This window comes from Mobula birostris, chromosome X (assembly GCF_030028105.1).
Source record: "Mobula birostris isolate sMobBir1 chromosome X, sMobBir1.hap1, whole genome shotgun sequence".
NCBI lineage: Eukaryota > Metazoa > Chordata > Chondrichthyes > Myliobatiformes > Myliobatidae > Mobula > Mobula birostris.
In genome coordinates, this window is record NC_092402.1 from 40,924,378 (window position 1) to 41,068,556 (window position 144,179).

A 144,179-nucleotide genomic window follows, 5' to 3' on the forward strand; every position below is an offset into this window, starting at 1 on the left:
TAACACAATGCTTTGCATTTTAATCAGTTTCAAAGATTTATTGCTTCCTGCTTGTGGTTATCATTTAGGTTAATTCTTGGAAAAAATGCACCAAATGCAGTTTTAAGGATACTTTCCAAATTATACAATGAGAGAATATTTTCTGAGAATTATAACATTATTCTTGAATGTGACAAATCCATCCTGGAAATGAAGGTCCTGTCTTTTCTATTTAGATTGTCTGTTTTTGTCCCAGTTTTTTCCCCCCCAATCACCCTGTGTGATCACGGGCACACTGCGCTCCACACCCGCTAACATCATTTACAGACTTGCAGACATTGCTTCCCCAGAGATCCGAAGACACACTACGACAAAAAGTGAAAAAAGTAAACAGTACTTGGATCCACAGCACCCACTACATCATCATGTGCCAATTTCCAACCACCTAAAGTCGAGGAAAAGCTTTGCGACAGTAGAGGAACTACCACACGGAACATCCCCCCAAACATACAGGATTGACCTCTGGCAACAAACAGAAGCCAGAACCCCACCAAACAACACAGTGCAAGACCCCACAGAAATGTTGCCAGACGGGGCACTGCTTGACAGGCGGAAGTGGTGCACTCTCAACAGAGCGAGAGCGGGAGTTTCTAGGACGGGAGACAATATGGTGAAGTGGGGTTTAAAGACCAGCGAATCCTGTGAGTATGGCGAAAGGGTGCAGAACATTGAACACGTTCTGTGAAACTGCCCACTCTCACCTGATTTAGCTGACACTGATCTGCTCAACATCAACCAAACAACACTAGAGTGGCTGGCTGTCTGGTGTGACAAGCTGTGATGATGACCCTGTGTAATAGGTTCTGGGTTCCAGAGAAGACAATGAATGAGCTTCTCCATAGTCATTCCATCATACCTTGTATACTAATGGACTTGACCTTCGAATTATTGTAGGTTCTGTCTGGCTCTATCCTTTGAGGCTCAGTCAAGATCTAATAATCCTGCGGGGGGAGGACGTGGTTCTGAGGGGTGCATCCATAAAAGATCATCCAATCTGTTTGTTGCTGTCCATTTGTCCAAAGTTGGTGCTTCCATGCTAGAGTCAAAATGTTCCTCTGTGCAATTTGATGACTGGAAAGATCAGAACAGGAATCCTCAAGTGATGTGAATCTTGTCCACTGATGCTTTATGGGTCCCGTCTTCATCCCTGTGAAGTCCTCAATTTAAAATTCCTACCAAAGTACCATGCCAAATTTTTCACCAAGGCATTGCCATTCATTTCCTCCTTCATTCTCTTCACAGAGAGATTTCTCAACCTCCGTAAGTTCCCATGGTTAAACTTTTATATTAGTAATAAACATACAGATTGTCACTCAGTAAAATGGAGTCACTGTCTTCTTGGCCAACAGGAATCAGTAAGGACTGGCAGCAACACCTATTCCATGATTATTCTAAACACTGATGCTCCACAAGACTGTGTCCTCAGCCCCCTACTCTACTCCCTGCAGGCTCGTGGATATATTGCCAAACTCCATCTGCAAGTTTTCAGATGATACCACTGTATTAGGCCAAATCTCAAACTACAATGAGTCTGAGTACAGGAAGGAGATAAACGGCTTAGTAACATGGTGGCATGACAATAACTTGTCCCTCAATATCTGCAAAACAAGAAAGCTGGTCATTGACTTCAGGAAGAGGTTTGTGCCCATGCTTCTGTCTACATCAAAGGAGTTGAGGTTGAAAGGGCTTAGAGCTTCAAGTTCCTAGGATTGAACATCACCAACAGCCTATAATGGTCCAACCACATAGACACCACAGGCAAGAAAGCTTACCAATGGCTCTACTTCCTCAGCAGGCTAAAGAAATTTGGCATGTTCCCATTAACCCTTACTAATTTTTATTGATGCACCATAGAAAGCATCTTACCTGAATGCATAGCATCTTGGTATGGCAACTGCTCTGTCCATTATCTGCAAGAAACTGCAGAAAGTTGTGTACACAGCTTAGCACATCACAGAAACATGCCTCCCATCTGTGGACTCGATCTATCCTTCTTGCTGCCTCAGTGAAGCAACCAGCATAATCAAAGACCCCTCCCACCCCAGATATTTTCCTCTCTCCTGTTGTGCAGAAGATATAAAAGCCTGAAAGCACATACCACCAGGCTCAAGGACATCTTCTGCCCCACTGTTACAAGACTATTAAATGTTTCCGTCATACAATAAGTTGGACTTTTGACCTCACAATCTACCTCTTTATGATCCTGTACTTATTGTTTACATGCACTGCACCTTTTAGGTAGCTATTACTCTTTATTCTTTATTGTGATTGTTTTATCTTATTCTACTTGCTGGTGAATATATAGTCTCTGGAAAATAAAATTGAAGACCTCAGAGCAAGATTGCAGCATCAGAGGTACACAGTGACTGCTGTGTTCTTTGCTTCACAGAAACACGGCTATCCCTCACCATTTCAGATGCAATACTGCAGCTCAATGTCTTCACAATTCTCGGCAAAGACAGGGCAGCTCAGTCTTTTAATGGTAGAGGAGGTGGAGCATGCTTTATGATTAACTCATCATGGTCCACGAACTTGGCGGTTCTGTCTCATTCTTGATCACCCGACCTGAAAGTCTAGCAGTCAAATGTCATCTATTTTACCTGCTGAGGAAGTTTTCCACCATCATCTCGGCAGTGGTATACATTCCACCTCAGGCCATGTCAGGCAGGCACTGGAGGAACTGAGCACTGTGATCAGCTGTCATGAAACAGCACACCCTGATGCCTTCCTTATCATTGTGGGGGATTTCAACCTGGCCAGCTTGAAGTCTCTGAACAGCTACCACCAACATATCACCTGTGGAAGTAGAGGCGCCAACACACTTGAGGACTGTTATACCACCAACAAGAAATCTTACAGTGCCATCCCACAGTCACACCTTGGAAAGTTCAATCACCTGTCTGTACTTCAACTCCTAACCCATAGGCAGAGACTAAAGACTGAAGCACCAATGGTGAGGACCAAGAAGATTAGTGAAGGCAGGTGGAGGAGTCCATACGGGATTGCTTTGAGTTGGTGCACTGGATAGTATTCAGGGATTCATCATTGAGTCTGAATGAATATGCCACAGTTGTCATTGACTTTATCATGGATGAGTGGATGAGTGAGTGCCTTGGAGAACATACTGGTCATATCCAAAACAAAAGAAATTCATAGTCTGTTGAGTGCTAGATCTGCGGCATTCAAGACCAGTGATATAGAACTATACAAGACGTCCAGGTATGACCTATGGAAGGCTATTTTAAGGGCGAGAAAACAATTCTGATTGAGGTTAGAGGTGGAATCAGATGCACATCAGCTCTGAAATAAACATTCTTTTAGTTCACTTACAGGTGCACATATTAACATCCCATCTATTTTCTGTCCTTTATTCTCCATGAAAAATCTGCAGTCATCAATATTCTCAATTAAACTCATCTCCTTTAAGATGGCCTGGTCTCTATTTTTCTTCTCTCATCTCCCCTGTTATGGATTTCATCTCTACTTCCTAATGAAAGAGCTGATTGTGGACTTCAGAAAAGGTAAGACCAGGGAACACACACCAGTCCTCGTAGAGGGAACAGAAGTGGAGAGAGAGAGCAATTTCAAGATGCTGGGTGTCAAGATCTCTGAGGATCTAACTTGGTCCCAACATATCGATGCAGCTATAAAGAAGGTATAGTGGGATGGGTGGGGGGCTACTGCACAGGTCTGAAGTAAGCTGTAGAGAGTTGTAAAATTAGTCAGCTCCATCATGGGTACTAGCCTCCATAGTATCCAAGACATCTTCAAGGAGCAGTGTCTTGGAAAGGTGGCGTCCATTATTATGGACCCCGTCACCCAGGACATGCCCCCTTCTCATTCAGGATCGGCTTCTTCTCCTCTGCCATCTGATTTCTAAATGGACATTGAACCCACAAACACTACGTCACTTTTTAAAAATTTGTTTCTGCATTAATTATTTAATTTAACTATTTAATATACGCACAGTATATATACTTACTGCAATTCACATTTTTTCCTACATTATTACGTATTGCATTGTACCGCTGCCGCTAAGTTATCAAATTTCATGACATGTGCTGGTGATATTAAACCTGATTCTGAAGTTCAAGTTCAAGAACAGACATGGAAACTGAATTGGTTTAAGCCAGTCGTTGTTGGATCCGGTAGTGCTATACAGAGCATTAAGTCCACTCTCCATTACCATAGCTACAAATCCTTTAATTTGTTTTTCTCTCTACTGGAAGCCACCCTTTAAAACCCATTTACCCTTTTTTCCTCCATTCTCAGCTCCTATAGCATGCAGGGTTTCTTTGTGTGGATTTCTTTGCTACTAGTATTGAGATCATCCTTTGTGTTTTCTTCAGTACAATACATCAAACTTCCATTAAGATTCCTAACCATGAATGTATTTACAAGAGAACTAAATGAGTAGATGGATAGAGGACTCACTGATTGGGTATTAGAAGGAAGTGGATGGTAGATCAAGTAGCCTGTAAATCCCAACAGGGACCAAATAGGTCAAATGACATGTTTCTATGTAACACCCCCCCCCCAAAAAAATCTAGCAATTAATGACACAGATATGATAAATAGTAAAGTTAATTATACACTTGACATACAATCAGGGGCCACTTTATTAGATACAGTTGTAAGATGTTAATACAAATATCTGATCAGCCAATCATCAGCAACTCAATGCTTAAAAGCATATAGACAGGGTCAAGAGGTTCAGTTGTTGTCCAGGCCAAATGACAGAATGGGGAAGAAATGTGATCTTAGCGACTTCGACCATGGAATGATTGTTGGTGCCTGACCGGGTGGCTTGAGTATCTCAGAAATTACTGCTCTCCTGGGATTTTCACACACAACAGTGTCTAGAGTTTACAGAGAAGGTGCAGTGAGCTGCAGTTCTGTGGGTGAAAATGCCTTGTTAATGACAGAGGTCAGAGGAGAATGGCCCAGACCGGCTCAAGCTAACAGGAAGGTGACAGTAACTCAAATAACCACGTGTTACAATAGAGCAGTGCAGAAGAGCATTTCTGAATGGACAACACATCAAACCTTGAAGTGGATGGGCTACAGCAGCAGAAGACCACACTGGGTTCTACTCTTGTATCTAATAAAGTGGCCACTAAATGAAAAGCTTGGCTTAAAGGATTGACTGCTTGGTTGCTTCTCTGTTTTCCTTCTCGGGTTCAATTTCAAGTTCACCTTCTGTAGTTTCTCAAACACAAAGACAGAATTGAATTAAAGATGTGTCTGGTTGTTTCTATGTAAACATATAGATAAGACTGAACTACAACAAGAATTGTCAAATCATGCTGCAAGAGTTCAATTTGTACAAGATGATGTTACTTAAATCAATCATGAAGAACAATATATGTTGATAATATTCCCAGGATCAACTTAATTAACAAAGTATATTTAAAGGAATGAAGAAAAATTAAAGACTGTAAGAAAGATAAATGTCCAGTTTTTTGTTTATCATGAACTGCCTCTTAATCATTCATATTTGCTGTAAAGTACTGTTGCTAAGGTATTAGAATAACTTTAAAGCAGATGCACAGCTAGTTCAGACATGCATATCTCTAAAATCTCAACTATTCAAACCGTTTCAGAGAACCAGTCGGCTTTGTAATGCTTCCAGGTGAAATCCAATAGGTCTCACTTAAATGCTCATCGATGTCTCTTGTGGATGGCAAAGTTGTTCTTTATTGATATTGATCACTTGCCACTCTTGGAAGAAAGTTGGACTCTGTGTACCAGGTCCAGTAATTTTCAGATATTTACTATGGGTTTTGTAAAGTAACATCGTTGAAGACCTCAGATAATGTTGCAAAAAGTTACCCTGAGCATCTGAATTTCCTTAATACTCAGCTGTTTTGTGATTTATGCCCGTACTTTAAACCTTTGCACCATGGAATTCTGTCTACCCAATAGGGAATGAAACATCAACTTTCATATCTTTCACACACTCTTCCCCTTTGATCAATTTCATGAACGCTGAAATCGCAAGGCTGCAGGATACCTGAGGAGAATTTTATTATAGTCTCTGCAAACCCCAGACCTTGCATTCGGTTTCTTTATTTCTGTTTGCTATTCTTTGCCGATGCTTTTTGTACTGCTCTGTGCTCTGGAGTTCCAGATGGTTTCAGAATTCTTTTGGGGGAAGGTAAAGGAGAGGTTTATTAAACAATAGGATTCCTTCCAAAAAGACAAACTCTTAGCATAGCAAATTGGGAATTTCACAATTTGCTTGCCGTGTTTAGACCCAGATTATGTTGCAAAGATCATGAACTAATTACATGAACACAACTTATTCATCACTTAAATCTATTATGGATAGTTGTCGTGCCAAAATTACTCAAATATGCCAGACATTTCCCACCTGAGGTGTTCTGTAATGATTTATAATCTACACATAGATTGTAAGCCACTAGGAAAAGCTATAAAAGTGTCTATTCTGTAGTTTTTTAAAAATGTCTTTGAAAGCATTGAACTACTAACTTTAAATGAGAGATTGTTGGGAAAAGCAGAATTAGAATCAGGTTTATTATCACCGGCATATGTCGTGAAATTTGTTAACTTTGCCGCAGCAGTACAATGCAATACCTAATAATAGAGAAAAATTGTGAATTACAGCAAGTACAGTATATATATAAAAATATATACACACACACACACACACACACACTCACACACTCACACACACTCATACACACATACACACACACACTCACACACACTCATACACACACACACATATATATATATATATATATATATATATATATATATAAATAGTTAAGTTAAATAAGTAGTGCAAAAAATAGAAATAGAAAAGTAATGAGGTTCAATTTAAATAAAAGTTCATGGGTTCAATGTCCATTCATAAATTAAATGGCAGAGGGGAAGAAGCTGTTCCTGAATCGCTGAGTGTGTGCTTTCAGGCTCCTGTATCTCCTTTCTGATGGTAGCAATGAGAACCAGGCATGTCCTGGGTGATGGGGGTCCTTAATAATGGATGTCGCCATTTTGAGGCATTGCACTTTGAAGATGTCCAGGATACTACGGAGGCTAGTGCCCATGACGGAGCTGACTACGTTCATAATTCTCTGCAGCTTATTTTGATCCTGTGCGGTAGCCCCCTCCCACCCCCATAGCAGATGGTGGTGCAGCCAGTTAGAATGCTCTCCATGGTACATCTGTAGAAATTTTAAATGGCTCACTCTCACCTCTCCTGATCCTTCTGAGAGGACTGGCATGAGTTTCCTCACCTTACCCTTTCTGAAGTGGACCATCAGTTCTTTGGTCTTACTGATGCTGCGTGCAAGGCTGGTGCTGTAACACCACTCCACTAGCTGTTACCTTGCTCCCGTACGCCCTCTCTTCACCATCTGAGATTCTGCCAACCATGGTTGTATCAGCAGCAAATTTATAGATGGCATTTGAGCTCTGCCTAGCCACACAGTCATGGGTGTAGAGAGTAGAGCAGTGGGATAAGCAAACATCCTTGAAGTGTACCAGTGCTGATCATCAGCAAGGTGGAAATGTTACTTCCAATCCACAAAGATTACGGTCTTCTGGTTTAGAAGTCGAGGATCCAGTTCAAAGGGAGGTACAGAGGCCCAGGTTCAGGAGCTTCTTGAGCAGAACTGGAGGAATGATTGTGTTAAACGCTGAGCTGTAGTCAATAAACAGCATCCTGACATAGGTACTTGTATTGTCCACGTGATCCAAGCCTGTGTGAAGAGCCTATGAGATCGCGTCCACTGTAGACCTATTATGGTGATAGGCAAATTGCAGTAGGTCCAGGTCCTTGCTGAGGCAAGGATTGATTCTAGCCATAACCAACCTCGCAAAGCACTTCATCACTGTAGATGTGAGTGCTATGGGTGATAGTCATTAAGGAAGCTCACCTGCTCTTCTTGGGCACTGGTATAATTGTTGCCCTATTGAAGCAGGTGGGAACTTCCGAATGTAGCAATGAGAGATTGAAAACATCGTTAAACACTCCCACCGGTTGGTTGGTACAGGTTTTCAGAACCCTACCAGACACACCATTGAGGCCTGTCACCTTGCGAGGGTTTACCCTCTTGAAAGATGTTCTGATGTCAGCCTCCAAGACAGAGATCACAGGATCTCCGGGTGCTACAGGGATTCTCATAGTTGTAGTTTTATTCTCCCTTTCAATCCAGGTATAAAAGGCATTGAGCTCATCTGGGAGTAAAGCACCATTGCCATTCATCATGTTAGGTGTCGCTTTGTAGGAAGTAATGGCCTGCAAATCCTGCCAGAGTTGACGTGCATCTGATTTGCCTCCAACCTCATTCAGAGTTGTTCCTTTGCTCTTGAAATTGCCCTCCGCAAGTTGTACCCAGTTTTCTTGTACAGACCTGGGTCGCCAGACTTGAATGCCACAGCTCTAGCCCTCAGCAGACTACAAACCTCCTGATTCATCCGTGGCTTTTGATTTGGGTATGTACAGTAAGTTCTCGTAGGCACACACTCATCCACACAGGTTTTAATGAAGTCAGTGACAGCTTGGCATACTCAGTCAGACTTGAAGATGAGTCCTTGAATGCAGTCCTGTGCACGAATTCAAAGCAGTCCTGTAGGCGCTCCTGTGCTTCCCTTGTCCAAACCTTCTTGGTCCTCACTACTGGTGCTGCAGTCTTCAGTCTCTGCCTATACTCAGGGAGTAGAAGTACAGCCAGGTGATCAGACTTTCCAAAGTCTTAGTTCAATGAAACTATGCATAAAAGTAATCTTAAAAAGAAAGAGATCTTAAACAAGTTGGTCAATTGAATTGATTTGTATGTTCTGTATGAAGTTTGGTAGCTATAGGTAAGGCAGTGTCCCAGACTGTGGAGCTCACCTAGGAGACTGAAAATGGAAGCTAATCCATGAACAAATTAAATATACAAAATAGTTATAGGTGTATTAGTAATGGCAGTTCATCGTTGACAAGGTGGCACATTGTTCTCAGAGTTTATATGACAGCAAACCTCTGAGGGGAGCAAAGGCCAAGAACGCATATAAAAAGTTCAAAGTTCAAAGTACATTCATTATCAAAGTACGTATACTATATACAACCTTGAGATTCATATCCAAAACCAAAGAAACCCAATATAACCCATTTGAAAAAGCCTGAAGGACCAAAGCTCACATCAATGTACTCAGGTATGGTAATGATACTGGACAGCAAGAGAAACTGGATGTCAGGCCTGCTCAGGCAGGCACCTCTGTCTCCACCCATCTGCCACTGGTTTCCAACTCATCACCTGCAGCTTATTTAAACCCAGCTCTCATCCACAGTCCTTGTTTATTGAACCAGCCTGCTACAGCCAGTTGCTCCCTATATGAAGATTTTTCTGCTGAGATATGCTGGGTTTTTGACTGTTTGGGAAGTGGAAGGGAGGCAGCACATTGGATACTTTGCCTGCATCAAGGCTCATGGTCAGTGCTGGATTACATCATGGAATTCAGAGTCCTCACAGCAAACTGCAGCTGGAATGTGGATGTGCTGCTGGTCCATTATCATCACAGTCTCTCAAGGTGCTTGGAAGATGAACTGTCTACCTGGGAGATGTCCATCGACCTCGAAAGCCTCATCACTCTGGCCCTCCACGTTGACAGGCGTCTTATGGAATGGCCTTCCAGATCATCAGACAGAACACCCGTTCCATTTCCAGAACCATTTCAGTCTGCAGGACCCTCATCAGCAACACCTCCAGAAACCACGTAGTGAGGGACAGCTCCTTTACCCTCCCAAGAGCATGAGCATCTGTGGAGAAATGACTTGCGGAGCAGTTGATCACCCACGCATCAAATGCCCACTGCATCTGGGAAACAACACCACCACATAGAGACGAGGGGTAAGCTCTCCCCGGCCTCTCATTCCAGCGCCATAGCCTGACTCACTCACTCTGTTCTCCTCCACACCCCAACAGTTCTATGCACACAGGAGGCTCTAGTGGACTCCTGTGCAGCAGGCAACTTTCTGAATTGGACTTCTTACAAAGCCTATCTCTCACCCCTTCCACGACACGGCCATTGCCAGCCCTCCCTTGGGGTCTGGGATTGTCAGAGCATGCACTCGGCCTGTGCACATGAGCATTGGAGAGCACTGCGAGCCCATCTGATTCCACCTTATTGACTCACCCAACACTCCTCTCATGACCCTCACTTCACCTGGCTTTATGTGCACATCTGCTTGGCTGCTGAATTGGGGACCCAACTGCTGGACCACCTGTCTGCAACCTCAGCTGACCTCACCCGAATAATCCATGGAGATGGAGGAAGCCCTTGACCTCACCAAACACCCCCTGTAATACTACGACTTAGCCATCACCTTCAGTAAAAGGAAAGCCAGCACCCTACCACCTCATAGACCACAGGAGTGAAAGATCGACTTCCTCCCATGCACCCCGCCGCCGAGGTCATCTGTTCTCCTCTCCCCTCCTGAGACCCGAGCTATGAATGGCTACATTGGCGAAGTGCTACAGCTTGGCTTCATTTAACCATCCCAGTGCCCAGCTGGTGCAGGATTCTTCTTTGTAAAAAAGAAAGAGTGGAATCTACTGTCCTTGCATTGACTACCAAGGGCTCAACAAAATCAGCATTAAGAACTGCTACCCTTTCCCCTTTATGGATAACACATTCAAAACACTCCGTGGAGCCCAGCTCTTCACCAAAATGGATCTGTGGAGTGCGTAAAACCTGATCCACATCCACCAGGAGGTTGAGTACAAGATGGCATTCATAACACCCCACTGACCCCAGTGGACCCACTCCTCACCCTTCTCTGGACATCCAGACACACAACAGACCCTGGATTTTCTGTGATGCAATTTCTGGTGGCCCACCATGATCACAGGTGTACTTCAGTTCATCATTCCCTGCCCTCAATGTGCCAGTCCAATTCCTCCAACCAGCAGCCTTCTGGGTCCTGCGCACTACTGGTTCCCCGACACCTGTGGTCTCACATCACCACGGATTTCATCACGGGTTTGCCACCTTCTGATTGGACCACGGTGAGCATGACAGTGGTGGACTGGTTCTCCAAGGCAGCCCATTTCATTACTCTCCCCAGACTTCCATCGGCCACTGAGATGGCAGATCTGGTTCTCCAACATGTAGCTCATCGCCACGGATTCCCTCAGGATATTGTGTCAGACTAGTGCCCACAATTCATCTCCTGCTTCTACTGAGCCTTTTGCTTCCTTCTCCGCAGCTCGGTGCGTTTGTCAATGGCTTTCATAAGCAGAACAATGGTCAATCAGGAAGAGCCAATCAGCAAGTGGAGATACTTCTGCGATGCTTCATAGACTCTAACCCTTCCACATGGAAGAAGAATCTGCTCTGAGCTGAGGTGCCCACAATCCACACACTTCCTCTGCCTCAGGTATGTCACCCTTTGAATTGTTTCGTGGCTACCAACACCTGTTTTTCCCCACTGCCAGGTTCTCCGCTGCTGAATGCTTGGAGGAGGGCGTGGAGGGCCATCCTAGCTGCCAACTGTGCCTACTGCCAGCAGTGCCCAGCCAGACTACTCCAGCATGGAGACCATGTCTGGCTGTCCACCTGTGATCTACTCCTGCACACCAACCTCCATAAGCTCTTGTCCCAGTTCATTGGTCCCTTCAAGATTACCCATCGTATCAATCCAGTCACATACCATCTCTAGCTGCCACCATCTATCAGGATCACACCTACCTTCCACATTCCTGCCTCAAGCCTGTTGTCCATGGACCACTCAACGCACCTGAGCCATCATCTCTAGAACCTAGGATGGTGGAAGGTGGTCCAGTGTATATCATTCACCGGTTGATGGATTCATGTTGTCATGTCAAGGTGTGTAGGATCTGCAATACAGGGAAGGGTGCGGCCCAGTGGAGAGGTCTTGGGTGCCGTCTAATTTCATCTTGGATCCATTGCTCAACGAGAAGTTCCAGTAGACCCAACCTAATCCTCCTGGACCATTAGGTGCTGGCTGTAGGAGTGGAGGTCCTGTCAGGCCTACGCTGGCAGGCACCTCCTAATCTCCACCCAGCTAACAGGAGTCACCTGCCACTTGTTTCCAACTCATCACCTGCAGCCTATTTAAACCCAGCTCTCATTCACAGTCCTTATTCACCCATTGAAGAAGCCAGCCTCAACCAGTTGCTCCTAGCCTTCAGTTACCTTGTTGCCTGTGGTATTTAGTACCTATTTTCTCTTGTTTTGTGGCCACTTGTGGCTTGGTATTTTTGCAGTTTATTTTAAAGTTATCATTCATCGCTGAATTGTCTAAAGTGCTTTGCTTTTGGGTCAAGCCTCCTCTACATTTCCTGACGTTGGAGGCACCAGAGAAATATATTCTATGGTGGTTCCCAGAGGCATAATCAAATAAAAGTGATTATTAGGTTACCTTGAAACACACAAAGAACGTTGGAGGCTGATTATACATTTAAAGATTTAGGATTGTGCTGGATAGGTTGCATCATGAGATCTGTAGCCTTTGCATCTACTCATCTCTGCAATGACAATATGATTAGCAAAATGTAACCTCTAAGAGTACCAAAACCTTGTCATGGTTTGGAGGCTTACATGCCTCAATGACCCAAAGAGCTATATTGGCTGGAGTCAGGGCCTTATGTTTTAGCTTTTGGTAGGGTCACCCATGCTAAACAGGTCAAAGGGTAGAGGCCAGGCTAAGAGATGTCCACTGGTCCTCCAGGTTCAGGAGTTCAGCTCAGGGTTAACAACTCTGACTGGTAAAACAAAACTGTTACAGAAACAACAATGAAGAACCTTTCTACATTTGTGTGCAATGATATTCCTGAGTCTCCACCTGGGACTTGCATGGCTGACAGTAGTGAAAATTGAGAGGAAGCTACTGGCACAATGAAGGAAGCCCTGAACGCTGTCAAGACCAAGGAGAGACAGAGATGAAGGACCTTCATTGCTGCCCTAAACACCCGTGACGTAATGGAGCAGTAAGTAAGTAACAAAATGGAACAGGGCTGGATTGATTAATTTTGGAATTGGATTGGCATAATCACTTTCAGATTGGTTTAATTTTATGCCTGTGTAGGCCTGCCTGAGTATTTTATGCCCCTACCTTACTACTAAGCTACCTTAGTGTTTTAACAAATTGCCTTGTTAGGTGAACAAATTGAATCTCCCTATGGAATTTCAAATAGCTCTGCTTTCAAACAGATTGTGTGAAAGGACAACCCAAGTTTCTCACATGATTTATTTTTTTATCACCTCCCACATTTTGTGCATTTAATGTAGGGGTGGGTGGTTTCTGAGCAAAAACTTCAGCTGTCGCTTCGTTGCAAACACTCTTCGCAGGAGGTTGTGGTTTCAAGGTCTAACCCAAAGCTTCTGTAGAGAAGTCGATATTGACACCTCAGTATAATGCTAAAGACCACTGCAGCGTTGTTAAAGCTGCTTTATTTTGTGTAAGTTGTTAAGTGGAAAGCCTGTATGCTGTCTTTGGTGGGCATAAAAGATCATCACTGCATTATTTGGAAGAAGAGTAGAGGAGTCATTTCCAGTGTTCTGGACAATGTTAGTAAATCACATGCTTTGTCCATCGTCACAATACTATTTGTGAAAGCTTGCTTTTGTAGGAATTGCACATTATAATTAAGAGTATGCTCATAAAAAAAATACAGCATACATTGTAAAGTGCTTTGGGATGCTCTAAAAGTGCTAGTTCTTTCTTTGAATGGCCTCATTACGAGTGTAGCAAGAGACCAAGTTTTAGGAGCTAATTTTCAGCTGAAATGTGTTTAACTTACCCCCCTCTGGATATCGTGAGAGCCTTGGATCAGCAGGCATTTAAGATTTTTGATACTGATTCAATTTGAATAAGAGGGTAACAGCGGGAAGTGGTGACCTCAGGAAGAATAGCAACAGCATGAGGACAAGACTGGATCTTAAGGAATGTGTTAAATTGTGTAGTGATAATACATTATCTTTATATTCCTACTTGATTAAGTTTAACTGTCAGTTTTCTACTTATTAATACAATCTGAGTTTAATCCAAATCATTTTTTATGACTATTTGTTGATTCATTATCTTTGACAGTAGTGTGTGAACTGTGTCACAAATCAGCCCCACGCTTCAGGAAAAGAAAGCACTGTACTGGGTTTGAACTCAAGGCCCTCGTCAGGGGTCAATGCTTAGACCTTTAACCTCTTTCTCAGAGACGAGGGTCCTTGCAACTGACAGGTCATGTAAGGTCATCTGTTTTTGACTCACATTAACATTGTCATTATTCACTTTTTTCAAATCTGCTAAAACCTCTATGTTTTCCCAGTTTAATCCTTTGGACAATCCTGCTTTGAGATTTGTGCATCAGAATGGGATTAAAAAATCTACTTGCCTCCCTTGGGCTCTTGTGATTCTCAGTCATATTTCCCCATATTTGAAGGTAAGTGATTGTAAAATAACCTTTGTACAATGTGCTAGAATGACCCAAGGCAGCACTAGACGCAAGTCACTCTAGTTAGGCCACACCGCAAGTGGTCCAAGTCTTACAACTCAAATTCCATATTTGGAATATTAAGCTATTGGTCTAGTTCACAACCTTATTGTGCAAATGCCTAGCATACTTGTTTTAAATTTCTTCCTTTGATATTTTCAGATAGATCTTAAATAATTTAATTTAAATAGATAATATCTTGATTAAAATAGCAGAGTGGAATTTGATACATGCTTATCAAAACACCTTGCTTTTTATGTATAAATCCAAAATTTCGATACAGATTTTCAGTACTTCTTAACATACACATACTTACGCACATGCACAGGTTCGCACACACACATGCTCACATGCTCTCACACACACATGCACTCACACACACGCTCTCACACACATGCTCTCACTTGAAGGCTTTCACATATACGCACTCTCACACAAATGCTTTCACACACGTGCACTCTCTCACAAATACTTCCACACACATACACGCGCGTGTTCTCACAAACACACACCTGCATGCTCTCACACATTCTCACAAACACACATGCTCTTAAAAGCCCTCTCATACACATACATGTACTCTCACATAAGTGCTCACTACACACGCTTTCACACAAACATACTCACACACGCACACTCACGCTCACACTCACACTCATACTCATGCACACACTCGCACACACTCACGCACACACTCACACACACTCTCACGCACATACTCACAGTCTGCCTGATACATTTTTCGCAATTATATCTTCCTCCTGGTTTAGTTGGCTGAGCTAGAAATCCTTCTCTTTGAATCAGGACCTCCTACTTTATAACTACAAGACTTTTGGAAGCAGAGCAGCCTAATCTGGTTTCCTTCAATCCTTACAGGATTTGCCTCATCCCCATTCTGCAGGGATCAGTGTACTGCTGTCTGAACAATTCTGCTTGCGAAGCTGCATTCTTCATCTCAGTTTGACAAATGTTAACAGGAGAATATCATTCTTTTGCATAATTTTTCACTTCATTTGCAGAAACATGAGCTTGAATGCAGTTGCTCTAGGCATTCTACAAGTCAGCAAAAATTTTTTTGTTCCACCGTCTTTTAGTTTACAGAAATGACCCAATTCAACCATGCAATGTACATTACACACTTGCATACAGTTAATTCAGTCTCTTTTCTGTCATTCCAAAAATGGCCTGAGCTTTCAGAGTGAAGTAGTTAACAACCTCAGAGTGGAAGACTCTAGAAACAAAACCTGTCTTGTTAAGAACTGTAACAAAGTCTTCACAGTATTATTTCCATATATAATGGATTTGATATGATGTCTTGTTCTGTGGGCTACCTAAGCTGCATCCTTTTTGATGGAACACTAGAACCATTGAAGTATAGATCATATGAAGCAAATCATCACATTTGATCATTGTGTAGTGGAGAACATTAAAATCCACTTATTGTGTATTTTTTTATCTCCCAGTGAGTGGAAGAAGACATAATGGAATATTCTGAGGATGGATTGCTAAACTATGTCATGGGTTCAACATGATAAAATACAATCAACATCATAATTTATTTTTCAAAAAGAAAATTAATCTATATCCATCTATTTAACTGTCTGCTAATTAATTATTGACTTATTTCCTAAAATATAGTAGTACAATAGACACTGTATCCCAGTGGCATAAATGAACTGGAGCACTGTGTGCTTTACTAATGGCCACAGGGATTAAGAAACATGAGTGTAAGGAAACTCCAAATGTGACTTGCTGTGCTTTTGGGTCTCAGTTTCAATAAAAATCAAAAAAACTACAGATGCTGGAAATTGGAAATAAAAACTGCAAATGCTGAAAATGCTCAATTGGTCAGGCAGTATCTGTGGAATGAAAAACAGTTAACGTTTAAGGTCCAAAACCTTTTATTAGAGCTCAGAATGAGAGAAAATTCACTCTGATTCATTTTGCAGGAATGTCAAACTTGAAGAACTTTGTTGTTTTCTCTCTCCCAGTTCTTACAACCTGAAACATTAACTCGGTTTCTCTTTTCTCACAGATGCCGCCTGAACTGCCAAGTGCTTCAGTTGTTTTCTGTTTTTATTTCCAGTGTAAGTCTCAATGTCCATCAGAACATAGCTACAAATTACAAATGAGATTTCTCTTTCTACTGCTGCAGATCTGGATGAAGGGATAACAAGGAAATAGATCTGCAAGGTCTGCACACAATCACAGACTAAATGCCAAATGCAGTGGAGTTTCCAACATCACAGCACATCTCCCAGACGAGCTAAATCTTTTTTACGCTCGATTCGATGTCACCAACACCGAGCCCCTGAGGAGAGCCGCTGATGCAACTTGCAGCTTGGTCATCTCTGAGGTTGAAGTACGCAGGTGTTTCCAACAGGTGGACAGTCGCAAGGCTGCGGCACCGGACGGCATCCCAGGGCGGTTACTCAGAATGTGCGCGGCACAACTGGCAGGTGTGTTTACAGACATTTTTAATCTCTCCCTCTCCCAGCGTAGAATGCCCTCCTGCTTCAAAACATCCACCATTGTCCCTGTACCTAAAAAGGCCAAGGTAACATGTCTGAACGACTGCTGTCCTGTCGCACTCACCTCAATAATAAGCAAATGCTTTGAGAGGCTGGTCAAGGACTACATCTGCAGCTTGCTACCACCTACACTGGACCCCCTACAATCCGCTCACCGACACAACCAATCGACAGATGATGCAATAGCCACAGCTCTACACACCGTCCTTACACATCTGGAGAAGAAGGATGTTTATGTGAGAATGCTGTTCTTGGACTACAGTTCAGCATTCAACACCATAATTCCCTCCAGGCTCAACAAGAAGCTCAGAGACCTTGGCCTTCACCCTGCTTTCTGCAACTGGATCCTGTCAGATCGCCGGCAGGTGGTAAGAGTGAGCTCCCTCACCTCTGCCCCTTTGACTCTCAACACAGGTGCCCCTCAGGGCTGTGTCATATGCCCCTTCCTTTACTCCCTGTACACCCATGACTGTGTCTCCACCCACAGCTCCAATCTGCTAATTAAATTTGCCAATGACACTACATTAATTGGCCTTATCTCAAATAATAATTAGGCAGCTTACAGAGAAGAATTCATCACCCTGACATGGTGGTGTCAAGAAAACAACCTCTCCCTCAATGTCACAAAAACAAAGGAGCTGGTTGTGGATTACAGGAGGAATGGAGACGGGCTAACCCCTATTGACATCAATGGATCTGGAGTTGAGAGGGTGAACAGCTTTAAATTCCTCAGCATAAACATCACTGAGGATCTCACGTGGTCTGTACACACCAGCTGTGTGGTGAAAAAGGCACAACAGCACCTCTTTCACCTCAGACTGTTGAAGAAGTTTGGTTTGGTTCCCCAAGTCCTAAGAACTTTTTACAGGGGTACAATTGAGAGCATCCTGACTGGCTGCATCACTGCCTGGTATGGGAACTGTACTTCCCTTAATCACAGGACTCTGCAGAGAGTGGTGCGGGCAGTCCTGCACATCAGCGGATGTGAACTTCCCACTATTCAGGACACTTACAGAGACAGGTGTGTAAAAAAGGGCCTGAAGGATCACTGGGGACTCGAGTCACCCCAACCACAAACTGTTCCAGCTGCTACCATCTGGGAAACGGTACCCCAGCATATAAGCCAGGACCAACAGGCTTTAGGACAGCTTCTTCCACCAGGCCATCAGACTGATTAATTCATGCTGACACAACTGTTATATTGTTGTACATACTATTTTTTTATAAATTACTATAAATTGCAGATTGCACATTTAGACGGAGACATAACGTAAAGATTTTTACTCCTCATGTATATGAAGGATGTAAGAAATAAAGTCAATTCAATTTGATAGATAGATACTTTATTGACCCCAAAGGAAATTACAATGTCACAGTAGCATTACAAGTGCACAGATATAAATATTAAATGAGAAGTAGAAAGAATAAAAAGTAAGTTACAACAAACAATCTAACAGGAGGGGGCCATCACTTCCCTGGCAATAGGTTGACTTATTTTAGAGCCTAATGGCCGAGGGTAAGAATGACCTCAAATAACACACTTTGGAGCAGTGCAGTTGTCTTAGTCGATTACTGAAATTGCGCCACTGTTGAGCCAAAGTGGCATGCAGAGGGTGAGAAACATTGTCCAGAATTGCCAGGATTTTCTGTGGGGTCCTTTGTTTTACCACAGCCTCCAGTGTGTCCAGTTTGGCTCCTATAACAGAGCCAGCCTTTCTAATCAGTTTATTGAGCCTGTTGGCATCACTCATGTTGATGACATTGCCCCAGCACACCACCACATAGAAGATTGTACTGGTGAGAACAGATTGGAAGAATGTGTGAAGGAGAGGCCTGCATACTTCAAAGGACCTCAGTCTCCTCAGGAAGTAGAGGTGACTCTGACCCTTCTTGTACACAGCCTCTGTGCTGGTGTTCTGCTCAAGTCCGTCATCCAGGTGCACCCCCAGGTACTTGTAGGTCCTCACCACATCCACGTCCTCACCATCAATAGTAACAGAGAGCAATGTTTGCTTAGTCTTCCTAAAGTCCACCACCATCTCCTTTGTCTTACTGATGTTGAGCTGCAGATAATTCAGCTTGCACCATTGGACAAAGTCCTCCACCAGGACCCTGTATTCATCCTCCCATCCTCCCTTTATACACCCACCTATGGTTGATTCATCAGAGAATTTCTGCAGATGACATGACTCAGTGTTGTATCTAAAGTCTGAGGTACACAGGATAAACTGGAAGGGAGCCAATACAGTCCCCTGTGGGGCCCCAGTGCTGCTTATAGCCATGTCTGACACACAGCTCTGAAGCTGCACAAACTGTGGTCTGCCAGTCAGGTACTCCATTATCAGACATCCCACCTTTCCCGGAAGTTCCGGGAGTCTCCCTCATATTGATAGTGGCTCCTTGACGCACAGAAATTATATACAATATCCCAGAATCGACTTTTTTTGAGAGGAGGATGGAGAGGGAGAGTGATCATCCTGATTGGTCTCTCTTTGTGCTAAGAGTGGTCCCCAACCACCGGGCCACGAGGAAACAATATGATTTGGCGATATGAAATGATATGAGTCAGCTGCACCTTTCCTCATTCCCTGTCACACACTGTTGAATTTGAACGCATGTGAGGTCACTATGCGCGCGTCATCCATGTCAGCGCGGGAAGATCAACTCCTCGAGCTTGCAAATGACGGTGAGCTGAAAAGTATGTTTGACATAACATCTCTGCTGGCATTCTGGATCAAAGTCAAGGCTGAATATCCTGAGATAGCCAGGAAAGCACTGAAAACGTTGCTTCCATTTCCAACATATCTCTGCAATGAATGCAATGAAAACTAAATTGCGGAATAGACTGGACATAAGGAACCCCCCTTCGAGTAGCCTGTCTCCCATCAACCCTCGATGGGACCGTCTTGTTGCAGGGAAACAAGCCCAGGGCTCCCACTGATTCAGCGATATTGGTGTGTTGCAATGATTTTATATGTTCATACGGGGAAAATATGTGCTGTGTGTTTAATATCCAAACTTTACTTAAAATGTTATGATGCTATTGACTTATGATTGACTTATCACTATATTAATGTGAGGAAAATATACGCTGTGTGTTTAATATTAAATTTGTTAGATAAACCCTTTTAGAAACGAAATTGAGTGTATTAGCCACTTATAAGTGACTTATAGTTGACTTATCACCTACGTTCCAGTTGTGATTAATAACCCCATCCCCCCCCCGTCAGCCGGTCTGCAGGAATATTGTCAATATTAAACCGGTCTGCGGTGCAAAAAAGGTTGGGACCCCTGCTAAGTAGACCTATGAGTTTTCTCTGTGGGCAGGCTTTACAGTCGACCTCAAAAATAATGACAGTGTTGCTCACTGCACTGTTTGCAACAGTGACTTTTCTATTGCCCATGGTGGGTTAAAATGTAAAAGACATGTTGAGGTGAGTTTAACAGGTGTCATTCGTTCACTAGCATAGTGAACGTTATTTAATCTAGCTGGCTGGCTGCTAAGGAGCTACTCTATTGACGTCCTACGTGATGAGGCCAAACTCCCTGTAGACTTGCTTGAAATTGTAATAGAATAAACATGATAATATAATATAATATAAGTACATATTTTAATGTCACATTTTCTGCATATACCCAACTTGGTTTACAGATTAGACAAAATCAGTAAACAAAGTATTAAATACACCCTTGGAAGTCGACCGGGGGGTGGGGGGGAGGTGGTGATATGGGGTTGCGGGAGGTTGGGGTGCTACCTCCCTGAAATGGTGGTGGTACCTCCCTGAAATGAGGTTTTGCAGGGTGGGATGTCTGCATTATCCGGGATACAATAGAGGTGCCAACTTGCATTGAACGGAGATTTTCCCCCCAGCAGTGAGGGCTGTATGGTATTAAAGGCACTTGAGAAATCAAAAAAACATGATCCTCACAGTGCTGCCCTGCTTATCCAAATGGGAGTAGGCTCTGTTCAGCAGATGACAGCATCGTCGACTCCAATGTGCTCCAGGTGGGCAAACTGCAGGGGATCAAGGGCTGATCTGACCAGGGGTCAGAGGTGAGCCAGGACCAACCTTACTGGGGTCTTCATGATGTATGAGGACAGGCCAGCACAGTGGTTCTTTATCTACAAATGCTAGATATATGGACAAGAATAATATAATTTGAAAAGAAATTACATGTCATTGTTTAGATTAAATGAGAACAATGGGCAGTCAATTCAAATGCCCATCTTAAATGTTCAGCAGAATGATGCATTGGGGCCTTAATCTTCTGAACTAGTTATGAGTCAGACAAGGGGGAGGAGAATATCAGAGATCAACCCTGACCTTTCTTGATTAATGGTGTGAAGAATCTGCTTTGCTGAGATATCTTAATAATACTGTTCTGAAGATCTTACTTTTCCTGGCGAGAAACATTCTGCCATTGGTCTACGGTTCTATAGTGATATCAGGAGTGATGTGGGATTGGGAGGGCAGTAATGATAGGTCAAACAATTATTGCTCTATGTCAGTTGATAATTCCTTTGTTATGTTTTAGAACTTCGATCAATATCATTAGTATAGAAGGATAAAAAGGACTTCATCACAATTCATCCTTACTAGAGAATTTCTCTGATTCTAATGTATTAGTTCTGACTAAAGATATAATGAGAGATCAAAAGAATGATTGACCATCCATGTAAAAACATAACAAACCAATAGCAGGATATCCACTTTGAAACTCTTCCACATTTCAATAAAATCATGACTGCCTTCTTTTGGTTCAAATTCTTCTCCCTGCCCTGTTCTCCATTATCCCTGTCAAACCTGCACTCCAAAAATCTGTCTCCACTTTGACTCCACTTAAACAATCTGCATCCACGGTTCACCCGGGATGAGAAATTCCTAGATGTACAACACTCATAATCTTAAATCATTAATCTGTTATCTTGAGACTGTGTCCCTTGTGTCCCACCACAACAAGTTGGTAGAAATTTTTTTACTATGTTTAATTGGCAGCTCCCCCCCATCATATAATCAAATAGGTATGCCCGATTTGCTCTTAAACTTTATTTTAATGAATGGTATCTTCTGCCTCTCAAAGTTAATGCATCTTATCCCTGGCATCATTGTACTGCATTTCTTCTAGGTCCTCTTCATGTTGTTGATGTGCTGCCTAAAATAAGAAATCAGAAACAGCTTATATTAGTTAAAATGTTTGGTGGCCAAACATTGTAATTCGGATTGACATTCCTCCTCTTGTGCCAAGATGAGGCCACCCTCAGGGTGGAGGAGCAATGCCTTATATTCTGTCTGGGTTCCCTCCAACCTGATGGCATGAATATTGATTTCACCTTCCGGTAAAAAATGCTTTCCCTCCCCCTCTCCTCTTCTTCTATCCCCCACTCCGGCCTCTTACCTCTTCTCACTTGCCTAGCACCTCCCCGGGGACCCCTCCTCCTTCCCTTTCTCCTATGGTCCACTCTTCTCTCCTATCAGATTGCCTTCCCCTCCAGCCCTTTATTTTTCCCACCCACTGGCTTCCCCTATCACCTGCTAGCTGTCCTCATTCCTCTTCCCATCAACCCACACCTTTTCATTCTGGAGACTTCCCCTTTCATTTCCAGTCCTGAAGAAGGGTCTTAGCCTGAAATTGTTTATTTCTCTCCATAGATGCTGCCTGACCTGCTGAGTTCCTCCAGCATTTTGTGTGTGTTGCTACAGTTTATATTATTTTAGCTGGAAACTAAGCAATAGTTGTATGAGTTTTGCATCACCTCCTTGGTACTGTTTGAAAAGTCATGGCATCCAGTCAGTTTTACAACCACCTTATTTTTTTCCAGTTTTTATATAGTTGTCATCTGAACCATTGTGTTATTTGCTTCTTGTCCCATTTAAAGATTTACTGTTCAGGTTATACTTTCAACCTCTCACTGCTACGGGCAGAAGTTCCCACTTGCTTCAAAAAGACAACAATTATACCAGTGCCTAAGAAGAATAATGTGGGCTGCCCTAGTGACTATCGCCCGGTAGCACTCACATCGACAGTGATGAAATGCTTTGAGAGGTTCGCTTTGACTAGACTGAACTCCTGCCTTAGCAAGGACCTGGACCCACTGCAATTTGCCTATTGCCACAATAGGTCAACGGCAGATGCAGTTTCAATGGCTCTCCACATGGCTTTAGACCACCTGGACAGCAAAAACACCTATGTCAGGATGCTGTTCCTCAACTATAGCTCAGCATTTAATACCATCATTCTCACAATCCTGATTGAGAAGTTGCAGAACCTGGGCCCCTGTACCTCCCTCTGCAATTGGATCCTTGACTTCCTAACCAGAAGACCACAGTCTGTGCGGATTGGTGATAACTTAGCTTCCTCGCTGATGATCAACACTGGCGCACCTCAGGGGTGTGTGCTTAACCCACCGCTCTACTCTCTGTATGCACATGACTGTGTGGCTCGGCATAGCTCGAATACCATTTATAAACTTGCTGATGATACAACCATTGTTGGTAGAATCCCAGGTGGTGACAAGAGGGCGTACAGGAGCAAGATATGCCAACTAGTGGAGTGGTGTCACAGCAACAACCTGGTCTTCAACGTCAGTAAGACAAAAGAGCTGATTGTGGACTTCAGGAAAGGTAAGACGAAGGAACACATACCAATCCTCATAGAGGGATCAGAAGTGGAGAGAGTGAAAGCTTCAAGTTCCTGGGCGTCAAGAATTCTGAGAATCTAACCTGATCCTAACATATCGATGTAGTTATAACGAAGACAAGACAGAAGTTTGTTCGGAGTTTGAAGAGATTTGGTATATCGACAAATACGCTCAAAGACTTTATAGTTGTACCATGGAGAACATTCTGACAGGCTGCATCACTGTCTGGTACGGAGGGGCTACTGCACAGGACCGAAAGAAGCTGCAGAAGGTTGTAAATCTAGTCAGCTCTATCTTGGGCACTAGCCTACAAAGTATCCAGGACATCTTTAGGGAGCGGTGTCTCAGAAAGGCAGCGCTCCAGCACCCAGGGCATGCCCTTTTCTCACTGTTACCATCAGGTAGGAGATACAGAAGCCTGAAGGCACACACTCAGTGATTCAGGAACAGCTTCTTCCCCTCTGCCATCCGATTCCTAAATGGACATTGAAGCTTTGGACACTACCTCACTTTTTTTTAATGTACAGTATTTCTGCTTTTGCACATTTTTTAATAATCTATTCAATATACGTAATTGACTTACTTGTTTATTTATTATTATGTTTAATTTTATTCATTATTTTTTTCTCTCTGCTAGATTATGTATTGCATTGAACTGCTGCTACTAAGTTAACAAATTTCACCATCACATGCTGGTGATAATAAACCTGATTCTGATTGAGAATATTAGAACACGAATAGAAGCAGCAACAGCACATACAATCCCTCAGGCCTATTCCACCAACAAAACATAATAGCCCGATTGCTCTTGGACTCCAATTCCACTTTCCCACACATTCTACTGGAGTTCAAAAGTCTGTCCATTTTCACTTTGATTATATCCGATGACTCCAACTTCACTGCTCTCGGGGTTAGAGAATGCTAAAGATTAATGGCTGTGAAAGATACGGCATGGAAACAGGCCTATTGGCCCACAGAGTTCGCATCGGCCTTCAGCCACCCATTTACACTACTCCTACATTAATACTACTTTGCATTCTCACCACATTTGCATCAATTCCCCTAAGATTCAAAACACAGCTACACGCAAGGGACAAATTACAGTAGCGGATCAGCTGACTAATCTGCATGTTTTTGGGATGAGGGTGGAAACTGGGGTAGATGTCCATGAGTTCATGGAGAATGTGCAAACTCCATGCAATCAGGACCCAAACTCAGGATTAAACATGGATCTCTGGTGCTGTCACTGGAATGTTTCCTCATCTGCACCTTGAATAGCTGACCCATTATTCACTATGTTCAGTATTCCTTGGTTCCCCTGTGAGGTGAAACAATCCTCAGTAACTATGCAGCCAATACCACTGGGAATCTTACATGCTTCAAAAACATACTAATTTGCATTCTTGTCTTAAATTTTAGCACTCATCCACATGACCAAGTTCTCCTAAGCCATTTATGGACCTCTTGGGAGTTAACCACACTCTCTTAATGTTGTTTCTCAAGCTTTTACCATCAAAATAATATTTTCACTTCTAAAGTTATTCATTTGTTGTTAAGAGTCTTCAGGTGCCCATAGAAAGTGTTACATAAGTTCAATTCTTTTTTTAAGCAAAAAAAAACCTCATCTAGATCTGTGTCCATTCAAATAGGTTTTGAAAATCACTTTAATTGTTTTCAGTATTTTCACTATTTCTACTGTTATTTTTCCACCTTTTCCATCTCCTGAATCACTTACTGAGATCTCCACATGCACAGGGAGTGGCCTGCAAGAACACAGGCCTGGACTATTATCATTAAATATGTTAATAGGCTGTGAATGTATAAATATATGCACTCAACATACATCGACTTAACCTGTTGCTTCAAAAACAGCCAGATATCAGAATCAGAATCAGGTTTAATATCACCGGCATATGTTGTGAAATTTGTAGTTGTTTTACAGCTGCAGTACAGTGGAATGCATTAAAAAGAGCTATATTTTTAAATATATACATATATAAAATATGTAAAGCAAGAAAAGAGCAAAATAAAATAGTGAGGCAGTGTTTGTGGGTTGATTCATTGTCCATTCAGAAACCTGACGGCAGAGGGGAAGAGACTGTTTCTAAACTGTTAAGTGTGTGTCTTTTGGCACTTGTACCTCCTCCCTAATGGTAGCAATGAGAGGAAGACATGTTCTGGGTGATGGGCTCCTTAATAATGGATGCCAACTTTTTGAGGTATTATCTTTTGATGATGTCCTTGATGCTGGGGAGGCTAGTGCCCATGATGGAGCTGTCTGAGTTTTCAACTCTTTGCAGCTTTTTCCAATCCTATGCAGTGGCCCCTCCATACCAGACAGTGATGCAACCAGTTAGAATGCCTTCCATGGTACGTACATCCGTAGAAACGTGCGATTGTCTTTCAAACCAAATCTCCTCAAACCTCTAATGAAATATAGCCACTGTCATATCTTCTTTGTAATTACATCGTTATGTTGGGCCCAGGATAGATCTTCAGAGATGTTGGCACCCAGGAACTTGGAACTGCTCACCCTTTCCACTGCTGATCCCTCGATGAGGACTGGTGTGTGTTCCCTCGACTTCCCCTTCCTGAAGTCCGCGGTCAATTCCTTGGTCTTACTGACGTTGAGTGCAAGGGTTTTGTTGTGACACCATGCAACCAGCTGATCTATTTCACTCCTGTGCGCCTCATTGTCAGTATCTGAAATGCTGCCAACAATAGTTGAATCATTGACAAATTTATAGATGCCGTTAGAGCTGTGCCTAGCCACACAGCCATAGATGTAGAGAGAGAGTAGAGCAATTGGCTAAGTGGAATGCTAATCATGCATCACCGAGGTGCGCCAGTGTTGTTGTCAGCGATGAGGAGATATTACCTCAGATCCACACTGACTGTGGGGTCCCAATGAGGAGGTCAAAGATCCATTTGCAGAGGGAGGTACTGAGACCTAGATTTTGTAACTTGTTGATTAGTACTGAGGGTATGATTGTGTTGATAGATAGATACTTTATTGATCCCAAAGGAAATTAGAGTGTCACAGTAGCATTACAAGTGCACAGATATACAAATATTAAAAGAGAAGTAGAAAGAATAAAAGATAAGTTACCACAAACAGTCTAACAGGAGGGGATCATCACTTCCCTGGCTATAGGTTGACATTATAGAACCTAATGGCTGAGGGCAAGAATGACTTCATATAGTGCTCCTTGGAGCAACAGAGTTGTCTTAGTCTACTGAACACTGAGCTGTAATCAATAAATGGCAGTTGTTCTCCTGGTGGCCTAAGGCCAAATGTAAAGCCAGTGAGATTGCACCTACTGTAGGTCAACTGTGGTGATAAGCTAATTGCGGTTGATTCAGGTCCTTGCTCAGACAGGAGATGATTCAGGCCATGACCAATCTCTTAAAGAACTTCATCACAGTAAATGTGAGTGTAAAGCTCCTATCCAGTACTGATGAGGGGCTCTATAGTTTATTCCCATTTCTATTTCATATGGTGTCAATCGGTTAGAGTCATAGAATCATAGAAAATCAAAAACACCAAGTAAGGCCATTTTGTCCATATTATCAATGCTAGTTGAAGAGCAGTCAGCCAGCATTACCAAGGCAGTATCAGAGATACATAGAGGAACAGAGCTCAGAAACAAGCCCTTCTGTCCACCAAGTCCATGCCAACCTTCAAGCACCCATTTTGTGTTCATCCTACCCTAACCTATTTTAACCTCTCCATATTCCCATTAGCTCTCTCTAGATTTTCCACCCACCTGAACACCAGAGGCAACTTACAGTGTTCAGTTGGTCCACCAACAAGAAGAACATGCAAACTCCACACTAAAGGTCAGGATCGAACCTGGTTCATTGGAACTGTTCTGTAAACTGTGCCACTGGAAAGGTGATAAGAATTTCAGAATGAAGCACGTTTTCAGACAGACCCCATCCACTTTCTGCATGAAAATCACAGGTGAAGATCACAGATCAGACATCACAACTTGCAACTTCTTACATGATTAAAGTTGTTCAGTGGCCTCCCAAAGGACAATCAATACCCAGGAATTTCTTTAGTGCTTAGGAACTACTGCCAGACTTCGGCACAGATACGGCAGGGATCATGTCCATATGGAATGCACCTCCTTTGCCTTCATTCCAGCAAACTTACATTACCAGAGCTGGAGCTACTTCAATAAATTCCTGGCCAATGTTTTCATGAGTTCCATGTGGACTTTGTGAAAGGCAGAATGTGCATAAACAATGTGGTTTTATTCAATGTAAATGAAATACTATTCAGGCCATTACCTGAGTATGATGTTAATTTCTGGTCACTGTAATTTAGCAAGGGTTTGAAGCTCCTATGGAAGACAAAAAAAAGAATGTTTTTGTGGATGAGACATTTCAATTTAAAGGAAAGACTATAGAAGCTAAAGCCAGGAATTTTGTGAGATATTTGAGAACAAGATCATGTAATGTTCAGACAAGTTAAGTAGATAGAAGTTCTGACCTCTGCCTGTGACTAGTGGAGTGCCGCAGGGATCGGTGCGGGGTCTGTTGTTTGTCATCTATATCAATGATCTGGATGATAACACAGCACACTGGATTAGAAAATTTGCTGATGACACCAAGAATGGGGGTGTAGTGAACAGTGAGAAAGGCTATCAAAGCTTGAAGTGGGATCTGGGCCAGCTGGAAAAATAAACTGAAAAATGACAAATGGAATTTATGTAGACAAATGTGAGGTGCTGCACTATGAGAGGACAAACCAGGGTAGGACTTACATGGTTAGGGGTAGGGCATTGTGGAGTGCAGTAGAACAGAGGGATTTGGGAATACCGATCAAAAATTCCTTGAAAGTGGCATTAGTAGATAGGGTTGTACAGCTTTTAATACTTTGGCGTTCATAAATCAGAATACTGAGTACTGTACAGGAGTTGGGATGTACTGTATGTTGAAGTTGTATAAGATTTGGGGAGGCCAAATTTGGAGTATTGTGTGCAGATCTGGTCACCTACCTAAAGAGGTGGATGTGGATTCAATTTCAACACCTAAGAGAAGTTTGGATAAGTACGTGGATGGCGGGGGGGGGGGGGGGCGCAGTGGTGGTGGGGTGCACGTTAGAGAGGGCTATGACCCTGGAGCGGGATGATGCCTGAATTATTTTATGCATTGAAGCATGTCAGTGCTACACTTGAGAGAAATAAGGATCCCAGAAACCCTTCTGAAGAGCCAGTAACCAAAGCAATTGGGCAAAATGCTCCCACACACACAAGAGATGAGTTCAAGTCAGGCCTCTAAGTGTTATTCATACTCAATAACTTGCTACTTATTAACTTATTCGGTTTACTACTTCAAGGAGGAAGGGTTACCATGTCAGTTCATTACATCTGAAATACAGTATATCTAATGTCAACTAACCGTAACACAATACCAAGAAAGTGATGCAAAATTTCATATTCATATCCCTCTAATCTTCCCTGGTAGATGAAGACAATGTTAAAAGGAAAAGAAAACACTTCTAAAAAGATTCTTAGTTTGTTTGCCTAATCAGAGTAAGTGGACATTAATTTTCAACTAACTGAACTAGCTGAGTGCAAAGTTATGTTTCCATTGTACATCAAAGCAAATGCCGGCAATGGCCAGGTCTTATCAAATGAATGAATCACTTTGATGTATAAATTGTTACACAGTAACTCATTTATAAAGAAAATTAAACATTAAAATATGATATGGTTTTGTGTGGGAACACATAGAAAAGTGTTCAGATCATTTGAGTTATGATGGTCTTTTATTATGGAGACTGCAATCTTTCCCTCCCACCATCTCCCAATATACTTTGGCAAGTGACCTGCACTATGATACAGCAGCTGTCAGCAGCTTGCTTATGATAGGAAGACTTGCAGTGTTTGCAAGGTTAAGAACCCCACTTAATGTTCCACCCCCTCTGTTTAACATAATAATTATGACTAGTTAGGTCATTGTATACTGCACAAGGTCTTTCATGTTGTGTAAGCAATGTAGGTATTAATAGCCCTGTTTACCTGGAGAAATTAGAACACAAGATCCATTCGTCATTTGAGACACAAGAGATTATGTGTGCTGGAATCTGGAGCAATGAACAATCTGCAGGAGGAACTCAGTGGCTTGACCATTTATCAATGTCGACAAGAGACAGAGAAAATTAAATGAAAAATTTCGTAGTGGCAAGCTAGCAATTCAAATAATTTAACTTTATTTCCAAGGTGTTGTCTAGAATGACAAAACAGTACAGCGAAAAGGACTTTAACTCACCAATTCTGCTTCGGTAGCCTTGACGATCAATCTAGTTAATCTACCCCTCCTTTCTTTCCACATATCTCAGAAATATATTCTTTTTCTAATGTTCCCTTTCAAGAACTACAATTAAAATTGTTTCCAAGTCTTTGTCTTATAAATCATTCCAAATCCCAGCACTGAGAAAGAACTGCCAAAGTTCTTATTTTCCAGAGCATGTAACATTTTTAGAATCCTAGTGCACATGCTAATTTGAAAGGTGATCTAAAGCATACAGGGCAGGGAAGGTATGGGTACTGTGCTTGTTTCCACATATCACGTAAGGTCTACTGATCTAAGGTGGTAGGGATTATTTAAATGAATACAAGAAGAAAGCTACCTTACTGCAATGCAGCTTGGTGAGATCATACTGAAATTCTGATTTGCCTGCTTAAGAAAGAATATATTTGTGATGGAGTGCAATGACAACTCATCAGATTGATCCCTGGGATGGGTGGTTTGTCCAATGCAGACAGGGTCTATACTTTGTTCAATTTAGAATATTGAGAGGTTTTAGGCAGCGCCAGGGCTGACATTTTCCCTGGGTGGGGTATCTAGAATATGGGCTTACAATCTTAGGATAAGGATTTGGCCACCCAGGGCTAAATTGAGAAGAAACCTCTTTGCCCAGAGGGTAATGGGTCCTTGGATTTTCATTCCAAGAGACTTGTGAAGTATCAGGTTATATTCAAGACAGAGGTTGATAGATTTTTGATATTTGGGGTTTCATGGCATATGGGTTTGGCACAGGAAAATAGTGCTGAGGTAAAAGATCTCTTTGAACAAATGGTGGAGCAGGCACAAGGTGCTGAAAGGCATACTTCTGCTTCTCTTTCTTATGTTACATTCTCGACATCTAGCAAAGATAAAGATTAGCTTTATTTGTCATATGTACAGTACATTGAAACATTGAAGTATACAGTTTGCATCAAATAAAATCAATGAGGATTGTGTTGAGAACCCTGCGGGTGTCCCCACGCTTCTGGTGCCAACATAACATGCCCACAACACACTAATCCATACATCTTTGGAATGTGGGAGAAAACCAAAACACATGAGGAAACACATATGGTCATAGGGAATAGGTACGAATTCCTTACAGACAGCAGCAGGAATCGAACGCTGATCTTATAGCTCACGCTGTAAAGAGTTGCACAAACCATTATGTTACTGTGCCAACCTTTCAGTCTATTTCACAGCTTTTTGACCCTTGTTGGCTCTGTTTTTATCTACCTGGCATGTTAAAGCTTCCTCCTCTGATGATCTAAAGAGTTTCTTCTTATTTACTTTGCCTTAAATTCTTCATAACATTACACTCTTCTATAAGAGCACCTCACAGCCTTTCTGTTCTGTATTTTCAGCATCTCTAGTCAATGAGTGAAACTGTAAATATTCTTCCCCCAAAAACACAGGTACAGCTTAAATCAGGAAGAGGTACAGTCGATGTTTCGGGCCAAGACCCTTCATCAAGACTAACTGAAAGAGTCCCGTCTTTCAGTTAGTCCTGACGAAGGGTCTCGGCCCGAAACATCGACTGTCCCTCTTCCTAGAGATGCTGCCTGGCCTGCTGTGTTCACCAGCAACTTTGATGTGTGTTGCTTGAAGTTCCAGCATCTGCAGATTTCCTCGTGTTTACAGCTTAAATTAGAAGTGTTTCCCCACCACACTCCCCACAGCTCATCTCTGCCAGTTCCACAAGGTGATCTTCACTCTCTGCCAGTCATTCTGGCTATCTCAGTGGCATCTTAATGCCCAGGGTATCCCATCCACTACCTCTAGTTTGGCTTATACATCTGAAGCAATGGCTTCACTTATCACCTTCCATACCCCCGATCATAACCCCCAAATTTCTTGCTCTTCCCCAGCCACAGCTTTGCTGAACTCAGGAGCATGATATACAACCTTCCTGGTTCCCTCCTGGATCATAGCCCCAACTTCCTCCCTACACTTTCACACCCATTAGGAGTGGTCCTGATATCTTTGCTAACTCAAATCCCTCTCCATCCACCAAATCATGGACATCAGTATCTACTGATTCTTCTGGTCCACCCCATTGGTTCCCAAACCAGCCTCCCGTGGCCTGTTTGCATTTCTACCAGCTGCTTAGGCTGCCTGGGAACCACTCATGAGAAACATGTCAACTGCACAGGAGCCCTTCACAACTGGAAGTGCATGAAAAATTACTGACTGGAGCTGCTCAATCTGGAAACTACCAGAAAAAAAAAGTTATTGTCATACACAATGCACTGAAAAAAATGTGCTCCTTATCAACTTTCAAGGAAAACATACCTGTGCTAAATTTTGCTATGAAGGCCAAGTTATTGGGTATATTTAAGGCAGAGGTTGATGGTTCTTGATTAGTAAAAGTGACAAAGGTTTCTCTCTGAAGGAACCAAAGCTTTGGTTCCTTCAGGTTGTCATAGCCAGGGAGAGGTATTGGGGGACAAGCTCCCACTGCCTATTAAATCCTCCCAATGATATATGTTTCAAATAGCCTCTGAAACCAAGTCCAGATCCTGGCCTTCACAAGGGACTTCTATGGCCAGCAGAACCATTTCTACTGACAGGAGAAGGGGCAAAGGTTGGTTACTGGTGCCTTAAATCCAGTCGCTTTGGGCAGACGGGGCTCATTAGCTATGGTTGACAGCTCATCTTGAAGGAAAACTAATCTCAAACTTCAGCTGCCTTGCAGCTATACCTACTTATGGGGAAGTCATCAGGACTAAACCCCAGGAAAAATCTAGAACTAGTGTCCCTCAGGCAGTCCTACATTGAGTTCAACACTGACTGGCAACTCCTGCAATATCACTGGTGCCAAACTGTATCGGTCTCTGCCGTTCCTTTGGATTCATCAGTTGCATGAAACATGGGAGCCTGCTGCGTAGGCAACAGCTTGCTCTCCAAATCGTACTGTCCTGGCTTGCATATCACGTAGACAGCTAGGGCACAATATCCATGGTTAACCCTGGCCAACGGAAGGCCTCAATGGTTACAGGGAGGAGGCAGGAGAATAGAGTTGAGAAGGATACTAAATCAGCCAAGATGGAATGATGGAGCAAGCTCGATGGGCCAAGTTGCCTAACTGTGCTCCTATACCTTATGGCCTTATGATCTTATTTGTAGTAGTATACACAATTGAATCAAGCTTGAATCATGTCCTAAAACAACAGATTATCCATGTGTGGTAATCAGCTGGCAAAATCCAATTTTTCTTCTACTTCAGCAAGAACATACTGTTATATGGTATGAACCGATATGGCTCTGTAGTAACCTTTTAGCTTTGATGTCTTGAGAATGTTCTATAGTCTGTTTACCCTCTCATTCTGCCAGAGAAGATATAGTGCAATGAAAACAGATTGAAATAGGAAGATGGAAATGTACTTTGAAGAGTTTGCTTTACCTTTGCTTTCTGCACCATTGCTTTTTATTGAAGCTGCCATCATTCTGAATTCCCTTTGATCAGCCTGTCTGGGTGTGAGAGTGGGTAGGTTGGAGGGATGGGAAGGAGACTTGTTTTTGCTGTTGTTGTCTTGTTTTGTTTTAGTGGCTGCTGCTTATGTTCTGCTGAACACCGAGGGCATGCCACGTTGGTGCCAGAATGCGTGGCGAGACTTGCAGGCTGACCCCGGCACGTCCTTGCATGTGCTGCTTGTTAATGCAAATGACACACTTTACAGTATGTTTCAATATACATGTGATCAATAAATCTGAATCTAAATCTGATTGGCCTTAAATGTCTACTTCAGATTCAGATTAATAATTGAAACCTTCAAAGAAAAAGAACCATTTAATTTGTAAAGCCCTGCAGAATTTCATCGGTTATATTTATTTTATTCATGTATATATACAGTACTTTTTTAACTTCTACTTGTATTGTTTGGATTCAATTTTAAATTCCAAAGTCTTATAAACCAAATGTTTAAAGTGTCTTTGAGAAAAAGATAAATAATAAGACTTCGACTGAATGTGTTTGGAGCATTTTCAAAGAACATTGTTATATAAAATGTCTTAGGAAATTGCAGTAACCTTTAGAATTATTGCAGATTGCAGAGCCATTGTATCAATTTGAACCAGAGCAGTTGGTTATAAATACCATATGAGTGTCTGAAGGTAACTGGGGTATTTGAAAGGAAGGTTGTAGCTTTGAAGTGCATTTTGGGAAGATCAACCAATAGCATTAGCAGGATTCCAGTAAAGGTGTCAGGTGTTGATCTTGTTCAAAGCTAAGCATTATCAAACAAATCTGGACAGCATTGGCCTCACTAGTACGAATGATCAAGGTATTTTAAATGTAAAGGAATTGAACACCAAACCACTTATCTACGTGTTTTCCATTGATTTTTATGTTGGCTTCAATTTCATTTGTGAATCAGGACATGCCTCCAGCGTTGCACCAGAATATTCCGCTAACTATCCTGCTTTGGGAATGGTCTTCAAAGTGCACTCATTTTCATTGGCACACACCATTAGTTTACTTTAAATTCACTTATGGGATTTGGGCATTGCTGATGAAGGGTCTCAGCCTGAAATGTTGACTGTTATTTCCCTCCATAGATGTGAAATGACTTGCGGAGCTCCTCCAGCATTTTGCATGTGTCTATCTCTCAGTATCATCTCCTTCTTTTTCTGGACATGTCAATGTTTCATAAGACCATAAGACATAGAATTAAGTCATTTGGCCCATTGAGTCTGCTCTGCTATTGATTATGGCTGATTTATTTTCCTTGTCAACCCCAATCACCTGCCTTCTCCCTATAACCTATGATGCCTTTACTTTATAAAAGCAAAAGAGAGGGCATACAATATAGCAAAAATTTGTAAGAAGGTGAAGGATTAGGAAACTATTAAAAACCAAAAGAAGGCAACTAGAAAGCAAAAAGGAGGAAAAAAAGATGAGATATGATGGTAAACTAGCCAGTAATATAAAAGGGGATACCAGAAGTGTTTTTCAGATATACTGTATAAAGTGTAAAAGAGAGGCAAGAGTGGGCATTGGACTGTTGGAAAATGATGTTGAAAAGCACTGTTCCCTCTAAGCTGGTGGGTGCACAGCCGTACAGTAACTGAAATGCTCCTACGCATATAGCCTTTATTGCACGCAGCTGGAATTTTCTTTTATATAATGTTAATATAACTTTGAAATTATGTTACTATAATTGTGAAATGTTCTGTAATTAATTGTGTTAATTAATATAATCTATAAATTTTCTAAATAATAACTGCACAATAACTTTACTTTGAAATGTTTTAGAGCTTCAACATATTTACATTGTCAGTGTTTCAAGTTACAACATTGTTACAAATTGTAACAACAAACACAGAATGGAAGTCAGCAGCTCATTGTTAATAAATTGCCAGCCCACTGTACGCTAACACCATCTAGTTAAAACGTTGTACTTTTGCCATTGTACCTGTCAGTTGTTTTGACTGCCTGACATCATTTACTTGTGTTGTGAGTTGTAGCTTGTGTTTGTTTGATGCGCAATTTACAAAAAAACATTTTAAGTGCCGCACAGTTTTCAGGCCATGTAAAATTTTCCTGCTCAGAGCAATGGTTGGTCTGTATGGCTGTAAAAAAAGAGAGTGAATGTTGTTAGAGAGGCAGTTTCCTAGAGAACTTGAGTAGCACAAACCAAACCAAAGGGTTTCCTGAAACATCTAGACCAGATCCAGGAATGAAAATAAACTGGTAATATTAGCAAATGATTGCTTAGAAATGTATTTCCTTTTGCTAGCACTAAGAATATCACTGAGCAACAGTTTCCGATGAACCGAAGTTTGAAAGTGCAAGATAATGCTTATTTAAAGCTAATGACAAAAAAAACTTGTAGGCATTCATCTTTATAAGCATGAACTTAACATTATAAATGAATTAATCTGTGAAAATAAAATGGACAAATTTTCATTTAACAATAACAACTTACATTTATATAGATCCTTCAATACAACTGAGCTGCTTTTTTTATTGGCAAGCCACAAAAGTAGCTGTATGGACAGATGGATTTTTGAGGATTGGGGAGAAGAATTGTGGCGTGACGACTAGAGTAGGAACTCCATATTCTAGTGTGCAAACTAAAATGCACAAACAGAATAGCGCAACACACACAAAATGTTGGAGGAACTGAGCAGGCCAGGCTGCATCTATGGAAAAGAGTGAAAGTTGTTTACTCTTTTCCATAGATGCTGCTTGACCTGCTGAGTTCCTCCAGCATTTTGTGTGTTTTGTTTGGATTTCCAGTATCTGCAGATTTTCTCATTTTTGATAACAGAACAGTATCCATTGGCTGTTGGAAAGAATGTGCTTACTTCTAATACCTACGTGAAGGTATTATGTGAAGCAGCCTTTCCCAGTCACACTTGATCATTTGACCTGACTGCATATGATGCACTTTCTACGCAAAATCGGATGGGTGTCTGATTCTTTTGAGTTTTGTGCACTGTATGTCATTACAAAAATGTGTGTCTCTTCTTAGCCTCTAATTTACTGCAGTTCTCTCCCTGCAGCAATTTTTCATGCCACAGGAGTCTTGGAAACATATGAAGGAAGGATCATTGGAAGAGAAAAAGACTAGAATCATATTACTCTATGAATCTATCACATGGAAATAGATAGACAGGCATCTTGGTTAGCATGGACAAGTTGGGCCAAAGGTTCTGTATCTGTGTTGTTTTACTCTGTGACTCTATGACCACCTTATCTTTTCAAACTTACAATGGCTTTCAGCTGGATCTGTATCTTCAGTTCATTTCTCCACATTCTTGTCCTTGCTTTATCAGAAATGTGTTTTGATCTGCAGCCTAACCTCATTCCTCTTTAATATTTACCCAGTTTGCCTACCATTTTAGAAAGGGGGAATTGAGTGATGTGAATTTAATAGAAAAGATGAAAGAGATTTTATTGGGCAACCTAGACAGCAAAAATGAAAGTTATGATTTTACAATGAAATGTTAATTTTCTTTCTGAATAAAGTGCTGTCCCAAAGTTCAATGTTCAAAGTTAATTTATATCAAAGTACATTTTTATCACTATATACTACCTTGAGCTTAATTTTCTTACAGGCATTTACAGGAAAATAAAGAAGTGCAATGGAATTTATGAAAACTATAAATAACAAGGTCTGGCAAACATCCAATGTGCAAAAGAGGACAAATCGTGCAAATAATGATCAATTTCAAATATATACAGCATATAATACTGAGAACGTGAGTTGTGATGTCTTTGAAAGTTAGTCTATAGGTTGTGGAATCAGTACAGTGTTGAGGTGAGTGAGTTATCTATGCAGGTTCCGGATTCAACATTGTAAATAAAAACCATTGTCGATGGTTCTAAAAATAAACTTCTCAGTGAATGGTATTTGGTGTGTAATCCTCTTAAATTTCCTAATATCAAATGTGTACATTTAACATGGAAAAAAATCTCAGAATCACAGAACATTTGCAAGAAAGAAGGAAGAGGCCATTTACCCTTGTATGTCCTCATTGGGTCTATCTATGAGAAATCCAGCTGATCCCAATCCTCTACCTTCTCCCACTCCAATCCCCAGCTCTTTCTCCATGTCCCCATCCCCTACCTTCTAGAACATAGAACAAGCAAAGGAACAGGCTTTTCAACCCATCATGCATAAACCGACCATTTTACTAAATAAAGTTTCACATTTCCATTCCTCCATTTCCTTCCTGTTCATACATCCCTCTGAATGCCTCTTACACAATGCTATCATCTCTGCTTCAACCATCTCCTCTGGCAGCATATTCCAGATGCCTACCACTATTTGTGTAAGTAACTTGCCTTGCCAATCTCCATAGGGAGAGTGCAAAAAAAGATTTACCATATCATTTTGTGAAATGGAAGAATTGCCATATGAGGAGAAGTTGAGTAGAATAGGTTTGCATTCTCTGGAGTTTAGAAGGATGAAATGTGGTTTCACTGATATGTAGAATTGTTTAACAGGATTTAATAGAGTGAATACAGTGGATGTTTCCATTGGATCAAGATTTACAGTCTCAGATAAAATTTTTAGGACTGGGGCGAAGAGAAATTTTGTTCATTCAGGAGGTGGGGAATATTTAGAATTTATTAACACACAGGATTATGGAGGCTCAGTCATTTTGTTTGTTCATAGAGTCATAGAACTTTACAGCACAAAAGCAGGCCCTTCAGATCATCTAGTCGATGCTGAACTATTAACCTGCACTTGGACCATAGCCCTCCATGCCCCTCCCATCCATGTACCTATCCAAATTTCTCTTAAATCTTGAAATTGAAATGATATCCATTCAAAAGAGTTTGACAGATTTCTAGATATTAAGGGGACTGAGGGATTCCTACTCCTAATTATTCAATTCTTACGTTAAGACAGGACAGTGTATGAGATGCAAAGCTCAGATTTCAAATTTCAAAGTAAATTTATTGTCAAAGTACATATATATTACCATATACTACCTTGAGATTCAATTTCTTGCAGGCACTCACAGGAAAATGAAGAAATACAATAGAATCTACAAAAAAATTATACATACACAGAGACTGACAATCAACCAATGTGCAAAAGAAGAGAAGCTGTGTAAATAAAATAATTATAATACCGAGAACATGAGTTGTAAAAGAGTCCCTGAAAGGGAAACTGTAGGTCGTAGAATCAGTTCAGAGTTGTGGTCATGCTGGTTCAGGAGCCTGATGGTTATAGGGTAATAACTATTCCTGAACCTGGTGGTGTGGGACCTAAAGCTCCTGTACCTCCAGCCTGATGGTGGCAGCGAGAACAGAGCATGGTCTGGATGTTGGGGGTCTTCAATGATGGATGCTGCTTTCTTGTGGCAGCGCTCCATGTAAATGTACTCAATGGTGGGAAATGTTTTGCTTGTAATGGACTAAGCTGTATCCACCACTTTCTGTAGTCTTTTCCATTTTGGGACACTGGTGTTTCCATATCAGGCTGTGATGCAACCATTTAAGGATCAATCATTGTGCATCTAGAGAAGTTAGTTAAAGTTTTTGGTGACATGCTGAATGTATGCAGACTTCTAAGAAAGTGTAAGTGCTGTTGTGCATTCTTAGTAATGACACTTAGGAGCTGGTCCCAGACGGATCCTCTGAAATGGTAATGCTAAAAATTAAAGCTATTATGGCTAGAAGATCCATTTTGCTGAATTAGAAAGAGATTAACCCTCCTGCTGTATTTCATTGGTTTTCACAAACTATGTTGAGTTTGAAATTGGAAAGAATTAGAAGTGTGGTTTATGACCCTTCCATTAAATTTGAAAAAACTTGGAGGCCATTCATTCAGCATTTTCATATGATGTAATTTGACCATTTCCAAACTTATTTTATCTCTCTGTACTGTTGGTTGAGAGGAATGGAGTCGCAGACACTAAGGTTTTCTTCTCTTCCATTTTTACGTTGTTAGAATTGCCCAAGTCTTTTAGCTTAGTTGTCTAATTCTGTTTAGTTTAGTTTTTTGGGGGGTGGGGTTTGTTTTTTTTTCCTATTTTTTTTTCTTTTTCATGATTTTTCTTCAGTTTTTTTGTCCTGTATTATTCATTGTTATCCTACACGATTGGGAGTTTTGTCAATTTATACTATTTGGTCTTATAATTACTCATTTTAAGTACAACAATGTATCCCCAACTATTTGTATTATTGCTATCTTATGTTTATATTTTATGAAACTAATAAAAAGATTGAAAAAGAAAGAAAAATTAAAGCTATTGACCTTCTCTACCTCTAATCCATTAATAAAAACTGGCTCATGGACCTCCAGCTTCTTCCTTCTGTAGTCGATACAGATGTACAGATTGGTGGAACTCAAGGGAGTCCAACTCCCTTGGTCCTCTGGTTGGCAGAGATCACAGGGTTGAGAGCTGCTGTCCCAGCATGGGGAATTGTACCGCAGACTCAAACAACTGGCCACATGATCAGCTTGATTCACTGCGGATCACATTCATGCTGGTGGAAATGTCAGAGAAGTGTTGCTGTGCACTATCCAATCACAGGTTGTGAGGGGCACTGAAAACCCATAGAAAAGCAGAACATCATTACTTAGAAAGGGATTCTTGTTTCCCACTGAGAAAATGAATAAAGAAAACTATGTATTTTACAACAGTAAATTTGTACAGTGGTTATATAATATCCTTAAAATAACTGTGGATAATTGTTGGAAATTAATAGCAAGAGACTATGCAAGCTCTGGTACCAGGAAATAATCACGAACCCAAGTGTTTCATAAACACTTGATCTGGCACTCTCTTGATACAAATCAAAACAGCTTGAGTAGATACCTGGGATTAATATTCACCCAGATTGATGGAAGGACATAAGAACATAGGAAATAGAAACCGTAGCCAGCCATTAAGCCCCTCATGCTTGCTCTGCCATTCATTAAGGTGATTGGTCACCTTTTTATCTCAGTTCCCTTTCCTGTACTAATCCCATACCTCTTGACTCACATAATTCCAAAAAAATTGATTGAACTCTGTATAGATCATTGTTCCTTCTGCGCATTGGCAACCTTGTTGTTTCTTTGTCTTTTTTTATGAGGCCGAGTTGCTAGCTCGATGGTCCACCCTGCACGGATGGAAAGCGTGCAAGGAGCTGGCTTGATTCAAACATGGGACCACAGATATTCAATATCTGAGTCTTCACATCACTTTGAGTTCTCCCAGTGAAGAAATTTGTTCTGATATCAGTCCCAAATGGCTGACCCTTTATTTTCAGACTGTGCTGTCTGGTTCTATACACTCCTAGCCAGAAGAATCAATGTCTCTGCATCCACTCCATGAAGCCATGTAAGATTTTTCTACGGCATGTTTCAATTGATTGTGCCTCATTCTTTCAAGACAGTATAGGGCCAGTTTGCTTAATCTCTCCTCATGGGACAAAACCCAAGCCAGGAATCAATATGGTGAACCTTCATTGCACTCCGTCTATTGTAAGAATATCCTTCCTTAAATCAGGAGACCAGTCTTGCACACAATGTTCCAGCTGTAGTCTCACCAGGCCCTTGCATACTGTTATATCTTGTATTATAATCTGGAAGAATAAAGTTTAAGCAATTTATAACTCTATCATAGCCCTGCATCAGGCTACATTTCTGAACCCACTGCGTGGCATCTGTTATTTATATTAACAGCAAATTGTTTCAGCTGTCACTCACGGCTAATTAATAAATTTAAATCTTTTGTTTGTATAAAACGTAATGATATTGAATAACAGGCATCAGATCTTACTTCAGTGCAGAGTCAGACCTTCCACTTATTTGATAGCACTTGGAATAGAACGCCACAAGAAAAATATATCAAAGTTTGCAAAGAATAATATTGATAGAAAAGTAGGAACAAAAATTTTGGCATCAGAAAGTGGGATCAACACGGTGTTCTATGGAAGATTTTAAAAAATGTATAATTTTTGAAAAATATTGAAGTCTACATATTTAATCAGTCTTTATGCACTGAACTTGATATATTACCTTGATGAAAGATACAGCAAGGGGAGTTATTACTCAACAATTTACAAGAACTTGGTTTACTAAATTTACCACAACACCACTGTGATCGTATGGACAAAAGTACCATTCTTAAGAAGGTAGATCTGGTTAACCAGAAGTGTGATCAAATAGGCCAGTGAAATACCTGACTGCAGATACGGATTTGACGGATGTGCAAACTTTACTCAGAAACTATATTTTAAGAAAATGATATTACCCCTTGAAACTGCAGTCTTTTTCCATAAAGACATGCGTGCTGTTGCCACAACCACATTTGATGGGTAAATTCCCATTCTCTTCGGTTGCAGCAACCACTCTGCTTAGATAAGCAAGAACACGAGGAACCACAGCTCTGTGCAGAAAGCTGACTCACAAAACCTGAATAACTTTGTCAGATACATGAGAGATTGGGACCTTGTATCATGTGATAAACTATTCTTTCGACTTTATATTGACCATTGTCAACTGTTAGATGAATGTGAATTAATTATAAAATTCTTGAACTAGAAAGGTCTCTTTAAGTAGATCAGTGTTGAAAAGGTTACATGGAGAAATCACAGTAATTGTGCAATGATTGTCAATAAATGAAATTATTCTTCTAAAGAAATTTAATGCCTTTGTCATTGACAAATCCTTATCCCTATAAAATCCCTCTTTATACCTCTCCTTCCTTTATGACGTTCCACAAAAACTATCTCTTCAAACATGCTTTTGCTCATGTACCCTAAAGTGGCTCAACCAGTAGAGCTGCTGCCTCTCAGATCCAGCGACCCACATTCAATCCTGAACTCAGGTGCTGTCTGTGTTGAGTTTGCCCGTTCTTCATGTGACTGCAGGGATGTCTCCTGAGCGTTTCAATTTACCCCCACATCTCAAAGAATTGCAGGTTTGTAGGTTAATTGATCATTATATATTGCATATATTGCAATTGAGTTGTAGAACCTGAGATGTTGATGGGAATTTGAGGAGAATAAAATGGGATTAGTGTAACTACATGCTTGTTGGTTGGTATTAACTTGTGAAGCTAATATGTTTGTTTCTGTATTGCATAACTCTTATGGTTTTCAAATCTCCTTATGTAATATGGAATCTGATTTTGCTTATAAATCACAGTGGGACATTTTACTATCTTAAAGGAGCCTTTAATGGTATTCTTGTACGATTACAAATTAGTTTACCAGGGTTATCATCAAGCCTAAGGAGATGTTTGGAAAAATGTGTTTCAAGTAAGCTATTAGAGAAGGAAAAGCATAAGAAATTTTAAGAAATCCCAAAACCTAATTCACTAAACAGAAATAATTTTTACCTGTATTCTTTTTGCACTCAAGATCATTTAAAACATTTCATTTCATAAAAATTATTATTTCAATACCCCATGCAATGGAGGAAATTCCATACTTCCATGAAGTAATTTGGTTTCTGTGTTTGCAGTAGTAGATAAATTGTCAAGACCATAAGACCATAAGACATAGGAGCAGAATTAGGCCATTTGACCCATTGAGTCTGCTCCGCCATTCCATTATAGCTAATTTATTATCCCTCTCAACCCTATTCGCCTGCCTTCTCCCTGTAACCTTTGACATTATTACTAATCATGAACCTATAAACCTCAGCTGTAAATATGCCAAATGACTTGCCTCCATGGCCGTCTGTGACAATGAATTTCAATGGCTCCCAAGTCCCTTGGCATCTCAGGTTTCTGAACTTTCTTCTCGCTGTTACTTTCTTTGTTTGCCGCTTGGTATATTCTCTTTTGTTGTGTTCTGTGTTGCTCTGCTGAACAAGGTGGGCATGCTCTGTTGGCACCAGAATGTGTGGGAACACTTGTGGGCTGCCCCCAGCACATCTTTGAGCATTGCAAATGCAAGTAATGCATTTCACTGTATGTTTTGATGCATGGTACTGTCAGTACCTCCAGTTGAACTGTCTTTTTGTGTGTTTTCCCCCTAGCTGTCAGTCTGTGGTTTTGTATTTCCATGTGCTCTTGTTTGTTTTCATGCCCCATGTGCTCCTGTCCCCCACTCCTGCTCTACTCCGGCCCCTGTATTATTGAGTACTCCGCCTCTCACCTGTCTCTCATTATTACCTGTATTGCTGCCACTTCTGTCTCATTGTGCTCCACCTATCATCTGCCTCTCTGTCTATTGCTCAGTGTATTTCAGTCCTGTGTTTTCACCAGTGCCAGTGAGTTTTCCTGAGTCTTTCCAGCATTTGTATCTGAACTCTGTCCATCCGAATATCGACTCTGACTGTTTCCCGATTCTGGTTTTTTGAATTTCTCTAGATGTTTTGATCTCTGCCTGAACTTTGACGCCGACTTTGTTTGCACCTCAGGATTTGTTACTCAATTAATATCACTGTGTGCTCAGTACTGGGTCTGTGATTGGATCCCTGCTCCAGTGCCCTGACAGGTACATGTGATGAGTAAATCTGAAACTGAATCTGAGCAGGCACGTAGCCAGCTAAAGATACAGTCCAGAAAATGCCTCCAGTGATTCTCTGATCTTCCATAAGATAAGCAATTTTTGTAACTACTCCAGAATAATTAGCAAAAATCAGCAAAGTAATGAGAACCTTCCAAATATTAAATTTTGTTGCATATGGTGTAGGTGAATTTTCTATGTGGTTCCCCCAATAAATATTTCTTTATTACCCCTCTTATCCTATGAAACTAATTTTACATGTGTGGCTTGCAATTTCCTCGGATAAATATTACAAGATGATGTATACATTTCAGTTTATAAAGTTACACATTTTAGTTTTACCTCTCCTTCATATGCATATTGCAGGTTTTGTGTCCAATGTAAAATGTGTGTTAAAACTGTACTTTGTATGTTCAAGTTAATCATCTCTAATAATTACTGTTTGACTAACTTGCAATGCCACCATTTACCTGAAACTGAAGCACGAGGTTCAACTGCAAGTCCACAGGATATGGGAGCAGAATTAGGCCACTGGGCCCATTGAGTTTGTTCTGCCATTTGATCGTGGCTGATTAGTTTTGCCTCTCAACCCCATTCTCCTGCCTTCTCCTTGTGGCCTTTGATGTACTTTCTAATCAAGAACCTGTCAAACTCTGCTTTAAAAGCAGAGGTTGATAGGTTCTTGATTAGTAATGGCATCAAATGTTATGGACAACATGTTGGAAAGGGAGAAATGCTATAGAAATGCTGAATCTCTGTGAGCAGCTTTCTTCAGACTTTGTGGGTCAGACTGTCACTTCGACAAGCCACTGCAAAATTTGGGCCAACAAAAATGGTTGCCTAATCTTCTGAGTTCTCATTGGGGAAGAATATCTGATATACAAAGAAAGATCATACTCTGTAACTGGCCCTTGGAGATTGACACAATGTTAGAGCTAATTTGGTGGATCCTACCTACCATATTGACTTGGTTAACAGCACAACTGATGCACTGCTATTCAAGATCAATGGAAAGTAAACTCAGGCTGGATGACAAACAGGATTGGGATGGATTCTTTCACAATCCACTCCTTCCCCACTGTGGACCAAGAATACAATCATTTAGTCACTAAAATCCTGCATTATAAGTTAATCAGAGACCAGGACACCTTACTATCCAGAGTGGAAATGCTAATATGAGGGAGCAGAATTTTAAGGTGATTGCAGGAAGGTAGAGGGGAGATGTCAGAAGTAGATTATTTTGCAGAGAAGTAGGTGCCAGGGGTGGTGGTTGAGGCAGATATATTGGGGACATTTAAGATACTCAGAGAGGTGCCTGGATGAAAAACGTGGAAGGTTATATGGGAAGGAAGGGGTCGATTGATCTTAGAGTAGTTTAAAAGTTCAGCACAGCATCGTGCGCTGAAAAACCTACCTGTGTTCTGTCCACAACTCTGCCAATTTCTCATGTCATCTACAAGCTTTCTAATCAGCTCTCCCTGAATTTTTGTATATCACAAACAACAGAGGTCCAACACTGAGCCCTGTGGAACATCACTGCTTACAGACCTCTAATCAGAATAATACCCCTCCACCATCATCCTCCGTCTTGACTGGCCAATATAATTCTACCAAGTCACCATTGGTCCCATGTAATCTTGAATTCTGAAACTTTAATTTAATTTAAATAAACTTTAAATTCCTCAGTATTATCACCTCATCTCCTTATCTGTCCATCCCTTCCCTCTGGTGTTCCTCTCCCTTCCCTTTCTTCCATGGTCTTCTACCCTCTTCTATCAGATTCCCCCTTCTCCAGTCCTTTATCTCTTTCACCAATCAACTTCTCAGCTCTTTACTTCACCCTCTCCCCCTCTCCTGGTTTCACCCGTCACCTACCACCTCCTACTTCTCCCTCCCCTCGCCCTCCACCTTCTTGCTCCAACTTTGCATCTTTTTTTTCCAGTACTGATAAAGGGTCTTGACTGGAAATGTTAACTGTTTACTCTTTTCCACAGATGCTGCCTGGCCTCCAGCATTGCGTGTGCAATGCTTGGATTTCCAGCATCTGCAGATTTTCTCATCTTTGTACAAAAAATCTCAATCAGGTTTCTAAGACACGAGTTTCCTCCCCTTCCAGCACAATGCCACTTGGACTATCACTAATGTCCATGCTTTTCCAAATGTGATTAAACCCCATCCCTTAGAATTCTCTCCAATAATATCACCACCATTGATGTAAAACCCATCAAACTATAACTTGCTGGATTATCCCTATTGCTCTTCTTGGACAAAGGAACAACAGCGGCTATTCTCCAGTCCTCTGGGACCTTGCCTATGGTTTAAGAGGATACAAAGTTATTCAACCCATTTCTATTGATAGGAAAGCAACGGGTAGATGTTAATTAAACCTTGATACCACTGCCTGCATTGAAACAACGCATATATGGTTTCACTTTGACGGGAAAATCTCGAAAGATCTTGACATGTGAAGCTTTAATTCCCCAGCTAAATATATGTGTAGCCGGTGCAGTTTGTGATCGAGCCTCAGGAGCAGCGGTGTCGCCTCTGTTCAACAGCATCGCTGCTTCCGTCCAACGGTGATTGGCTCTCTGCAGCGTGATGTCGCTTGGACTTAAGTTCCTCAGAGTGTTTTGATGTCCCGCAGCAGCTCCTGTGCTGTCAGAGCAATCTCGGGCACGCCGGGTTGGTGCGGAGCACTGCTCACATTCTCTCACTGTACCGATTTATTTCGGGGAGTGGAAGACATTGTCAGCAGTGTGCACTGCAGACTTCTGCGGAGGTTTGTCAACTGCTGGGCTGCTGTGGCCGAGACATTTAACCGTGCCCAAGCTGCCCTGAAGTTTAATTCGCACTGACTCCAAACTTTCTTTGGACGTTTGAGTTCGCCCGTGACTGCTGTGAAGTTTCTTTACTGTAATGATGAATCGCAAAGGAATGGTCGCCAAAATTTTATCCCGAATACGGACCGACTCTTTCAACAGTAACTACACTCTGCTGGGGAAGGAGTTGGGGAGGTGAGTGTTAAAGACACACGACCTTCGGAAGCTGCGAGTATTAACTGTCAATTCCCTCCTACAGTGAGATTCATCGATTTCACGTAACTGGGCACTGGGAGAATCAGGAGTAAAACGACGCGTTAGCAAGAAAGGGGCAATTAAATGGAGAAAGTCGCTCTTAAAAAGTCCGTGTATTATTTAAAGTGACAGGTTTTGTTTTAATGGGGGCGTCTGCCTGGGGGAGAAGAAAACCTTAACTTCAAGGTGTACGGTTAAATCAAGTGTGTACTCATGTTAGTTCATCTTGAAAATGTTAAAGCCGCTGCAGCACAAGTCCAGAGAGGTTGAATGCATTTGTTTTAGTATTTGTAAATGCTTATGCAGTCGCAGTGCATTGTAATTACCAGTTCAGTATCTTAATTGCTATTGAACACATTATATAGTTCCTGTTGATGAACACGCATTGCTATTTTAATCATAACTTGAAGATTATATGCATGCCATTGTAGACCATTGTTTAAAAAAGCCGTCATATTAGGTCATGATAAAAAATAGTTATTAGATCATATATTTTTGAATAAGTTTTAAACAGCAGTCCTGATTTTGCCCTGCTACTTGCCAAAGGACCTACAAGGAATTCGTTATTGCAGGTTGAAGACAGTGAGTATAACCTCTTCAGTTAATAACATAAGCACTCGTTTCTTTAATTGTTAAGGGCACATTTCCGGATGGTTTCACAAAACAAGGGTATTTCAAAGCTTGGTGCATTGTATAGTTTTTAAAATACATATATTTTAATAAATATATTTATATATATTTATTTATAATAAATAGGAAATGTTTACTGTGAGAGAAATAACCAAGTTTCCTGGAAAACAATATGTTTTCATGTTTTTTTTGCAGGAAAGCTGGTTATTTCTCTCTCAGTAAATAGTTCCTATTAATTAGCTTATTCAGTTAAGCAAAAAGCTTATAAAATTGGATATAATTCAAGCTTACTATAGGATGTTACTCAGGTGCATTTCAATATTGCACTGATTTTCTCTGTGATTCATTTCCTGCCAGAACCCAGGAATAGTGCTTGTCAAAGTCACTTTTGAGACCAGATTGATCAAAGTTCTCTGGATTTATCCACTGTTAGCACTCACATTGATCTGAGATACACCTTTGCTTTGATTGCTAACCAGTGTTTGGAAGGATGGTCAGCTAGAAGCGAACTTCTGAAAGTTGAGAAAGTAAATGCAGAGTATGAGGCTTTAGTAGGCAAGGCATGCAAGGTCTCAAGATCTCATTGCTTCTTATTGCCTCTTTGCCATTTCTGCTAAAGTTTAGAATTCCTCCCTCTCCTGGAAAACCAGTTAACCTGTGAACTAACAGCGTGTATGACCAATCCACTTAGCTATCCTCTTGGTTTTCATAAGAAGTACACCCTATATACATTAAAATTGTAATGACTAAATCTGTAGAACTAAAATGACTGGGCTGATAGAATATTGATTTCACCCCCCCCCCCTTTCCTTTTGCAATCACAAGTTATTAATGATTCAGAAAATAATAATGTTGGTATTAGGTTTGCAAAGTTGGGGTTGGGGTTGGGGTGAGGAGTAGATTTCCTATTATTGCAACAAACCAGTTAGCTATGAAAATAGCACTAAAACAGTTCATCCAGTGGTAATTCAAACCAGGATTTGATGAGGACTTGAATAAACTGTATCAGATAAATGGTGGATTTGCATGCTGGCCATGTTTCATTTATAAAAATTGGATAGGCATCTGCTTGAACACTGTCAGTTGCATCTGTCATATCCTCAACTGAACCCGCTCTGTAGTGAGTGTCTCCTCTGACGTCCAATCTATCTGTGTCTCTTGAGGCTTAGTTTTCTGGGAATGTATTTTTGTGTGTAATGTGGGGAAAGAAAAATGCCCAGTATCTCTGCCATAAGACTCTTTCATCTAAGTAATAAGTATTAGTGAGCAAAAATCATTGCAACTGAGATTACTGCCACCAGGCAGGCAAGCTTGCATTGATTTATATGCTGGCAAGTCGTTACTTTCTTCAGTGGTAATAAGTCATTTGGTCAATGCTTGCTCACAGCAGAGCCATCACATCAGTTCAGCTCCTCCTCTCTGTCCTCCCCCCTCCTTTTTTCCCTTTACCTGTGCAACATATTCTCTCTCGTAACTTCATCCATCCCCTTTGATTCTTTTGCCACTGAGCTACCCTAAGGGATAAGCTCATAAGCTTGCAGCACCTCTTTAGGGTGTGGGTGGAACCGTTTGCAATCACAGTGAGGGTACACTAGCTCCACACAAACATGTTCAATCTAAGGTCATGATCCAAACTGGAGTCCCTGGAGCTATGTGCACCACCTTCCCCATTCAATTCTGTGCACCATAATGTGAGGCCAACATTTATTCTTCACCTCCAGCTTCAAAACTATTTCAAAGTCCACCACGTTGATGGACCTGGAGTTATATATGAGGTACAATGACTGATTTCTTTCACTGCATGTCAAATTGTCGAATAAACGACTAGTTTTTCTGTACTGCAGATCGTTGTCCCTCTTGGGGGCTTTGCTATTGGTGGGTGGTAGGTGCTGATGGTTTTGGCTGAAATAGGTGGGGGAGAGGAGGGGAGGGGAAGGGTTGACGCTTTGCTGCTGCTTATGTGTGGGAGGGGGTCTTTGGGGTTCAAACGTTTTTGCTGTCACTCATTCTTTGGGGTAGTCTTCTGTTTTCGTGAATGTCTGCGAAGAGCAAGAACTTCAGTTTGTATATTGTTTACACTTTCTGATATCAAATGAAGCTATTGAAAACTATTGACTATAGATGTATGCTTGTAAATCAGATGGAGGTTTGTCGCAATCCATGAACTTAAATTCCACAACTGCTGCGCTGTGGTGAGATTTGATGTATTATCAAAGTACATATATGTCTCCATATACTACTCTGAGATTCGTTTTTTTGCAGGCATTCTTACAGTAAATACCAAGAAACGCAATAGAATCAATGAAAAACGGCAGACAACAAAGACAGACAAACAGCTGATGCGCAAAAAAAAACGACAAATTCTTCTTGCTGCTTACAGAACAGTTTTCTAGGTTTTTGAAAACTAGACCAGTATTTCGGCTTTATATTGTGATGCAGTATGGCTATTGCAAGAAATCTACCTGACAAGAGCAATTAAGTAAAACCAGAGTCGTTCCATCTAACGCTGTCTCTCTACTGTGTTCATATTTCAGAAACGATTGCTAATAGATCCCATCATAACACAAAAAATGGGGAATGAATATCTTAAAAACATTGCAACAGTAGGTAATTTAACCCATCGGTCTGTATTGGTTCAATGTACATGTGATCCATGGCCCCTTCTCAAAAACAAACAATTTTTTCCTGAAAGTTGGGTTATCGTACAAAAGATGCTTGTAAGTGCTCAGCTGGGGCTGTCCGGTATGGTGGTTTTCGATGTTTCATGCCTTCTATTATAACAATTTTTTTCTGGAAATTTTCAAGGATGCCAACAATTTATTTTACAGGATGATGCTTTGTTTGTCGCAATCTATCTCTGAACTAAAATGCTGGATTAAATTCCCTCTCCTGCGCAAACTTTCAAGTAAAAAAATAATATATATATACATTAACTGGACATTTTTTGTTATTCATTGGCAGTTGATTCACTTTGTAATTAGATTAACTTGGCAACATATTTGGCTGAGGATGTAATTCCCCTGTGAACAATGTAGAAAAGAGGACTCAGTAAATGGAGAGATGCACTTATGTTACCTGAATCCATCTGACAAGAGATATATTTATTAATCTTATTTATTTATTTATTGAGATACAGCGCAGAATCGGCTCTTCCAGCCCTTTGCACCACACTGCCCCATCCAGCAAACCCCGATTCAACCCTAACCTAATGACCAATCGACCTACCGACTTGAAGGTCTTTGAACTGTGGAGGAAACCAGAGCACCTAGAAAAAACCCACGCGGTCATGGGGAGAACGTAACTTACTTTCTTAGAACTCCACTCTTTCAACACAAGTGCGCCTGAACCAAATTGTGGAACTTGCCACAGAAGTATAATTCTAATTAGAAAATTCAGACAAAGATCATGATCAAGACTAATAATCTGTGAAATAATGTTGCTGCTTTAGAAGGAAAGCCAGTTGCTTTTTGGAGCACTGTGTCTTCCTGGTGTCAGGGTTAGGGAAGTCTTACATTATGTATCTCTAGGATTCTGTCTCATTGCTGTGGTCTTTGCTACCCTGTCGTCAGTTTACCTGTGCTGGAGGTCATGCCCAGACCTAGAAAGTGTGGCAGTGCAGACAACTGTCAGCTTAAGATCAGCTGCAGATTTCCTGATTTAACCTAGGCATTGTGCCAGAAAAGCTTCTGTATCATCCTCACCGAGTTCAATGCGGGTCTGTGTAGCTGAGGATGTAACGCTAATTAATCTAATTAAAGTAGAATTGTAGCCTTTATTCAGCATATATAGAGACTAAATGTAAGCAGCTTAGAATATAATAATCTGTAATATTATCATCGCTACAGTAGCTGATGATTGAGTGCACTAGCATATGTTTTTATTAGTTCTCAATTGCAGGAAATTAAATTTTCTGGTGCTTTTTCATGATTAACTTCCTAAAATTTGACAGCTGTGCCACTTTTTTAAAATTCAGCCTCTGCAAAGAGTCGATGACTTTTATACGTACTGTATATGTATTGAATTGATTGTACAATGTATGCTCAGTTTCTTACCACTTATCAATCAATATACACTCAGTGGTCACTTTATTAGGTATAGGCATGTACATAATAAAGACGACTCTCACTAACAAGACATTTTTGTCTACAGAACTGCTGCTCTCTAGATATTTTTCTTTGTCTTTCACACCATTCTCTGTAAAGTCTAGAGATAGTTGTGCGGGAAAACCCCAGGAGATCAGCAGTTTCTGAAATACTCCTATCTGGCACCAACAATCATTCCACTATCAAAGTCACTTCACTCACACTTCTTCCCTCTTCCGACATTTGGCCTGAACAACAACTGAACCTCTTGACCATGTCTGCATGCTTTTATGCATTGAGATGCTGCCACATGATTGGCTGCTTAGATATTAATGAGCAGGTGTACAGGTGTACCTAATAAAGTAGCCACTGAGTGTAGCCCTAATCCTCCTCATTGTCAAATCTTGATATTTGTGGTTGGGTCTGCAAAAATGGCATTGTGAATAAAAGGAGATGCAGTGGGGGCAGATGTAGGCTGCTGGGTGATGGGGAATGAAGCTCTATTAATGCTAATGCTGCAAGTTAGTATCTGTTTGAACTTGGCACTAGTACACTTTAAGCAGCAGTCAAGAGGATGTTTCTGAACATTACTTCTTGTGAGTAACTCATCACCTTGTAGTAACCTATAAGGATGAGTTTTCAAAGTCCATTGGTACTGAAATCGAGTATTGCTTCATCCTATAAGCAGATATAGGATTGGCTTTGTAGTTTGTTAGATCTGACGTCCTTTTGGAATGTTGAATCCCAAGTTCTTCAAGGTTCAAAGGGTTTTATTGCCGAGGCATCTCTGAACTGGAAGGGGTAGGGTCTGAGCCAATATTATAATTTTTCCTTGAATCAATGTCATACTGTTTGCTTGCATTATATAAAAAGAAGCTGGTGGTTCTTCTCTGACAGTTCAGCCAGAACGGTAGTGGAGTTTTACAACTGGTTAGCAGATGTGGTCAGCATCCCAATACCAGAACACTACTCAGTAACTTATGAAGGAGTGCTTAGGTGTGAGAATATTAAGCAAGTTATGATAGCCCCTGTGACTGAACATCCAGCTACCATTCATTGTGCATCTTTTCAGAACAGCCCTTCTTGCACCTGGCCATGAGTGTCCCCACCTCAAATGCTCTTATATAGAATCCCAGACCTGAAGTGATAACTGCTTCTTTCCCCACAGATGCCACCTGACCTGCTGTGTTTCCAGCATTTTCTATCCTTATTCAGATTTCCAGCATCTGTAGTTTTATTGATTCTCAAACATGCCTTTGCTCCCCCTCCCCATCCTGAAGTGGGTGATGAAGGTACCTATATTTAAAAAACTATTTGGAAAATGTAAGCATTGAGCACACACCTGGCTGCATTACTCAGAAGTGTGCCGTGATCTGGCGAGGGGGGTGGGTGTGGGGGAACATCAAAGAACTTTTTCTCCTTGTTACTTCCAAAAGCTCATTTCCCTAGCTGGTTTCCGTGGAATGAACTGTGACAACTGGAAGAAGAAATACTGGAGATCAGTTCATATCTACGGTAGGGGAAAGGGGAAAGGAATGTGAGATCATGAAGCAGTTCACCTACTTGCCAGCTTCCGAAGCACCACTTGTTGGAATTCACTTGGGAGCCAGCAAAAATAACAAGGATTCAAAGTTCAGAGTAAATTTATTATCAAAGTACATACTGGATATGTGAGCTTATAGTACCTTGAGATTCATTTTCTTGCAGGCATTTACAGGAAATAAAGAAATGCAATAGAGTTTATGAAAAATATATATAGCAAAGACTGACAAATATCCAGTTTGCAAAAGAGGTCAAATTATGCCAATAATAAATTAAAAAACTATAAATAGATAAATAATACTGAGCTGTAGAGTCCTTGAAAGTAAGTCTATAGGTTGTGGAGTCAGTCCAGAGTAGTGGTGAGTGAAGTTATCCATGCTGGTTTAGGAGCCTGGTGGTTGGAGGTTAATAACTGCTCCTGAACCTGGTGGTGTGGGCCCTAAGGCTCCTGTACCTCCTTTAGAAGAGAGCATAGCCTGATGCTGGGGAGGGCGTTACCTGTGATGGACTGGGCTGTATCTACCACATTTGTAGAGTTTTCCATTCCATTGGACATTGGTTGCATTCCAGCCTGGTATGGAAACACCAGTAAGGATACTTCTCACCATGCCTCTACAGAAGTCTGTCAATATTTTTAGATGACATGCCAAATCTAGACAAACTTCTAAAGATGTCAACAGCCAACAAGTCTGCTATTGGCTGTGTTCTGACTTAGTAAAGGCAACTTTAAAATAGTATAAATCTCGGACTAATTACAATATCTCAATTGTGTTAAAATTGGGGAAAGTTTGGTACAAGTATATGCTGCATTTCTATAGCAGTAATCCAGATATGTAACTCCACCTGTGTGCCAAGTTATGGCTTTACAGTATGTCCTCCAAATCATGGTCTGTTAGCAAGTAAGTTCAGACCGTGATACGTTAACTACAGTCTGTGGCTGCATGGCAAGGAGTTGATATACTGACACCACATTGACACACAGACTGGATGCAAATTATCTGTTGCGTTCTGTGGGAAAAGAAAACTCTGCTCAAAGCTGTCAGGCAGACTATTCGCCACTTCCATTGCTCCAACAGAATTCGGGGAGATCTCATTCTTTGCAACATGTTCTTATTTCAAATGGAGTTCAGCCTTCATCAGGGCTTCAGTTGATCCCGGCATTTCGTCAGGTTAGAATATTTGCATTAGTCAAGCAAAATTTAAATCTGCTGCCAAATTTATTCTATAGTTGTGTTCTATGTAAACTTTTGGGGATTTTAACAAAACTGCACAAATCAGTATTGGACTAAAAGAACACTGTTACTGCCTGGAACTTTGAAGATGGGATTGGTTCTTGCCTCAGCCATTGAACTAATGTGACCATTGATAGAAAGCAGCCTGTCCTTTGATAATCCCTATATTCTGTCAATTTCTCAATGCTTTTTCAGTTAAATCTCAGCCTTTCATTCAGGGGTAACTCAGGATGGAGTGCAATTCCAAGGAGCTATGAATTCTCCACATTTCTTCCAAAGCGGTCATTCTTCACGTGACACCTTGCAAAATGAACATCAGCTGGCTGTTCAGTCACAGGGCCCATCATAACCCGGTTAATATTCTCACACCTAAACAATCTTTCATAAGGTACTGAGTAATGTTCAGGAACTGGAATGCCGACCGCTTTTCTTCACATCTGCTGAGAAAACTCCACTGCTGTTCTTGCTGAACTAACTGAGACGAGACAGCAGCTTCTGTTTGTATAATGCAAGCAAAGAATATGACATTACATTTTACTAAACTTACATCAGGCAGTGATGGTCACCCACAGAATCGTTGGGAAACTAACAAATATGATCTGCACACAACAACAGGGACTCTGCAGATGCTGGAATTTCAAGCAACACACATCAAAGTTGCTGGTGAATGCAGCAGGCCAGGCAGCATCTCTAGGAAGAGGTACGGTCGACGTTTCAGGCCGAGACCCTTCGTCAGGACTAACGAAGTTAGTCTCGGCCTGAAACGTCAACTGTACCTCTTCCTAGAGATGCTGCCTGGCCTGCTGCGTTCATCAGCAACTTTGATGTGAATATGATCTGCACACCTACTTTTATCCCTGTATTTAAATTTTAGCAGATATTGCGTGTTTAGTAATAAACTCCCAGTATGTCTTGGTGTCATCAAACTGAAACATGCTTAGTAGAAAAAGTTGCCCATGAAGGTGAAGATGCCTATAAATGGTTTTCTCACTTTTACTTTTTTTTTTGAGTGAAATGGCATCTTTTTATGATGCATGCTAGTGGGAGGGTGAGGCAAGCCCCTGAACATGTTTCATGTTTAATGCAGCACTTTGCCTAGTAGATTGCCTGCTGGTGGGCACGGTAGCCTAGTGGTAGTGCAAGGCTTGTAGCGCTGGTGATCAAGGTTCAATTCCTGCCGCTGTCTGTAAGGAGTTTGTACGTTCTCCCTGTGACCACATGGATTTCCTCTGGGTGCTCCAGTTTCCTCCCACAGTCCAAAAGATGTACAGTTAGGTTTAGTGACTTGTAGGCATGTTATGTTGGCGCCAAAAGCATCGCAGCACTTACGGGCTGCCCAGCACAACCCTCAGACTGTGTTGATTGTTGACGCAAATGGCGCATTTCGCTGTATGTTCACTGGCTGTACACGTGATTAATAAAGCTAATCTTTAGCTTTATTTAGCTGGCACAAAACGTCAACTCTTTTATTTCTCTCCATAGATGCTGCCTGGCCTGCTGAGTTCCTCCAGCATTCTGTGTGTGCTACTCTGGATTTCCAGCATCTGCAGAATCTCTTGTGTTTAAGCTGATCTTTATCTTTGCCAATGGACTTTGTCCATACAGCTGTGGCTATGCATTACATGTACTGAGACAATCACTTATTCAGCTCCAGGCAAAATATACATGAGATGCTAATGCATTGCTTACCCTTGCTCTTTGCTCTTTTTTAAAACACCTGGAATGAAAAATAACTTGTCTATCACAGCATCCATTTATTTTCTTGTTTCCCGCCCCCCCTCTGGGGAGATATGAAGATAGTCAAAGAAATGTGGGAGTTACTCAGGATAAATATGAGTGTGGAGAATGTGACCATAGGATGAGGATTAGATTTGCCTCTGTCCAGATGTCAAAGCAACATCGCACTCCAGAAATAAACTCTTAGGTGCCTGAATATGACTTAAGTAATAATAATGCAGTTATCCATGATAGTTGGTTGCCATTGAAATATTTCAATTTTGTTTCCGCATAGCATGATCTTTATTTACCCCGACCTCTAATTTTATTGCCCATCCCTAAAGGCCTGAACCGAATGACTTACCTCAGCTTTTTCAGAGTACATTTTGTGAGTCAAGCCCAATACTGCTGATCTGGAGTTGCACGTACCCTGATAAGGGTGACAGATTTCCTCCCCAAAGCGTCTGGTGATTTTTACCACAGTCTGGTGATTTTCGCGGTGATCATCACTGATAAACCACTAAACCACTGTTGCCAGGTGGGATCTGAAACACTTTTCAATATAGATCTGGAGAATTTCGGTTGAATTTCTTCCCATGGAAAATGTAATGCTTGAAATAAGAAACTAATTTTTAATTACCATTATAGCTCTAAATAAAATGTTAAATATTTTATTAAAAGTTGATTCATTATATGAAGTCATGTTCCATCAACTCTGCAGTTCACAGAAGGGTTTTTTACATTCTAGGACACATAGAGGGGAATGTAGTCCAAGAGAACAGTCTTTCCCACACAGGCTTGAGATGCATTGTTCCTGTCCCTGTGTGACTTGAGAATAAAACGCATGGGTAGAAATGTAACTAAATGATCCCTGTGCCTTTTCTTTACAATTGTGATTGTTTCAACGGACAAGACTTGTATGGGTCTATATAATATTCCCAAGAAGCCCACCTGGATTGTGCTGCCACCCCTCTAGTGGCTTTTAAAAGAGGTAATTAGGATGATGGCAGACACTAATGCCAAAAGGTGCAAAAGTGGGTGTTCAAGGCCACCTGTTGTGGGAGATTGAGGCTTTAGAAGCCAATAATAAAAGCAGCTACAGTTATGTTAAGTACCACTGACCAGTTACTCTCATTAACCTTGTGACCTTCCTTCAGCAAGTAGAAAATCAGCTGCTGCCTGCTTGTTCCCTGGCTGTGTTTTTGTTTTCAACTTATGCAGTCCTGTTAGCACCACATTCATTGCCTAAGAAAATCTACTGGATTTTAAGAGCAAACACCTTCTTTTAGCATGCATAATGAAAGTGGAAGTAAGTTTTCATTCAACTGGATTTGCATAAATAATGTTTTCAGGCCAGAAATGTAATCTGTACTTTATGGGTGTTTTCTAATACTATAAGGCTCTTAAGGCCTTGATCAGCATCAGTGCAAAGGCTACATTCATTTCTGCCTCATCAATACTAACTTTAACAGTTTACATTAATAAGATTATTCCTTTATTGGTTCCAAGTACAGATTAAATTCTTTGACCTCTTTAGAGTCAAAAGTCAATGGCCAGAGGTTGTGACTAATTGCTTTTTAAGAGCCAGAATGAATGAAATGGACTGAATGGTTTTCTCCAGTGCTGTATCATTTTTCTGACCATAACTTAGTAGGTGAAATGACTGCCACTGATAGTGCTGTGTCTTGCCACTGCACACAAGAAATAAGATGAAATTAAGAGTGAAGCTCATTGGTCCTACCTCTCTACATATTAGCTTAAACTCTCTTACAGTGATTGTACTTTGTACAGTTTTCTTAATGCAGCATTCTCCAGATATTTCACTTGGATGAATCCAGACAAAACAAATATTGCGTTGCCAGTTAATGGGGAAGGTGGTCTCCAGTTATCAGTAACACAGCAGCTTTAAATATCAGGGTCCACATGTAGTAGTGTTACAGTGCAGCTACACCGCGATCTGAAAGGAAGAAATCCCATTAGTGTATCTTCCTTGCTTTCACCTGAAACTTGATTTTCTTGAGGAGCACCTCTGTGTGGATGGGGCCCTACAAGTTAATCTATTGCGGAGTTTCACTGAGTCCGCTACCAAAGCACAGTTTTGTGTGTGTAGCAGGGAGATTTGGGTGGGCAGAGGAGGGCAAACAATTCATAGCCTCATGAGGGAGTTCAAGTCCTTCTGTTAGGATCAAGGCTTTTGTGTCCTTTTTAAGTTCCTAGATGTCCTAATTATTTATATTGGGTCCTTCAAAAATAATTTTACCACTTGAAAAATCGAAAGCAGGATGCTTTTCACTGTTCAAAAGTTATTAATTTTATTGCTTTGTGCTTGGGTAAGTTAACACTAGGTTTAACCAGAGTCTTGTCCAAACAAATAGAGTGACAAAACAGGAATTGTTTGAGTAACAGTGTACAGGTTCTGCATGAGCCCTGCTGTCCAGGCATGCAAAGTATTAGTTACATTAGCTTTCCAAAATATGATGATGGGACAAATGATGTATCACCTTTTCCTATGGACTATGAATCCTTTTGAATGGTTAACATTGGCCTGGTGTTATTCCCATTGCCTGCAGTATAACTGTATAGCGCAAACTCTCTGCTGGCTTAGTGGTGTTGTGGGCCTACAGTTTACCAGATCTCATTTTGGGATTCTTTTCCATTTCCTAGCAATACTTATCATCTCCAACTAACTGTAAGCTGAAGAAACAAGTAAATGCAGGAAAATGTGGTGGGCAGGTTTTTATTGGAATTTTGTTACCTGAGACCGTGAATAGTGTGGTCCTCTGAAGGGTTGAAGATTTCTCTACTTAGTCCCTATCCAAGCTGGTATTGGGCAGCTCTTGGTTATGGTAAATTCCTCTGGGGAGATTACTCCTACATTGCATCTGCTCCTCCACCACCAACTGTGATCATTCTATGCTCCCTGTAAAGGACCTTCCTTGCCCCCAAGATCTCTCCCTGCCTTCTCACATACACTTTCTCCTGGTACCTACAACTTTTCTTTCTTTCTCATTAATTCTCCTTCTGATTTCCTCTATGGTCTTTTCATCTACTTTCCAGTAGTTCCTACAGCTATAGGACATTCTTTCCCTTCAGTTTCCTCCTTATCTGTGACCTTCCAAAATCGTCCCTCTCTCATGTATTATGCTGCTCAATCCTCTCTATGTTTAGCTCTCTTGGCCTTAGGGCTAAACAGCACAGAAATACACCATTTATCCAACCTCAACCTCAGTACTTAGGAAGTTTATATTATCAAAAAAGCATAAAAATTAACTATTCTTCCACAAAATAAGCTACTTCTCAAATATATAAATATATCACCACTTGAATGAACAGCAAGACAAGGTTTCCATATGCACAGGGTCCAGAGGTTGGTGTTGGCATCAAATGCCACAAATATAAAAATGATTAAGGATCTTATCAATATTTATATGTTAATCATTCATCTTGTCAGAGTAGGTTGTGCACACAACATTTTCTATTGTTGCCTAATGGAGTGCTGTAAAGATTAAGCAATGCCCCTTGTCGTGGTACAGAAATGAAGTTTTGAAACTTTACCATATGGTACTTTGGGCTGTCTTTCCAGCAGTATCATCTTACTGGTGTACTTATTTTACTACCAGTCGTGCAGCCTAGTATGACTCCTTGATGCCTACGAACTTTTGGTACCTTGTCCAAGTGCACATCTTTTACGTGTTCACCAGATGTTTGTCGGGAGGATTAAAATGAAGCCCTTTCCTGTCTAACCAGTCATTTTTCATCAGGAATCGTTGAAATATGGACAGCATTACTATTCTTTTCTTATTCCCCATTGGCCTCCTTATAGCTCCCAAGAAGAGTAGAGGGTCTTTCAGCTGTTGGCCCAGTGGAATTGGCTAAGTCAATACATTCTGATTAAAAATGCAGTCTTTAAACCACTTCATTGTTTTGTTGGAATTATCCATACCAGACCTGCCGGGTTGAGAATTATGTTTTTAGAAACATTGCTTGACAATTTTTTTTATGTTTCTACAGGAGTGCCTGCCTATTTCTTGTCAGCATCTCCATCCTAAGGCCCCTGACAATCCATCTTTGTAGCATCAATTTTAAAGCTTTAACATGATTTACTGACATAAAGCACAACCACTGTAATGAAAACTAGTATGCTTAGTTTATTAAACAGGTATGCTGAGTAAAATCTCAAAAATCATATGACTCTCTTCAATAGAGCACTCTGCGATTAGAGCAATTGCAACTTCATACAATTTGCATTTCTGTTAATTACCTAAAGGTAATTAAAGAAAGTCATTGGATATTATGGAAGAATGGGAGAGAAATAGATACACATTGATTGTTCGTAGTTCTTTCCTTAGGCTGCAATGCTGGGAGATCTCATGAAGGTAGCTACTCCTGTTTGGTTGATTTTTCTCTACCCTACATCCCAGTGATACAGTGAGCACTCCACACCCAGGAAGTCCAATGATCATGACGCTCATGGGCACAGGAAGAACACTCCCAGTGTGCAATAGTTTAGTCATGAAATAGGTGTAATTCCTTTTTGTACTACTTTGTCCATTTAAAGGTATAATTTAAATAAAGACTCTGATGTAAGAGAATGTGGTCACATGATAATTACTGAATAACTTAAAGCAGTCTGCTGTAAATCAAATAGAGCATTTGTAAATTGTAAAGTGATCTATTATCTTGTGACCATTGTTCATTGCATCTGGATGTAACCATTTGATTGGTTGGGGTGGAATTGTATGGGTTTTTTATTTCTTGTAAGGGTAGCTGGATAGGTTAGTCACAATCTAACAGAATGGAGTGGTAGGCTGGAGGCATTGACATACAAGACGTTGATAGAATTTAGCTGGTATAATAACAATATTTGACATAGGTACAATAACAACATTTAAAATGAATCTGTTAAGTTATGAAGAAGAAGGGTTCGGAGGATTATGAGCCTAATGTGGGCGAATGGGACTAATTTAGTGGGCACCATGAATGAACTGGGCTGAAGGCCGTTTCCATGCTGTGTAACCATAGCGTTCAATGTCTAAAAAATGTTAAATTCGGAGGTTGGTGCTTCATTTCAATCACTGTCTTAACTTTTCATTCTTGCTATCATTTTACATTTAACATAAAATTTATTGTTGGCTATCACAACAGTGTAAAGTTACAAGAATGTTTTTTTTTACAGGAGCCAGATTGTAATCTATTCAAATTGAGTGCATAGATTTTTAAGCCTAGGAAGGGATGGAATATCTCTCAAGGGTGTATACAGTGTTTGGAAACTTTCGTTTGATCTTCTTATTGTGCTTCACTGAGAACCCAAATGTCCTCAGAATTTGCACGCTCCCAATGTTTCTGTGAAGGAGGAAATGTTATGATTATGGTTCCACAAAACTCAAGATGCCCAATTTCCTTTTGCTTTTCATCTCAATGGCAGTCAGGACTGTTTAACACAGGTGTAACTATTTCACTCAGACTCAGATGGATGGGGCAGGTCGCTTTTGAAAACAGACATGCCTTTCTTGAGGGTACTGCGACCAGGTGATGAGAATATGCCGTTATTCAGTAATCTGATCCTCTGCTAGCTGCTAAACCAGATGAATTATATTCTCTTTGAATAAAAATCTCTTTGGCCTATCACTGGCACCTTTTAATTAATTTATTTAGAGATACAGTGTGAATTGGGCCCTTCTGGCCCAAGCAGCCGCACCACCTAGCAACCCACCTCTTTAAACCTAGACGAATCACAGAACAATTTGCAACGGCTAATTAAAAAAACCAGCATGTCTTTGGACTGTGGGAAGACCCAGAGGAAACCCACACAGAACAAACTCCTTACAGTCGGCACTGGAATTGAACTCCAAACTCCAGCACCCCGAGCTATGTTACTGTCATGCTGACCGCTATGTTACCTTGGCACTATTTTCTTTGTCAATATTTTTTTGTCCTTTTTGGCTTTGTGACTGTTCCAGCAGCAGATTTGCTAATTGCCATGGAACTGCTCCAAGAACATAATGATGCAACAACTCCAAGGGCAGACTCACACTTTGACATTTTAACTTGAGGTAATTTAGTGCTTATGTAATATATTGTGCATAGAAGTTTACAATGTCAGTAAAAATAGTAACCGTAGTGTCTGTGATTGGAAAAAGTCAAACTACTACCAGAAAACTAGGAAATGGGGAAAGAGGGTGAAACCAGATTTCAGACCCAGCACAGGCCTTTTAAGCTGCATAGAGCATAGGAAAATTCAATGCTAATATCATCATAACAAAATCTTTTTGTATATTTTACCGGTAGCGACCTGTTGTATGTTTTACTGTAGCACAGTTATGGTGGACCATTTTGTATTTTCTGCGCAATAACACTGTTGCTAGGTTACAATAACCAGTGTAATGAGATATGATAATGTGTCACCACAGACAAGTGACTCTTGCACACTCTGGACAATGACATGAAGTCGTCACAACTCTTTTGATCTCTAGAGTATTTTTCCCCGCCTAACTGCTAGATGCAATGACAACTGTTGTCACTCATCTAGTACAACGTTGAAACTGACTTGAACTCTGCAAGTGTATTTTGAGCTTCAATTGTAGAATCATAGAGTAACACAGCATAAAAAAGGCTCTTCAACCCCATTCATCCATGCTAACCAAGATGCCCACCTAAACTAGTGCTATTTGCCCATGTTTGGCCCATAGCCCTCTTAGTTGTAAACTGAGGATTCACTTAAAAGAATTAACACAGAATGTTAATATTTCTGATTTCTGGGAGGTATAAAGGCCTAAGATACCATTATTTTAAGACTAGGAATAGCTGTTCATCTCTCAGATTTGTTCCATCATTTAATTAGATAGGGGTGATCATTTTAGTGAGGAGAATGTGATATAGAAATGTTGTCTTTGTTGTTATGGTTTTACATTTTTAAAATTTTTGTTAGCACTCCTCCCTGGGGTTTGATTTCCCTCATTCCAACACCTCCACCCCCTACAACCCACATACATTTCCTGCCTCTTGGCCCACATGCATACCTGCTTAATGTCTCTCTTTGAAGTGGGGAAGGAGAAAGTTTTTGCACAAAGCTGCACAGCTCCTTGCAGGGCGTCTCTCTGAGATGCAGGTTACATTCACTGGGGGTAAAATGGTCCAAATATCATGTGTAAAAGCAAGTAAAATCAAAGGCAAATTTAGAAGGGTATGTGGGGAAATTCAAAATAGGTTTAGTGTAGGTTTATTGTTAAGTGGGTGCCTGGTGGTCAACATGGACTCAATGGGGTGAAAGGCCTGTTTCTTTACTGTAGACATCTAAGACTCTAATAAGGAAACGTCGCATTTGCTTCATAAGCAGCTACAATGAAGCAACCATTCCTGGCAGTCTCCTGGGCACTCTAAATTGATGCTTTCCTTTATTGTTTGAAAATATCTTTTTCAAAATTTTCCTCAGCAGACTTGCCTTGCTTTATGATTGCTGACTTTAAAGAAATCCAAAAGGTCTATTGAATTCTTTGTATTTCAGTCACACAAGGATTGCCCTTTCCTTTAGCGTGTGCTTTTATAATTTGTATTTCTCATAAAACAGTGGCTTGTGTGTATAACAAACAGGGAGAAGTAATGACCTGCCCCAGCCTGCATTTATGACTGGATTGGAATGCAGGTTAGAGGTGGCAAATTGCAACAAACAACTGTTATGTGCCATCATTTGTCACCAGTGGAATTCTACTGCCAAAGGTGAAGAAATAAGTATTTTGGCTAGGATCCAGAAATTCCACATGAATCCTGCAGTGTGCAAAGCTTTATTAATTTGTCTGCCCTTCAGAACAAATATCACTGCACTGTTAACCAGATGGCTTATGATAGTGGATTTGAGTTGACACACATGATGCGTGACTAAAAATCTCACTGAGGTGCAAAAGAAATGGATGTCAGACAGGAGCTGATTCTGTCAAGGGTCCTTTGGAATAAAATTAAACTAGAGATGAAGCTCCATAGGTTTGAGGGGAAAGACTTAACCAGAAGTTGAGGCTAGATGTTGTGCTGACCCCTTAATCGACTGCAAAATCAATCTAACCCTTCCCTCGCACATAGCGCTCCATTTTTCTTTCATCTATGTGTCTACCTAAGAGTCTCTTAAATGTTCATAATGTATCTGCCTCTACCATCACCCCTGACAGCACGTTCAATATACTTGCCACTTCCTGTGTAAGAAAAAAAGAAAGAAAAACAATCTGACGGTACTTCTCACCAATCACCTTAATATTATTCCCTCTTTAAATTAGAAATTGTCACTCTGGGAGAATGTCACTAGCTATCCACTATATCTGTAGCTGTCCACTGCCTCTTGTCATCTTCTACACATCTCTCATCCTCTGCTCCAAAGAGAAAAACCCGAGATCACTCAATCTTTCCTCATAAGACATGTTCTCTAATCCAGGCAACATCCTGGTAAATCTCCTCTGCACCCTCTGAATCTTCCACATCCTTCCTATAATGAGGTGACCAGACTGAACTCAATATTCCAAGTGTGATTTAACCAGGGTTAATAGAGCCGCGACACTATCTCGCGGCTCTTGTTATAAACGAATCCACGAGGAGTGAATAATCTGATTATACATCTCTAAATTTTGACCCTAGGTGATCTTGCCTAAATTTTAGAGGTAAAGATTTGATTTATGATAGTCATCTTTATCCTTCAACTTGTGTGTGACTATGTGTGGGGAAAGAAGGTTTCTTCAACGAAAAAGTAAGTGGGCAAATTTCCTCAAAAGTGAGATCTAACTCACAAAAATATTGATTTGTAAACATAATTTGAGATTAAATTAAATACCCAATATTCTGTTAATATATTGCTAATTACTGCTGTGCATTTGATTTGATTTGAATTCTCCTCCAGAATAATCAAGTAACTTTTTTTTAAAATGATAACGGAGTTTAATTGAATCAAAGGGAAATGTGAATGAAGCTTATATTTGTATTTTTTGGTAATTGTTTACTTGCTTAGCCTACAGCACAATGTCAAATCAGTGTTTGTCTTGTTCGGGGACAAACGTGAGATTCTTGAAATGAATCATATCAGAAATATCATTCATATATTTGAAGTGACTTTTATTTAAGGTCACCTAATATGCGCTATCTATGCAGTCTATAAGGTCAATGATAACCCTGTGTGAAATGTCTAAAATGGTTTATGAATTTTTAATCCTAGTTCCAAAAGTATAAGTTAAATAAAAATTACAGTACAAAATAATTTCACTAGAATCCTTGCCCATTTAATATGATCCCTCGATTTTTATTACAATGCAGCATTTGCTAAGTATCTTTAAATAGGATATTTTACTTTGAGGAAATTTGCCCACTCACTTTTACTTTGAAGAAACTTTCTATCACCATTCATAACCACATGCCCACTGATCTAAAGATGTGTGCTTTAACCAGCAATGCATGATTCACACCTCCAAAGTTTGGACAGGGTATAAAGTCCATGGGTTCTTTTAGACCTCTAGGATTCTTCGGTGGTTTAATGTGTTTTCTTTTATATAATTTTGCTCTTTATGCTTATTATGTTTTTTTTGTGCTGCATCTGATCTAGAGTAACAATCATTTTATTCTCTTTTACACTTGTGTACTGAAAAATGACAATAAACAAATCTTGTATCCTCTCCTTATAGTATTCCTCAAATGAGTCTTTCAGGTTAAAAAGTTGGCTCTGTCCATGTAAAAGGGCTTCTTTAAAGATTAAAGTGTAGCTTTTTATTTATATAATTCTGCCAGCAAAGCTGCAAATTTGGATATATCCTGATGTATTCGTAATCATTTTACAAAACTTACACATATTTTGACCTAATAGGTCTTGTACAAAGGTGAGGGCAGCTGAACCAGGTTCAAGCATGCAATACAGTATATTCTTCTAACATGCCCAGTGAAAAATAAATTTCCAATGAAGTAAGCCTAGGTGAATACACAAGAATTGTAATAGAATAATTGCCACTCTGTCTAAATGAAGGGATTATTAATTTATTTGCTTTAAACTTTCCAAATTCCCTATCCACTTTTTAATCATCTGAAACTACTTTGAATTTACATAATTATGAAGCTCAAACAGGCAATGTAATTGAAGAGACAGCACTCTGCCATGTGTGTTACTGATCCCATAGTGTGCAATGTGTTCCACATTACCAAGTCCTGGCTCCTGGCCACTAATGAAGCAGCTGCTCAGCGTCTTCTCCAGGACTTGACCAGAATCTTTAAGAATGATAGCTTCTTTATTTCATTCATTTACTCACCATGACTCAAGACTCCAGCACCTCCGAGATATTAATACTGGTGATCGTAGAGAAGTAGGATCTCCCTTTAGGATTATTTAATGCTTATTAACAACATAATTAAATTATTCAGGTATGAGTAAGTTCTACTTAACCTTGGGCAATTGATCTATAGTAATGAGAAGCAACCAGCAAAGGCAAACTGCAGTGTACAATGAACGATCACATTGGTAAATGTATTTTTAGGTGTTGAAATTGCAAATGGATTATTTTAAATGATTGCTGCTTGTAGCAATCCAATGTCAAACATGTGAATATATCTCATTATTCTTTCTAACTACCTGAGAAGGGTTAATCTTTCATATATACTTACCAATAGTCACCTGTTACATCACACTGAAGAGATTCAACCTATCTTTCTCTATCTGTCAACTCCATATTTTCCTAGACCTGTCTTTGTTGTTTTACCACTATATGCTTGCTAATTCTTTCAGTTCTGTTCAATTTTAATGGTTACCCCTGTTAACTCCATTAACAATTGTGGAATTACGGGTTAACTAGATGCAGTGGAGTGGGTCTCTGCAAAATAAAACTGAAAACTATTGCACACTGAAACTTAAGTGCATAAAATCCAGATGGATTCCACACTAGCAAGCAGCAGCACCAATTCAAATGTTTCTCCATATCCTATTGATAGCTCTGATTCAACTATTGTGCTGTTAACATTCACTTAAAAGAGTGCGGCTTGGACTGCAATATACTCCAATTCATATCATGGTCTTTAATCCACTTAAACTGGATTATGAAGATTTTAGAGAATGTTTTAATTATTAAAGCTGGAAAGATTATTGGATCAAAACAAATTATTAAATGCTTTAAGCAGTAAGTCATTTAGTAAATAGTAAGCAGTAAATAATTACCAAAAGATGTTTGAAGACAAGTAGTAACATTTAATTGCTAAAACTGCATGTTTCATGTTTAACTTGGTACAGCCTGTTGGATACTTTCCTTGATTGACATTTCATGTTATTTTAATGGAGGAAGTGACTTTTTTTTTGTACTTGCCCTGTGTGCAGTGTAACGTCTGATCAATTGGGCCTGCAAAACTAACTTGTAGTGTCAAAGCCTAGCTCGGTGAAAGATTAGACCTGAGGTTGTTGCTACCACATCTGACACAATTAGAAAATGCAGCGGTATTTCCAGTTCAACTGAAAATATAAGTTGAACTAAAACCAAAAAAAAGCACCAAGGCTAATAAAACTTAATGGTCTTCCTGTTGGCTAGTTCTTTTTGTTTTGATCCTAAAACATTTTGAAAGGTCTCCTGTCACCACTCTCCCATGCCCTATAAAAGGTAGCTGAATGAGATAATGAAGTGAGAAAATTTTGGGATGGGAGTGGAAAGTATTTGAGCTGTCTGCAACAAAGAACATGAATATCTAACGACTCCCTTTTCTTATGTACTGCAAGGTCAGGAATACTTGGATGGAAGCCAAGCCATGACATTCTAGTGAAATTATGAAAGATACACTAAAATAATTCATGATAAAATTTGTAAGTCTCTGAGGAATTCATTCCAGTGAAGCTTGCAAGCAGCATTTTGAAATGTGAAACACAACAGAAGGGCAAATACTCAAAATATTTTAATTTCCAGCATCTGCTGTAATAATTGCAACATTAGCAATCTTGTTGCACAACCACTATTTGGTGTGCTCCCATTGTTACTTTTCTAACTAATACAACTTCTATAGAATTGGAAGTTAAGCACTACAAGCATTCAGACTCGCTGGTTACTACTAGAATTGGGATTTGGTATCATTACTTGTTATGAATTTTTACTTCTCTCAAAGAGCCATTATGATAAATAGGAAAAGACTATTGTGTAGAAACCTGAAAATAGCTACTTGCATTTAAACAGGTAACTTGCAGCAACTACAAGATGCACTTCTTTGCTGAAAATTGACTATCAAAAGCAATGCACTGCATGCTTAGTGTGTGATAAAGATTGTTTTTTTAACCTCTCTACCTATAGCTGTTTAAGGTGATTGGAGGAAAGTATAGGAGGGATGTCAGAGGTAAGTGTTTTTATTTACACAGAGAGTGTTGTGTGCCAGGAGTGGTGGTAAAGACACATACATTAGAGACATTTAAGAAACTCTCAGATAGACACACGGATGACAGAAAAATGGAGGGTTATGTGGGAGGGAAGGGATAGATTGATCTTAGAGTGGGTTAAAAGACCAGCATAACATTGTGGGCTGAAGGGCCTGTTACTGTGCTGTATGTTGTTATGGGCTTATGTTCTATTTTCTAAAACAGAAACAAACACTCTTTTATTCTCAGTCCCTGATGCTTCCCACAGCCGCATTTATGTACTGATGGGGAAATCACAAAATGTGATGGGGAAATCACTTGTTTCTGCATCTTTCCCGTAGGTTATAGAAAGGTTTTTGCGTCATTTCTCATTCCTAACAATCTAATTTTATCTGATCTTAATGGCTCAATTACCATCCCTTGAAAACTGGGATGGCACGTTTGTGGATGGGGAATGTTTACCATCCTCCAATGTGCACGGGCAATTGTATTACCATCAGGATTCAATGTGTCATTGGCAATATAATACAACCACTTTCCTGTTAGATCTTCCACAATGATCCTGAACTCAGCCATTTTGGGGAGATATTGCTTGACTTACACAATTAATAGTTGAACATTGGAGAGAGAGAGGGTACAATTTTCTTGGTGTGTACATTCACTGAATGTACGCATCGTTTGTGAGGCTAGTATTTACTGCCCATTACTACTTGCTCTTGAGAAATTGGAACTGGAACACATTTCACAACATATGGTAGTGATATTAAACCTAATTCCAATTCTGAATGGCGAGCCCTTGTCTTGAACCACTGCAGTCTGTGAAAGCTTACCCCAGTGCAGTTAGGTGGGGTGTTCCAGGTTCTCGCAAACTAGAGAACATGTTTCTGTTGGGAAGGTATTTAACTTCAAAGGGAATAGGGAGCAGTAGCCGTAAGGATGGAATTTCTCGTATGAAGGGCAATAGAAAACCCTTGCATTATATTGTATGGCACTAGACCTTCTAAGTTGTGGAGGCCTCCAGCTTGGAAGACACTGTTGGAGAAGTCTTGGTGAGTTGCTGCAGTGCGTTTTATAAATGATATGTACTGCAGCAATGGTCCACTGGCAGTGGCGGGAGTGAATGATTAACCTAGAGGATGGGTGCAAATCGAGCAGGGTGCATTGCTGTGGGTGGTGTTAACACTGTTGGAGCTGCACTGCTCCAGTTGGCTTTGAAATAGTCATATGTAATAAACCTTTTAACAGCTATTTTGTTTTCCACATTACATGCTGCACAAATCTGCAGCCCTACCGTTGGGTTACAGCAACTGAGTGCTCAAAAATGATGAGCCATTTTAAGTCTCTTCTTCAATAAGTGGAGTCCATGCTAGATACAATGCATAATCTAAAGGCAGTAGCCACTAATGTGGATGTTTCTCTTCGCTCACAGGGGCAAATTTGCAGTCGTCAAGAAATGCATGGAAAATGCCTCCGGAAAGGAATATGCAGCCAAGTTCTTACGGAAACGAAGGAAGGGCCAAGATTGCCGCGTGGACGTTATCAACGAGATTGCAATCCTTGAGATAGCGAAAAGCAACTCTCATGTGGTAGACTTGCATGAAGTGTATGAGACGACCTCAGAAATCATCCTGGTGCTGGAATAGTAAGTAGGATCTTGATGTGCTTTGCCTGCCAATGCGAAACATCAATATTTCCTTTCTTGGTGACGCACAACCCCAACACTTGCACCCACTGATCTTTATCATAGGATAATGTAAAGGTTAATGGTTTTATACCTCACTGCATTAAGCATGGCATCTGAGCACAAAAATGTGATTAGAGTTAATTTATTGAAGCTAACCTATGTACTTCTTATCAGTCATTATGGAGGTGACAAGCAATTCTAAGAATGCTGACTCACTTAGAAGTATAGAAGGGAAATATTATTTAACTTTGTCTTGACATTTCCACAGATATATAAGTGTATACAGCAGCGAAATCTGATGGAAAGCATGAAGTGACAATGCATTCTGAAACCCTGGGATCATTTATCAGTCATCTTTCACATGCTTTTGAAAAAATCTATCTCTGAGTGACATTTTGTTTCAGTGGTAACACAGTCATATCTGAGACAGACTATTGTGGGTTTGAGTTCAGGTTCCACAACTTAACCTAATTTTACTTCATTGGTGCTGCGTTGTAAGAAGTTCTGTCATTTTGATGAGAAATTAAACCAAGGCCTACGCTGCCTGTTGTAGTTGTATGTTTAAGATTTCATGTCACTATTGAAAGAACACAAAGGAGCTCCTGTGGTGACCCTGCAGTGAAAATAGATTGGTAGGTAATTATCTCATGAGCTGCTATGCCATTTACTCAACAATTGTGACCACATTACACTTGTTGGTAAGCATCTCATGATGCCAATATGTAAGTTCATTTTTTTAAGTATAAGCTTGCCTTTTTTAAAGTAGCATACCCATTTCCAGAGCTTTTTTTTTCATGACATGTAATGTTTTTATGAAGTCACACTCAGGACCAAAGACAAGTTTGACTACAATTTTGATCACATAATATTTCCTTTATCAGTGCTATACATGGGGAAAACCATTGATTCCAATGATTTGCAACTTCAGTCGCATCACTCCACAGGAACATACGTTCCAGATCATGCTCGAGTGGATGAGCCATATTATGTCAAACAAAGTGTTACGACGTAGTTTTCAGTGGAAGACTCTTTTTTTATCGATTCTCTACTGATCCAAGGCTCATCGGCACCTTCTCCTCTCTTTCCCTCCCAAGACTTACCAGTTTTCCCTTGCATGCTCTTGTAGTGCTCCTCTTCCTTTAGGACAGATCACACCAACAGTAAAGCAGAATCTGTATCACTCAATATTTTGGGCGCAACTGAATTTCTGTCGAGTAGCATCACGAGCAAGGTAGCTATTGGTCATCAACACATTTGCACTTGTACTTTGAACTTTGAACTTTGCATGTCACCAAGCTATCAAACCATTGAATTTGCAACAAGGGACGTTACTCTGTAACACACTGGGACACACTGATTGCAAAATTATTCTTGGTTATCTTCAAATCGAAAAGGGCCTAGGAAGATTGATAACTTAAATCCCTTCACCCACAGAATGTTACGTTTGCAGTGTCTTCACCACCTAGGTAGTAATCTAATAGTCAACACCAATCAATCATGTAACAAAACACATCTGGCAGCATCTGTGGAGGGAAATGGACAACCAACGTTTTGGGTGGAGACAGTGCATCCAGATTGAAAGAAGCAAGTACAAGGTGGATCAGATGAGGAAGGGTTGATTGGCAGATGGAGTTGGGTGTGGGAGGGAAAGGAGGCAACAGCAACAGGAGCGGGGGAGCTGGATGCAACAAAAGGCTGCAGATGATGGAGTCTCAGTTGTGAATCCATCTTTGAAACAAAGGAAGTGAAAGTCAGGCATGCAATTGATGCAAACTCAGTAGATTACTGTTCTGACAGTGAAGGCAAAAATGTGCAGAAAAGAGAATGGGAGGTTTCTGCATAGTTCTCAGCACTGATGATGGTGAAGTTAATGCAAACCTCAAGTTTTAAAAAATATATATTTTTGGAAATGATTCAAAAAGATTTACATTATTTTGGCAATTAGAACTTCTCCAGAAGTTGCTGAAACTTATTTGTCACTAAACTATTGTAGCGAGGCAAACTTAGGTGATCTTGAAACAGCTGTAACTTGCACGCACTTCCTGTTATAATAGCAGACTTTTGTGAAGCCACATCCGCCAGCTCTTGATTAGTATGACCAAAATCAGACAGTCTTCTGTAACCGTCAGCAGTCGACTCCAGAGACTGCTTGCCGTATATGGTCATGTGAAATGATCGTAGCTTCTTGTCAGTCTATATGCCAAGGATTTACTTTTAGCTTCCACTAATTTGGCCCTGAACCTGATTTTTTAACATTCTGTGAGCTATGTAAAAATGGGTAATTTTGAAAGCAGAAAACCTATAAGAAACACCCATTGCTTCCTTAGTCACCATTTTAACATGGTTGGACTATGGACCTGGTTTAGAACATTACAGCAAACATGTAAAATATAAGTACAACCATTCACCCTTAGGATCAGGCTCTAAAGTGAAGTCCTGACAAGTGATAATAAAAATTTCATGTCTTTTATTGGAGTCCTTGGGAAGCCAATCAACATTACCAAACCAAAGCATTGTCTGGATATTTGTCCCTTGGCTTGGTAAATTGGTGTGCAAATTAGCAGCCATATTTACATAATAATGGTGACACCAGAGACTACATATGCTGGAGCAACACACTGAGGAACTGGAGGAACTCAGTGGGCCAAGCAGCATCTATAGAGGGAAATGGACAGTCAACATTTTGGGTCTGGACTGGGCATATGAAGAGTCCTGTCCTGACACATTGACTTCCCATTTCCATCCATCGATGCTGCCTGATCTGCTGAGTTCCTCCAGCTCCTTTTGTGTGCTTTTCCATTGCAGTGACTACATTTTAAAGGACGTCCTTTCTTATCAAATGTACTGGGCCATCTGAGTTGGTCCCTAATCGGAAGAGTGTGCATCTCTTCAAAGGCAACCACATTGGAGGGTTCTGTTAATCCATCTGAAGTGTGGATTAGATTCCTGTCTTCGCCACCCAGCCTGTAATCTTAAAAAGATCAACGGTGCCTTCTTTATAGAATACATCTTTGAAAGAAATGAAGTGAAAATCAGTCATGCAAGTGATCCAGACTCACTGGATTATTATTGGCCTGACAGTGAAGACAAATACACACCTACTAGGATGTGATGCTGAGGCTTTATAAGGCACTGATGAGGCCTCCCCTTGAGTATTGTGTACAGTTTTGGGCTCCTCATCTTAGAAAAGATGTGCTGGCATTGGAGAGGGTTCAGAGGAGGTTCACCAGGATGATTCCTGGAATGAAAGGGTTATCATATGAGGAACGTTTGATGGCTCTGGGTCAGTACTCGCTGGAATTCAGAAAGATGAGGGGGGATCTCATTGAAAGCTTTCGAATGTTGAAAGGCCTAGATAGAGTAGATGTGGAAAGGATGTTTCCCGTGGTGGGAGAGTCTAGGACAAGAGGGCACAGCCTCAGGATAGAAGGGTGCCCTTTCAAAACAGATGCAGAGAAATTTTTTGTAGCCAAAAGGTGGTGAATTTGTGGAATTTATTGCCATGTGCAGCTGTGGAGGCCAGGTCGTTGGGCGTATTTAAGGCTGTGATTGATAGGGGTTCTTGATTGGACATGGCACCAAAGGTTATAGGGAGAAGGCCGGGAACTGGGGTTGAGGAGGAGATAGAAAAAAAGATCAGCCATGATTGAATGCTGGAGCAGACTTGATGGGCCAGATGGCCTAATTCTGCCCCTATGTCTTATGGTGTACTCTTTTTAAAATTGCTTTTGTTCCTTAGTAACTTTATGGTATAAAATAGAACTTGTGCTGTCTGCTCACGAGTCACTGGGAGTGGGGGGGGGGGGGGGTGGGGAGGTGGTTGTCCCGGAAATCTGTTCCACCAAAGTGTCACTCTTAGAATATTTGATTTTCAGGCTCCCACATACAACTTGATCAAAACTTGCATATTAAAATCATGTTTCCATTTACAAAGGCAGGGCACAAGACAAAAGATTGTAAGCACAACCTAAACCAAGACTCAGGAAGGCTGCTGGACAAGATTATTTTTGAATCTTTATAAAATGAGGGGAAAAATGTTGGAGAGATGAAGAATTTTCAAGGCTTGATGATGATAATATTGGCACTTGCTGGGAATATGTTAGAAATGGAATGGAAGATACAGAATGTACTGCTACTAGAACAGGACTGAGAGATTCATTAGGGTGGAGTTAGTTCTCTGGAACACTGATTAGCAGTGAAAAATCAGTATGTGAGATTCTGTGTAGAAGCTGGCTCATTTACCAAATGTCCACGGATATAACTGCAATTATGATGATCCAAAAAGAAGATTTAATTCTAGAATGTGAGAGAGAAATCTGATGGCACTCAGAGTCTGTTTCAGCCATTTTTTTTGGAAACGTTGCCACTGTTATAAAAGCATCCATATCATTTAAATCTACAAATAAAATTGATCACTTTCTTAACAATATATTTCTGCTGATTGAATAATGTTTTATCATTGATATATTGGGTCTTGAATTCCTGATTTAAGTGCTTTCCATCATTCTCCTCAAGGGCCATCTGGAAGAGAGTTCCTGGTTTCTTTGCACTTTCTCTATTAAGTAGGCCCTCTGAGGGCAGGGGCTTAGAGAGCTGGCTATTGGTAAAGAACTTCACCAGTGTTTGAATTGCAGCCAGGTCTAATCTATTGCACAAGCACAGTTTCTAACAGGAATCATTTAGTAGCTTTCTGATGTTAAAACCTGCAACCTTGATCTCTTACAGCATTAATTCCTTAAAAGAAAATAAGAATGGAACCCCAAGGCCTTCCTGGTGTATATTGCTAGGTCCACATCTAAAGTCTACTTATGGATGGATTTGTCTCGGTAGTTAATAGGTCTTTTTAAGATTGTTGTTAAGATAGTTTATGATATGTTAAGCATAGACTACTTAGTTCTTTGTTTGGTCACTGAGTCAGTGCTCAGTGTTGCATTCTCCCCGAGTAAGGTACAACATCTCAACAATGCCTCAGTGCATGGCTATTAAAGGTTTATGGTCTAATTGTGATGCCCACGTGTAAAACTGAATTAAAATATGAGAGTAAAGATTGGCTTGATCAAACAGGGGGCTGGCATAACTGACTAGAAAATGAGAGGTGCCTTGCTTTCATAAAGATTGACTTAAAAAGGCATTTACTGTTTATTTACTTAATTAAGTTGGATTTTCACATTTCCTGATCCCATTCCAAAAGTTTGGATTAAATTGACACAGAATTCAATCCATCCTTTGTAATGAGCACATAGAACAATTAAATGCATCTAAGCATTTGAACAAACTTAACATTTGAAAACCCATCTAATCAGCAGTTCACAAGATGGCTTATGTTTATAGGAAAAACTATGACGACTGCACAGAGGTGTGTGGTGATGTGGTTAGCTTAGATATTCATTGTAAGACCCAGACTGAAGCACAAGCTCTAGTTTCACACGTAACCTGCATCCGGTGGTTCATGTGGCACCTCAGCAAGCATCATTCCAGAAACTTGTGCACAAGTGATGAAAATTTGCCCACATCCTTTGTCTCACTTCTTTGAGCTTTAACGTTTTTAGACCTTTAAAGTTGCAAATTATAACTTTAAATGTCACGTAGTGATCAGAATTATTTAAAAACACAATTAAGAAATTACCTCAAAAATGCAATTTAAAGAAAAATTATGCAGAAATATTATCTGACTCTTGGTGGACATGTTTCAAGTAATTCAAGGTAAATGTGCAACTAATCCACATCAAAATTTTATTTGGTTATAGGTTTTAATAGCTCTGACCATCCCTATCTCCTCCCACTTCATAAATTCATTCCTTCTCCCCTCCCCTTCGCTAACCCTTTGACAAACGTCCTTCAGCCATTCAGGAGCATCCTCTATCATTTAGGGAGTGTCTCAGAGAGAATGGATAAAGTGAATTGGGGTAGGGAGTGGTCAAATGATATAAGTTTGGACTGCGCAAGAGACCTACAGTATATTGGAGGAGAGTGGAGATCTCACATGACTGGAAGACGTTATGTAGATTGGGAGAAAGATGGAATATAGAGCATTACAGCACAATACAGGCCCTTCAGCCCACGGTATTGTGCCCACTCTTTAACCTATTCTAATATCAATCTAAACCTTCCCTCCCACACAGCCCTCCATTTTTCTTTCATCCATGTGTCTATCAAAGACTCTCTTAAATGTCCCTAATGTCCCTTCCTCTTTCACCACCCCTGGTGGTACATTTCATGCATCTACCACTCTCTGTGTTTTAAAAAAAATCCTACTTTTGACATTCCCCCCCCCATACTTTCTTCTGATCACCTTAAAATTATGCCATTATGTCCCCTCATATTAGCCATTTCCACCATGGAACAAAGTCTTCTGGCTGTCCACTCTTACCATCCTATACAGCTCTATCAAGTCACCTCTCATCCTCCCTCACTCCAAAGAGAAAAGCCCAAATCTGCTCAACCTGCCCTCAAAGGATATGCTGTCTAATCCAGCCAGCATCCTGGTAAATCTTCACTGTACCCTCTCTAAAGCATCCACATCTTTCCTATAATGAGGCAACCAGAAATGATAGATCTTGTATCATGGAAGACTTCAAATTTCTCATTCTCTTCAATGAGGGGATGCTAGATTGGGGATAAGGGTTGTTCAGTGAGCTAAAGGTAATGGGTGAACAGGACTTGTCATTAGTTAGAATACGGACCGAGGGCTTAGGATGAGCTAAAGGACACGGAGGGTAGCAAGCAGGAGGCCAGTCAGGAAAACAGTGGCAAGTCCACAGGGAGTAAGGGCATTCAGGCAGGGAGAATGTTGTTTGGTGTTAGAGGAAGAAGGATGTATACTTGGTGATGGGGAGAATCTGTAGCTCAGCTTGAGGTTAAGTTCACACATTTTTACTAAGATTGACTTAAATTAGTTTATTAGAGTTATCCTGTTGAAAGAGTGCATACTGGTGACTGTGAGGTTTGTGTAGATTTTTGTTACTGAGCTGTAATGCAAGAGTATCAGTGCACTTGCTTCATCGCCAGACTTTATAAAACCAACGGAATAAAAATGATCTCACATTTATAATGGAGGAAACATAGACTGCGCTTTCTTTTTCATGACCTAAGAAAGTTCAAAGTTAGCAGAGTTCCAGTTCAAAGGACATCGGTAAGCTTCCATCTTGAAGTCTGCCAGGTGATGGGAAATGTTTTATGTAGCAAAGTCAAGTGCACCCATTATCCTATAATGATGCAGAAAACCCCTTGGCACCGACTAGCTACTGTTTCTTCTGGTGGCTTTTCAGCGCAGTAATTGCCTGTTAGTACAAGCTGCTACATTCATTGTGATACCTAATACACTCTGCAGGCCGATAGCCACGAAGGAAATGATAGCCTGCAGTGGAGTGAACATTGCCTTTTTTGTTCATAGGGTGAAAGCTAACACCTGCACAAGTCAGGAAACACATTGCTCTCGAGTGACTGACTCCCGTCTCTCCAGCTTCATGTCTTCAGATCAAATGTCTCGTTTTTAATGCGAGTTGTCTCAAGGGGAAGAAGTTGTTGCTGCTCTAACCGCTTAATAAAAGACTGCAGCAGTCTTCAAACCTCCATATAATTTTCCAGAGTTTAACTGCAGGCTTGCAGCTTTTTGGATTTAAAATATCTTTTTCAACTCTTTTTGCTGCAAAAGGACCATCCTGCAGTTTTCATTTAGTTGAGAACTCATCTAATTAAAAAGCTCAGTACAGAAGTATAACTAGTGCCCTGAAGAAAACTCTGGCACATTCTGTTGTAAGGATTGCCAACAATCAGTTGTTCCTATAAAGTAAAGCAGGTGATCTGGCCAAAACTAATCTCTACAACAGATGATCTGATCTTTCTGATATTGTTATTTGTGAGACCTTGTGTATAAGTTGGCAACAGTGATTCCTATTGTGCAGACAGGGCTTGTCTGCCGTGGCTGGCAACTCACCTAGGAGAAGGGAAACTCTGATCTCAAACCTTCCCTGCCTTGTAGCTATACCCACTCATTGGGAAGGCTTCAGGAGTAAACCCTGAGGAAAAAGTCTGGAGCTGGAGTCCCTAGGGCAGTCCTGCGTTGAGTTCAATGCTGACTGGCAACTCCTGGGGCACTGCTGGTACCAAACTGTATCGGTCCCTGCTGTTCCTTTGGATTCATCAGCTGTGTGGAGAGTCATCAGCTGTTGCTACAAGGGCAACCGCTTGCTCTCCATATGGTACTGCCCTGGCCTGCATATCACGTAGACAGCTGGGACACAGCATCCATGGCTGACTCCGACCAGTGGTGGGCCTCAGTGCAATACCATGTTTCTCTGTTGCGTGGAGTGACATTACTATCGACAAGCTACTGTATCTAATTGTAGATGTTGCGGAATTTACCTGATAAAATTTAGAAGATACCAGCCACAATATTTTAGTATGGGAGATTTGCTTCTGCAATATCTTTATCTCCTGAATTAGTAGGTGAGCTTGGATGTAACGTCTTATGGCATTGTGTGTTAATTCACAGATGTACTTTGCACTTGCACTTTGTCAGGGCTACAAACCCCAAGGCTTGCTCAGCGCATTATCACAAATCCAAAATGTAGGATAATTGTTATGATTGTTAATTTTGAAATATAATAATAAAATACAGTCAGCACTCAACAGGTGAGGCAACATCTGTGGAAAGAAACAGTTAAGCTCTATCAAAGGGCATTGACCTCAAATGTTAACTGTTTCTCTATCCGCGGCTGCTGTCTGACCTGCTGGGTGTTTGCAGCATTTTCTGTTTTTATTTTGGATCTGAAGGTTTTTGAGTTTCATTTATTAATTTTGATCATGGATTTGTTCTGAATAAAGCATGAACTTAACTGTGTGTTATACAAACCTTAGATAATAGTAAAAAAAAAGGTTTTGATAAATTCTACAGCAGATGAATAATTCAAAATAAAAACTCCAAAATTATTTCCACAAAAATTCCACAACTACTGAGACTGGAATTAAGTACATTGTGACCTGACAGCGCTGCTGTGATTAGAAAGCATTGGAGATAGAAATCTTAAAGCTGTATAGTGTGACACCATATTTTTGTGTGGTAAATAGTTTAATTTTATTTTTAAAAAATATAAAAATAATTAGACACCTAATGTAATTTACACAATTTTGAATCCTTCATGAGTTAAGTACACAGTGTCTTTTTACTAGGCAATATATGTAGTATATCCGTAAACATTAGTGGTTATGTGCAGTGCCCACACACAACCATCCCCAGCCCATGGCAGACACTGTTCAACACAGTGCTTATGAGGCCTGTTTCAGTCTGACTGAGAAGGGACTGCTTGAGTAGGTTACAATCCAGTGTTGGGAACCCAGCTTCGCGAGGGGGTTAAAATTAGGCCTGTTCACTAACACATAATGCTCTGCACAGTAAAGGTGATTTCTTAGGATATAAAATTCACTGTTGCTTCTAAGGATGTAAAAGGGACTCTTATTACTCATGCAACTAGTGATGACAGTGTATGAAATGCATGGACTACATTTTTCCAATGTATGATATTTACCACTACTTCAACGATGATCTGCGGGGTAATCCCAACTACTGTGATGGGGCAATAGCTGCATTGAGTTCTTTTTATTCAAACTTCATGGAGCAATAGATAGACTGCTGAGATATCCTTTTCATTCAAAGCGTGACTTTTAATGAAAAACATCAACATCAGAAAGCAGGTACTGCATTGGAAGTGGGGAGAATACTGAGAGAGAAAGGGGATTTAAAACTGCAGGAGAAGCGGCAAAGTGCTCAGGGAAAGCTTGGACCTGTAACTCAAACTGACAAAAAAAAAGTGTGAAAAAGTGTTTGCATACTTTTGCATATGGCTAATACTGTGCTTGAGTTAATTTGATATAGGAGAACCCATTATGCTTGTACCAAAGACGAAGTGAAGAGTTTGTGTGATTGTGCATGAATTGCAAAAAGCTAGCAGGCAGGTGTAGCAAGAGGTAAGAAGTCAAATAGCCTTTTGGAGTAAGGAAGTATTGTTACAACTGTACAAAGTACTGTGAGGTCACACCTTGAACACAGTTTAGTTCTCCTTATTTAAGAACTCCATTGATGCAATCCAAAAGAGATCTGCTAGGTTAATTCCTGGGATGAGTAAAGTCTTCACTCATGAGCAGCCAAAGAACTTAGATGCACATTTAGTGCATCTTAGCAAAATGATGGGTGATTTTACGGAGACATGTAAAATACTCAGGAGAAGTGACAAGATGTCAGGATAGTTCCAGTAGCGGAAGAACTTGAATAAGAGGTCGTAGTTTCAAGATTGAAGGGGACAGAAATATAAAACTGAGATATGTAGGGGCAACTTTCAGAATCTTTAAAGTTCCTTACCCTGGAGAGTTGTGAAGGATGGATAACTGGGGGCACTCAAAGAAGAGGTTGATAAATTTTTGAGAGATCACAGAGTTAGGGGCCATTGGGAATGAGCACAGAAGGTGAGATGAGTCTTTGAGAAGGTTATCCATTATCATATAGGATAGTGAGATAGGCTTGGGGGTACAAGTGGCCTACTCCTATGGTTTTATTTTCAAATGTATTTATGCAATGTACTTTGGAACCTTTGCAAGTAATGTTACAGCTACTGAAGAATTTTGAAATGTTATAATGCAGGAAGTATGGCAGCCAGTTCACACAGAAGTGTCACACAAACAGCAGCTAGTCGATTGATAACATCCTTAGTTACCATTGGTTGCAAAACAACATTGGCTGGAAAATTAGGGGAAGCACCATGTTCTTTATTAACACAGTATGACAGCTTTTTAAATCCACCAAAGCAGATATGTGGGACTCCAGTTTAATAACTTACCCACAAAGTACCTCCTCTCTTATTGTAGCACCTGAATAATACTGCAAAATGCACTGGACTAGGGCTGGATAAGGTTGCTGACATTGAAGAGGGACCAACAATCAGTTTTATTTACTTGCAGAGTTCACAATCTGACCTATTAACTGGTGGGAGGTTTTAAACAAATCGAGTGTTCTCAGCGTGAGGAGGGATCATTACCAAAAGGGCTTATTCTTTCAAAGGGGAACTGACACTTAGCCAGAGCGGAAGAAGTGACTGTGGTTAGAGATATATTGACTTCTATGAGGAAATGAGGTAAACCAATTTTAGACACTCTGCATCACATGATCTCTCTGTTTTACATTACCAACATTTTAACTTGGTAGCTATCAGCTGAACAGTGATAAGACTGCCACTTGTTTTGAATGTTCTGTTAGCATTCATGAATGGTGGTCCAGCCTTAGAAGTCAGTAATCTAGTGTTGGTGATATCTTAATCAGTTACATTGTCTTAACATGTAGTGAAATGAGAATCTGCGAACTGGACAAGACCACACAGTCAGATTAAAATAATCTAAGGCACTGGTACTGTGTTTCTCACTGTTCTGATGCTAAAATTATTGCATTTTGGCTCCAGATGTTAGATTTGATTTACTGCAACATTTATAGTTTTGTTTTCTGTCTCTGTTCCAATATAGCCTTGTGCTTGGGTGGTTAAGTCCAAATAGAATTATGTGGCTTTCTTGACTCTAAAGGTATGCTGCAGAAGGCAGATTGATTAACAAAAGTAGCAGATCTCATTCAAAATTAGATAAAGTTATGTAATGGGAGGAAAGATACCATTGTTTGTTTTTATGGGCAGATTGGGTAACTTACAGCAAATGCCATCAGTCACCTTGCCTAACAGTCCAGTCTTCGAAAGTGGTCTGCTGTTGTTCCTGAGATCACTGACAGCCAGATGTGAGGGAGATGGGAAACGGCCACTACTGTATGTGATCTCCTTAACTCAACCACGGTGTTTATTTTTCCAAGCCACCAACGGTTTCACAAAAGCTGCTCTCACAGCTCCTCAATCATTAATTTCAGCAGACCTGGTCTTGTTGGCTCTTGCTGTGTAGAACCTCAGCTACTAATCCAATTGAGAGTAAGTAAAGGTCACCGCTGAGAGAGGTGCTCACGGCATTGCGGGCTTGAAATGACCCAGACACGTCAGACAGAAGATCCAGTCTCCACCCCACGTTACCCCTCCCCTTCTCCACTGCACACATTCACTGTATTGAAATCAAGAGTCTAGGGTGTAATCATATTCATAACTGGAGTGTACCAAACATTGCCAAACCTGTGAGTCATCAATCATATTTAAGTTGTTCTTTACACTGTTTTACTTAATATCCCTGTACTATGGCTCTTATAACTTGAGCTTAATTCTCAGTTTTATCTATACTCTGGCTTGGAAGCAGGGGGTGCATCACCCTTGCTGGATAATACCCAAATACCACCCCCCCCCACCCCATGCACCCATGGTTCATCATGACTTGGCGCTGTGCAGCTGTTATTCTGTCTCAAATAATTAGGTAAACTTTTGAAATAGGGAACCAAAGAAGAAATGCATGGCCATTTGCCATTTGTAATCCCACAAAATAATTCTGGAGACAGTGGAACTGCTGAGTAAAGGAGAAAGAAATCTATTGTTCACATTTCTTCAACATGCTGCAGTTGTTCAGTCTCTCAAAAGATTTTACAAGTTTGAAAAGGCCTGGAAAATCTCGAGTCCTAACATACACTCACTGGGGACCTAAACATACTTTCCTTGCAAAAATGATAGACACCTAATATAATGCAACCAATGCATTGATTGGGAATTCTATCTCCTTAAATTAGCTTAGTACCAGAATCTTAAGAACCCCATGCGATTAAGTTTTAACTGTTGAGAATAATAGAATTAAAACCATGCATTGTGTTTACTTTTCATTTCTTTGGGAAGCAATCAAACTTTATATTGTGTAGAACATTATCAATTTAATGTTAACTACTTTTTTTGGAGAATCAGAATCAGGTTTATTATCACCAGCATGAGACGTGAAATTTGTTAACTATCTTTTTTTACTTTTTATTTTATTCTTCCTCAGAGTTGCTACTTTGTTTTATTTTCCTTCAATTTGGACCACCTTCCCAGAGGAATCAACTGCATATATAAACTGGAAAGGTGGATGAAGTAAGCTGGTTAGAATTTCACCAACCATGCACAGTACCGTGTAATGACGAGACGTGGGTTCATTGGCAGGTGACACACACCTGCCTTCAAAGAGTGTCTAGATGACATTGAGAAGCAAGCTCAAGTTACAAAGAGCTGAAGTACAAGGATATTAACTAAAATGGTGTCGAGAACAGGTTAAATTAGATAGTAGCGACAGATGACTGACAGATCTGGTGATGTCTGGTACACTCTAGTTATGAAAATGATTGCACATTAGACTCTGATTTCAATACAGTGAATGTGTGCGGTAGAGAAAGCGTGGGATAACTTGGGACAATATGCTCCAGGTTAGAAGAATCAGGAGAGGAACACTTAAGGGAAACAGAGAGTACAGAAGCATTGATGAAGTAGGAAGAGAAGAATGAGTCAAGTGCCTCAGAACTGGAGAATGGGAATTACCATTCTACCAGGGGCCAGACTTTTCTCACATGCTTGCCCATGTGGTTATCATTCCAACAACTTGTTCAGAACGAATAATTGCAATGAAACGGTATATCAGATCATGTCAGTAGCAGGGGGATTTCAAAATGCTGAGGGAGCTCAGCAGGTCGGGCAGCATCCATAGAAAGGAATAAAGATTCAACGTTTCGGGCTGAGACCCCTCATCAGGATTTCTAAATAGTGAAAACACTATTGTCATTGCGAATATTTTTATTTTTTCTATTGTCCAATATTTCTAGATGAAATTTCCCTGACAACCTTGTGATGGATGAGATTCACTTGAACAATATTCTGCTGTAGGTTTTCTAATATTAGGACTGTCATTCTCTAAGTTGAGTCTGTTATCATATGCGCAAGTGCATTTATGCACAGGTACAATGCTAAACTTTCTTGTAGCAGCATCAGAGGCACATTCAATTCAAATTTGATTCAATTTTTGTTTGATTGACAACAAAATTTAAAACCAGGAGGACCATTACAGTTAAGCCACTTAGGTTAGTAGTTCTCCGTCATTCACACCGGAAAAGAAACTGACATGAGAATGCCAAGGGGCCGACATGAACTGCTGGAAGCAGTTCTGCATTCTTGTGATGTTGTGAGTTGATGTGATGGGTCTGAATCCCACACACCTGTTTGCAAGGTGTGGAAACAGACCACAATGTGTGGAAAATGACTGCTTATTAGTTTATCTTTAAATCATAACCTGGCAGGGTCACTTCCTGCATGTATTTAGATTCATTTGGTGGACCATCTCAAGGAAGTTCTTAAAATTCCTTTGGGTAAAAGAAACACTATAAATCACAAACATCGCGACTCACAAAAAAAGTTAGCAGGCAGGTGCAGCAAGTAGTTAAGAAGGCAAATGACATATTGGCCTTTCTTTTGAAGAGGGTGGGATCTTAGAAGTAGGGAAGTTTTGTAACAATTGTACAGGGTGTTAGGGTGGGGCCACACCTGGAATGTTGCACACAGTTTTGATTGTCTTAGCTTAGAAAGAATGTAGTAGCATTGGACGTAACCTGGAAAATATTCACCAAGTTAGTTCAAAGAATAAGAGAAATTTCAAGTTGAGAGTAGCTAAACAGGTTGGACCAGTATTCTTTGGAGTTTAGAAGAATGAGAGGTGATCTTATTCAAACGTACTATAAAATTGAAAGGAGGGGTTAACTTCAACTTTATTTATGTTTTTTTCTCTTCTCACTGATTCAACAGCAAGTGATATCACAAGAAAACCAGTCTGGAGTTAATCAACCAGAGAGTGGTAAACAGCAAAGTTAGCCTAATCAGTTCATACTGGTGCATTACAATTAGTGTTGTTTGAAGAGATGAATGGACATTGACGATAGAGTAATCAATACCTGGCTTGTTCGTTTTTCCTTACCAATGACACTTTCCTTTTACACTGGTTAGGCTCTGTACTCATCTCTTTGCCTGGTGAGCTCAGTGTTTACACAAAAATAATCAATCAAGATTGAAGTGAAAATATGTTTCTCATCTGTTCTATTAGTTACACATACCAAAGGTTCTAAAAGGATAGGACATTTCTGTGATATCCTCCGGTGTACTTTACATCCTGTGAGGTAATTTCGAAGTGTGTCATAGAGTCCTAGAGCACTACAGCACAGAAACAGGTCCTCCAGCCCTTCTAGTCTGCACGAAACTGTTATCTGCCTCGTCCCATCAACCCACGCCTGGACCGCAGCCCTCCATACCCCTCCTATCCATGTATCTGTCCAAACTTCTTGTAAATTTTGCAACCAAACCCGCATCCTCCACTTGCATTGGCAGCTCGTTCTCCACTCTCGCCACCCTCTGAGTGAAGAAGTTCCCTTAAGTATTTCACTTTCCACCATTAACCCATGACCTTTAGTCTAGTCTCACGCAACCTCAGCGGAAAAAGCCCACTCGTTGCATTTAGCCTATCTGTACCCCTCATAATTTTGTATGCCTCTAGCAGATCTCCCCTCCATCTCCTATGCTCCAGGGAATAAAGTCTGAACCTACAATGCAGAAAATGTTGCAGACAGTTAGCACACGAATGAAATGACTAATCAGTATGTCTGGTACAAAGGGTAAATATTGGGCAGGACACAGGGTAAATATTGGGCAGGACACAAGGAAGAACTCACCTGCTCTCCAAAATACTCCCAAGGATTGTCTCATCAAACTGAGGCAGTAGATAAGCACTTGTGTGTCACTCTGAAATATTAAGGAGCACTTCCTCAGATCTTGGTTTCTTAAGCTATTTAATAGAACATAGAACATAGAATAGTAAGGCCCTTTGGCCCACAATGTTGTGCCGACCCTTAAACCCTGCCTCCCATATAACCCCCCCACCTTAAATTCCTCCATATACCTGTCTAGTAGTCTCTTAAACTTCACTATTAGGAAGGGATTTGGGAGTCACTGTTATGCCATTGGGTCTGTAGGCTCAGGTAGGCCAGACTAGGCCAGTGTAGCAGATTTTCTTCCCTGACATTGGTGAGCCAGCTTTTTTTTCCCATTTTATTTTCTTATAAATACTTGGCTGCTGTGGACTGTCTCCAGACCCAAGGTCCAGGTTTCTGGATACAATTAACACAAAAGATTCTGAAGATGCTGAAAATTTTGGGAAGCACACACAAAATGCTGGGGGAACTCAGCAAGTCAGGCAGTATCTATGGAAAAGAATAAACAGTCAACCTTTCGGACAGAAACCCTTCATCAAGACTGGAAAGGAAGGGGGAAGAAGCCAGAATAAAAAGGTGAGACATGGGAAGCAGTGCAAGCTGGCAGGTGATATGTTAGACCAGGTGAGGGGGAGGGGGGATGAAGTGAGAATCTGGGGGATAGGTAGAAAAGGTGAAGAGTTTCCCCCTCACCTGGTCTCACCTATCACCTGCCAGTGTGTACTCTTTCTCCTCCCCCCTCTTATTCTGGCTTCTTCCCCCTTGCTTTCCAGTGCTGATGAAGGGCCACGGCCCAAAATGTTGACTGCTTATTCCCCTTCATAGGTGCTGCCTGACCTCCTGAGTTCCTCCAGCATTTTCTCTGTGTTGCTTTGGACTTCCAGCATCTGCAGACTTTTTTTTAAAAATATATCCTGTCCTTCCTAGTGCCATCTTTTGGATGTTAAATGATGTTTTGTCTCTGCTCTCTCAGGTAGTGTGAAAGATCCCACAGCAAGGAGTATATACCAGTTACTAACATTATCCTTTAATCAATATTCATTAAACCCAGTTAACTGGTCTCACAGTGGACACTTGTATACAAATTGGACTCTATGTTTTCTATATTAGAGCATTTTAGAAATATAAGATCTTTAGGTCATTTGGAAATAGATATAGGAGGCACTACATAATTGCAAGTCATACTTAAAGTGTGAATGCTTTCTTTTACCAATTACATTACATGATATTATATTGCTAATAAAATGGGATATTTGCCTTTTTTGACCATATCTTGCAAAATGAACACTTGAATTTGACAACAAGGCATGCACATAATTACCTGTTATTACTCAAATCCTAGAGAACATTTTTAGTTCATGTAGTAATTGCCAAGCAATTCCTTTAGGCAACAATTGGCTCCCACAGTTAAAACAAGCCCAGCTTTATACTTTCCTGTTTAAAGAACAATGTCTTTTTTCACTTTTGTAGGTAGTATTTTTGATTGCCTATTTATATCCCAAATTTAATTTTTCTTCAGCCTCACTATTCTAATGCTAACTTGAAATAGAAACGGAAAATGCTGAAAACACGCATTCCCTGTGGAAAGAGAAACATCCAAAATTTCAGGCTCATAAACAAGAGCTTCTGCAGATACTGGAAATCTAGAGCGACACACATGAAATGCTGTAGGGAGCTCAACAGGTCAGGTAGCATCTATGAAGGGTAATGAATAGTTGACGTTTAGGGCCCAGACCATCTCTGCACTTTCCATCAAGACTAGACAATGAATCCTGGACCTGGAGCGTTAACTGTTTCTCTTCCCACCAAAGCTGCAATTTCTGTTTTTGTTTCAGATTTTCAGTATCTGCAGGATCATATGTTTTTTTGATTTTTCTAATACAAGGTCAATCTGTATGGAATGTGTAGGTTTCATTTGCAAGGTAGTGTTTAAAAAAAAGAAGAAGAATCACCTAGTGGATGCAAATTCTCAAATGCTTTGGTAGCCATGGCTTTCTATTCCAGTCAAAGCCATGAAAGTGAGGTGAATAATTTGCAATGTCAGCAACAATAAAAGTGAAAATATTTTATTCAAATAAAGCTTCAGGACAGAAACAAGACCATCATCCCAACAAATCTGTGCTGAACACAATAACAAATTAAACTGAACTTGGTTATAAAAGTTTAGTCAAAGGGTACTACAACACAGAAACAAACCCTCAGCCCATCTAGTCCAATCCGAACTGTTATCCTGCCTTGTTGCATTGACCTGCTTCTGGACCGTAGCCCTTCATCCCCTCCCACCCATGTACTGATCCAATTTTCACTTAAATGTTGCAATCGAACCTGTACCACCACTTCCGCTGGCAGCTCACTCCGCACTCGCATCACCCTCTGACTCAATGTTCAAAGGTTCATTTTATTACCAAAGTATGTATGCACAACACAACTCTGAGACTTGTCTTCTCCTGATAGCCATGAAATACAAAAAGCCACAGAAGTAATTGAAAGAAAGACATCAATTCCCCACCTGCCACACAAAAACAGAAGGAAACAAAAACTTGAAAACCCCAACCCCTCCCTCACGCAAAAGTAACAGGTCACCCACATGGAGAGACAAGAAGAACATCAAACCCCCAAACCCCAGCCCGCAAATCAGCAACAAGTAAGAGTGGGTAAGAACACGAAAAAAAATAGAACTAAAAGAGTCCAATCCATAAATCTCAGAATTTCGATAACACCTCTGAAAGCATCAGAGGCCTTTCTGAAGGCAGCGACACAAACCAAAGTGGAGAAATTCCCCCTGTTTCCCCCTAAATATTTCACCTTTCACCCTTAACCTGTGGCCTTCTAGTCTCACCCAACCTCAGTGGAAAAATGCCTGCTTGCATTTACCCTATCTAGAGTCAGGGTCTTTCTCCCAGAATGGATATATTAAAGACTACAGGGCATAGCTCTGAGGTGAGAGGTGGAAAGTTTAAAGAATATTTGTGAGCAAGCATTTTTTTTTACACTGGAAGTGGTCAGGGCAGGTGGTGGAAGCGGATACAATAGCAACCTTTAAGAGGCATTTGGACAGACACATGAACACCAGGAAACAGAGAGATACAGACCTTGTGTCGTCAGATGGGATTAGTTTAGATCAGTATTATGGTCCACACAGACAATAAGTGCCAAAGGATCATTCCTTTGCTGTTGTAAGTTCTGAGGCCATCTAGGTGTCTCCACTGAGGTTGTAGTATGGCTGAAGACCTGTGTGGGATCTGCAGATTCTTGCACAAGTGGTGCTTGGAAGGCTGGGTGGGTTATTTGGGGTGATGTGTTGTAGGCTCTGCTGTTTGTGCTTAGCTTCCGCAAGCTCCCATCATGGCTAGGTGGTCACGGGAGGCATCTTAGTGCCTTCCCAAATGCCCCTTCTCCCTATAGCGCAATCAGGAATCATAAATTCCCATCAGCGAGTGAGAATATTGCATCTTTTGAAGGGGCTTTTCGAGAATGCCCATGGGAATGCTTTTTCCTGTCCTCCTGGAAACCTCCTACCGCGACAGAGCTTGAATTATGCACATGGCTCACGAGGTGACTGACGACTATTCGCAATACATATCTTTTCCTTAAATGGAATCACTAGTGTTGCATATCTGAGGTGTGATGGTATTTTTCCACATCAACAGTTATGCAAGCTACAGGGTGTGACTTGTTTTCCCATCAGTGAGGCAAGGTACACTTTTACGATCCACATGAATCTGCTGTGTACTGAAACATCTAAGGCTGGCATTAGCCTAGAGATATTTGACAAGTTATATGGTGCTGCACCCTCACACGCTTCAACAGGTTTAAACAATGGACTGAAGAGGAATGTACAAATGTGTTAAATCATTGTTTCTGATATAAATAGAAACTTTCTGTTTTAGCTGTATCTGGGCATGTGAATTAATCTTGAGTTCGCTACTGAGAAATTAAATTAACTATGCCTTTTGTGCCATTACCCAACTGAATATTAAGTTCATATGCTTTATTTGTCACCTGTACATCAAAACATATAGTGAAATGCATCATTTTGCGTCAACGACGAACGCAGTCTGAGGGCTGTGCTGGGGGCAGCCCACAAGAGTCACCATGCTTCCAGCGCCAACGTAGCACGCCCACAACTCACTGACCCTAACCCGTACGTCTTTGGAATGTGGGAGAAAACTGGAACACCTGGAGGAAACCTTTGTGGTCGCAGAGAGAACGTACAACTTCATTACAGACAGTGGCAGAATTGAACCAGCAGCGCTGACACCGTAGTAGATTGCGCTGACCACTATGCTACTGTGCCTTTTTCTGGAATGAACATATAAAGAACTATTCCCAGGTTCTATGCAATACTGTAAGCACTTCATTGGGTATTTCAAGGTGTGAGTCACTCTTGTGTGCCAATACGACTCTGTAGCAGGGACACATGGCACATTTTTCCCTGTGCAATGCCCACTGCATCATGGGGCACTTGCAGGGCAACACAGTCCTTCTAGTGAAGCACTAGACCTGTGTGCTCACAAGCCAGGGACAATACTCACCTTAAAGTCATCTTGATTCATCCCCAGAAAATCGACTGATCCTGACTCACTCCAACCTATCTGTTCATTAATAGATCTTCTAGTCTTTTCCTCAGATTCAGAATCACATTCAAGTTTGTTGTCACTGTCTAATACGGTGTGAAATTTGTTGTATTGCAACAACAGCACAGAGACACTGATAAGTTACAAAATAGTGCAAAAAAAAAAGTAGTGAGGTGGTGTTCATGGGTTCAATGTCCATTCAGAAATCGGATGGCAGAGGGGAAGAAGCTGTTCCTGAATCACTGAGTGTGTGTCTTCAGGCTCCTGTACTTTCTCCCTGGTGGTAATAATGAGAAGCGAGCAGGTCCATAATGATGGATGTTGCCTTTCTGAGACATTGCCTCTTATAGATGTTCTCTGTAAGAGGTGAGAAGCATCATGCATGTGATGAAGCTGGCTGCGTCTGCAGCCTTTTGCGATTCTGTGCAACGGATTGCATCACACACAAAATGCTGGAGGAACTCGGCAAGTCAGGCAGCATCTGTGGAGAGGAGTGAACAGTCAATGTTTCAGGCCGAGACCCTTCTTACCTTCGGATTACCTTTCTCCATAGATGCTGCTTGACATGCTGAGTTGCTCAGGATTTCCAGCATCTGGTAAAGTTTGATATTAATGAGTTATTTTTCCTCTTGCAGTGCTGCAGGTGGAGAGATCTTCAACCAGTGTGTTGCAGAAGGAGACGAGGCCTTCAAAGAGAAAGATGTGATCCGCCTTGTGCGTCAGATTCTAGATGGAGTTGCCTACCTACATGGGAAGAATATTGTTCATTTGGACTTAAAGGTAAGGCTACTTGACAGCACGTTGGAAATCGCAGTTTATTACTGCTGGTCCTGAATACCCTAAAAGTATGTGGCAATATTGTGTTTCCAATGATGTTGTTGCCTTTGCACCATGGGGTGTAATTACACAGATGAAACATGGGATTGTGCAAAATGAAACTGCTGATCCTTTTAAAATCATTTGAAGATAGGTGGGAGTATAGCAATATCGAGAGAGGTTTGATTCTTGCTGTCAGTTTAAGATGTTATCGAGATTTTGAAGGCTTATAGCGCATGCCAGATTTTGTGGCACACAAGGTAACTGGTGAGTATCCCATCCAGTTTATTACACATTCAGTGGCCACTTTATTGGGTACGCCTGTACACCTGCTCATTAATGCAAGTATCCAATCAGCAATTGTGGCAGCAGCTCAATGCATAAAAGCATGTGGACATGTCAAGAGGTTCTGTTGTTGTTCAGACCGAACATCAGAAAGGGGAAGAAATGTGATCTGAATAACATTGACTGTGCAATGAGCATTGGTGCCAGTTGGGGTGGTTTAAGTACTGCTGATCTCCTGGGATTTTCACGCACAGCAGTCCCTAGAGTTTACAGAGAATGGTGCAAAAAATAAAACACATCTAGTGAGTGACAGTTCTGTGGTTTGAAAACACCTTGTTAATGAGAGAAGTCAGTGGAGAATGGCCAGACTAGCTACAGCTGACAGGAAGGTGACAGTAACTCAAATAATCATGCGTTACAACAGTGGTGTGCAGAAGAGCATCTCTGAATGCACAACACATCGAACCTTAAAGAGGATGGGCTACAGCAGCAGAAGACCACGAACATACACTCAGCGGACGCTTCATTAGGTAGAGGAGGTGCCTAATAAAATGGCCACTGAACGTAGCTTTAGACTCCAGTGTTGCCATTGCCACTAAATGCCAAGGAGAAAAATTTTTACTACTTCGACTGGATTCGCCATTGTGAGAGTTAACTGTGAGTTTTTCCATGGAACAAACTGTTTATGAGCCTCAAAGAGAATTTGTATGGTGTGCCTGTTTCTACACGCTATTAGTGGATAGATTTAAACTCACTAGTAATACGCTATGAAAGGCTTATAGAGCAGGCGCCACAATGGTTCTATAATGTGACAGGATTGCTGTCTGCTCATATCATCACATCTGTGGCTAGGTGGATTTCTCTAAGTTTGCGTGGGACACTTGCCAGATTGAAATTACCACTAAAACAAAATAAGGAATCAGCAGGTAAGTGCTTGGCAACCAATGAAGTTAGTGCAAGTTTTAACTGGTAATCAGTATGTATGCAACATTCATTAAATTAACAGTCCAGAGTCTTATTTTTCCTTTGCACATTCAGAAATTCCACTCCATTTTAAGTGGCACAATTAAGGATCCATTTTTGTTCAAATAAATCTGCATGAAGATGTACATTGAGCTGAATTTTAAATTGTGACTTGTACTGTGAGGGGACTTGTTACAATGAAATGGACTGACAATCTAATGAAGATGGAAAGAAATAGAATCCATTATTGTTCAATGAGATGTTTTAATGGGTAGAACAGCAAACCTGCTATTCTCAGCTTTACACAATGATGAACAGATGTATTCCTTGTCCAGAAATCCTGTTTCCTGAAAGTTTTATGGCAATCTTACTTTCATTAAAGAAAAGCAACAAATTTATGCAACTTTCTGCTTACAAGGACCGCTGACATGTAACACATCCCGTACACTCCGAGTGTGGTATAACACCTGTGTCACCACTTTCAAGGAGCTTTCTGGGACTTAGTCCTGAAGGTCTCTTCATGCATTAACACTCTGAAGATCCTGACCACTTGTCTGATCTACCCAACCAGAATTTGACTTCTCAGAGTACATTACTTGGTACTTGTTTGGATTAAGTTCCACCTGCCACCATTCTGTTCAAATTCCAACATGGTCTATATCCTGCTGTATTCACAGGGAGCCTTCTAGTGTACATGGGGTACATTTGGGCTCTCCCTCTATTCTAAAGGTTCAATGAGAAAGCTGTTGCTGTCTCTGCTAACTAAACAAAATATCCCAGCCTGTTCATTTTAGTTTTTAAAGAGATTAGAAATAAACTTTGGATGCACCATCCAAGAAGTCTGACCATATGCATGCAAATAAAGTGATTTCAAGATCTCATGTACATCAGGTGGCATTGCTCCTCGTGCTTTGTTCCTTTCAGAACAGACATATTAGGTAGCGTTGTCCTGGGAGTGACAATTCTTGGTCACAGTATGATAACTCAAGTTAGAGAGAGGATCAGGCAAGGGATTTGGGTGGGAAAAAGAAACAAACACAGCTGCTGGAAATTTGAAAAATTAAGTATTGGAAATACTCAGTAGGAACAGCAAAATGTAAACATTTTGTATCTACAACCCTTCATCAGAATTAAGAAAAACTAAACCAATATAATTTAAGTGTAGATTTTTCAGTACTTTTTTTCCATTTTTAAGCAGGTCAGGCAGCATCTGACAAAGAGAATCAATTAACATTTCAGACCTTCCATCAGATCAAAGGCAGCGAGAAACAGATTGGTCTAGGTAGCAGCAAAGGTAGGGCAGGATGTTGGATGCAACAAAGGGAATTTCTGGTAATAGAGTCTAGCCTGCTGGGCAGGTTAGCAACATCTCACAGACCAAGAAGCTTAATGTGCTGGTAACTGTCCCTGTTCTACACATACCTCTCCCACCTTCTCTCCTACTCAAAGCTAACTTTCAGCTCTCTCGTTCCCATCTCAGACCCAAGCTATTAGTGATTTTTCTTTCCACAGGTGCTGCCTGATCTGTTGAAACTTTCTAGCACTTTGTGCTTATTTCTCATGAAAGATCTGTGTTCTGTTTTTCTATTGATACTCATTCCTCATCCTAAAGGGTATTTGGCATCACATCCAGCTCAGACAGTTGCCCTGGATAAGACCACCATGGTGTTTGTCAGCCTTGGGGCATCTGTGGTTTCAGGACATGGTGCCAGACTCGAACACCTCTAAGTCAAGTCCTGTCCTTACCTGGAGAGACTAGTCACCCTGCTACACCCTTCGCTTTCTTCCACACCTCCACTGAAGCTGTGATACTAATTGCTGATCTGTACCAAGTGTCTGTCCACTTCTAATTGTTTGGACTTCTGGCTGCTAGCTCCCTCTCCCCTTCGAGCCAGACTCAGCCTCGCTTCAGGAGTCTTTATGGTTGGAATGAACATTTTTCCTTTGGGATAAAAGGATAATGCCCATTCTTTCATAATCGGTGCCAACTGAAATGCTTATTAGCACACTGCATAATGGTCATATTGCACAGCTATGCTTGTGTGATATAACTTTCAAGTCTCCATGTTGTGAAATCTGAATTAACTTAATGAGCAACGTTAACCTACTGAATGAAGGGTTTCTGAGGGCTTTTTGTTCTTCTCAGCAGACTTGATATATGATGCATTGCGCAGGTTGTGAATTACTGTCGAACCAGCACTGCATTGCATTAATGACCTATGTAAGAAAATTACATACATGTGGTGAAACGCACGCCAGCCTCTGAAAGAAATAGAAAATGACTGGTTTGAGTAAGAAAGCCTCTGAATTAAACAGTTTAAGTGAAGTCCTACATGATGGCTTCGTATCAGAATTGCCAAGTGCCACAAAGTGCACTGTGATAACTGTGAAAATCATAGTACTTTGCTCATTGGTTAAACATTTACAAAATTAACTTAATGTATCCACTGCGAACATTAGTACTACACGTTGCATCAGCAATGTCATTTGCCCAGGTGAGTAGAGAAAGAAACTAGTCAACACGGATAGTAAGTAATTCACTTAAAACAAAACTTCTTGACAGTTCAATTTTGCACATTGTAACCTTGTGTGTTCAAATTGGAAAGACTTAGGACATTTTGAATTTCATTTTCATTTTAGTATCGAGGAATGTGTTCAGAGTAGTTTTGCAACCAATTATATTATGTGATCGAGCCAAGAGCCTGAGAAGGTGGTCACACATGTGAATCACTGTTCAGAGCATGCATTAAGTATATTAGAAACTCCATTTCATTGAACCATTGTGGAATCAGTGGGTAGGGAAACGTGCAGAAAAGTAGAAGAGAGGATTAGCCATGATCATATTAACAGTGGGGGCAGCCTTGAGGGGGAGTATGACCTAGTCTTGTTCTTTTTGTTTTCCATTGCTTGGAATAGCAAAACACTAAAGTGGCACTGTTTACTATCAATGAAACCTTCACCATCACACTGCAAATTTGTTAAATGACAGACATTTCCATGTATTTTTATAATCATAGATAATCAAGCATCCATAAATCACAAATTCCACTGTCCTTTTTCCTTTCCTGATCTAGTTCAATTACTGTCTATCATTCATTACTTGTCCTGTGACCTTCCTTTTTATTATAAAATCACACTTTGTACTGAAGCTCCATTATTTAATAACCTCTGGGGCTGTACAGTTTCTGGATCTGGACTGGTGATCAGGTTTCAAACCTCATTGAGGCAAAATATGGTTCAGTAAATTGGCAAAAAGAACAGCTATAAAATTTCAGCTTTATCACTAGTGTACTAGACAGAAAAGAACTTAAACACCCCACTCATTGGGTCTACACATGACTTAAGCCCACATTTTGTTATTGACTCTCATTGCCCTCTGAAGTTGTCTAACAACTGTGCAGTGTAAGCCAAACTTGGGCAAAATGTAGGTGATACCTGTGATACCTACATCCTAAAATCAATTAAGAAAACAGACTTGCATTTGTATTCTCAATAAATGCAAGAAAGTTCAATGAATAATTTGTGCAACTTTTTATAACATGTGGTCAATCTTTTTAAACTCAAATTGACAATGTAAAGCTTTGGTTAGGACATTGTATCAGTTTATCCTATGCTTGCACTCAGAGGTGGCAAACCTGTGGCATGTGTGCCCAAGATGGCACGCGCAAAAAGTTTGTTGGCACGCGACATGCAGTACCATCTCTTGATTCTTTAAACTTGACCTATAATAAAAAGATACATAATGATTATCTTTACTGCCAAATAAAGCGGCAAATGAATTTTTATAACCCGAGAGCAGAGAGATGTTTTCACAGGCAATGGCTCTTACCAGCTTGGTACCAACTGGACAGTTGTGAGAACACGTAACTTTGGATGATGCATCTTAAAATCCTCAGACATGGTGTACAAATTGGTACTTGAATAGTAAATGGTTACAATAATAATACTATTTAGAAGTAGTATTATTTTTCAATTGTATTTTTTAAATATTAATATTTTTGAAAAGGTTTTCTAAAATGCTTCATTTATTTCAATCTGTCTCTGCTATACTTTTTTATAGTAAAATAATTAATACACATAAATAAGCAACAGGACTCGTCCTTTCCCCTTTAAAAAAAAAAGTCCATACTTAACATTTCTAATTCATTAATCCATGATAATCTCTGCTCAAAACTTTCATGGCACATGAGAGAATTTTTAGAAGATTATCACCAAATTGAGTGGACACTCTCAAAAAGGTCTTCCACCCTGTTGTATACATTATCATAGCAAACTGATAAAGCATTTGAGAAGCCTGCATTCAGTGTCCTTCACAGTGCTTGGGGTTCCTGAAACTCTATTCCTGTTCTTTCTCTCAGCCACAGAACATTTTGCTTACTAATTGCAATCCACTGGGCAACATTCGGATCGTTGACTTTGGCCTGTCCAGGAGGGTCGATAGCATTGAAGAGATCAGGGAAATTACTGGGACTCCAGAATATGTAGGTAAGTATTCAGCCATAGCAACTTTCCCTCAAAGACATTTCCTGAATTATTTTAATGACTAATATTATTGGCAGTCTGTTTTTGATCAGTTTAGAATATTCTGTAAAGAATTAAATAATCTATTTTCCTTAGTGAATTTTGTGATGATTCCGAATTACAGTAAAAGTCTAATAATTAGCTATCCAGCTATTCCAAAATCCCAATGTTTCAGCATCTGACTCACCAGATACCGATTCCCATGTTCCCTTTTAACTCATTGGAACCAATGGAAAATATTATCCTATTGTATAATGTTTAAAGAGAGAATTAAGTGAATAACATTCAATAGTGCAGAAAAGCTGTGCAGCCCAACCAAAGTCTGAGGTGTCCCAGATGAAGGGGAGTTCTAATGTACATTTTTTTGAAGTATATAAACTTCCCTAAAGACATTGCCTAAGAACTCTTCTCTAGTCAGCAATGCTAAATGCACTATGTACTCAGTTTTTGAATTTTGAAAGCTGAGTACAAGCTGCTACAGCAACTACCTACCAAAATGATATTTAAAAATAATTCATATGTAGATGCAGCTGATTTTAGTAATTCTTAAAATACTAAACTGAAGATAAAATTGGCTCTACTGCAAAACCATTTTGCACAAGGGGTGAAACCACTTTACCTGCGGTAGTTACAGAATCAATGCACAAGCAACAGAAAATTGACAAGCAATCAAGTGTCTAATCCTCTTTCCTCTTTTTTCCATTAATTCCACCAGCTCCTGAAATACTAAATTATGAAGCAATCAGCACAGCAACAGATATGTGGTAAGAGCACAATTTTTCCTGGGTTGGCGACTGAAGATTTTAACAGTAAACTCTTATTGGATATGAATGTTGGAAAGTTATTGGCAGATTGTGCTCAGTTTTCAGTTATGAATTGTCGGCTTCTGAAGCTGCATTATATAATATATAAATATGTATTAAAAAAAATCAAAAAGGTAGAATGTATCTGTGGAAGCGTACCATAAGCGAAGGTCATAAAGTTATCAGGCCCTTCGATCCAACCCATCCATGCTGACCAAGATGTCTATCTGAGCTAGTCCCATTTTCTTGCATTTGAATCATATCCTAAATCTTTTCTATCCATGCATCTGTCCAAATGTCTTTTAAATGTTGTAATTTTACCCACCTCTATACTTTCTTCTAACAGCTCATTTCATGTATCCATCACCCTCTGTTTGAACAAGTTTCTCCTCTAGACTTTAAAATCTTTCCCTACTCATACATTTATTATCAATGTATGTGTGTGTTACTATATGCTACCTTGAGATTCATTATCTTGCAGGCACTTAAAGGAAAATAAAAAAAAATACAATAAAATTTATGAAAAACTACAAATAACATAGATTAACAAACAACCAATGTGCAAAAGACAAGTCATGCAAATAACAAGTGTAAATTAATAATACTGAGTTGCAGGGTCCTTGAAAGTGAGTCTATAGGTTGTGGAGTCAGTTCAGCATCGGGGTGAGAGCAGTTATTCACACTAGTTCAGGAGCCTGACAATTGCTGAACCTGGTGTTATGGGATCTAAGGCTCCTGTACTTCCTGGTACAAGTCAAAATAATTTGTACATGAACGACATGATGTCCCACTCTTCTACTCAATGCCCTGATTGATAAGGGCAAGTGTGCAAATGCCTCCTTCACCACCCTGTAGCTGTGTCAGTGCTTTTAGTGAACTAAGTGCATGTAGCCCTCAGTCTCTCTGTTTTACTACATTGTCCAAGGTTCTTAGTACAAACTAGCTTCAGAAACTGCAGGGCCATGGTTTCCACACCAACTCCTCTCAGTACAGAAATCAATATCATTCAAACAGTCCCAATATAATTGTCCCTGGAATTTAACTATTTCTCTAAATTCCTGCTAGCAGATAAAAATGATGGGTGGAACTACAGGATACGGTGTGAAAAGGAGAAGCTTCTGCTACTTCTCCAGAGTTTCCACAGAACTTTGGATGTAAGCCTGGATTTAACATTAGTTCTCTGGAAATTACCAAACAATGTTACACTTCAAGGATTTAACACATGAATGTCATTGTGGTTACTGGCAAAGTCATTGAGGTTTGATTCATACTCAAATGCAGAATAGCAACATTCCTTTAATTCTGTTTTCTATTGCTTTCCCAGGAGTATTGGCGTGCTGGTGTATGTCATGCTAACAGGAGTTTCACCTTTCCTTGGAGATGACAAACAGACCACATTCCTCAACATTTCCAAAGTGGATATTGACTATTCAGAGGATATCTTTGAAGGCATCTCTGATTTAGCGATAGATTTCATTCAATCTCTCCTTATTAAAGACCCCAGGTAAGCTTTAAGGCATAAGACCATAGGGTATAAGAGCAGAATTGCTCCGCCATTCCATCATGGCTGATTTATTATCCCTCTCAACTCCGTTCTCCTGCCTTCTCAGCGTAACTTGCGACACCCTATCTAACCCAGAACCTATCAACCTCTGCTTTAAATATACCCAATAACTTGGTCTTCACAACCATCCATGCAAAGAATTCACAAACTCACCACCCTCTGGCTAAAGAAATTCCTTCTCATCTCTGTTCTAAACGGATGTCCCTCTATTCTGAGGCTGTGCCCTCTGGTCCTAGACTTACCCACTAAAGGAAACACCCTCTCCACATTCACTCTGTCTAGGCCTCTCAATATTTGATTGGTTTCAATCAGATTTCCCCTTTCATTCTCCGGAACTCCAGTGAGTACAAGCCCAGAGCAATCAAACATTTCTCATACATTAATCCTTTTATTCCCCGAAAAATTCTCATGAACCTCTTCTAGACTCTCTCTAATGGCAGCACATATTTTTTTTAGATTAAGGGCTCAAAACTGCTCACAATACTCCAAGTGCAGTCTGACCAATGCATTATAAAGCCTCGGCCTCACATCTTTGCACTAGTCCTCTCAAAATGAATGCTAACATTGTATTTGCCTCCCTTGCCTTTGACTCAACCTGCAAATTAACCTTTAGGAAATCCTGCACAAGGATCGTTGTGCATGAAAATCCCAGGAGATCAGCAGTATCTGAGATACTCAAACCACCCCATCTGGCACCAATAATCATTCCTGGTCAAAGTTACTCAGATCTCATTTCTTCCCCATTCTGATGTTTGGTCTAAACAACAACTGAACCCCTTGACCATGTCTGCATGCTTTTATGCATTGAGTCGCTGGCACATGATTGGCTGATTAGATATTTGTATTAACAAGCAGGTTTACCTAATAAATTAGCCAATGAATATATGTCAGAATGGAGAAGTTGTATTCACTGTCACTAAAGGCAACTCTTCAGGAGCACATTCCAAACTTAAGACCCTTACCATCTTGAACAGAAGAGCTAGTCCATGAGAGTACCACCACCTACAAGCATCCCATCAAGTCACACACTATCCAAATTTCATTATCACTGGTTCTAATTCAGCCTCCTGTTAAAAAAGGAAATGCCCTTTGAGCAAAAGATAATAATTTGACTGCTTGATACATTTTTGTGAAATCCTTTCTAATGCTGTTGATTCAGAAGACATTCATTAGAACAGCAAAGAGTACAACCATTATGCAAATCTTTAAGCACTATAACCTCAGCTTCCATAAACACAAGAGACTTTGCAAATGCTGGAAATCTAGAGTAGCGGAAAGAAATAAATAGTTGACGTTTCGGACCAAGATTCGTCACCAGGACTGAAAAGGAAGTGGGAAGAAGCCTGATTAAGAAGGTGGGGGGGGGGGGGGGGGAGGGAACTCAGCTTCTGTATTTTGAATGTTTGTGTTATAATAAATCTATTTCTCACTATAATATGTTCAGCTTTGGGAACCACAATCCAAAATAAATTTTAGGTTGATAGATGTTATGATTTTAGTTCAGGAACATAATTTTTAAATGATGTTTGGATTTCAACATTGCATTAATAATTCTCTTTTGTTATGGAAGGAAAAGGGCAAAGGCTGAACAGTGTCTCAAACACCCCTGGCTTTCTCCTGAAGTAGAGGTGAAAAAACCCATAACCGAGTCGGAGGAGGAACAATCAGAGTCTGAGCCGAACAGCCCTGATTCGGAAGAACTGGTACTAATGGCGTCCTACACACTGTGCCAGCCTTTAGACAAAGACGTTGAGCGGACAACAGTGCACAAACAGTTCAAATTCAAGGAACCCTTCACAACGTTGCGGGATTTTCTGAGTGCTTGATGTGCGTTGGACTGCTAACATGCTAGTCTCAATCTAGCTGCACAGAGCACCACATTTGCCTGTTGCTCAGAGTGCCACATGGCTGAATGCTCTGCAGGCTTTCATTATCTTGGACAATTAACTTTTTATTGGGCACAAGCCTGGTGTAATATAGAATGAATAGCCTGAATTGAGCACATGGTTTTAAGGTGAAAAGTATAACCTTTTTCTAGGGAAATGGTGCCTTCCTAAACCTAGTGATTAAGCTGAGAGATTGGTATAGGGAAATCCTAGCTAAAGCCATAGCACCTTTACTGATTGGATGTATGAATTCAATGTCATGCCCTTACCTACCGTTGCTAGGTAACTAGCTGCAGTGGTTGAGTTACAGAAGATCTTTGCCAGAAGTGGCGCAGGCCAACATTGGGTTAGCTTTTTCACTGTCTCCTGGCACTTAGGTCCTGTCAACCAATAGATTTTATTGAACAAAATGGCACTTCTCAATTCAGCAAAAGCAAATCTTGCATTAAGTTTGAGTGCAATTTGACTATTTGGTGGAAGGTGCCTCCATTTACATTGTAACTGGAGAATGCAGTTTATGCTAATGAGCAAAAGCTCCAACAATCCCTACGGCACCTCATTTTCCAGGCCCGTTTTATACTTGCCTTCTTCCTAAATAGAAAGGGAAATAATGTGTGGTATTTAAAACTGCTTTTTTTTTAAAAACAAGACCAGCAAAGTTTGGATTTGATGTAAAAATATCAGTTTCTACTAGGTACGCTGCTGTTTATAATTTCAAGCTGCATGCTTTGTGCAGTATTCAGTTTTTCAGTTCACATTAAATTCCGTTCCATATAAAACCTGATTTCCCCTGTTCCTGCAATTATAAAATACAGAACCATAGCTCTTTTTATTAAATTAGGAAGGAATTCTAAGAGATCCAAAGTAAGACCGGTGGGTCTAAAATTCAAGTTATAAAGTGAAACAATAATAATGCTATGCAAATTTCCTTGTAAAGCTATACATTGGAATGTGTGGAGCTGCAATGAAATAATGGCACATAAAGTGCACATGTGATTGTCTTTTTCAGGCCTAGGGAAAAGGTGTGCCTTTTTACTCTTATTTATTGTATCTTGTTGGTTGAAAAAGAACCATTATTGAAAGATTTTTTTGGCAGGGAATAGAATATTTTCTTTCTTTAAAGAATACTCCAGAAATATTGGCTTTGTTATTCTAGGAATCTGACATTTATCCTGGTTATTAACTTGTGGCTCACTTCTTCCTATTATCAATTTTGGAGCCCTGTGACGGTGAGGCATGCATCAGGCGTTCGCGCGGTTTTTTAGATTGTTAAGCATCACTTTAAACTGAGTATTCAATGGCTGGGCTAGAAGGGTTTTACTGAGCACCTATGGGGCCTATGTAGCAGACACATAAATTGTCACTTTACTTTTATCACTGAAGCTAGATAAAATACTCATGAGTAAGTCGCTGTAGGATAGATAGCAAGAGATCCACTTTGTAGCATGGACCACCTAAGTTTTAAGCAAATGAATGAGTCACAATTATAAGAGTGGGCCAATAATGTACAGTTGCTCACTTTGAGGAATAATTATTCAGCAGTTAAGGTGTCAACAGCAATGCTTTCCGGGTATTGTTTTATTCTGACCTCATTTACACATTCAAAGTGAGGAGGGAGGAGTGGATGGACATTTTTTTTAAGAAACATCTTTTTCAACAATTAAACAGTCAGTATTTTCTGCATGATTTTTCCCTTAACAAACAAACTGCAAAAAAAAAGTGTTGAGACATTGATTGCATATTTACATTGCACAGAGGACTTTGCCACATGGCTGACAGGAAATCTGCCACAAAGCACAAGTGAGAAGTCTTTCATTCAACTTTCCTGTTGTACATCAGAACTGAAATATTTGAAATAGAGATATGGAATTTTGTATTGTATTATATTTTCAATGGTTGAATAGAATCATCAACGTATTTAGACATTCTTCAGGCAGAGACCATTAGGCCAATTGTGTCAACTGCATTGAACTGATCAGGATGCATTCTGTTTGAAGTTTTGCGTGACTGCCTTAAAGTAATCTGATGACTAATCAGTACAATTGCAGGAGTTTTCTGCATTGGCCAACTTCCGACAGATCACATCCCCTTATTTGCCAGAGAACAGAAGCAACAAGCAGATTCTCTGCAGAACTGGTGTGTGAAGTGAAAGGTCTGGGTACTGCTTTAGTGCCTCTCTGTCAATGCCACACAGACAATTTTAGGATTGAATTACTCATAGATAAAGCTTTCACAGGATATTAAAATGTATTGTTATTGACTGAATACAATAGTTGTACAATAAATTTATTTGTATCAAGAAAAGCACCTGCAATATTGGTAAAAACTATTTTTGGGGGAGGGGTGGGGTTTGCTTATGTTTTAAGAAAACTGCCAAAACCAATTGTTTATTGATGCCACTTAATTTGTTGAAGGCAGTACCTTTGTTATTCCAATAGTCATTATTCTGTTTATTTTAAATGGATTAATGAAAAAGTAGCAAATATGTCTTCTATCAGAAGTGATGTTAATGTGGCTTCAGAGATATTATCTGAATCTTGTTATCATATGGACACTTAACACAATTGTATTGAATGCAGTCAGTTGGATGGTTTAAAAAATGTTCAGGTTCCAACAGCAAAGAAAACCAATTATGTTACCAAGAGCAGAAGAGTAGGCAAGATCTGTTAAATGTGTTGTGTCTGTTGATCACAGCAGCATGTGGTTCAGAGAAGTCAAGAAAAGATGTGTTAAAATGAACAATATATAAACCATCTGAAATCACCAAAAGGAGGACCAGTTTGGGGTTAAGAAGGCCAGCAATGATTGTTGCATCCTTTGTTTGAGTAATCAGATTAGAAGAAAGTATTCCTTCTGTCATGAAACAATTGTAGCTTGTTTCTTCTGTAATGGAAAAAGTGTAAAATTTATGTAGAACAATCAGATTAACAAGTATAAAGTTGACAATTAACTACTGAAATTCTATAGGATGGTTGGCAATTCCTGGGCATAGAAGGTTTGTTGGACCAAATCATTAAACTATAATAATTGTATTATTTCCTTTTAAAATACTGTCAACTTTGTTATCAGCACCTCCACAAATAATATAATGTACAATATGTTTATGCAATAGTTGTGATAGCCAAAACTGATGACAAAGGTACTGTTTAATGTTTTTCATGTAATGTGTTGACTTTTTTTACAATAAAATAGTATTAAAGTCCATTAGCTTATTTTCAGTTTTATGAAAATCAGTTTCCAAAGCTATTATGAATGATACCAAGACAATTTGCAAAAATTAGACTTATCTCCTGAACTATGGAAAATTAAAATGATGATCAGTTGTTTAAATTTGAAAGATTTTGTAGCATAGTTTAAAAAAAATCATCCTCTAATAGGAGAGGGGGTCCATAATAAAGGAGAAAAGTATCTTCACACAAGGGGTTTCAGAAATTTGAAATGCCTATGATCAGGGTTATCGAAGTTGTATCATTTGAACATTTCAAAGTTGACCTTTTTGATACTTGTATTTGAATGAATGTATTGTGCTTCAGCACTCAGGTAATATGGTATTGGGCTCTGTCAGACATTAGCCCACTTCTTTGCCATTCAATTAGATAATGGCCTACTCTAATCCTGCTTTGCCTTTAGTGCAAAAACGGGGTTTTGGAATACAGAAAAATATCAGCCCACTGTGTCCCTTGCCAGTCAGCAAGTACAAATTTACCAACCCTTGATCTGTAGCCTTCTCCGTCTTGGCAATTCACCTGCTCATACCTTAAACATAAAAGCATTCGTACCACAATCCACATCAGCTTCAGATTGCAACCAGCTTTGGGTCAAAAAGATCTTCCTCAGATCCCCTCACCTGCTCCTACTCCTATGATGTTTTATGTAAAACTCAGTCTGTTTCTTTGGAAGGAAGTAAAAAATCCCATGGCATAAATTTCAAAAATATCAGGGGATTTAACCTGTATCCCTCAACTAACACCATCAATGCAGATTATCTGATCATTATACAATTCTTCTTGGAGCTTGCTTTAAACAAACAGATCTGGATAATGGTGGCCATCGAAATATAATGAATGCTTGTTGGCATCTTCTGAATGTTAAATCAGCTTTGAGTGAGCGATGCCCACAGACTGCCAACTGGACTGAGACTCCTGCCCCAGAGCCTGGAGTCTGGCCCATGCAGGCCTCTCTTAACAGTTCTCCTTACATGGCAACATCCCATGGCAACAACCCATATTTCCCTCCTCAATTCTCATTCCTCACACAACATCCCAATTATACAATATCCCTTTGTTGATAAGTCCAGCCTCTCTTCTACCATCACTAATCACCGGAAAACAAGTATTCCCCAACCCTCCAATCGATGTCCCCCAGATATGCTCAATTTCATACAGTCACCAGCCTAGCATGTAAAGGAAGGGTCCTCTCCTACACAAGGTGAATTCAACACCATGTGCCCCAGGACAACTGAATCTTCAAGCAGCAGCCCCACTGTTACTGTGCCATGAACTGTTTAACATGTTTTAGCTGGGGCAGAGGGAATTCTATGCCAATCCTCTTACCTTCAAATTCAACAATGAGCTTTTATTTCTTTTTTCTTTTTCAAATGCCTGCAAGAAGACTAATCTCATGGTTGTATATGGTAACATATATGTACTTTGATAATAAATTTACTTGGAAATTTATTTGTTGATACCACCTTCTTCCTGGGACGAAGGCAAAGCTGCTTCTGAATTTGCACAAGCATTGAAATTCCCTTTTTAAAGACATTGGGCTAGTAATCCCATTCAGCAGCACTATGTTTATGTCTGTTACAAAACAGACATGGGAAGTTACCACATGGATTGCAATATCCCGTGCAGGATAAGTGCGATGGATTGCAACCCATGCCCACAAGCACAACAAGCTGTATCTTTCATTGATGCTTTTGTGTCCGTTGACTACACCAGCTGCTCAAATGCACACCAGCTCTCACATCAAAACAAGCCTGCTTAATGCATCTCTAGCACAATAGATTTTTGCACTGATGGGCTTTTAATGCAACATTCCTTAGCACCATTTAATTGCCTTCTTTCCCAAGCAAGAATTTTTAGATCCTCACAGATTTGCAATGTTATTTTCATGTCGCGGTAAACACTCAGCAACACCATGAGCAAACAATGGAGCGGTATTCCCAGGAGAAGCCTGACCTTAGCTTTCAGTAATGTGTCTGAGTGAGCTCAAAACACCAGGACGTGATGCAGAAAAGTCCAACAATATCACAGAAATAGATCCTTGTCAATGCTGAAATCTTGAAATAAGGAAAAAAAATGCTGGAAGCGTTCAACATGTCAATCAGCAACACTGAAGACAACTTCTTAGCTCAATGACAATGACTCGGGGGAGACAGAAGATCTACGTTGTGTGCCCAGGGACCCGAGATCTTTGGGCACAGAGCTTGAAAAAAGCGATGTAACAGACTTTTAACATCGTAAAGCAGAGAGTTGCTTGTTATGTCTCCCCTCTCGCTGTGAAACGGAGACATGTCTTTCTCCATTATTAGGGAGAGAGAGAGAGCCTGCAGTACGCCGAATGCCGGGTGAACAATGTAGTCTTTGGAGTAACTGCGAATCTGTCGTTTTGCTCACGCTTGAGGGCTCGGTGGCGGGTGCCAATGCTTTTTTTTTGCCAGTGGTGGGGGGAATCATTGCTTGCTGCCACATACACGTGGGAGGGCAGGGAGCTGGGGGTACTTTGGGGTTCTAACATTGAAATGTCGTTCATTCTTTGGGGCACTGCTCTCTTTTTGTGGGTGGTTATGAAGAAAAAACATTTTAAGATGTATATTGTATACATTTCTCTGACATCAAATGTACCTTTGAAACCTTTTCAGTAAGTTCAACAATTTCTACCTTAAACCTCCTCCAGACCAGTCTTCTATAGGCTTACTCTCCAATTTCATCTGGTTTCACTGTGCACTTTCATCCATTTTGCCTTCCACCCAACCATAACATTTCTCTGCCTTTTAGCATTACCCAGTTCTGATAGAAGTCTGAGCATTTAACAGTTTCTCACTCCACAAATGCCATCTCACCTCTGACACATCCAGTATTTTCTGTTTTTGATCAGTTAGCTTCACCCTCATAAGTGGTCTGCCAATCATTTAATAGGACTTGTTTGCTCATGTTTAAATCCTAAACTCAGCTATATGAACATTGAAAAAGCAAAGACTAGAAGAGCAGCAAGAATTGGCCCAGGTTCCCTTTGCTCACTGGAAGAATGGAGGCTACAGAATGGAACTTGGGGATTAGTCAGCCTGCTCCCCATCCCCACTCATTGCCCTGCCAAGAGAGAGAGCCAGGAGGGAATAAAAGTCATGAGAAATGGAACCATTACTGCAAACAAACTGGATGTGACTGGAACATCACATACATTTGTGTTGAGAATAGTGCCAGAATATTCTGTGCATTGAGATATCTTGCGAAGCAGAGATGCCGCGCGCGCGCGTGCGCGCGCGCACACACACACACACACACACACAGCTATGGCTGACAGGTACATCCATGAAGAGATGATAGTTTTGCAGGTTTCATTCCTTCATCAATACTCATAATGTGCAGTTAGTTATGGCTGGGTGTCTGCCGTATCCAACAATGAAAAGAAATTGGTGCAGGAGAGATTTTAAAGTGGAAAAGCCATTGTACTGGGACAGTCCCACTCTCACGACCTCGAAAGTCCGAGCTCAGTGGTATGAGTAGTCATCACAAACTTGTGTCTTCCTCAGTTGCAATGACACCTTCCTGACATGACATCTTCTGTGCCATATCATGACCTTCGCTCTCCACGAAATGTTGCAGAACTGTCTTCTTGGCCGTTGAATCTCACTGTAGATCTCATCCACCCAGTCCGCCAGAGATGATTTCACATGCTAGGACAGGCATGTTCCTGTCTTACCGGGGTATAAGGCCCTCCAGCTACCCTCACCTGGTTTAGCCCACCTGTTAAAATGTTGTACTAGGGTGCGGCTGCTGTCGCATTCAAGCAGCTACTTGGAGTCACAGGTGAGAGCTGAGTATCCAATGGGGGCCAAAGGTCAGTGAGCTGCCCAGAAACTGACATGATAAGCTCATTGACAGAGGTGCTACCCCTCTCTGGACACTGCATACACCCCGTAATTAATTATAGTGATTTCACAAGACCAGAAACTACAGGAGCAGTGTTAGGCTATCCGGCTAATTGCACCAGCTCTCCCCATCAATCAAGGCTGATTTATTTTCTCTCTCAATCCCATTCTCCTGCCTCCTCCCCATAACCTTTGATGTCCTTATTAATCAAGAACCTATCAACCTCCGCTTAAAAATACCCATTAACTTGGCATCCACAGCCATCTGTGGCAATGAATCTACAGATTCATCACCCTGGCTAAAGAGAGTCCTCCTCATCTCTATTCTAATGGGGCAGCTTACTATTCTGAGGCTGTGCTCTCCGGTTCTAGTCTCTCCCACTGTAGGAAACATCCTCTCCACATCAACTCCATCTAGGTCTTTCAATATTTGGTAGGTTTCTACGAGATCCCCTCATTCTTCTAAACTCCAGTGCAATGCAGTTTGAAAAATATTAATTTCATAGATAGGCACCATGTTTACAAATGCTAAAGCTCCCACAGAAAGCTCCTTAGTGTTCATTATCAACCCAACTAATTCATCGATTTTCATAACATTTTTCCATTTGCAACAAAGCTTTGAGGTTTTGGGTGTGAAGAGGTTCTATCTTAAAAGAATATTCACAACTTTTTCAGAACAATGCAATATTTGAAATGTAATTACAGTTGACAGAAAGACAACCCAGTCACTGATCTGCAAAGATAGCAAGTTCCCCCAATCATGTAAGGAATCTGGAGCAGCAGCTGGATGACCTTCGACTCATAAGGGAGAATGAGGCGGTCATAGGTGAGAGCTACAGGGAGGTAGTCACACCTAGGCTGTCGGAAGCAGGTCGTGGGGTCACAGTCAGAGGGGGGAAAGTGAAGGTGAGCAGACAGGTAGTGCAGAGCACCCCTGTAGCCATTCTTCTGAATAATAAATTTACCGTCCTGGATACTGTCGGCAGGGACGACCGACCAGGTGTGAGCCACGGTAGCAGGGCCTCCGGCACTGAGTCTGACCCTGTGGTGCAGAAGGGTGGGATGGAGAAGAGGAGAGCTGTCGTCATTGGAGACTCTATAAGTCAGGGGAGCAGACAGGAGATATTTTGGACGTGAGAAGGACACTCGCATGGTTTGTTGCCTTCCGGGTGCCAGGGTCCGGGATGTCTCTGATCGGGTACAGGACATCCTGGTACGAGAGGGAAAGCAACCAGAAGTCGTGATACATGTTGGGATCAACGACATAGGCAGGAAGAGGGATGAGGTCCTGAAGTGTGAATTTCGGGAATTAGGCAGAAGGCTGAAGAACAGGACCTCAAGGGTGGTGTTCTCAGGATTGCCGCCAGTGCTACGTGACAGTGATGGTAGGAATTGGAGAAGATGGCAGTTGAATGCATGGCTGAGGAGTTGGTGCAGGGGGCAGGGTTTTAGATTTTTGGATCATTGGGATCTCTTCTGGGGAAGGTGGGACCTGTACAGATTGGATGGGTTGCACCTGAACTTGAGGGGGAGCAATATCCTTGCAGGTAGGTTTGCTAGCATGGTTCAGGAGGGTTTAAACTAATTTGCAAGGGGGATGGGACCCAGAACGATAGAGCAGTGAAAGAAGTGCATGGAGTAAAGCCAGATCTAACATACAGAGAGGCTTTGAGGAAAGAGAAGCAGAATAAACGGTGTAAAGACAGTAAGGTAGAAGGGCTGAAATGTGTGTACCTCAATGCAAGAAGCATCAGGAACAAAGGTGATGAACTGAGAGCTTGGATACAAGCATGGAATTATGATGTAGTGGCCATTACAGAGACTTGGCTGGCACCAGGGCAGGAATGGATTGTCAATATTCCTGGATTTCAGTGCTTCAAAAGGGATAGAGAGGGCGGAAAAAGGGGAGTAGGGGTGGCATTACTGGTCAGGGATACTATTACAGCTACAGAAAGGGTGGGTAATGTAGCAGGATCCTCTCTTGAGTCAATATGGGTGGAAGTCAGGAACAGGAAGGGAGCAGTTACTCTACTGGGGGTATTCTACAGACCCCCTGGTAGCAGCAGAGATATAGAGGAGCAGATTGGGAGGCAGATTTTGGAAAGGTGCAAAAATAACAGGGTTGTTATCATGGGTGACTTTAACTTCCCTAATATTGATTGACACCTGATTAGTTCCAAGGGTTTAGATGGGGCAGAGTTTGTTAAGTGTGTCCAGGACGGATTCCTGTCACAGTATGTGGACAGGCCGACCAGGGGGAATGTCATACTAGATCTAGTACTAGGTAATGAACCGGGTCAGGTCACAGATCTCTCAGTGGGTGAACATCTGGGGGACAGTGACCACCGCTCCCTGGCCTTTATAATTATCATGGAAAAGGATAGAATCAGAGAGGACAGGAAAATTTTTAATTGGGGAAGGGCAAATTATGAGGCTATAAGGCTAGAACTTGCGGGTGTGAATTGGGATGATGTTTTTGCAGGGAAATGTACTATGGACACGTGGTCAATGTTTAGCGATCTCTTGCAGGATGTTAGGGATAAGTTTGTCCCGGTGAGGAAGATAAAGAATGGTAGGGTGAAGGAACCATGGGTGACAAGTGAGGTGGAAAATCTAGTCAGGTGGAATAAGGCAGCATACATGAGGTTTAGGAAGCAAGAATCAGATGGGTCTATTGAGGAATATAGGGAAGCAAGAAAGGAGATTAAGAAGGGCTGAGAAGAGCAAGAAGGGGGCATGAGAAGGCCTTGGCGAGTAGGGTAAAGGAAAACCCCAAGGCATTCTTCAATTATGTGAAGGAAAAAAGGATGACAGGAGTGAAGGTAGGACCAATTAGAGATAAAGGTGGGAAGACGTGCCTGGAGGCTGTGGAAGTGAGATCCTCAATGAATACTTCTCTTCAGTATTCACCAATGAGAAGGAACTTGATGATGGTGAGGACAATATGAGTGAGGTTGATGTTCTGGAGCATGTTGATATTAAGGGAGAGGAGGTGTTGGAGTTGTTAAAATACATTAGGATGGATAAGTCCCCAGGGCCTGACGGAATATTCCCCAGGCTGCTCCATGAGGCGAGGGAAGAGATTGCTCAGCCTCTGGCTAGGATCTTTATGTCCTCGTTGTCCACGGGAATGGTACCGGAGTATTGGAGGGAGGCGAATGTTGTCCCCTTGTTCAAAAAAGGTAGTAGGGTTAGTCTGGGTAATTATAGACCAGTGAGCCTTACGTCTGTGGTGGGAAAGCTGTTGGAAAAAATTCTTAGAGATAGGATCTATGTGCATTTAGAGAATCATGATCTGATCAGGGACAGTCAGCATGGCTTTGTGAAGGGCAGATCATGTCTAACAAGCCTGATAGAGTTCCTTGAGGAGGTGACCAGGCATATAGATGAGGGTAGTGCAGTGGATGTGATCTATATGGATTTTAGTAAGTTATTTGACAAGGTTCCACACGGTAGGCTTATTCAGAAAGTCAGAAGGCATGGAATCCAGGGAGGTTTGGCCAGGTGGATTCAGAATTGGCTTGCCTGCAGAAGGCAGAGGGTCGTTGTGGAGGGGGTACATTCAGATTGGAGGGTTGTGACTACTCGTGTCCCACAAGGATCTGTTCTGGGACCTCTACTTTTCGTGATTTTTATTAATGACCTGGATGTGGAGGTAGAAGGGTGGGTTGGCAAGTTTGCAGACGACACAAGGGTTGGTGGTGTTGTAGATAGCGTAGAGGATTGTCAAAGATTGCAGGGAAACATTGATAGGATGCAGAAGTGGGCTGAGAAGTGGCAGATGGATTTCAACCCGGAGAAGTGTGAGGCGGTACACTTTGGAAGGACAAACTCCAAGGCAGAGTACAAAGTAAATGGCAGGATACTTGGTAGTGTGGAGGAGCAGAGGGATCTGGGGGTACATGTCCACAGATCCCTGAAATTTGCCTCACAGGTAGATAGGGTAGTTAAGAAAGCTTATGGGGTGTTAGCTTTCATAAGTCAAGGGATAGAGTTTAAGAGTCGCGATGTAATGATGCAGCTCTATAAAACTTTGGTTAGGCCACACTTGGAGTACTGTGTCCAGTTCTGGTCGCCTCACTATAGGAAGGATATGGAAGCATTGGAAAGGGTACAGAGGAGATTTACCAGGATGCTGCCTGGTTTAGAGAGTATGCATTATGATCAGAGATTAAGGGAGCTAGGGCTTTACTCTTTGGAGAGAAGGAGGATGAGAGGAGACATGATAGAGGTGTACAAGATAATAAGAGGAATAGATAGTGTGGATAGCCAGCGCCTCTTCCCCAGGGCACCACTGCTCAATACAAGAGGACATGGATTTAAGGTAAGGAGTGGGAAGTTCAAAGGGGATATTAGAGGAAGGTTTTTTACTCAGAGAGTGGTTGGTGCATGGAATGCACTGCCTGAGTCAGTGGTGGAGGCAGATACACTAGTGAAGTTTAAGAGACTACTAGACAGGTATATGGAGGAATTTAAGGTGGGGGCTTATATGGGAGGCAGGGTTTGAGGGTCGGCACAACATTGTGGGCCGAAGGGCCTGTACTGTGCTGTACTATTCTATGTTCTATGTTCTATTACAGTAACTATGAATGTTTGCAGAGACAGGGTCTGATTCAGGAGAGTCAGCATGGCTCTGTGTGTGACAAAACTCTTGGAGTTCTTTGAGGAGGTAACCAAGACCAATGGATGTTGTTGATATGACAAAGACTCACATTACAGGCTGGTTTGGAAGGCTATGGGATCTAAGGGGAGATAACATACGGGAATCATAATTGGCTTAGTTGTTTGAAGCAGAGGGTGATGGCTGAGGGTTGTTTATCAGACTGGAAGACTGCATCTAGTGGTGTGCCACAGGGGTTGGTGCTAGGACCTTTGTCTGCAATGAATATACAGTACTGTGCAAAAGTCTTAGGCACACATATAGTTAGGGTGCCTAAGATTTTTGCGCAGTACTGTAGTAAGTTTTATGTAATACATTGTACTGTTACTGCACAAGAGAAACCAAATTTCATGACATATGTGATTGATGATAAACCTGATTCTGATATGGGTCTCTATTGTGAACTGAAAGTGGGAAGGGGGCAGGGAGAAGGGAATCATGGTTGGGAAAAGGGGAAGGGAGAGAGGAGGGAGAGGGCAGCACCAGAGAGAGATTCTGTAATGATCAATAAACCAATTGTTTGGAATCAATTGACCATGCCTGGTGTGTCAGGGCTGGATGTGTCTACACTTGTGCCATCCCTCAACCTTGGCACTCTTTTCTCTGCCACCTGTCCCACACCCCTCCCACGGTGCCTCACCCTCACCATTCCAACATCCTGTCAGATTCGCAAACTCACTCTACGCTCCACGTTGACAAATACAGTACTGTACAAAAGGTTTAGGCACCTTTGCTATATATATGTGCCTAAGACTTTTGCACAGTACTGTAAATGATATGGATGTGAACTTACAAGGATACTTAGTGAGTTTGCAAATAATACTATATATATATACTATATTGGTGGTGTTGTAAGGTTATGAAAATTTACAAAGGAAATTTTATCAGCTGGGAATGGCAAATTGCTTTCATTCCAAATAAATGTAAGTTATTGCATTTTGGGAGATCAAATCAGGGTAGGATTTGTACACTGAATGGTAGGGCCCTGGGGAGTGTAATGAAATGGAGGGAACTAGGAATGCAAATGCATAGCTTGCTGAAAGTGGCATTACTTAAAGATGTCCTGGATACCAGGGAGGTTAGTACCCATGATGGAGCTGAATAACTTTACAACTTTCTGCAGCTCCTGTGCAGTGCACTCCGCCCCCATTACTAGAGCTGATGCAGCCAGTTAGGATGCTTTACATGATACATCTGTAGAAATTTGTGAGAGTTTTTGGTGAGATACCAAATCTCCTCAAACTCCTAATGAAATATAGCTTCTGTCGTGCCTTCATTGTAACTTCATCAATGTGTTGGTCTCAGGATAGATCCTTAGAAATGTTGACACCCAGTAACTTGAAATTGCTCACTCTTTCCACTTCTGATCTCTCGATGAGAACTGGTGTGTGTTCCATCAACTTACCCTTTCTGAAGTCCACAACCAGTTGTTTGGTGTTACTGGCGTTGAATGCAAGGTTGGTGCTGCGACACCACTCAACTAGCTGATATATCTCGCTTCTATATGCCCTTTTGTCACCATCTGACATCTGCCAACAATAGTTGTGTCGTTAGCAAATTTATAAATGGCATTTGAGTTGTGCCTGGCCACACAGTCATGGGTATAGAGAGAGTAGAACAGTGGGCTAAACACACATCCCTGGGCTGCACCAGTGTTGATTGTCAGTGAGGTAGAGATGTTATTTCTGATCTGCACAAATTGTGGTCTTCCTATAGGAAATCAAGGATCCAGTTGCAGAGGAAGGTACAGAGGCCCAGGTTCTGTAGTTTTTCGATCAGGATTGCAGGAATGATGGTGTTAAACGCTGAGCTATAGCCAATAAACAGCATCCTGACATCGGTATTAGTATTGTCCACGTGATCCAAGGCTGCGTAAAGAGCCGTTAAGATTGCATCCACCACAGACACATTGTGGCATTAGGCAAATTGCAGTGGGTTCCGGTCCTTGCTGAGACAGGAGCTAATTGCAGCCATAACCAACGCCTTAAAGCACTTCATTACCGTAGATGTGAGTGCTACTGGACGATAGCCATTAAGGCAGTTCACTCTCCTCTTCTTGGGCACAGGTATGATTGTTGCCATTTTGATGCAGGTGCAAACTTTCAAATGTAGCAATGACAGATTGAAAATCTCTCATTGCTACACAGCCAACTTCCTTAAATGTGCTCGTAACAAAGTTTTGCAAAACACTCTTTTGTTGTTAACTCCAAAATCGAAAGCAGCTATGGAATAATCCCAGGTTTCTTGCAGCCCAGGAAATATTTCATAAAACATGGTTGCAACCAGCAGTATCTTCACCAAATACTAATTATTTATGAAGGGGTTCCTGGCACTATTGTTATAACAGGAATGAAAGGACATGCTGTTCTTGTTCTGAGGAAGAGTTCACAAGGTCGACAGAAGGACCAGAGAAGGAAGAGCTCAAACCCTATGCTCAGCTCATGTGACCCTTCAATCCTTTTCACCCATGCATCAAGCAATAGTAAACACAAGAGATTCTGCAGATGCTGGAAATCTACATCAACACACCCAAAATACTGGAGGAACTTAAAGGGCCAGGCAGCAACTATGGAGGGAAATAAGAATTTGATGTTTCAGGAGGCAACCCATCATCAAGCTAACTTAAATCTACCAGGTGAAGGCAAAGCAAATACAACAGGTTATGGCACATTGCTCTTCCATTTCTGTCTCTGCGGCTGCTTTTAATTTATGCTAAGCAGACTTGTATTTATTACAGATTTAAATAGCCAGTGTCAAATAGCCTGACGGGATCTTTTCAACAAAACTCATTCAGGTGTAATACCCTAACTGTCCCTACACGTCCTGGTCTCCTTGTTCTGTTCATACTGAGTCCGTTCATATGTTCACATTTATTTAAGTTTGATCATTGACATTTGTGCATGTTACCATTCTGCCAGTTGCTGATTGCTCATGGTTGTTTGCACTATTGTCTTGTAACTTGTTGGTTGCTGTTGTGTTGTCTGTTCTGGTATTGTCTTATGTTTTATGTTTGGCATTGACCACAATCAATTCTGGTATGTTTCGCGTACTGGCATTAAAGTGATTCTGATTCTGATTGCAAAAAAGGAGATCATCACTTTGTGAACACCAATTATAGTCTAAAGTTTTAAGCGATAGTTTTAACATTTTATATTTAATGCTGACCAACACGTTCCAGGAGTCAATTTAAAAGTTCCCATCGCTCTTGATTCTAACGTGTCTGGTGAAAATTTTTTGTTTTAGTCACTTTAATGTAGTTGGAAAGTTCAGAGTAAGAGTGTTCAGTCTGTTTATGGGGGGGGGGGGGGAGAGAAAAGAGATGGGGGGAGTCTACTCTGCTACTCAGCCCTCGTCCTATTCATTCATCATTCCTGAGCTTGCTGGCCAAATCTGGTTCCTGTTTAAACTTGGCCTCCATTAAAATTCTAGCACATTTACAATGTTGTTTTAAGAGTCAGACCCCCACCTTCTCTATTCTTTCATCCAGTCTATAACCTTCTGAGATATTTGGGCTCTTCTAATCCTGAAGTCCTGCACATCTTTTTATTTAATCACTAAATCACTGACAGTCTTGCATTCAGCTGCCAAAATCATAAGCTTGGAATTTCACCCCAAAAGCTCTATGCTTCTCTTTCCACCATTAAGACTCCTTAAAACCTACCTCTATGAACAAGCTATATCTGTCTCAACACCTCCTTGGAACGCAGGTTTTGGTTGCAAAACACACTGTGAATCCCTTGGTGTGGGGGTTAAATCATGTAAAGACTGATACACGGATGCCAATTGTAATTGTGAAGTCACCTTCTACAGGAATTTGTTTTTATCACAGTGCACTGGGAACTTGGGTTAATTACAACACTCACTTTTCCTTTATACGTCAAGCTTATTTCTGTCCCAATGCTAATACCCTTAATCACATTTAGGTATTCACTCAGATTATTTAAATTTATTACAGCACTTACAATTATGCCTACTTAAAGCATTTTTGTACCTGTTTATTATTTTGAAACAAAATTCTTCACTTTATTGCTTGATCAGATCTTAATGAATGTTCTAGATGCTGCTCCGTTAACCTTCCTGTTTGCTAACTAACTCTAATTAGATTTCCTGCAAACTGTTTATGTTTATATTGGTAAAATGAGTAAGTACGCAGAAATGGTCAAGCCACAAGAACAGCTCACAATTTTTCCTTCATTCTGGTAAACAATAGATTTGACCTCAATATTTCCAAATTTCCATAAACATTACTGGAATCTGGTGAGCTTTGGATATTTGGGAAAATTTATATGGAGGTATACATCACAAACGTAAGTTAAACCTTTTATCTTTTATGGAACAACTTATCAGACTGTGAAAGTTGTGGAAGAGGAGTTAATCAAAGATCAAAGATACTTGGAGTATTGTGTATAGTTCTGATCTCCTTAAGGAAGAATATACTAGCATCAGAAGCAATCCAACAGAGATTAACGAGGCTAATTCCTAGGAGGAGAGAGTTGTTCATTTGTGAGCGGCTAAAGAAATTAGATCTACTTTCCTTGGAAATCGGAAGAATGAAGGCTGGTTTTACTGAAACGTATAAGACTCTTAAAGAGCCATGAAAAGGTAAATGTTTCCTAGTACATAGAACAGTAGAGCACAGTACAGGCTCTTCACTCATGATGTCATGCCAACCTTTTAACGTACTTTAAGATTAATTTAACACTCCTTCCCCCCCCCCACATAGCCCTCACATTTTTCTTACGTTCATGTACCTATCTAAGAGTCTCTTAAATTTCCCTAAAGTATCAGCCTCTACCACTATCCCAGGCAGTGAGTTCCACACACCCACCACTCTCTGTGTAAAAGACTTATCTCTGACATTCCCTCTATACTTTCCTCCAATCACCTTAAAATTATGCCCCCCCCCCCATATTTTCACCCTGGGAAAAAGTCTCTGGCTGTCCACTTTATCTATGCCTCTTATCATCTTGTACGCCTCAGGCAAGTCATCTTTCATTCTCCTTCACTCCAGAGAGAAAAGCCCTAGCTTATTCAACCTATGCTCAAAAGACATGCTCTCCAATCCAGGCAGCTTCCTGCTAAATCTCCTCTGCACTCTCTCTAAAGCTTTCACACCCTCCCTATAATAAGGTGACGAGAACTGAACACAATATTCCAAGTGTGGTCTGACCAGACTTTTACAGACATTACCTCATGGCTCTTGAACCCAAATCCCCAACTAATGAAGGCCAACACAACATATGCCTTCTTAAGCATCCTATGAACTTGTGTGGCAACTTTGAGGGATCTATGGATGTGATTCCCAAGTTCCCTCTGTTCCTCCACACTGCCAAAAATCCTGCCATTAACCCTGTACTCTGCCTTCACGTTCCACCTTCCAAATTGAATCACGTCACACTTTTCCGGACTGAACTCCATCTGCCACTTCTCAGCCCAGCTCCACATCCTATCAGTGTCCTACTATAACCCTCAACAACCTTCTATACTATACCAGGACATCACCAACCTTTGTGTCATCTGCAAACTTACTAACCCACCCTTCCACTTCCTCATCTAAGTCATATATAAGGATCACTAAGAGAATCTCAAGTAAGTGTGTATAATTACAAGATAAGGGGCCAGTCATTTAAGACTGCAGTGCACAGAGGTCAGAGAACCTCCGAAATTTTTGACCCCCCCCCCCCGACAGTTATGTGGCTGGATCATTGGAAGTATTTAAAGATGAATCAAGTATATTTTTGAAAGATTGTGGAATTGATGTCTATGCCAAAATGGGACAGAAGAGGTCAGTCCTGGGGCAGATCAGCAGATCATTGAATGACAGGGCAGGCCTGAGGGGGTGAGTAGCCTACTCCTGCTCCTAATTTTTTATGGTGATTTCAATGACACTTTAAACTCCTCTTGTTTCCAGCTGAGAGAAAATAACCTGTAAGTGTTTGGCAGAGTGCTAACTAAAGACAGGAATGTGCACCTATGATTAAACTGGAAGATTAAATATCACAAATAAACTCTTTTTAAAAATATTAAATATTATTTTGCATTAGATTAGATTATGAGGACACACAGTCCTCGTTTATTGTCATTTAGTAATGTATGCATTAAGAAATGATACAATTTGTTCTTCCAGTATGATATCACAGAAACACAAGACAGACCAAGACTGAAAAACTGACAAAAACCACATAATTATAACATATAGTTATAACAGTGCAAAGCAATACCGTAACTTGATAAAGAACAGACCATGGGCACGGTAAAAAAAAGTCTCAAAGTCTCTCGAAAGTCCCATCATCTCACGCAGACGGTAGAAGGGAGAAAACTCTCCCTGCCATGAACCTCCAGCGCTGCAAACTTGCCGATGCAGCACCCTGGAAGCACCCGACCACAGCCGACTCTTGAGTCCGTCCAAAAACTTCGAGCCTCCGACCAGCCCTCCGACACCGAGCGCCGAGCACCATCTCTGCTGAGCGCTTTGACCCCAACCCCGGCCGCCAGCAACAGGCAAAGCCGAGGGTTTGGGGCCTTCCCCTCTGGAGATTCTCGATCGCACAGTAGCAGCGGCAGCGAAGCGGGCATTTCCGAAGTTTCTCCAGATGTTCCTCCGTGAATTCTCATGTCTGTCTCCATCAAATCAGAATTGTGCACGGTACCCTACTTAACATATTTTACCACAGGACCTACAATACAATCCACAAACGTACAAGTACTCTCGTAGGAGAAAGGAGGTTGCTGATCAGAACTTGGCTTAGTTTACCATTAATAACCCCCTCTATACTCCTACTCTTCAGTCTAAACAGAGCATTGTGCAATTGGGTGTTGGACTTCCAAGCCAGCAGACCTCATATAGTTAGGATGAACAACTGCACTTCTCTCTCCATCATCCTCAGCATCCACCCACTGTTGTACACTCTGCTCACACGAGACTATGTGGCCAAACATCCGAGTGATCACATTGTCGAGTTCTCCAATGACATGACAGTAGAGAGGCTCATCACCAACAATAATGAGGTGGCCCACAGTGAGGAGGTGGAAAAGTTCAAGACTTGGTGATAGGTATGTAATGCCCTGGTTCACTTGGTTCATATTTTCCTGTTCTCTGTGTAAGCTGCTTGTTTGAGTTACTGTTGAAGATAAGAGATAGGAGAAATGTGTGCCATCCAATGGGGATGAACGGATTCAGGGGAGGTTTCGCTGCTGAGGGACACTAAGGTCGGGCTTGGGGCTTTGTTGGGAGAGAAGAGAGAAGACACTGGAAAGAAGAGGTCAGAGGAGTCGACCCAGAGAGGGGCCGTGATTTGATGAAGCCCAGGGAGATCGAAGGAGGATCGGTGAAGGGTAAACTGTGAGCTCCAACTTGTGCACATTAGGCTGTTTCATTAAAATAGGCCCTTTTCTTTTTTTGCTTTTTCTTTACTAACCCTTTAGTCAAATTAAGAATTATAAAGTTAAATCATTTAATTGCACATGATGTACTGTCTGTTATTTCGTGGTACTGAATTGTAACGGGGTAACGAATCACGTAGCATCCACATAAACGAGGGATTTGGGGTGCTTGCACTTCGATCTCCCACATTTAGCAGGGCCGAAGGGTGTCTTCCCTAGACTTACGCAGCCGATGGAACCAGAGTAAATAACCCCTCCCTCAATCTCAACAGGACAAACGAGTTGGTTACTGACTTCAAGAGAACTCGTACCACTCACGCCCCTTTTTACATCGCTGGTGCAGCAGTGTAAACTGTGGGAAGTTTCAAACCCCTGGGAGCGCACATCACACAGAACTTCTCACAGTCAAGAATTCTCACCAATCCCTCTATTTCCTGAGGAGGCTGAGGAGAAGTGGACTATGTACATGAAACTCACATCCTTCTACAGGCGTGCAGAAGTGAGCATCCTAACATGCTGCATCACTGCATGGTACAGAATCTGCTCTGTGGTGGACAGGAAGGCTCTACAATGGATAGTCAAAGTGGCCCAATGCATCACCAGAACAGCCTACCCACCATCAGGGGCATTTATACAGAAAGGGGCCAGCAACGTCGTGAAGGATCCCACCTACCCTGCTCATGGACTGTTTGTCCTGCTCCCCTCAAGAAGGAGGCTACGTAGCATCCACACCAGGATCACCAGACTCAAAAAATTACTTTCCCCAAGTAGTAAGGCTGATCAACACCTCCACCCACCTCACCAACCCCACTTTATCATTTCCTTTCAGAATCACTTTATGTACAAACACTCCTGTGCCTAGCATCACTTTATGGACATACAATCAATCTTTGTAGATAAGCTATTTAATGTATTTAGACGAGGGGTGATTAATAAGTCCGTGGCCTAAGATAGGAGGAGTCCATTTTAGAAAACCTAGCACATTTATTTTTCAACATAGTCCCCTCCTACATTTACACACTTAGTCCAGCGGCCGTGGAGCATACAGATCCCTTCTTTGTAGAAGTTGGCGTCTTAGATCTCCAGAAAGTGGTCCACAGCAGGGTGATTGATAAGTTCATGGCCTAAGGTAGAAGGAGATCAGTTATACAGCTCTTGTTATATGCACGTGCAGTCCAACTCTATGAGTGATTATGCAGAAAGTTTGAAGTTAATAACTCATCTCCTGAACTTATCAATCATCCCTGCTGTGGACCACTTTCTGGAGATCTAAGACGCCAACTTCTACAAAGAAGGGATCCGTATGCTCCACAACTGCTGAACTAAGTGTGTAAATGTAGGAGGGGACTATGCTGAAAAATAAATGTGCTAAGTTTTATAAAATTGACTCCTTCTATCTTAGGCCACAAATTTATCAATCACCCCTGGTATTTATTGTGTTCTTTATCTTTTGTATATTTTTTGTGCTGTAAAAGATCTGGAGTAACTATTATTTCATTCTCCTTTATGCTTGTGTACTGTAAATGACATTAAACAACTTTGAACAAAGTTTGAGATTATCCTGTCGACGTTTCATCATTAGAGGGTCTCGGCCTGAAACATTAACTGTTTAATTTTTTCCATAGATGCTGCCTGGCCTGCTGAGTTCCTCCAGCATTTTAGGTATGTTGTTTGGATTTCCAGCATCTGCAGGTTTTATCTTGTTTAAGATTATCCTGCTATTCTACAGTGAGTACTGAATCCCTGGACATTAATGTCAGTTTTGCTGTGTTAGACTAAGCGTGCATAGAAATCTCAGTGTTGCTGTTGGTTTCATGAAGTAATAATACTCTAAACATTATCTTTACCACAGCAAACATTACCAATACTCCAAAAACAAATGGTAAATTTATCAGTCCTACATTCCTGGGGAACAGCTGGAGAGTGATAGCAACAATTCAACTTCTTGCTCTATTTAAGAATAACTCCATGTACTTGGAATACTGGATCTGTGAATTTATCTTTCATTCTCCAACACTGTTAATCCTCACCCTCAGGTTGTGTAACAGGAGACATCCTTTCTCCATTTACTGACTTTGCACCAAGATGTCTTTTCACAATCACTGGGTGTACGATAAGTAGACAGAGTGCTTTCCATTTCAACATTACACTATTTCATTGATGACTCGCTTCTCATTTTACACCTGCCTGAGGTGTTGCTGAGAAAAATGATCTTATAAACCTTGCTTTGATACAAAAGAATTTGGGTAACTCATGATTTGTTTTCAGAGTGAAGTAACCCTACAAAGTAGCAGACAAAAGCTCATCATGCTGAAAGCACAAAAGGAAATAAATACTCAAATCTTCTTAGAAAGGAAAGGTGGCTAGAGATAACCAACTCATTTTAAGAGCCTGTCTGTCTTGTTTACAGTAATTGCTTAGGAAAATGCCAATATCAATTCCCATAATTTGACTTCCCTTTGCCTTAAACAATCATTCCCTCCACCAAAGGTGTTTTGTACCTGCAGTGACAAAGGACATCACGACTGTTCATTCAGGCTACTCTACCAAGAACAAGGGCAATAGGTGCATGGGGCAGCCCTACCATCCTGACTTGGATATGTATTGCCTGTCCTTCATCATCACTGGGTCTAAATTCTGGAACTTCCTTCTTAACAGCACCATGGGAAGGCCTCCACCTTAGACTACACTTGGAACATTATGTTCAGACCTGATCATTTCATTATAGGAAGGATGTGGAAGCTTTAGAGAGGGGGAAGAAGAGATTTACTGGGAAGCTGCCTTGATTAGAGAGTATATCTTATGAGGATGGGTTGAGTGAGCTTGGTCTTTTCTCTTTGGAGTGAAGAAGGATGAGAGGTGGCCTGAGAGATGTACAAGATTATAAACAGCATAGACAGAGAGAAGAGCCGGCGCTTTTTCCCCGGGGCAGAAATGCTTAATACTGTATGATACTTTCTAAAGGTGAGTGAAGGAATGTTTAGGAGAGATGTCAGAGGTATGATCTTTTACACAGAAAGCTGATGTTTCAGGCAAAGACTCTTCATCAGGACGGAGGTGTCTCAGCCCAAAATGTTGCTGATTCATTTCCCTCCATAGATGCTGCCTGTCCTGCTGAGTTCCTCCAGCATTTTGTGTGCATTGAATAAGGTTATAATTTGTGGTTATAGACATGTTTTGTTGCTGGTGCATGAAGACATCATACATTGGTCAGTTATACTACGTCAAGAGTATGAATTAAAGATTAACTGCAGGGCTCAATAACAGGTTTGATGTGTTTCACTAGTTTTGAATGTATAAAAGGTAAATCAGACCGCTCTCTGCCTGTGAAGACAGTAATCAGGATCAAATAATATCATACCCAAATCAATATCTTGCACTTGATACAAGATAGCTTTGAAATAAGCTCCCTCTTAGAAAAGGCCATGCTTGGCTTGTGAAGCAAAGATTCCATTTATAAATTTTCTTCCAGCTCAGTGTGAGAAGCCTTAATAACAGCAGATAGGTTGAAGCAATGATTTTTCATACCTATACACATGTCTTAGTGATATCAACAGATTAAAAGGACAACGTTAGTCCAGATACAGCATACACACACAAGCACACACACTTTGTTTGCATTTAGTACAATCTCAGGTGCTATGGAATCAAAAAATGATGGACTCCAGGAAATTAGTTCAATAATCTGAAATAGTGGCTCCATGTTGTGAAGAAATATTGCATTGTTGTGCCTTTTGTCACATAAAATGCTACGTAAGGTAGAAATAATGATCTCATTATTTAAAAATTTCTGATATTTTGCCTAAGAGTTTCATCTCAACATCATCACTAGAGCAGACTATTGGGTTATTTAGGAGCTTCTCAACTGGCAAATTTACTACCATTCTTTCCTCTTTTGCAGCCATGTCCACACTTCCAAAGTATTGCTCAGCACGTTTGAATGTCATGTGGTCATAATAAGCTTATTATCTAAACACACCTTATACTTTAAAACAGTAGTGAAAGAATGCTGCAAACCCAAAAATGCCCCCTTTCTGATTAGGAATTAAACTGAGGCCTCACTTCAGGTGGATGTAAAATATCCCCTTAAATTATTTTGAAGAACAGCAGGAAGTTCTACTTGGCACCCTGGCTAGTAGGAACACCATCACTAAAACAGATTGACTGTCAATATTTCATCACTCTTTGTGAGAGCTTGCTGTCCACAAACTATTGCACTTAGTAAGTGAATAGACGCAAAAGTAAAAAAGAAAATACTCTATTACTTTAAAATGCTGCAAGGGCCATAAACTTTGATAATTCAACACTTGTCTTCTTGATTAAATACTGATCCAGTTAATGAAACCCCATATGCTGCTTCTTTATGGAAGTGGGTGCATAGAACATATAACAGTACAGGAACAGGCCCACAATATTGTGCTGAACTAATTAATCTAGCAATTAAACGCCTAACTAAACTAATCCCTTCTGCCTTCACAAAATGTCAGTATCCCACCATTTTCTGCTCTTGAGTGCTTTCATCCTATTTGCCTATTACACCAGCCCTGGCAGTGCATTCCAGGCACCCACCCATCTATGTAAAGCTTGTCCAGCATGTCTCCTTTGAACTTACCCACTCTCACCTTAAACACATGCCCTCTAATATTAGATACTTCAGCTCTGCGAAAAAGATACCAGCTGTCCACTCTATCTATTCTTTACATAATCTTATAAAACTCAAGCAGGCCTCCCCTTAGCCTCAGCTGTTTCAGAAGAAAACAACCCCAAGTTTGTCCAACCTCTCCCCATAGCATATGCCCTCTAATCCAATTAGCATCCTTGTAAACCTCTTCTCTCCAAAGCCTCCCCATCCTTTATAATAATGAGGCAACCAGAAATGAATGCAGTACGTCGGATATGGCCGAACCAGTTTTATAAAGCTGCAGCGTAGCTTCTTGGCCCTTGAACTCAACACATTGACGAATAAAGGCAAGCATATCATATGCCTTCTTTACCACCATATCAACCTATGCAGCCACTTTCAGGGAGCTATGAACTAAAACTTGAAATCCCTTTGTACATCAACAGTGTTAAAGATCCCATGCAACAGTATAATATTAATGCATCATAATATAAATTAAAATGATATTAGGCCATAAAAGAGACTTTTAAAATGCAAACTCTTTTGTTTTATTATATCAATGTGAATATTATTAGCTCAAAGAAGCATTGATAAACGTGGCTGTTTGGATTTTGCTCAGTTAAATCCATCCCATTTGCCATGAATGGCCGCTAATCTAAATTTACAATCAAATCCTGTCCAGCCAACCTCTAGCTTCCCAACCCCAGGATTTCTTACTGCCTTCTCCAATCAGACATTCAGCTGAGACAGCTGCAGGCATTTCTTGAATTATTACTTTAATAGATACGATTACAGTAATAACCCCATCATTTAAACCATGAAAATGACATAATTCAGATTCCATGCAACCCTACAATTAAACCCATTTAAGTTTACTGCACAAGGAGGCTGTTTGTGCTTTCTTAAACCAAGTTACCACAATCACACCTTGGCAACTGATTTTTATGAGGGAAAGTAATGACTCAAGTTACAGCAGTTATTGGTTAACTCTCCCAACATTTTTATCTGCTTATCACTGTATATTCCCTCATTTTCTTCCCATTTCTTTCCACTTGTAGCATGGACATTTCCATCTTTTTACTTCTTTTACATCTTTTTATTTCAGATCTGGTTCTGCTACTGGTGGGGCCTGCTATCTACATTCTGGCGGTGTGATTCCGGGCTGTAACCAAAGCGTGCCAGGAAGCCAGGAGACAGGTCACAGGCGAGCCCATGATCTCGCTGATTAAAGCACTGAGGAAGATTGAAATCTTCGAAGCAGGTGCGGAGGGCGAGCAAGTGTTCAGAGCCGTCTACAGGCCTCTCACTTGCTGTTGCCAGAGAATGTGTGTGTGTCTCTCTCTCTCTCTCTCTCTCTTTTTCTCACTTTCTCACTCACTACTCCTGAGGGAAGGTCCTTGCATTCGAGTGATCTCTCTCATCTTCATTGCTGTCAGCGGATGGTGCCGGAGCAAGGTTTAATTGACTCAGATTGTAGATTTGGACTCAATTCAGGTTTATGTGTTCTAGTTCTTGTCGCTCTATTTGGTGCTAATTTTGGGCAATTTTTGAATCATGGCAGCCTCCAGATAATGAACACTGAACTGAGCTGTACTGAAATATGTCTTTTGATTTTGTGTTTTATATTCTGTGTTTTCCTTGTTGCTGTTTGCGCAATTCTATTAGCGTGTGCGGGGGAAGGGGGGTTTGATGCTTGATGTTTTTCTTTGAACTGGTTGGTTCCATGATTGTTCTTTGTTTTGTGTCTGTCTGTGGGGAAGACGAATTTCAGGGTTGTATACTATGTACAGACTTTGATAATAATAGATGTATTTTGAATCATTATGTATGAATCTCAACCCTGAGCATTGACAGCTACCCAGCTTTTGGGCCAGACTCAATCTGTTCTCATCCCAAATGTGATCTTTTAACAAAAATCAGAGAACGAATCTTGGCTTCTATATATTTATATTTGTTGGAAACATAAGCCTTTGCTAAGTTGACAGTATTCTTGCCTCAGAGTCTAAATTAGGTTCAAACCCCACTCCAGACCCTTGAGCACAAAGCCTGTGCTACCTGCTGTGTTAGCTGTTGGAGGTACTTTCTGATCCACATGAGGTTAAATCGTGGCCCTATCTGTTCTCTCAAGTACAGTGGTCCCCAACATCCGGGCCGCGGACCAATACATTGCCACGAAGAATGCAGTGGTGCAGCAGTATCCAGAGCGCACCCAGCACATCTTTAAGAAAAAAGTCGAAATAAACAAGCTAATTAATTAGGTGCCGCCCGGCACGTAAATGTTGGCCCAGATCAGAGGCGATTGCCAATTGCGTCGCCTCTGATCTGGGCCGACATTTACGTGCTGGGCTGCACCTAATTAACTAATTAGCTTGTTTATTTCAGCTTTTTTTCTTAAAGATGTGCTGGGTGCATTCCGGCTACCGCTGCACCGCTGCATTCTTCGCGGCAATGTATTGGTCCGCGGCCCGGAGGTTGGGGACCACTGACCTAGTGAATGTTGAAAGAGAAATACAGGACAAAAACAGGCCCTTTGGTCCACCCATTCTGCACCAGCCATGAAGCACCTATTTACTCTGATTCTATACCTCATTTTATTCTCCCCACAATCCCATTAACTCCCATAGTTTCAACCAGTCACTTACAAACTAGGGACAATTTACAGTGGTCAACTAACCAGCACCTCTTTGAAACATGGGAGGACACCTGCGTACCAAGAGGAAGCCCACACAGCCACAGAGGGAACGCAAACTCCACAAAGACATCGCCTGAAGTCAGGATTGAACTGTTAATGGCAGCTCTACCAGCTTTGTCATTGTGAGAAAAATTTCAAGTTGTGACTTTAAAGGAGAGCAGAAGAGTTGGCCAATATTTATTTCTCAATTAAAATCTTAGTGGAATACTATTAGTTGGTCAAGAACAGGTTGTTTGCAAGAGCTTGCTATACACAAGTTGACTATTAGGTTTCCTACATTGCAAAAGTAGGAAACCTAATTGCACTTCTGTCCACCTGGAGAGTAGCTTACTTTATGAAAGGTAGTTAATGGACACAAGGTGAACACGCAAAGTACTGGAGGAATCCAGTGGGTCAGGGAGCATTATGGAGGAAAATGAACAGTTAATGTTTGAAACTTCATCAGGACATTTTCTCAAGACTCAATGAGCCCTGATGAAAGGTCTTGGCACAAAACGTTGACTGTTCATTTTCCTCCACAGATGCTGCCTGACCTGTGTTAATCCAGATTTCCATCATCTGCAATTTGTCTTGTGTCTCTGTAATGGATACATTTTTTCTTTACCCATGATACCATCCCATTTGTTGTCATCTGAATTACTAATGAAGACAGAGAAATGGACATTCCTTGGTTTAATTTATTGTACTTTCGATTAAATATTTAAAAAATAAGTGGTGTCCTATGCTCTAATCTACCTGATTGTCAATTGCAAAAGAAAACATGCTTTCTATTGAATTAGTAAGATACAAGGAATAAAAATTAAGATCTTTACAACTATCACAATAGAAGCAAAATGGAAACAACAGATCATTCTTTAACTTACTGTACATGAAGGGTTCTTTCCCTCTCAGTCTAACTAGCGGCCCAACTTGCAACGTATTGCCCAGGCTACCCAAATTCAGCTTTGCCTTCCTTAACCCTTGACCCCTGAACTTTGCACTCTGGATTTGAAGCCTTCAAGTGTTTGCCCTCCCACTGATGTCACACCTGGTAATGGGGTAAACACGATGAGCACAGCTGAAAATCCTGACAGCTAACATTATTTAGCTTCATAGCAGAAAAGAATCTGAAGTCAAGACAATGTAAGTTATTCCACAGCAAAACTTTAATTGTTTATTGGTCAGTTTATGGCGACAAAAAAGATCTTCATTAATAATGGAGGATTCTCTTTTAAGAATTCAAGCTGCTTCATATAGTTATTGTTAATTTTCTACAATTACTGAGTCATCGTTTCAATGTTCAGAATCTGACACTGAAAATTTTTACGCTTCATTTTGTGAAATTCTAGCTGTGTTGAGGGAAAAATGTGGAAAGTGAAAATTAAGATGAACAAGTGCAAGGTTTGGCAGGATAATATGATTGGATAAGTATAGCATCTATAAACAGTGATTAAGTAGGAGCTTAAAAAGGAGCTTTAAAAGTTTACAAGTGAAAGGAGAAGGACTTCATCCTAGGCATTTCCCCAGCGTTTGAATCAGAAATGACTGTATATAAAAAAAATTGTAAAATGTAAAACCATGGAGCACAGAATGAGACCATTCACCCTCTGTGTTTCCTCCTTAGAAGAGCAATTCAACTTGTTCCATTTGAAATTTGTTCAACGTTAGGCTCGGAGAGTGGTGTAGCCAGTCGAGCCGCTGCTTTGCAGTGCCAGAAAAAATACCATGGGCGGTACAGTATCAGTGTGGAGTTTGTATGTCCTCCCTGTGAATGTGTGGGTTTCCTCTGAGTTCTCCAGTTTCCTTCCACATTCCAAAGACATGTAAGTTAGTAGGTTAATTGGTCACTGTAATTTGCTCCAATTGTGCACAGAATGTGGAGAAGCCTGTGGGGAGAATGAAAAGTAGGATTAATGTAGAGTTAGTGTAAAATACATGGGTTGACAGTCCACACAGGCTCAATGACTCTTCCCCTGCTACAATGTACTTCTTCTCCTTTTCAGGTTTCACCCGTTTGAAGAGTCATTCATGAATCAGATTTCTCCATTAATGGAGACTCTTCTGTTCCTCGTGTCACTTTGACCTGGAAATTTATTAGAGGGGACTGTTTGCACCCTACGGCAATTAGAAAACTTTGGTAACTTTTTCCTCTTCAATCTTATCCACCTGTAATATTTACTCAGAAAACATAATATCTGAATTATTGACCAAGTGATTTCTGAGCTTAAGTTTAGCTACCTGCTTAGAAGTAGGTATTTTTGATGTGCTAAGAGAGGTGAATTTCAGTGCCAACTCCACATTGCATTTCATGAAAAAGAAAACTGAGAAGGTAAGATATTTGAAACAGCCGTGAACATATTGATGCTTTTGGCAATGGAGTACTACCAGCTGTGTCATTACTGACTCATCCATGGAAATGTTAAATGCTGAGCAAAACATTCCAGTTAACTTAGGCATACTGCGTTAAACTGTGTTGGCGCGTGGCCAAATGGTTAAGGCGTTCGTCTAGTGACTTGAAGGTCGCTAGTTCGAGCTTTGGCTGAGGCAGTGTGTGTGTCCTTGAGCAAGGCACTTAAGCACACATTGCTCTGTGACGACACCAGTGCCAAGCTGTATAGGTCCTAATCCCCTTCCCGTGGACAACATCGGTGGCGTGGAGAGGGGAGACTTGCAGCATGGGCAACTGCCGGTCTTCCATACAACCTTGCCCAGGCCTGCACCCTGGAAACCTTCCAAGGTGCAAATCCATGGTCTCACGAGGCTAACGGATGCCTATAACTGTGTTAATAAGGTTTGGTCATCCTACAAACAGTTATCAAGCAACACAGTCAGGTCTCCTGATCAAAGTGCTGTTTCTTTACATAGCCAGGATGGCAACAGACAAGCATAATATGCCACTCTTACTGAGACAGGTCCACAACAGTCGTAGGAGGCAGCTTTGTGCTCTTATGAAGGAGGTGGGAATGGTTATTAGGCAAATGTTGACATGATTAGGTACACACTGTTGCTGAAAAAAATCAAATGCTTGGATATGGATCATGCACATAGATACCCTTTGCAATTTCAGACTTGGGAAAAGTTCTCTCAGAAATGTTTGCAAGTGCAATTTACATTGTATTAAGTCAAGATTTGCTTGATTAATGATTAAAAACAACACACATCATGATCCAATTTCTAGGCTACCTACAAGCTTTGTAGATACAAGCTATCTCCTATGCAGTGTTTGAAGAATTCACTGTCACCAAAATGGACAGAGAGATCTTGGCCAAAATTGGGTCACCTGCTCTCTTTATTGTACACAAAGGACAGTCTTCAAAATAATATTTGTGGTGCGCTCTGACAAAACCTAAAAGCTTCCCACCACAGCAGCTGAATAATCTCCCGGCATGTATCAGTCTGGGTCATTGTTATTAAACTTGCCATTCCTTTTGTCATTAAACTTGCAGGAAAAGATGCAATGTTCTGAATTTACTTGGCATTTTCATTCACTCTCTCTATGGAGCTCAGACAATAAATTGCAGTGATGCTAAATGAGTGTTATTATTTAGGTAGCTACAGCATTATCCATACTTAACTGGCGATTAACATTGAACATCGAAGTATGGTTTTATGCATATGGCTGGGATTCAGCATTGCCAATGGGGTGATCTGTTCGCACATAATTGAGTGGGATGTTAACATAGTTTATTATGGATTGTGGAGCATCTGGTTTTACAGATTATGTACTGATACCACCTACGTAAAAATTTTCATTTGTAAATCTCATCAACATGAAATTATAATAGTGTGGGTATCCAGAGAAATTCTAAACACTAACAATTATGTTAATTTCTTTCTTTTAGCACAACTATTCAGGAACTATCCTTGGGGTATAAAATCTTGCTGAAAGTCAAGGGAATGTTCAGGTATCTACTGCAGAACCTTAATTCAAAACAAAACAATTCACAATATTAGTAATAGTGAACTTTATTAGTAATAGATTGAAAGCCATATTAAATATTATGGTAGCAAGCAATCGATGCCTAACATTTAAAATGTATACTATTTTAACAAGAAATATATACTTCTTCATAACACAAAACCCCAACAGAAAAGGTGGTCCAGCTGTGGTTATTGAGGGAGTTAAATTGTAATAGTTTAAAGGACATTGCTTAAAACATTATTAAAAAGAGCAGTAAACATGAGCATTCGGAACATGTCAGAATTCAGCAAATTAGAACCAAGAAATTAATAAGGGGAAATAAAATGCAAGAGTAATCCAGCAGATAACAAAAGTATACTGTGAAACCTTCTATATGAATGTATAAAAGAAAAGATTTGCAAAAATTAGAATCACACACACAGTGAGGTAGAAGAAATTAAAAGACAGAATAACAAAATGAGAGAGAAATGAAATGCACATTTTGCACCCATCTTCATGGAAGAATGCTCAGAAAATATCCTAGGTGTCAGGAATTGTAGAGGCGGCTTGACTCGCATACAGACTAGCAGAGACAATTCAGTGATGGGTGATAACTTTAATAATAAACTGTAAAGTAACAAGTCATGAGAAACAAGAGAGAACAGATAAAACTTGACAAGTCAACAAGGCAACTGAAAGATAGGGGCAACTAGTTGAGGCTGGCTGGATCGTATGAGTGAACAAGGATTGTGGATGAGAGGCGGGTTTAAATAGGCTGCAGGTGATGCATTGGAAACAAGTGCCAAGTGATAGCTGGGTGGAGATTGGGAGGTGCCCGCATGGGCAAGCCTGACACTGAGAACAGTAGAGAATAATAGGCCTGGAGTGAATGGGAAGCTAAAAGAAATCGGCATTACTAACTGAGAAATGAAAGGTACTGAAAGGCAATAAATCTCTGAAGATCTGCATCCCAAGATTTTGAAAGAGCTGGAGGTAGACAAAGAACTTACATTAAAATTAATCTGGTCTTCCACAATTCAGTGAATCCTAGATACATAAAGAGAGCTTGTCACGAGTAGCATCAAATATTCTCTTTATTGTGCACAGAATAACTACCTGAGCAGCATTCTCAAAAAATGGTAAGCAGCTGAAGATTATGTTAGTTATACATTGTACCACTGTGGGCAGGAATGACATTGGCCCAGATCAGAAGTTCCTTGAAAATCAGAAACTTGCAGATGCTAAAAATCTGAAATAAAAGCAGAAATGGTGGAAATACTCAATAGGTCAGACAGTATCTGTAGAAAGTGATGAAGTGAGCACAACGTGAAATATTGACTCCATTTATCTGTTATTTCAAAATTTCCATAATGCTTAATCTTAATTTTGATTCCTTTCATCATTAAACTTGCAGGAAATGAGCAATGCATTAATATGCTTTAATCTGGGAGGAGTATCAAGTTGTGATTTGTGAAGTTAGCAAATATAACATCAAATATAACATCATGAGAAAACAAAGACCTACATCAATTGTGGGATTGAGTTTAGGAGCTGAGAGGTAATGTTGCAGCTATATAGGACCCTGGTACTTGGAGTACTGTGCTCAGTTCTGGTCACCTCACTATAGGAAGGATGTGGAAACTATAGAAAGGATGCAGAGGAGATTTACAAGGATGTTGCCTGGATTGGGGAGCATGCCTTATGAGGATAGGTTGAGTGAACATAACCTTTTTTCCTTGGAGTGATGGAGGATGAGAGGTGACCTGATAAAGGTGTATAAGATGATGTGAAGCATTGATCGTGTGGATAGTCAGAGGCTTTTTTTCCCAGGGTTGAAATGGCCAGCACGAGAGGGCACAGTTTTAAGGTGCTTGGAAATATGTACAGAGGAGATATCAGGGGTAAGTTTTTTTATGCAGAGAGTGGTGAGTACATGGAATGGGCTGCCAGTGACGGTGGTGGAGGCAGATACGATAGGGTCGTTTAAGAGACTCCTGGACATGTATATGGTGCTCAGAAAAATAAAGGGCTATAAGTATATGTTCAGCACAGCTTTGTGGGCCAAAGGGCTTGTATTGTGCTGTAGGTTTTCTATGTTTTATGTTTCTATGTCAATAAATTGACATCACTAGACAATTAATGTTAAAACCTATTATCACAGAAGAGCTAACGGGGACAGATAAAAAATTAGATAGAGTCAGCATGGATTTATGAATGATGGTTGACTAATATGTTGGTGTCTTTTAACTTTGTAACTGGTAAAAATAGAAAAGTGGGAGCTAGTAGATATGGTATGATTTGGTCTTTTAGAAGACCTTTGGGATCATTAAACAAACTTAGACTTCATAAGAGCGGGGATAACAAATAGGTGTTGATCAAGTGTTGGTTAATAGAGAGTAGGAATGAACAGGTCATTATTGGACTGGAAAGCTTTGCCGCAGGGATCAGTGGGTCACATACGTTTGCAATCTATATCAATGTAGACACCAAGATGGACAGATATTTGCTGATGATGCAAAGTCGGGTAGCAGAATGGGGTTATAAGGGAGTGTAGAGAAAATAGAAAACAAAGTCTTTTTTAATTGGTGAGAGATTGAAAAGTGTTAATATTCAGAGGGGTTTGGGCATCTTTGTAGGCAAATCACTGAATATTAAATTCCAGCTTCAACATACAATTAAGAAGTTAAGTGGTATTTTGGGTTTTATTGCAAACGATTTGAGTGTACAAGTATAGACATTTTACAGTAATTAGATATGTCCCTAATAACACTGCATCTGGAATATTGTGTACATATTTGATCTCCCTGCACACTATGATAGAAGATATGCTACAGGATACATAGGATTGATTCCTAGAAAGGGAAATTTGCCCAAAAGAGATTAAGCAGACTTGAGTTGAAAAGGTTGAAAGGTACTGTAATCTCTTAGAAAACATACAAAATTCTTAAAGGGGGATGCTAGAGACTGCAGAAACTGGAAATCTGAAGCAATGCATAAAGGAACTGAAGGAATTCAGCAGGTCAGGTAGCATCCATGGAGGCAAGTGGAGAGTAGACTGAGAAGAAAGTGGTGCTGAAGGACAAGATAATCTATGATTTTATTGAATGGGGAAACAGGTAAAAGGGGGCAAATAGCCAATTAATTTCTCATGTTCTGCAGAGGGGTGAAAAGGCAGGTGAGGCATAGATTTGCCCTTTTAACTGTCTGAATGCTGACTGCAACAGGACCACATGTACCTGACCCTCTCCCATTTTTTTTTATATATCATCACACACCATACAATCCACTCAAGTGGTACAGACTGCTTCCAGTCGTGGCATTGTTTCCTCTGCAATCCTTGTCAGTCATCCTGTTAATGGCATTGCTCTATTCAATGGGAACTATTGCTAGGAGACCAATCGTTTCTCCAAAGGGAAAAGCTGCCAGTTTGCTGGAGCAATTCAGACTTCATGGAAAGCACGTGCTTAGAACTGAAATAAATCTGTCAGAGGCAATCAGAAGTGAAGGAAATGCATGTGTAACAAGAGAGCTGTGGATGGTAGTGAACCCAAGTGCAGAGTAAGGTCTAGAATTAACTCAGACTCAAAATAAACAAGACAACACAAACAAAATCCAAGGGCAAACTCACAAACAGTAGTACAAAGAATGGGACTCCTGCAATGGGGCACTGAGTGCACAGCATGAGGCTTTTAAGTACAGACTTTTCATGAAAGAATGGGGTAGGAAATAATTGGCAGTCTGAGTCTTAAGGGGACAGCGGCAGCTAATCATACCCTGGGGAATTGGAGCGCCAAAACTTGGATGCTTGCCACTGTTCAGTTGGGACCATGACATTATGTATTTGTTTCTAGCAGTTTTCAGAATACCTTACGAAAATAGTGCAGCACAGAGCCGAATCTGGTAAAAATGTTGCTGTGACACCAGAGACCCAAGTTTGATATTGACCTCCAGCGGTATCTGGGTGAACTTTGCACATTCCCCTTGTGATTGTGTGATTTTCTTTGGGGTGTTGTGGTTTTCTTCCACATTCCAAATTTGGCCATTGTAAATTGTCCCTCTTGTATAGGTGAGTGGTAGAATCGGTGGGAGGGGGTGGGGAGAATAAAATATTATCTGTGTAGATGGGTGCTTGATGGCCATCATGGACTCCATTTTCTTGCTGTATGACTCCATGAATCTACATAATCTCTTGACTACAGATTAAGTGACACCTTGCTATAGATATTGACTAAGCCAATAGCAAAGTGTAGCCAATCACTAGGAGGACTCAAGTCCCCCTTTTACTTGTCAATAAGGATTTAACCTTTCCTCAGATCATGTCAATAAGTGCATTTGTTGTTAAGTTTCCTTAAGCTGTATTTATCCCTATTGTTAACCTGTTTAACAATGGAACTACTGGGAGTACACATCTCGCACAACCTCTCAAGGTCCCAGAACAATTGGGAAAGCTCACCAATGCTCACCACCGCCAGCATCAAGACCATATATACAGAAATGTGACAGTAAAAGGCCAATAACATCTTGAAGGATCCCATGCACCCTGCTGTTTGTCCCACTCCCATTAGGAAGGAGACTACATAGCATCCATGCCAGGACCACCAGAGTCAAAAAGTTACTTTCCCCAAGCAGTATGGCTGATCAACACCTCCACCCGCTAGCCCACTCCTCTACACCCCCAAACCCCACTACTTCATCATTTACCGTCAGTGTCACTTTATGTACAGGCACTCCTGTACCAAGTGTCACTTTATGGATATGCAGATAATTTATGTACTGTATATAAGCCATTTGATGTACTTATACTTGTGTTTTTAATCTTCATCTTATTGTGTTTTTGGTGCTGCAATGGAATGAGTGTAACAGTTATTTTGTTCTCCTTAACACTTGTGAACTGAAAGTGACAATAAATAACCTTAAATTGATTTTAATCAAGTTGACAGCTAACACAGGAAAGCATACACAGGAATTTTGAATGAATTAATTAAAAATACAGTATTGTTAATTTCAGAAAATAAACACAAATGTGCACCCTAATTACTCATGGCTCAATTCGTAGTGCACCACCCCCATAGCAATACATCGTCACTCTGATATCACCCCTATCCAACATTTAGCTCCATTAACTTCAATGACTCTACGACTCTAACACCAACTCTGACCATAATGCACACTTCTCCATAATAAGCAACTCCGATTTCAATGGCATATGTTGGGAGGTAGTTTAAAGCAATTTAAATGGAATAGCAGTTAAAAGTATTACTTTACAGACTATTTTGATTCATTGTCATAACCTTTCTAATGCATAGACCTGAATGCTGAATTGTTTTATTTGATTGCTATTTCCATAAGAATGGTATGGTTAAACATAAGGCTGTGACTACCTCTTCTCACTACTACTATCAAAGATCCTGAGATTGTACGTTCAATGTTTTAGGAACAGATTTTCCCCCTCCACCATAAGATTTCTGAATGGTTCATAAACTTATGAACACGATCTCACTATTTATTTTTTATATATTCTTATTGTAACTAATAGTATTTTTATGTATTGCACTATATTGCTATCCCAAAATAACAAAGTTTACAACATATGTCAGTGACAATAATCTGATCCTGACTGTTATTTTCTTTAACATGGTGCCACTTTATTGCAACTATAGTGCATTTTGGCTTGAGTCACATTATAATTAGAAGATTTCAGAATTAGAATCAGGTTTAATATCACTGGCATATGCTGTGAAATATGTTGTTTTCCAGCAATACATAACTTAAAAAACTGTAAACTACAATAAAAAATGTATAATATATTAAATTAAATAAGTAGCGCAAAAAGAGAGCGAAAGGAAAAAAGTGGTGAGGTAGTGTACATGGGTTCATTGTCCATTCAGGAATCTGTTGGCAGTGGGGAAGAAGCTGTTCCTGAAATGTTCAGTGTGTGTCTTCAGGCTCCTGTATCACCTCTTTGGTGGTAGCAATGAAACGAGGGCATGTCCAAGGTGATGGGGGTCCTTAATGACAAATGCCACCTTACGTGGATGGACGGTGTACAGGACAAGGAACAGAGTATGTTTATCTATTCCCGTAACCAAGAATAGAAATCTATAGATGAAGGAAAATGGAGAGCTATGATGGAAGTGTTACATTGAACTTAGAGTAGGATAAAAGGTCGGCACAACATTGTGGGCCGAAGGGCCTGTGCTGTGCTGTACTGTTCTATGTTCTATATTCTAATTTCAGGTCATTAAATGCACGGAGTTTTATGGTACAAAAAGAAGTCACTTGGCACATCATGGCCACAAAGCCAAAAATGGACTTTAGGTTAATCCCCTCTCAGCTCTCTTTTTTTACAGGCCTGCAGGTTACACTCCACTGGAGCTCCTTGTAAAATGTACCATTCTTCCTGGCAGTGAGGTCCAGATTCCCCATCAGTCATCGAGAAAAGTATTTCTTTCTTCCCTCTAATTCTTCAGGTAATTAATTCAAGTCCATGTTAATGACCATTTTGTTAAGGGAAAATGATCCTTTCTATTCACCTCTTCGAGGCCTCTTGTGATTTGAAAAACTTCCATTAAATCGTTCCTCAGTCTCCTCCGTGCCAAAACAAACAAACCTACCCCTGATGATTTACCTTCATAATTATAACTCAACCGTCCTGGCACCATCCTCACAAATCTCCTTCTGAACTTTGCTGTCACTCCATGCTGTGCTACATGACCATGGTACACAATATTCCAGCAATATTCAAACTTCTTAACAAATCTTAACAAAAACTTTCTAAAGTAAGTACACATTCGGCACAGCATTGTGGGCCGAAGGGCTTGTATTGTGCTGTAGGTTTTCTATGTTTCTATGTTTTGCCGCAGTTTTAGCACAACTCTTAAACACAGGGGAAATTAAAAGAGATGAAACAACAAAGGTAATCTCAGTCCATCAATTTTAGGATAAATGTTGGTGCTTTTGATGGGAATGTGGGAAACTGTAACATTTCTGCTCATTATCAGCAAGCTATAGAATATGTGTGGCCTCCGTCGGTCGTGGTCGACCATGGGTACTGCGCCTCTGGTAGTCACTGGTTTGTCAAGCAGCGTCGACTGTGGCTATTGAGGCCGATTCTGGAACGGCAGGCTCTGACACAGCTGCTGCACGTGTAGGGTGTCGTGAAATTGTTGCCCGCTGTCTGCTGTGCTCTCCGTTTAGCTCTCCGCTCCTCAAACTGATTCAGGATCACTCTTTCACCTTGCTCTAGGTGTTGCTGAAGAGTACCTCGCCATTTGTTGCGGTCATCTGCTGTATCCTTCCAGCACTCTGTGTTGATTTTTAAGCCTTTCATGTCGCGCTTGCAGAGGTCCTTGAAGCGAAGCTGGGGTCTACCAATGTTCCTCTTGCCTGTTGCTAGTTCTCCGTACAGGAAGTCCTTTGGCAGTCTACCATCCTTCATACGACAGATGTGGCCCAGCCAGTGCAGTCTGCGTTGTCTTAAAAGCGTGAACATTGTTGGAAGTCCAGCGCGGGAGAGGACCTCAGAGTTCGGGACTTTGTCTCTCCAGGTGATGCTGAGGATGCGGCGAAGGCGGCGCAGGTGAAAACTATTGAGTTTCCTCTCCTGCTTGGAGTAGATGGTCCAAGTCTCGCTACCATACAGGAGGGTGCTGATAACGTATGTATTGTACACAGCAGTCTTGGTCTTTGTAGCGAGTTTCAGATTCTCCCAGACCCGCGAGGAGAGTTAAGCAAGGATCGATGCTGCTTTGCTGATACGCCTATTGATTTCAGCATCAAGGGAGAAAGTGTCACTAATGGTCGACCCCATGTATGTGAACTCGTGGACCACTTCTAGATCGTAATTATCGATGGTAATGACTGGTGTCTCCACTACGTTCTGGGCAAGGACACTTGTTTTCTTTAGGCTGATGGTAAGCCTGGTCCTTGCATGCCTTAGAGAAGCGGTCCATGAGAGTTTGTAGTTGCTGTTTGGTGTGCGAGGTTATAGCAGCGTTATCGGCAAAGAGCATGTCACATATTAAGAACTTTCACACCTTTGTTCTTGCTCTTAGGCATGCAGGGTTGAACAGCTGCCCATCAGACCTGGTGTGCATGTAGATGCATTCTGTCGATGTCCTAAATGCGTGCTTCAATAGCAGGGAGAAGAAGATGCCGAATAATGTTGGAGTCAACACACATCCTTGTTTGACTCCACTACAAATAGTGAAGGTTTCTGATGAGCTGCCATCGTACTGAACAGTAGCCCTTATGTCATCATGGAATGACTTGATGACACTTTGGAGTTTCGAGGAACAGCCGATCTTGAGGAGAATCTGAAAGAGCCCATCCCTGCTGACAAGGTTGAATGCCTTGGTCAAGAAATGAAAGTGGCATAGGGGGGTTTCTGTTGTTCCCTGCACTTCTCCTGGAGTGAGAAAATCATGTCAACAGTTGACCTCCTTGCACGAAAACCACATTGGGACTCAGGGTAGACCCGTTCTGCCAGAGTTTGCAGATGTGCCAGAGTTACATGAGCAAAGACTTTGCCGACAATACTCAGGAGGGAGATGCCCCTGTAGTTGTTGCAGTCGCTCCTGTCACCCTTGTTCTTGTACAAAGTGACGATTTTGGAGTCACGCATGTCTTGTGGTACAGTTCCTTCCTTCCAGCACTGACAGAGGACCTTGTGTAAGGGTTGGAGGAGTGAGCTCTTGCAGTGTTTGATCAGGTCTGGAGGAATCCCATCATTGCCAGGAGCTTTTCCTGGGGTCAGACAGTCAATTGCCTTGCGGAGGTCTTCAATGGTTGGTTCGGAGTTGAGTTCATCCATGACTGGTAGACAGTCAATGGCATCAATGGCTGAACTAACAACAAGATTTTCCCTCGGGTAGAGCTCAGAGTGGTGTTCTACCGAGCGTTCCATGTGCTTGCTTTTATTGGTGGTTATTTCACTGCTGGATGACTTAAGGGGTGTTGTCTTGCTCTGTGATGGGCCAAGGACCTTCTTGATACTATCATACATTGATCTGATGTTGCCTGTCACAGCTGCTGTCTGAATGTCCTCACTCAGCTGGAGCCAGTACTCATTTGCACACTGCCTTGCAGTCTGTTGTACTTTGCTTCTAGCAGCTCGAAGTGCCTGGAGTGTTTGGTCGGATGGTGAGCGCTTGTACTCTGTGAGAGCTGCACGCTTGGCTTCGATGACAGGAGTCATGATATTGGACCTTGCCTCAAACCAGTCACTACTCTTTGTGGTCTTTCTTCCAAAGATAGAGAGTGTGTCATGCTCCGGTCCATCGTTCCTTATTCCAGGTTTTCTGGTTTTCCCTTTTTTCTGTTGGGTGCTCTAATTGAGGTAGCTGATTCTCATTTTGGGCTGGCTACATAAATAGCTCCTTGGTTCAGTGCTGATTTGTGGATGGTGTTGTGAAGGTATGACTATTGTTTTGTTGCAGCATCTCCTTGTGAGGAGGTAGCCATAGCAACCTGTACTGACTTGGCAAACTGGTCAACCTTTTCTGACAGTTTCATCTCTGTTTTGTTGGTTTTGGTCAAGTCCAGTCATCATTGTGCGGACATTCCAACATCCCAATGAGGGCTGTTGTCTTATGGGATTTGTTTTCTTTCGTGTCTGGTGCAGTAGTTACAGTCAGCTCTTTGTGGGATAATCCATTATCCCCATGCACCCAATGAGGAAGACTGACTGTGGCGGGACAGCACCTTATCGGCTGGGGGCTGCCCGGCTTGAGGCGGGCAGTAGCTGTCCAGTGAAACGCAACGGTCTCTCCCACCATCAGAAGCAACCCCTGGCACCATGTTCTATGCCAAACAAGCATTATGACTTATAACTGGTAACTGCTGCTTCCCGTGTTTGTCCGGCGCTATAAAGCGAAGCTGGAGTGGCCTCTCCAGGGCGCAAGCCAGGGCAGAGTTGATGTAGAGATCCATCTGTTGCCCATGCAGTGGGATCCCCCCCTCTCCATGTTGATGACAGCTCCAAAGGAACAACGAAAGTCGATACGGTTTGGTGCCAGTAGCATCACAGGAGTTAACGTGCCGGTGCTGGTTACAGCAGTCAGATGCGTAAGAGTACAAGCAAAAAGCTTAAATACATTCTCAGCGAGGTGTCCCTACAGCTTTACTACCAATATTGCCATTTCTCTTACCATCAATCCATGGCCTAAAGGGTATTCATTTGCCTACAAGTCAGGAAGCTATAGTTTCAGATGCCAATTTCAAGACTCAGGCCATAGTGCTGATGCACCACCAGGCAAGAAGTCCTTTAGGTGAGGTGTCAAAATGAGGCCCTGTCTGCCTTCCCAGGAGGGCGTAAGAAATACAAGGACACCATATCAAAGTCGAAAAGAGCAGTTCACACCCCCCAACCCCATGTCCAGATCACTTTCTCAACATATTGTTTTTGAGTTGTTTGAAGTGACAGTTTCTTAGAGAATGCTTCACACCTTGAAATACTGAGCTGGATTGTCTTTTATGCAGCACATTGTCAGTATTTGGCAGCCACGGGCCCCCTCCTGCCTTTATTTAGATCCATTCACCGGACGTGCATTACTGCTGGCAATACTTTCACTGATATAGTTGTCACTGAGCTGAGGAGACTGTGAAGAGTCAGCCACTAAGGTCAGCCTGCAGTCACACACTGGCTGGGCTGGGCAAGGATAACTTTTCCTGTCCTGCAGAGCATTAGTGAGCAGGATGGGTTTAGTTCTCATTATTATGATTATCTACATCCAGAGGCCACTTTATTAGGTACAGGAGCCTGGTGTGTTCTTCTGCCGTTGTAGCCTATCCATGCTTAATGTGTTGTATGTTCAGAGATGCTCTTCTGCACACCACTGTTGCAATGCATGGTTATTTGAGTTACTGTCACCTTCCTGTCAGCTTGAACCAGTCTGGCCATTCTCCTCTGACTTCTCGCATTAACAAGGAGTTTTTGCCCACAGGCCTGCTGCTCACTGGATGTTTTTGTTTGTTTTCACACCATTCTCCGTAAACTCTAGAGACTGTTGTGTGTAAAAATCCCATGAGATCAGAGGTTTCTGAGATACTCAAACAACCCCGTCTGGCACCAACAATCATTCCACGGTCAAAGTCACTTAGATCACAATTCTTCCACCATTCGGATGTTTGGTCAGAACAACAACTGAATCTCCTGACCATGTTGCTGCCACGTGATTGGCTGATTAAATATTTGCATTAACGAGAAGATGTACCTAATATCGTGCCTACTGAGAGTATGTTTTTTTGTAATTTATTTTTTTATTGCGTTTCATCATCAAACAAACATTTCCATAAGATGTATTTCAGATACTGTACATATATATCATATAATCATATTTGTCACAAATCTCCACATAATAATTATCGGAGGTATGCACTTATAGAAAAAAGAGGAAAGAAAGAACAATCAAAAGAAGAAAACTATGTACAGAGTAGGGAGTGATTTTTTTTACAACATATTCATTGATTGTGAGAATAAAATCAGGCCTCTGAGGTGTTATGGAGTTAAACCATTTTTTCCAGTATGAATAAAATTGTTCCAACTTATGATTAACAGATGTTGTTATCTTCTCCATTTTGTAAATGTCCATTGTAATTTCCATCCATACATTTTAAGTTGGGCTCTCCTGAGATAACCATTTCCTGGTAAGGGTCTTTTTACCAGCCACCAGCAGTACATTCATTAAATATCTATATCTATCTCTTTTCAACCATTCTTGAGGTATATACCCAAAATATATGGTCATACTCTCTAAGTGTACTTATCTGTCAGTATATCATTGAAATTTGCAGAACATAACTTATTTGTTCAGAGAGTAGATCGATTAAGAAACAAGAAAAGTGAATAATAAAAAAGAGGTAAGGAAGGTGTGGTTCCAAGGCTGGGGTCTCCAGATGACCCTGGGTTGGGTTAGAAGAAAAGTCTAGCCATGGGGAATAGCCCCTCCTTCCTGTGGGTTGAGGGCCCCCATCTGCGGTACCTATAAAAGTAAGTAAAAAAAAAACTATGTCCATTACACAGAAATGATTTCCCTGTGTATTCCTCCCATGTATATATTCTCATTTAGGTGGGGAAAAAGGAATGAATAAATGAATTTTTTTAAAAATTGAGTAATATAAAATCCACATTATAACACGTATTTCTCGAGATAGGTATATCACCGTCTATTTCTGCTTCCGTTTAGTTTATCAGCACTTTTAAAGTTAGCCAAACCTTATGGCTCTTCTGGAGGAGGTGAGGGCTGCCTTCGGAGAACTGACAGTCTCTTCCTAAAATCCTTCTCTCGTCCTGTTCCCATCCCCTGCTTTCTAGGTTCTCTTACTATTTCCCAAGCAGCTCGGAACAACTGCTCAGCCAGACTTTCCCTTGGTTTGACCGTGCTAATGGACAGTCCTCTGTTGTTCATGTCTGTAGTCGCCTCCTGCACCGTCTGGTATAGTCGTATCCCTTCTTGGTAAAATACCCTCAGTTTAGCAGGGTACAGGGTTTGGAATTTAATCTTTTCTTGCTTTAATGTTCGTTTCGCTTCTGAATATTCCTTCCGTTTCTGTAGGACCGCCGGGGGGTAATCATG

At 40.8% G+C, this 144,179-nt stretch overlaps 1 protein-coding gene across 1 annotated transcript; it reads left to right on the forward strand.

Annotated features, from left to right (window-relative positions):
- Window positions 1-46,510: 46,510 nt before the first annotated feature.
- On the forward strand, window positions 46,511-103,579 carry stk17al (serine/threonine kinase 17a like). The gene is made up of 7 exons (XM_072249059.1): window positions 46,511-46,898; window positions 69,930-70,142; window positions 91,073-91,217; window positions 96,860-96,986; window positions 97,738-97,786; window positions 99,150-99,329; window positions 100,960-103,579. Exons 1-7 carry the CDS (start codon window positions 46,801-46,803, stop codon window positions 101,213-101,215), a joined length of 1,068 nt encoding a protein of 355 aa, XP_072105160.1. The 5' UTR covers window positions 46,511-46,800; the 3' UTR covers window positions 101,216-103,579.
- The last annotated feature ends 40,600 nt before the right edge of the window (window positions 103,580-144,179 follow it).

Excerpts from the sequence above, each read along its gene's own strand:
- stk17al (XM_072249059.1), top strand. The coding sequence starts at position 46,801 with ATGATGAATCGCAAAGGAATGGTCGCCAAAATTTTATCCCGAATACGG. Across the intron at positions 46,899-69,929 it reads CTGGGGAAGGAGTTGGGGAG|GGGCAAATTTGCAGTCGTCA; the intron begins GTGAGTGTTAAA and ends CTTCGCTCACAG. Across the intron at positions 96,987-97,737 it reads TGGGACTCCAGAATATGTAG|CTCCTGAAATACTAAATTAT; the intron begins GTAAGTATTCAG and ends TAATTCCACCAG.